General features: G+C 39.2%; 2 protein-coding genes across 7 annotated transcripts; one reads left to right on the top strand and one right to left on the bottom strand.

Moving 5' to 3' along the window:
* The first annotated feature begins 26,924 nt into the window (after nt 1-26,924).
* rnf24 (ring finger protein 24) lies at nt 26,925-66,403 on the top strand. 4 transcript variants are annotated; one of them, XM_077246411.1, is made up of 8 exons: nt 27,185-27,199; nt 27,323-27,349; nt 29,893-29,946; nt 46,232-46,381; nt 52,011-52,053; nt 52,250-52,291; nt 59,769-59,848; nt 62,019-66,403. In XM_077246411.1, exons 3-8 carry the CDS (start codon nt 29,930-29,932, stop codon nt 62,158-62,160), a joined length of 474 nt encoding a protein of 157 aa, XP_077102526.1. In that variant the 5' UTR covers nt 27,185-27,199; nt 27,323-27,349; nt 29,893-29,929; the 3' UTR covers nt 62,161-66,403. The 4 variants fall into 4 exon arrangements, with proteins under 4 accessions (XP_077102524.1, XP_077102528.1, XP_077102527.1 ...); XM_077246409.1 differs by having other exon boundaries at nt 26,925-27,349; XM_077246412.1 differs by lacking the exon at nt 29,893-29,946 and having other exon boundaries at nt 27,130-27,199.
* Nucleotides 66,404-72,696: 6,293 nt separating this feature from the next.
* On the bottom strand, nt 72,697-138,587 carry fbxo41 (F-box protein 41). Of its 3 annotated transcripts, none has more exons than XM_077246420.1 (14): nt 138,354-138,587; nt 126,197-127,184; nt 114,962-115,169; nt 111,538-111,611; nt 96,115-96,470; nt 91,774-92,009; nt 89,978-90,093; nt 88,553-88,705; nt 87,676-87,771; nt 87,342-87,460; nt 85,642-85,800; nt 84,163-84,278; nt 78,272-79,290; nt 76,726-77,520 (listed from the first exon to the last, which is right to left on the bottom strand). In XM_077246420.1, the coding sequence occupies exons 2-13, from the start codon at nt 126,913-126,915 to the stop codon at nt 79,228-79,230; spliced, it is 2,415 nt and encodes an 804-aa protein (XP_077102535.1). In that variant the 5' UTR covers nt 126,916-127,184; nt 138,354-138,587; the 3' UTR covers nt 76,726-77,520; nt 78,272-79,227. The 3 variants fall into 3 exon arrangements, with proteins under 3 accessions (XP_077102537.1, XP_077102535.1, XP_077102536.1); XM_077246421.1 differs by lacking the exon at nt 138,354-138,587 and adding an exon at nt 138,138-138,275; XM_077246422.1 differs by lacking the exons at nt 76,726-77,520; nt 78,272-79,290; nt 84,163-84,278 and adding an exon at nt 72,697-73,035.
* Nucleotides 138,588-139,686: the final 1,099 nt, after the last annotated feature.

Below are 139,686 nucleotides of genomic sequence, written 5' to 3'. Positions count from 1 at the left end.
CTTCGTGATTGGTAGATAGGTGGAGGGTGGCGCATCAGACCAAAACACAACATGACAACATCAACATCAGTTGAGGGCTGCAACTTCACTTTTTAAATGACAATATCCTGGTCGGACTACTGTTGTCATTGATATAAGTATTTGAAATGAACATGATTTCTTAATGTTTAGTGACATATCAGGGCCATTTTATGATTAATTTAAATACATTTCTTACATACAGCTCCTCTAAAGAAGACAACTGGAAGTTGAAGTGCATAGCTTTGACTAATTGTGGTAATTAACACATTAATTTACACTATTAGTTAATAAAAGGTTATTAAGGAATTAATACATGATGACACGTTTAATTAATAGCAATTCATTTATTACTTAATCTATTAATCATATAGACTCTTTATTAGTTGCTGATGCAGTAATAATTAATTAATGGTTTAGTTCTTCATGAGTCATACATTAACTCATGATTATCTGTGCATTAGTTAAGTATGAATTAATGCTTATTAGTCCACCCGTATTGTAAAGTGGTACCAAATTATCCTCTGACCGAGTCTATTTAATTACACACAAACATACATGACTGCAGATATGATTACCCATAAACACAATGAGTCTTTCTAATCTAATTGAGAAATCCTCCATTTTGAGTCTCATTATTGCTAAAAGTAAAGACTCGCTTTGAAACGACACATATAAAACACTCGGCTGGTTTCAGTAACACATGGGCTGCACTTTCTGTTATCTTGGTGATTTCAAAGCAAGCTTGGCCACATAGAAAGGCTGTCATTATGAGGCCAACACGTGAATGGACACGAGCTTCGTGAATAAGTGGAACAAAGTGGAATGTGGTAAAAGGCCTTCACCAGTGAACCGGCCAACTAGAATGGCTCTTCTGTTGGCGAAATCAGTGGGGTGCATAGCCTGCACATTATGAATTCTACCCGCCTAGCCTCCGTTTTCTCTAGCAGCCCAATTGGCATTGGCCGTGTGCCTCAATGATACAAAAGAGAAGGAAGAAAGTGTCTTTTCATGAATGGGAGGAGAAAGCAGGCACAGGAACTGGATGGAAGTGTTCTCATCAGGCAGCTTCAATGTGGATGTTGGATGTGGTTACCTTGTGGGATGTGTTGTTTTACTTGTTAAAGAGGACCTATTTTGCTTTTCTTTTTTTCTTTTTTTTATACATTCTCAACTTTCTTTAGTGTGTAATGCAGCAAAGTTACAAAGCACAAAGATCACTTCAAATTCTCAATATCAACAAGCACTGTTTCTGGACTTTCTAAAACGCCTAGAATATTTGAGTTTTCTTCTCGGAATGTACATGTCACAGTATTCACCATTTGAATAATTACTGCCCATGGCATACGCAAAAAAATGCATGAGTAGACCCCTAAAAACAACATCATGTTGATATTATTTTGAATGGAAAGGAAAGGCTCTTTAGATTGTTTGTATAAAAGTGATCTGTTTAACTTGGCACTACATTTTAAGAATATTACTTTTTAAGCAATACTGAAACTCTACTTTTGTCTAAAAATTGAGGCCACACTCAAATGCAAATCCCTGCAAATGGTTTCACCAAAGAAATTTGACCCAGGATCAACCTGAGAAACCTGACAAATCACAGGCTGTCAGCACTAGGTTTCTTTGGACTTTCTGTTTGTTTTGATTTGCCACGTGTGTTCCCCGTTTGAGTTTCCCGCCACCAATCTGTTTCCATGGACACTGATCACCTCCCTCACAGCTGCCTGTCATTTGTAATCATCATCACTGTGTATTTAAGTTCCTGCCTGTCTTCTGTTCAGTGTCTGGTATTGTTTGTGTGTTACACTTTGTTTCGTGTTCACATGCTGTTGCACCCGTCTGCCTGTCTTGTGAATTAAACTCGTTTTTGGATTATACCTGAACCACCCCGTGACACAGGCTTTGTGGTTTGCCTTTTGATTAGAACTGCATAGAAAAACCTTTATAAAGTTCTCTGTAACACTGTATTTTGATGGTCCGCTTTAGACATTCTGTTGAATATTCTGTGTAAGCAAGTTCTCCTGGATACTTTTAGGTTTGCCCAACTCCACATTTAACGCTATAAATATGAGCTAAGGTGAGCGTGATTTCACCAAGCAGAACATCTTTGTTGATCCTGGAGCAATATTCAAATTTCAACCAATCAGATTTGAGGGAAAAGTTTACAGTTTGTCATTAAGTTTGGGGTCATTAATAATTTTTTTTAAGTATGAAATTACTGCTTTTTATTTATCAAGACTGCATTAGATTGATAAAGTGACAGTAAAGAATTTTACATTGTTACAAAAAATTATATTTAAAACTTTTTATTCATAAGAGAATATTGAAACATGTGTGACATTTTCAACTGTTTTAATTATCTGTGGTGATGATGATAATAATAAATGTTTCTTGATCAGCAAATCAGCAATTTCCAGTAATTGTTTAGCAGCTCCCCGTTATGTTTATTAGTCTTCCTAGTTGCTTCCTATTAGCCACACCCTCTTGTTATCTTGTTTAACTTGTTTGCCCTTGTATTTAAGCCTGTGTGTCTAGTTCAGTCTTTGTCAGTCCTTAATGTTGTATGCTGGTTGTTCTGTTTCTTAGTCCTGTTTCCTGAGTCTGAGTTTACGTTTGTGTAGTTTGAGTTTGTGTAAATAAAGAAATGCTGCAAATGGATCCTACTTCCTTGTCTGCTTCAACCACCCGTGACATAAGGACTGACCACTGCATGGATCTAGCTAGCAGATTGTCACTTCAGCCTCTGCTAGGATAACCGCCTGATGGAGGAATATGTGAGAGAATTTTGTAAGTTTTGCCATGAGGTGAACTTTAAGGACACGGTCTTAAAGGACATGTTTGGCCAGGGATTTAATGAGTTTTTTTTATTTCCTCATGCCTAACGATACCCCGCACTACACTCTGGTGCAATATATTGGTTTTGCCCTTTTATTGAGTGATTTGCCATTTACGGCGGGCTTTGCAAATGAGGAACCCCACAAGCTCACACTATTCTCGAAGCCTGTCGTAGTTCATGTCATGCCCACCACGCCTGAGCCCGCTGTTGAGGAGACTGTCCCCGAGCCTGCTGCGGAGGAAGCTGTCCCCGAGCCTGCTGCGGAGGAAGCTGTTCCCGAGGCCGCTGCGGAGGAAGCTGTTACCGAGGCCGCTGCGGAGGAAGCTGTTCCCGAGGCCGCTGCGGAGGAAGCTGTTCCCGAGGCCGCTGCGGAGTATGCTGTCCCCGAGGCCGCTGCGGAAGATGCTGTCCCCGAGGCCGCTGCGGAAGATGCTGTCCCCGAGGCCGCTGCGGAAGATGCTGTCCCCGAGGCCGCTGCGGAAGATGCTGTCCCCGAGGCCGCTGCGGAAGATGCTGTCCCCGAGGCCGCTGCGGAAGATGCTGTCCCCGAGGCCGCTGCGGAAGATGCTGTCCCCGAGGCCGCTGCGGAAGATGCTGTCCCCGAGGCCGCTGCGGAAGATGCTGTCCCCGAGGCCGCTGCGGAAGATGCTGTCCCCGAGGCCGCTGCGGAAGATGCTGTCCCCGAGGCCGCTGCGGAAGATGCTGTCCCCGAGGCCGCTGCGGAAGATGCTGTCCCCGAGGCCGCTGCGGAAGATGCTGTCCCCGAGGCCGCTGCGGAGGATGCTGTCCCCGAGGCCGCTGCCGAGGATGCTGTCCCCGAGGCCGCTGCGGAGGATGCTGTCCCCGAGGCCGCTGCGGAGGAAGCTGTCCCCGAGGCCGCTGTGGTGGAAGCTGTCCCCGAGGCCGCTGCTGAGGAGGCTGTCCCCGAATTTTATGTCATAAGTCTAGTCTGTTCTGTCTTGTTTCATGTTTAGCAGCTCCCCGTTATGTTTATTAGTCTTCCCAGGTGCTTCCTATTAGCCACACCCTCTTGTTATCTTGTTTAGCTTGTTTGCCCTTGTATTTAAGCCTGTGTGTCTAGTTCAGTCTTTGTCTGTCCTTAATGTTATATGCTGGTTGTCCGGTTTCCTGAGTCTGAGTTTACGTTTGTATAGTTTGAGTTTGTGTAAATAAAGAAATGCTGCAAATGGATCCTACTTCCTCGTCTGTTTCAACCACCCGTGACACCTACAGTAAAATGGCTATATAGACTACATTAGGTTACACAAAAAAAATGTTTTTTAAAAAAAGTGTGTGTGTGATAAAGCATGACATTGAATGATAGAAACACAGCCAGCTGTAACATGCTGTACCTAAAGTGAAAGGAATTTTAATTAGCTGCATATAAAGACTCTGTTCTCTGCAACAAGAATGAAAGAGTTCCAATCTGACCAGGTAAGCCAAGACAGACATCACTGCCTGCGATCATTCGCTATTCTCACTCTTGCTTCCTCAGGAGCTCTTATGTATGCTTTTCCTCACAGCTCTGGTTGCGCAACACTCTTGGCTGCAGAGATGGGTTTCTCTTCATTGTGGTTATGTGATACAGTGCTCTGTTACCATGCGTTACGAGTAAATCTAGTTCCCTTTCGTTCGGAAACTCCTATGTCTCGTCGGAGGAGTTACCATTGAATTGGGATCACGCTAGGGAGACCAATTGCCTTTGAATGAAACTAAAACGAGCCAATGAACATTGGCATGCAAGATTTGCATTCCGCGCCCCGCCTGCCAGTGTGGGTATAAAGCGGAAGCGAGCGCACACACAATTGCTTTTTGCTTCGGAGCTGAACGGTTGTGTCCTCTGAGTGAATGAGCTTAAATAGGGAAATCCTATTTTCTTCACGCTCAACGAGTCTGGTGTTTCCCAGGACCTCTCTGTGTTGGTGTGACGGCGCTTCAGTGATCTTCGCTAGCTCCCGGGTGCCGGCTGTTGCTGCACGCGGACTACATCTTTCAAAGAGCTGTTGTCACAGCTGGTAATCGGTTGAGTGCACACAGTGGGCTTGCAGTTTCCCCGCTGTTTTGCCGCGTTGATCCCTGTGTGCTTCAGCACAATAAGAGAGCGTTTTTGTGAAAGAGCAACAAGGGTGAAAATCGCGTCCTTTTCAGGATGACGTTTCACCCATGTGTTTCTGGAAACGGTCAAATTCTGCCTCTGGTTGATGGTCATGATCGCTGCCTCTCGTGCTTTGGCCTCGCGCACGCTGAGGCAGCGTTCGTGAACGAGTCATGTTCTCATAAACATGACCATCGCGGTGCTAAGATTGAGACTGAGAACCCTCAAGCGAGGGGGAGTCCCTTTGGAAATTCTTAGGCTTAGGCTACTTCGGCTAATCCCATCGGTGGTCTGAGGGTTACAATGAGGAATGTTCCGCCGGGTGCAAGACCCCCGCGGGCTCCTCGCTCCTCTGCATCGCTGCCATTGCAGCCTCTGGAGGAGCGCGCTGGGCAATCTCGTGTGGTCCCAGTCGTTTCCTTTGAGGAGATGACGACTTGGCTGCGTTGCACCCTTTCAGGTGTGGCAGCGTTGGCCGAGCCGGATCCAGAAATGGCTGCTATGCTTTCCCGGGCGGCCGCAAGTGTCGGGGTTGTGTGGAACCCTCCATCGTGTCCCAAACCTTCACGTCTCGACGATTGGTTTCTCGGGAAAGGAACCCCGCCCTGGTTCCTTTCTTTCCGGAGGTGCATGAAGAGGTGACGAGATCGTGGACGGCCTCTCTGGCGGCCAGACACAGGTCAACTCCCTCCTCCTCCCTCACCACTCTCGATGGCGGGGCAGTGAAGGGATACGAAGGTGTCCCCCCAGTGGAACGGTCAGGTGCGATGCAGTTGTGTCCTAAGACCGCGTCCACCTGGAGGGGTAACCCTACACTCCGCTCCTGCGCGTGTAGGTTTTCTTCCAGTCTGACTGGGAAGGCTTACAGTGTGTGAGGAGAAGCTGCTTCTGCCCTGCATGCCATGGTGCTCCTTCAGGTCCAAAAGGCCAGGGTGCTCTGTGACATGCAGGAGAGTGGTACCGACCCAGGGGTGCTCAAAGAGTTGCGTACGGCGACGGACCTCGCCCTCCTGGGGACAAAAGTCACCGTTCGTACCCTGGGCCGGGCGATGTCCACTCTTGTGGTCCAGGAGCGACACCAGTGGCTCACCCTGGCCGATATGAGGGAGTCAGACAAGAGTAGGTTCCTGAACTCCCCCATATCTCAGGGTGGCCTCTTCAGCGACGCGGTGGAGAGCTACACCCAACAGTTCTCCGCCACCCAGAAGCAGTCGAAGGTCATAAAACACATCATGCCCCAGAGACAGGCTGCTGCTGTCCCGGCCCCGTCGGCTACGCCTCCGGCTTCTCGTTGCCGAGGGCGCCCTCCTGCTGCCGCCTCCGCCCCTGCCCAGCCTAAACAGCAGCCATCAAGGCAGCAAGGTGCCGGCCGCAAGAGAGGTGCCCAGCCCGCTCAGGGTTTGTCTAAGCCCCCCAGCAAGAGGAGAGGTAAGCAACCCTGAGATGGGCGACCCAAAGGACATGATGGCTGCTCTTCAGGAGGGTGCCTCTGCACCTCTCCTTCCCCCAGAGGAGGGCCTGGTGGAGAATCTTCTTTTTCCTTTTGTTTCTGTTCTCCCAAAGTTTCAGTAAAAGAGCAGTTTCTACTTCCTCTGGGTCACTCACGGTCGAGTCTGGCAGTCAAGGTCGACGCTCAATTGCCTAGCCGCGCCCAGTCTTCTCCGTTCAAGAGGGCCAGAATGACAGTGTGCGCCGCCGTGTTGCCTCGCCGCTCTCATTCCCCTCGCCCCAGCGCTTAGATATCAGTGACGCCACTACGGCCTCGCCACTCTCATCTCCTGCTGGGCAAGTAGGCGCGGAAACCAGGACTCGACGCCCCCGGGCCTCGCTCCTTGTTTCCCCTCCTTCCTTTGCCTCGGGACAGCCAGCAGCGAACGCCTCCGGACTTCCCTGCTGTCTGCCCCCTGGTGGAAGCAGGTAGGTGTTGCCCACGGGCAGGGGCTCCGCAGCGTTCCCTCCTATGGGTTGGGCACGCTTTCCCAGTGTTATCGTATCCACTGAGCGGGTCTTGCGGGACAGCAGTGTGATTCTTCCTAGCTATCTCCCGCCAAAAGAAGAGAAGAAACTGCTCAGGCGGGAAGCTAAGCTGGGCGCTGGAAGGGAGCAGCACCATGGCGTTTTATTAGCAATCCTAATTCCTTGGTAACTCCTCTGACGAGACGTAGGAGTTCCCGAACGAAACGGAGGTCTCGGTTACTTATGGTAACCCTCGTTCCCTGAAGAGAGAACGGAGACGTCTCGCCCCGTCACCATGCTTGCTGTACCTTCGCGGATGACTGGACACCGTCCGGCTCTTCAGCGAAAAGCAATTGTGTGTGCGCTCACTTCCGCTTTATACCCGCACTGGCAGGCGGGGCGCGGAATCCATATCCAATGTTCCAATGTTCATTGGCTCATTTTAGTTTCACTCGAAGGAAATTGGTCTCCCTAGCGTGATCACAATTCGTTGGTAACTCCTCCGACGAGACGTCTCCGTTCCCTCCTCAGGGAACGAGGGTTGCCACATGTAACCGAGACGTTTTCCAATGAATTATTACTCACCGGGGTCGCGCACCCTCCCACTTTAAACTGCTTACCAAAAAAAAAACAGACCATGTAAACCACATTTTGTGGCCAAGGAATTATTTTTTTCTTTTTGTTGTGCTACACCTATTCAGTCTTTAGTGCACACCTTAATTGTATTGTGGTTTGTAAAATATGATTAAAATCCCTGTTATCCTATTTAAAATGGGTGTTTAAGTAAATAGAAACAGGACTAGAAGCTTGTGGGTGGTTTAACGTTGGTGGTTGGAATCAAACAATACATTTGTTGGAGTGGCCTATGAGATCTTAAATCTACGTATCTATCACTGTAAAAATGTTTCGTAAGTTAATGTAAAAATGTACTTAAAAAGAAGGCTGTTACAATTTGAATATTCTGTATTCTAGTTTGATAATGTTTTATTATTTAATATTTCGTATTTTTAGGGGATTTATGATACTAAATTATTTTTATGGAATACTTATGATCCATTTATTGCTTGTTAATAACTTTTTGAACATAGACCTCAAACAAAAAAAAAAACCTCAAACTCGTAAATCTTGATTGCTTTGGAGCTTTTCCTTATAAAGAAGACACTTGGCATATTATTGCTGAAGTGAAAAAATTTTTTTTTTAAGTAAAAAAAAATATATAGAAGTTTAAGTTCATTATAATGAAAAATTAATAAAAAAATACTTAATTTTTAAATAAATAATATATTTTCCAAAACATGTTTTACTCTAAAACTGTGAGAAAATCAAAGCCATAAATCTAAACAAGCTGTGTTACAATTTTGAGGTTGATTTTGAACCGTTTGTTTCCAATGCTGTTTTTTATTTATTTATTTATTTACAATTTTTTACTGAGAACAGTACAAGTGTGACTATTTTTTAGGACCATTTTTGTGCCAAAGTGCCAACAGCTTTACCATGTTTCATACCATTCCGGTAAAGAAAAAAAAAAGGAAAAAAGTTATACTTTTCAGTCAAAAATCAAAAATGTTTGAAGAGTACCAGAGGGTTAAAGAACAATCTGTTGTTAGAGTGATGTAGTTGCATCAAAATTCTATATTTATTTAAAAATAATAATATCAAAGTGAATGCATATACACATCAATGACGGAGTCTCAATGCTGAACGTTGGCATCCTCTTCTTCCACTTGCCATTGTGTGTTCCTTGTGCTTTCCGCCCTGCTATAAGCTGTGGTACTGTGAGTGAGGTGACAGTGGGCGTCTGTCCTTCCGTCCTGTCTCACTTTGGGTGTGTCTGCAATAACATGGCCCATATCCTCCTCTCTGAATCATAGGAAGGAAGCCTGTGATGGTGATGAATCCAAACAATTCATGCATCTTCCTTTCAGGTCTTTCCTCAGAATGGGAAAGACATGACCGGAGAGGGTGGGATGGATTTGATTACCTTTATCTGTCTTAGGTCTCTGTGGGGGACAGGACACAGGTTAATTTTGCAAATGTGTCCTGTTCAAAGACTATCTGCATATCAGGAATCTGGTTCAGGTTATATATACAGTATATATGCATATTTTTTTGTGGTTTCATATCAGGGATCAATATTGTGTCTGGGAAGTTTTAGGTTAGTAATCAAATTTGTATTGGATTTGATTGGATTAATGTTTCCTCAACTTCATGGGCTAAAATTAAAACAAACACATTTGAGATTTTTTAAATTAAATTAAAACTGATTTGAAAATGTTTTACATATTGAAAAGAAAAAATAAAATACCTTTTTTATATATAATTCTATTGTCTTCATTTTAAATCTTAAACTATGATTGTTACAATTTACATAATTTTAAATAAATCAGTAATTTACATAAAATATAAATAAATAAATAAAAATTAAATATTTTTAAAAGAAGTCTTATAATCACCAATGCTGCACATATTTACATATAAATACAGTAAAAATAGTAAAAGTGTGAAATACTATTGTAATTTAAAATAACTGTTTCCTATTTGAATTAATTTTTTAATGTTATTAATTCTTGTGGTTAAAGCTACTCCAGCTTTCAGTGTCACATGATCCTTCAGAAATCATTCTAATATGCTAATTGTGCTAAAAAATCTGAATAATTACAAATTATTGTGCGTGTTTAGGATTCATAATATACTAGTGATGAAATAATCCACAAAATGTTTAAATTATCATTTTCAACACAAAATTGCTGTTAAACACAATAAATAACTTTAGATATGGTTAAAATACAATGTTGTTTTGCACCATTAAAAAAAAAAAACTGGCAAAGGGCTAAGTAGATGCCAGTCCAAATCTAAATATTAAATGGTTCCATGACAGCTACCTGAAATGAATATATATAGCTGCCAAAAAAACACAATGCAGTAAAAGGTACAGTCTGTGTTATTAGCACTTTGATTTATCACCAATATGGAAACATGGTAGTTGATAACACAAATAAGCAGAGTGCTGTAATACTAGCAGAGATGGTTCCCTTCCAGGGTTTCTCGCAGCAGAACACTTGACCTTCTCACCAACAAATATGTCACTCTCCCACAAAGTCAAACTGCTCAAATACAGGCTCAATGATATCAAATATATACTCATGTGTCGGTAAATAATTGATACCAAGAGCACCAAGTGCTTTGAAAAAATGATTTATCTTTTATCAAAAACAGCAAAAACAGTGGAGAGGGTAATAGTGGATGGTTATTAGCGTCATAGGCTACAGGTTCACGCTGTTCTTGCCCCCCTGCCTCAGTAAAATGATACTGTAAACACTCCATCAGCTGGGTCAGCATACCTTCACTGCCAGACAGTCAGAACCCGACTGAGAGACGAGGATCATGTTATACACAAACACACCCACAGTAACAAGGCTGAAATTGTGATCAGTTAATGTCACCATGAAATCAACATTTATGAATATTTTTTAATTTGATTATTTTGGAATATTTCCCTCCCTCTTGCAGCGCTATCTCTTCTCTGATTACGTGTTTACTGGCTCGAGGGTGGGACAGCCTGTCACTCACATGACATCACAGCAATAGCAAACCACAAAGATCCAACCATCCATTCCAAACAATTCAACATGGAAAAATCAAGTCTCACCCTACATTATTTCCTAGTTCGAGAAGCTTTCACTCAGATATAGGCTGTCACAATTTAGAAGCTGCATCATTCCAAGGACTTGGACTTCAAAGGCCACGTCTTTGAAGGTCAGAGTGAGCGTTGTTAAATGGGACGATCTGGCATACAAAGGATTGTTGTTGCCTAGCAACTGTTACAGCTGCTATTGATGAGTGACAGTAACTTTGTTCTGGATTTTTTTTTAGGCTAGGCTACGTCACAATAGGAAAGAAAAGAGACTCTCAACTTCCATTTCATGCTGACTTTAAGGGAAATTTGTGTAACTATATGTAAAATATATACAAATGTATACACACTTTAGCTTTAATGGGTTAGTTTACCCAAAAGTGAATCATTATTCAACTATTTTTGTCTGTATAGCTACATTAAAAGTCAATGGTTTTAAAAATAACAGTAACACTTTACAATAAGGTATCATTTGTTAATATTAGTTAATGTATTATACCTAATAATGAGCAAATCATTTGTTACAGTATTTATTAATCTTTGTTAATGTTGGTTAATAAAAATGCAATTGTTCTTAGTTTATGATAGTTCACAGTGCATGAACTAATGTTAACAAAGACAACTTGATTTTCAATAATGTATACGTAGATGTTGAAATTGACATTAACTAAGATTAATAATGTCACAGTCTTCGTCTGCACTACACTTCCCAGAATCCTTCGTCTTCACACCTGCACTCACTCCCTCATTTACCCACACCTGTTCATCGTCATCATCATACGTGTCACCTGTGCTCACCTCGTTATTGTTAATTGTGTCTGTATTTAGTTTCCTTTCAGTTAGTCCTGATCGGTTCTCGGTAATTTTACATTGTGTTTATGTTGCATTGTGTGTGTACCCTCTGCCCATTTGCCTGCCTGTACCTGTTTGTGTTATTTGGAATTATTAAAAGTTTAAATTGGAACTTTGGACTCCTTGTTCTTCAACCTGCACCACGCCCATGACAAATACATTCTGTAAAAGTATTGTTCATTCTTAACATTAGTTACCTACTTTAGGGAACGTGAACTAACTAATGAAACCTTATTGCAAAGTGATACCAAAATAACATTGGACTTGAATAATTTCCCTTAAATATATATATATATATATATATATATATATATATATATATATATATATATTTTTTTTTTTTTTTTGTTCTACAGAATAGAGAAATATTTGGAGTCACATGATGTTGAGATCATTACAGAACTTGTGAACTATCCAGGCTCTAAATAACACAAACAGACACTCTAAACTAGAGTCTGAATTTAGTGGATTCATGTTAAATTTTACTCATTCATTTTTCAGTATATGTATAATCTTACAAAAGAGTGAAAATACATTGGCCAAACTCCAGTGGGTTTCATTTTAATTGCAGTTTTTTTAAAGAAGAAAGAAAACCCCCTACTTAATTAAAAAAAAAAAAAAACATTATCCCTAAAATAGCCAGCGTTATCCACATAAAATAGCCTAATAAAAATAATTTTGTCAGTGTAATCATATTATTTTATTTACTTATTTTACAATGATCTAAGACAAAACCTACTGGTCCTTTTTCCAGTAATGAATATCAGTGTGTTTTGGTGGGGCTGGTCTCAGACCAGTGCATATTAACCACACATAATGACTTCACATTGTCATTCATATTTTCCTAACAGACCTGTCTGTCACACAGCAGATGGGTCAACAGCTGTGCATCTCACAGCTAACGTGCTATTATTCTCCAACCAGCCAAGATTTACAAAAAGTGACAGAGGAAAGCACACTGCAGATGTACAGGTTATTATTCACTGCATTTCCAGTCCCAAAGTTCGAGAGAATTTTGAAAGAAAAGGAAAAAACAAGATGTGGCAAGCAGGGCGAGGCCGAGGGCTGTAGGAACGGAGCAAGACGAGTTTTATGTCATATTCAGTTCCTGCGAAAAAACGTTCCAGTTGGTGCAGTATACATAATATTCATGATATTTCCCCCTATATAGCCAGTGTTTTCCAGCATCCAAAGACCCATCAGTAATGCTCAAGTTCCTTTTATCAGCACCAAACATCACGTTTTCTCATTTTATATCCTATAGAATTATCATTAAAAGTCACACAAGGAAATGCACATTTTGTTTCTGTCACATATTTTTGTTTAATTTATTTAAAGCTTTAACAAAGCAACATCAAAACCTACATACACCTGTTTGGGAATCACTATAGTTTCCAAGAATTAATAGATAGTAGTTTGCTCTGTATTTGACTGTTAACTAAATACAATAAAGAAAAAAACCATTATGATTTTGTGTGTCCAGTTTAATGGGATAGTTTGTTCAAAAATAAAAATTCCTTCACCCTCATGTTGTGTGACTCATTTTACTGTGAAACATATTCTGATATATTCTACATATATACATATTCTATATATATATATATATATATACAGTATATACTTTCACTGGAAGTCAGTTGGCACCAAAATTGGTTGTTTTTTTAGATGAACTACCCCTTTAATCTAATATAATCAATTAGTTGGAGACCAGCCACACGCAAGGACATCCGGAAGGATAAAAGGAGGAGTGACGACGAGCAAGATGAGAGAGGACCAGGCCTGGACTTTACCGTGTGTTTTGTTTATGCCATCTGTGAGGGCTGCCCCTCTACTTTCATTTTGTTTTATGTGTTTATTTGTGGATTAAAGTTACATTGAATGTTCTCTGGGTCCGGCCTCCTCCTTCCCTGAACTTTAAACCTTGTTACACAAAATTTATGCTAACATTTTTTGGCTTCAATGTTAAATATTCTGCTTAGCCTATATTGTGAATTCATATTTCATATCATAGTTTTATGGAAATTTTAAACCAAAAAAAAATAGTAAATGATGATGTAATTGCATTAAATAGGCTACTTTATAGACTATAGAACACTATACAGTAGAACAACAGTGGATTTTACTTCAAAAGTCTATGTTAAAATGTATGTTAAATCAATGTCTAATGTTAAAATTAATGTTTTTAATGTAACCATCTCACTTTAAATACTTTGGTCAGTACAAGAATAAGTTATGCAATTTATAATATTTATTTGAAATAATTAAAAGAGCAGTTCCTCTTCAGTCGGTCAGTCGACGCCTCGTCGAGACCGATGAATGGGAATCTCATTAGAGAGGCCAATCTACTTCGAGTGAAACTAAACAAGCCAATTGGCGTGCAATCATCTGCATCAGCTTCGCAGCCTCGCCGAAACCTTCAAGCAAGCCTTTTTCTCAGACCACTCAACCCTGATGCGGGCGTGAGAGCACAGCAGCGCGAGGAGTCTTCTCTTCTCTCTCCCTTTTTTGTTTTTTGAATACTGAGCAAAACAAAAAAGCTGTTGTCACAGCTGGTAAGGTGCGCAGTGAGAGTGCACAACAGCCGTTTTCACGGCTAGTAAGACCAGCGAGAGAAAGACAGCGCACAGAGCTTACACAGATAGATTGCGTCTTTTTCATGATGACTTTCTATCTCTGTGTTCCTGGATGTGGTCGTTACCTGCGGACACGGGATGGTCACGATTGCTGCCTCGTGTGTCTGGGCCTCGAACATGGATGAGTCATGTACCCATTGTGGGATGATGACCATCACGGAGCTACGGTCGAGACTCTCGTTCCTGCAAAGGAGCGGAGTCCCCGTGCCTCTGCCTCGATCCAGCCCTCCCCAGAGACCTGAGGATTACGGTGAGCACACTTCCTTTGGGTAACCAACCCCATAGGAACCCTCATCCCTCTCACGCTCCGCAGCCAGTTGAGTTACCAATGGAAAGTCCTGGACCATCCTCGAGGTGTGTACCAGTCGTTTCATTTGGTGCTCCCCGCGACGATCAGATGTCAATCGTTTTATCGGAGGGTGGGTCAGACTTCTCCGCGGACGACGGCTGGCTGCCTCCTTCGGATGTGCCAGCGGTGCCTGAGTCGGACCCAGAGATGATGGCCATGCTTTCCTAGGCCGCCAACAGAATTGGGCTTGAGTGGAACCCTCCACCGTGTCCCGAGCCCTCGAGGCTGGACGATTGGTATCTCGGGGTGACGCGCACTGGTTCTCAGCAACCCACCCCAGTGCCTTTCTTCCCGGAAGTGCATGAGGAGCTCACGGTCACGTGGACGGCACCTTTTACTGCCAGAAACCGTATCGGTGGCTCGTCCTCCCCGGAAGTGCATGAGGAGCTCACGGTCACGTGGACGGCACCTTTTACTGCCAGAAACCGTATCGGTGGCTCGTCCTCCCTCACCACCCTTGATGGCGGGGGGGTTAAGGGATACACACGTATCCCACCAGTGGAGCAGGCCGCTGCAATGCAGCTGTGCTCTAACTCCACTTGGTGCGGAGAACCGTGTCTTCCTTCCAGGGCCTGTAGGTACTCGTCGGACCTATTCAACAAGGCTTACAAGGCCTGTGGGGAAGCTACCTCTGCCAGTTTGTGCAGGTCCATCAGGCCAAGGCACTGAAGGACCTGCACGAGGGTGGACATGATCCACAAGTTCTCCAAGAACTTTGTGCCGCAACAGACCTCAAGCTTCATGCGACGAAGGTCACCGTGCGGTCAGTGGTCGTGCGATGTCCAACTTGGTGGTCCAGGAATGCCATCTCTGGCTGTGTCTGGCCGACATGAGGGAGACCGACAAGCTCCGGCTCCTTAAATCCCCCGTGTCCCAGACCAGCCTCTTCGGCGACGCGGTCGAGAACTCCTGTCTTCTCTTCTCTCTCCCTTTTTTGTTTTTTGAATACTGAGCAAAACAAAAAAGCTGTTGTCACAGCTGGTAAGGTGCGCAGTGAGAGTGCACAACAGCCGTTTTCACGGCTAGTAAGACCAGCGAGAGAAAGACAGCGCACAGAGCTTACACAGATAGATTGCGTCTTTTTCATGATGACTTTCTATCTCTGTGTTACTGGATGTGGTCGTTACCTGCGGTCACGGGATGGTCACGATTGCTGCCTCGTGTGTCTGGGCCTCGAACATGGATGAGTCATGTTCCCATTGTGGGATGATGGCCATCACGGAGCTACGGTCGAGACTCTCGTTCCTGCAAAGGAGCGGAGTCCCCGTGCCTCTGCCTCGATCCAGCCCTCCCCAGAGACCTGAGGATTACGATGAGCACACTTCCTTTGGGTAACCAACCCCATAGGAACCCTCATCCTCATCACGTGGACGGCACCTTTTACTGCCAGAAACCGTCTCGGTGGCTCATCCTCCCTCACCACCCTTGATGGCGGGGGAGTTAAGGGATACACGCGTATCCCACCAGTGGAGCAGGCCGCTGCAATGCAGCTGTGCTCTAACTCCACTTGGTGCGGAGAACCGTGTCTTCCTCCCAGGGCCTGTAGGTACTCGTCGGACCTATTCTACAAGGCTTACAAGGCCTGTGGGGAAGCTACCTCTGCCAGTTGGTGCAGGTCCATCAGGCCAAGGCACTGAAGGACCTGCACGAGGGTGGACATGATCCACAAGTTCTCTAAGAACTTTGTGCCGCAACAGACCTCACGCTTTATGCGACGAAGGTCACCGTGCGGTCAGTGGTCGTGCGATGTCCAACTTGGTGGTCCAGGAATGCCATCTCTGGCTGTGTCTGGCCGACATGAGGGAGACCGACAAGCTCCGGCTCCTTAAATCCCCCGTGTCCCAGACCAGCCTCTTCAGCGACGCGGTCGAGAACTCCTCAGTCTGCAACTTCCACCTAAACGGCGCCGCGGAGCCAGTCGCAGGCAGGGCGCCCCGCCCGTCCAGACCCACGCCAAGAAGGGCGGCAAAGCCAGAGGCAAGCGGCCCCAGGACGGGCGACCCAGAGATGGATGGGACTGCTCTCCAGGAGACGATGACCGCACCGCTCCCTTCCCCTCAAGAGGGCCGGATTGAAAAATCTTCTGTTTGTGTTCCGCCGCTGGTCTCAAAACCAGCGGTACCCAAATTTTCAATAAAAGAGCAGTTTCTTTCATCTCAAGAGGGCCCGGAGAGCAGTGGGGGGAGAGAATCCTCACTACTCTCATCCGCCTCTTCTATTACCAGCGGGCAGCAGTGTGCGGTCCGAGAATGCCACCGAGCCGCCTCCTTCCCCGTAGAACCGGGTAAGTGTTGCACAGCACACTCAGACCCCGGTACAGGCCGCCTCCCAGAGAGAGCCTCCCGAGCCGCGTCCCTGTTTTCCACCTTGCTGCCCTACTCCGGGTACACCTACGGTCCCTTTGGTCCCGCTTGTACAGTCTCTGCGAGCCTGGTTAGCACTCCCCAGTCCGTATCACTTGCTCATTCGGGCCATCAGGCTCGGCTATGCGATTCAGTTCGCCCGGCGTCCCACCAAGTTTCGGGCCATCAACTCCACTACAGTGAGAGCAGCCAATGCCTTGTCTTGTGCGCGGAGATCCCAGTCCTACTGGCGAAGGATGCGATAGAGCCGGTCCCTTCTGCTGATATGAGGTCAGGGCACTACAGTCCCTACTTCATTGTACCCAAGAAAGGTGGTGGGTTACGACAGATCTTGGGCCTGCGAGTTTTGAACCAGAGTCTTCACAAACTACCGTTCAAAATGCTCATGCAAAAACGCATTTGCCAATGTATCCGTCCCCGAGATTGGTTTGCAGCGACCGACCTGAAGGACATGAAGGTTTCATGTCTTGTATTGTTCAACTCGTCGAGGCTGATATGGGATTTAGAGAGTAATAAGTTATGCGATACTTTTTAAAGAGAGTAATTAGTACAGTAATCTAATTACACTGTTGAAGAAATAATTAGTAGCTATAATGAATTACTTTTTTAGAGTAACTTACCCAACACTGTATATATACAGGTAGTAACTGATTACACAAAATAATTATGTAATCAGATTCCAAAAATTAAGCACTTGTAATTAGATTGTATTATGTTTTAAAATTCTCCTAATTACATTTAAATTGATTACATGATTACATATAGCCTATATTGATTGTCCCCAAATCTTTTTTTTATATTTTTAATTTTACTTTAAAAAAAGCCTAGTCAAACTTGTCAAGTGGCTATATATGCTCATGGAAAATTAAGAGGCAACTGCACTTGACCACTCAATTTACAGCATTTGTTTCACTTTTAATGAGTGTTTTTTCGATACTCCATATCTAATCATATCCTGATGAACACATTTTAATTATTCTTCAAATTATCACTAAATGAGTCATTTAACCATTTATAATAATGCTTTTGGAAGGCTTTTGTATTTTTTGAACACATTAAAATGCACAAATTCATGTCATTTTTTACATGTAATTTAGTTATTTTTAAACTTTTTAGTCAGAACCTCTTTTGACCTAATATAATTAAGTAAATCATTTAACAGAACATTTGCATATTCACGACGCTCTGATGTTGATTAATGATCACGTGACATGGTAAACAACTTAAATTTATTTATTTGTATTATGTGTTGATTTGATATATTTTAATTTGACATTTTCATGATTTAATTAATCTTTAGCTTTTCACAAACTCATTTGACCATTATCTGTAGCAAGTAATGAAGTTCTGTACTTTCTCCACCTCTGCTGTTATGTGAAGTGTCACCTTTAAATTGTTTAGAAGAAGCTCTTGCAAATCCAGAGCTACTATTGACCTGACTGACAGGATGCTGTAACATCCTACAAGGTAAAAAAATAAGGAGGACATAGATGCCCCTATACCCTCATATCAATTTCAAATGTGTTTCTTGAACACAGTTCCAGTAGTGGGGTTGAATGTGACATTGAATAAGTTTACTCAATAACGTCCACAATGGTTTCGGACACCCAAATGGCTGTTCCCTCAAATAATGCCCTATTTAAAGTCTCTATGAAAAGTTTTTTTGGCTTTTAGTATGAATATGTTATAGCATTACTGTTATCTATAAGCTATGTGCTTCAAAACAATGACAGAATTCGCATTTAGAAGACCAAACCCAACGTTGAACATGAAAATCAGGTTGATGTCAGAATCCAACATCAGATAGAAGTCAATCTCCAACGTTGGAAAGACGTTGTATTGTGGTTTAACATGAAAATCAGGTTGATGTCAGAATCAAACATCAGATTGAAGTCAAACTCCAACGTTAGACAGACGTCGTATTGTGGTTTAAAATGAAAATCAGGTTGACGTCAGAAACCTGACGTAACCGACTTTTATTTCCAACCAAAATCTGATATCGGGTTCTGATGTCAACCCAACTTTCATTTCCAACCAAAATGCAACCCCTGCAACCAAAATCATCCCCTGACTGACGTTACTACTTTCTACGCAAGGACCTTGACAGAACAGGTCTCATTGTTAATACGTAGGTATTATATTAATCAAAGTAATAAGTATATATATATATAGTAATATATTATTTCAAAGATAGAAAACGTACTTTTTTGTACGTTTGGATAGATGCTGAAACGTATAATATGGATGTATCTGCAACATTTAAACGTAACATAATTACGTTTTTTCAGCTACAAAACGTTAACTATTTACGTAGCCTATATTTCATATCATAAAGATATCTGTATAATTTCCCTTTTACCATTAGGCCTATAGCCTATATATGTTAAATGTAAGATCCCTTAACCCTACTCCAAAACATACCCATTTTACAGAATATAAAAAGGATAAAACGTATTGGACAGAGGTGTGTAGGGAAATGGCAGTTTTATTAACCTACCCAGAACCATCCCTTAAAACTACATAAGCTACAATTATGAAGAAAAACATAACAGACAGACAATAATCACAATAATTTATTTATTGCGAAAATTTCAAAACCAGCACTAAAAATCGTTCACATCATGATGTGTTGCAGTCGCAGTCCTCTCTGAGCACATTTTAAGTTATTAATCCATGAAAATGTTAATCCGGTTTCGGTTACTATACTCTTTGCTGTGAAGGCCCGCTTCATTAAATTAATTCAGCACACCCCACACGGCATTTCGCAATCTGTGACGAAGCAGGCGAAAGCAAATGAGCGTTTGATATCCCTGCAGTAAAACATGTTGTAACGCTTCTCGAGGGCGCAATTTTTGAACTTGAATTCATCATCACGAGCACGGGATTTGACGTTTACCTTTGCTGCTATGAATGGTGATGGAGATCGCTGGATAAAGGTCTGAATTGGGATCTGTTTCTTGCAAACGTATGTATTCTAAAGATTTGGATTACATCAAGCTAATAAAATGTATGTCTTTTGTGAATTTATGTTGTGTTTTGGTGTATTATGGTTCTATAGGAAAACGCATGTTGTGTAAATAAACTAGCCTACAGGTCCTTCTCAAAAAATTAGCATATTGTGATAAAGTTCATTATTTTCCATAATGTAATGATAAAAATTTCACTTTCATATATTTTAGATTCATTGCACACCAACTGAAATATTTCAGGTCTTTTATTGTTTTAATACTGATGATTTTGGCATACAGCTCATGAAAACCCAAAATTCCTATCTCAAAAAATTAGCATATCATGAAAAGGTTCTCTAAACCAGCTATTAACCTAATCATCTGAATCAACTAATTAACTCTAAACACCTGCAAAAGATTCCTGAGACTTTTAAAAACTCCCAGCCTGTTTCATTACTCAAAACCGCAATCATGGGTAAGACGGCCGACCTGAACGTCCAGAAGGCCATCATTGACACCCTCAAGCAAGAGGGTGAGACACAGAAAGAAATTTCTGAACAAATAGGCCGTTCCCAGAGTGCTGTATCAAGGCACCTCAGTGGGAAGTCTGTGGGAAGGAAAAAGTGTGGCAAAAAACGCTGCACAACGAGAAGAGGTGACCGGACCCTGAGGAAGATTGTGGAGAAGGACTGATTCCAGACCTTGGGGGACCTGCGGAAGCAGTGGACTGAGTCTGGAGTAGAAACATCCAGAGCCACCGTGCACAGGCGTGTGCAGGAAATGGGCTACAGGTGCCGCATTCCCCAGGTCAAGCCACTTTTGAACCAGAAACAGCGGCAGAAGCGCCTGACCTGGACTGTTGCTCAGTGGTCCAAAGTACTTTTTTCGGATGAAAGCAAATTTTGCATGTCATTCGGAAATCAAGGTGCCAGAGTCTGGAGGAAGACTGGGGAGAAGGAAATGCCAAAATGCAGGAAGTCCAGTGTCAAGTACCCACAGTCAGTGATGGTCTGGGGTGCCATGTCAGCTGCTGGTGTTGGTCCACTGTGTTTTATCAAAGGCAGGGTCAATGCAGCTAGCTATCAGGAGATTTTGGAGCACTTCATGCTTCCATCTGCTGAAAAGCTTTATGGAGATGTAGATTTCATTTTTCAGCACGACCTGGCACCTGCTCACAGTGCCAAAACCACTGGTAAATGGTTTACTGACCATGGTATTACTGTGCTGAATTGGCCTGCCAACTCCCCTGACCTGAACCCAATAGAGAATCTGTGGGATATTGTGAAGAGAAAGTTGAGAGACGCAAGACCCAACACTCTGGATGAGCTTAAGGCTGCTATCGAAGCATCCTGGGCCTCCATAACACCTCAGCAGTGCCACAGGCTGATTGCCTCCATGCCACGCCGCATTGAAGCAGTCATTTCTGCAAAAGGATTCCCGACCAAGTATTGAGTGCATAACTGAACATAATTATTTGAAGGTTGACTTTTTTTGTATTAAAAACACTACTTTTATTGGTCGGATGAAATATGCTAATTTTTTGAGAAATATTTCAGTTGGTGTGCAATGAATCTAAAATATATGAAAGTTTAATTTTTCATCTAGGCTAACGTTAATCCTCCGAAACGAGTTTGCAGCAGAAGGCACGAACAGAGTGAAATGTTATTTTTTCTCAAATGAGTAACGTTAAACTGCATTTAATAAATGCGACTGAAAACGTAATTGATAAGACAATTGAATGCAATAGAGTCAAAACATTAATGGCACGATTTTAATATGCATAAATAGGAATAGGTACAATTTTGTACGTCGGTAACGTTAGAGTTCATACGTAAATAATTTACGTTTTTGTGCTGCAAATACGTCAGTATTATATGTTTCAGAGTGTATAAAACGTAATTAAATGTACGTGTGGTAGAACTAACGTTACACTTAATGTAAAATAGCCTTCACACGTATTCTCATGAGATCACATTGCAGCGAAATGTATTGAAGTAAAAAGTACGATATTTGTCTTTCAAATGTAGGGAAGGTAAAGTAAAAAGTTTCCAGAAAAAAAATAAAACTAAGTAAAGATACTCAAAAAGTGTAACGTTACTTAAAGGGATACTCCACCAGTTTTTCTTATTAAACTATGTTATTCCCTTAACTAAGACGAATTGATACATACCTCTCTCGTCTCAGTGCGTGCACTATATCGCTCTGTATTGCCGCAAAACTATGTTAGCACTTAGCTTAGCCCATGCACTAAATATGGGCCAAGCAGAGAAGCGACCAAACACTTCCACGTTTTCCCTATGTAAACACAGTTACTCGAGTAGTGTAACTTGACCTGGGCTGGTGACACAAAATAACCCGTTGCGCTTTTCTAAGCGTTTAAAATTGATGACTATATTGTATGGCGGAATACCATAACAAGTGCTTTTGAGCACTTCGACTTGGCGCAATAATATCTTCACTCGTGAAAAGTCCTCTTACCGGCTCCCGCTTCCTCTCCCTCTGACATTTCCGTCAATACAACGAGAGGAAGCGGGAGCCGGTAAGAGGACTTTTCACGAGTGAAGATATTATTGCGCCAAGTCGAAGTGCTCAAAAACACTTGTTATGGTATTCCGCCATACAATATAGTCATCAATTTTAAACGCTTAGAAAAGCGCAACGGTTTATTTTGTGTCACCAGCCCAGGTCAAGTTACACTACTCGAGTAACTGTGTTTACATAGGGAAAACGTGGAAGTGTTTGGTCGCTTCTCTGCTTGGCCCATATTTAATGCATGGGCTAAGCTAAGTGCTAACATAGTTTTGCGGCAATACAGAGCGATATAGTGCACGAAATGAGACGAGAGAGGTATGTATCAACTCGTCTTAGTTAAGGGAATAACATAGTTTAATAGGAAAAACTGGTGGAGTATCCCTTTAATTACAGTACTCAAGTAAATGTACTTTGTTACTGTCCACCTCTGCCTGACTAATAATGCAATGTACAAGGTCTCTTCATTAGCAAAAGAGGCAATGATGATGTGTAGGCTAATGCAACTGTTCTCTAGCTGTAAGTAATGTCATGGGCTCGACTGTGAAAAGTCTGGAGTTAGTCTACTCTAACGGCTAGCAAACAACCGATTACTTGAGGGTTGAAGGACCCCGTCTTTGCATGCATTCTACAGACTGCTTTAGCATTGCCTGGAATATCTGTGACTAAGCGAAGTGAAACTGACAGCTGTCTGTGCACCTGTTTAACCACTATGACTATCCGTTATAGTAATAGAATGTAGAGAGAAACGATGAAATAAAGTATGAGGAATCTGTAATTTACTCTATAATTTTGGCTTTTATGATTTTCAAATGGGGTAAAATAATTTATTTATCTTAATATTACATTTGAGAATTAGTACAAATATAAGTTTCTTATACATAATATTACCATGGTGTTCTATGAAAAGTGCTTGTGCAATGAATACATGGGTGAGCATGTAGAAAGTATCCTTGAAACTGTTATAAGAGTAAATCTCATCTAGTCATTGCAGTTATGAAGACATCTGCTGCCTGTGATTGTTTGTGTAGGAACATGTGAATAATTTCTGTTTTATTTTCTACAGAAACCATGGAAACTTCGTACATCTTCTCTAGCTTCTGAAAGCGAAATTCAGACTTTCTCGGCTGGATCATTAACATCAGTGCAGCTCCCAATGAGATGAAAATGGACAGTGTGTGTGTGTGTGTGCGTGTGTGTGTGTGTGTGTGTGTGTGTGTGTGTGTGTGTGTGTGTGTGTGTGTGTGTGTGTGTTATGTCTGTCAGACATTACTATTATAGGCAAACCACTATCCAGTTATATCAAATATGATGGTGATCCCATTTTTTATAGAATTCATAGCCATAGCCATTATAGCCAGTGTATTTTGCTGCCACCTAGAGGATACATAGATGTAGAACAGAAAAGAGAAAGCGTGTTATGGAGACAGTTCTTTATTGCTGATTATATATTCATATTAACAAACAGATGACTTAAGTCTAAACATATTTAATTAAGAGATGAAGTACTGTATAGGATACAGGTCTTTTATCACAATGAAGGCATTTATTGTACCACATTAATCAACTTATTTTAAGACTATTACTTACCAAAGTAATCTATAAAATTATGTGAAATTAAATTATTACATATTATTCTGTGTAACAAGAAAGAGACTGCAGACTGATACGAGAGACACATTTAGAGATTCAGCCAAAAAGAAAAATTCTGTCATCATTTACTCATCCTCTTGTTTTTTGGGGGGTTTTTTTGACAACAGAAGTCAATGGTAACCTAAACTGTTTGGTTACCAGCATTCTTTAAAATATTTATGTTCCACAGAAGAAAGACAGTAAAGGGCGAGTAAATTACCCTTTGAACTGGAATCGGCAAATGTTCACTGTCCTCACCCTGCAGCACTGGGTGCAACAACAAACAAAAATTACACTGCCCCGGGGTGTGTTTGTTGTGTCAATTTATCGTTAGATAATCATATTTAGCAAATAAACACAGTGATTAGAACTTTAACCCATTGATGCAAAGATATTATTCAGCATAAATGCATTACATTGATCAAAATTGACAGTAAAGACATTAAAAATGCTGCAAAATATTTCTGTAAAAAATTAAAATCAGTTATTTTGAACTTTCTATTTTTAAAAGAATATTGAAAAAACAGTATCACGGTTTACACAAAAATATTAAGCAGCACAACTCTTTTCAACATTGATAATAAGAATTAATTCTTGAACACCAAATCAGCATAATAACGATTTTTAAAGAATCATATGACAAGGAAGAAGTAACAGCTGCTAAATATTCAACTTTGTCGTTATGGGAATCAGTCACTCTTAAAAATATATTAAAGTAGAAAACGGGTATTTTAAATTGTGATAATATTTCACAATATTGCGGTTGTGCTTTATTTTTTAATCAATAAAATGAAGCCTTGGTGAGCAGAAGATAATTTTTTTTTCAATTTTTAAAAAAATATATTTTCAACCCCAAACATTTGAATGGTAGTAAAAACCTATACAAATTACAAAGCTGCAGATTGAGATAATATGGGGTTTTGTCTTTAATGATTATGTGATGTGCTTAAAATAGCATGGACATTTAGTTCTTAATCTGAAGGCTACACTAATAGTTGTGGCAGATATGTTATCCAACAAAAAAAAAGGATTTTGGAATATTAGGTGCAAAATCAAGTTTTGTCACTGAGGTGGTACCATTTCCAAAGGTACACGTTTTATACCTTATTTACTCTTAAAGGGTGTAAATTAGAGTTCATATACCTAATACACACCCTTTAAGGTGTCAATATACTTTCCTAAAGTGTACATATTAGGCTACCAAAATGGGAAATTCCCTAGTGAGAGCCGTTGTACTCAGTGTAATAGCAACTTGCAAACACGAGAGGGCGGTCACATACAAATCAGTAGGTCTGCTCTGCAGTAAGACAGAACTTTTGATTACAGCTTATTCTATGGTGTCCATGGAAATAGACTATAGATAAAGGACCCTGTTGTCTCACAATAATGTGCTGTTCTCTGTTCATTTGGCCAAAAAATTATTCATAGAACTACCTACACATCCTTTATATAGAAAAATCAAGAGGACGCGTTCATCATGCTGTGGCCTCTTTACGATTCAGCTTCACAAATGTGTATTGCATAACTGGGTGTTTCAAAGGATTCCTAGAATTCCGATCACAAGGGTCAATGGAACCTTTTTCTGTAAACTTCATCAACAGTCTTTGACTGACATCTCTATTGTGTTTGCTGTGTTGCAAATCCCAAGCTATGAAAAAATAATGTCACCACTAAGTGCTTGGACATTTTGTAATTTGAATCGCATTGTGAAATCAGCACTTATGGGTAAAAAAGCACAAGACATTGCGGCTTTATGCAATTAATCTCTACAAACTGAATGGAGATGTTAATTTTAACAGATCAACAAAGGAAATCAATGTTTTGAATCTTCCCAATAGTCAGAAGTGCACATCTTAATAATCTCAATGGAAAGAGAAACACTCAACAAACCTCATATTTACACCTCTTTAAATATTAAAAGACAAGCATATAAAATGATTTTGAGCACTGTGTGTTAAGGGGACATCATACAAATGCTTTTAGAACATGCTTAGGCATTGTGACGATAGAATGTTTTGGACAATGAATAGGATCACGAAAACAGTTAAGATGATAAAAGCTTTAAATTATTCTGAGATGATAGCTGTTTAGAGTAGCATTATGGGGCATAAAGATTGGTTTGTTGACATGCCTGTGGTGGTTGTCAAAGGTTAAAATCACTTTAACCGTCATTCCAGAGATCTGTATACCATATAGGCCTATAGTGTACTTCATTGGTTTGTACAAGGATAACACTTCCTGCCTCCTTGCACCCTTTATACCCCACGTCACTTGATTCAGTGCCAGTCTAGCGCCCGGTGTGTCGTCCTCAATAGGGCTTTGTAAGCGCTGCCACCCTGGTCTCTCGACCCGCCCCCAGGCAGCTATTCATGGGTTCCCATGATTCTGCTCAGTTGGCTCTGGTACAATATGTGTCTGTCAGTGGCACCTCATCGGCATGCACTGGCACACACGTATAAGCTGTCTCAACCAAGTGTGCCCACTCACTGTGCTTTCCAGAGACGGTTGAATCCAAAACGGTTTGCACTAGGCACTGATTCGAACTCTCTAAGACTGCCCTAGATTTATCATATTGCTATGTTTTCATATCTAAATGGCAATTCATATATGAAACATTTTCATGTTAATTAGAAATACAGAGAAAAAATATTATATTATATTATTATTATATATAATATATTCTATTATATTATAATCTATTCTTCAAAGTGCTTTTCTAGGGTTGCGGCACAAATATATTGTACTGTATTGTATTGTAATATATTATATTATAATATATATTATATAAGGCCTATATTAGTATCCATTTTCCAAAATACTTATCGCATGAATGTGTGGTTGTGGGGTGTATTATATTATAGAGTTTATACTATAAGCAGTATAAACACACTACATAGGACAAAAATGAATAGCTGGATCTCAGGAGGATATAATGTCCATACAGTCAGTGTAAGGAGGTTCAGCAGGAGCTGCATGTGCCCCTCCCTCTCCGAAAGCATCCGCATCCCCCTGTACATATCCCCCCCCCCCCACCCCACACACACACACTAGACTGACTCCCCTCTCCCTCTCTGTGATGAAGGAGGAGGAGGGACCTGCTCGTGTCGTGAGCTACGTGCTGCTGAATTCACATCCACCACCAAAAAATCTCAATCTACCAGACGCATTTCAGGAGCGCACACACTTCACGACAGCCGCAACACTTCACTACAGCCTCAAGCCACCTGGGAAGAGATTTGAGTTTTACAAGCATCTGTGAACTTAAAGTACAGCCTACGATGCTTGTGTTTATATTATTAGCCTACTAATTTGTTATCGCGCTCGAATTACTGCAGATTAAAAGACGTGGTTGGTTTGTTTAACGTTATTTATGGTCGGTTGTTAGAAAAAGGTTGGAGCTGAAGCCTATTACATTGAGGTGGCGCTGAATTTGAGCTCTTTTCTCATCTGTTTGGGTTTGTGATCGAGCAGGAGGGAGGAGTGGCGGAGAAACGGCTGGTAAGTCTATAATACTAACGTTACACCACATGAACAAATATGTTATGTACTAACGTTATCATAAAGAGAAATTCTTCCTTGGCATAATTTATTCCGCGAGTGCACTGATTAAAGCGTGAGACCTAAACTGAAGGTTGCAATATATAAACTGATGTCTTGCCTGCTGGTAAGCGATATCCGGATACTTAACGAATTGTTCTTTTGAGTCGGATCCTTGTAATGATTCAGTTGAGCCGTTTCACAACCGGTCTGAATCGGTCCGTGCGGCTCACTCTAGAATCACCTCGCCGAAACGCATCATTCGAACATGTCAGATTCGTAATTCGAAAACTATGAAAGTTATTTAAGTTAAATATTACATATGAACTGTACTGGATATATTTTATCAAGCAACAAGAGTCGACTTTAATAAAAAAGCACTTTATCTAAGAATGAATGATAAACCTTTCAGTTAAGATATTAAATTATATTAGAGAGTAAAATAAGTAGTTTAATGGAAATGCAAATTGCATTTAAATTCAACATGAAATGTATGTTAACACAGTAGACTAATTAGTGTGAAACCTTAGGGCGTACTAAATTACAATACTAGTTTTATTAGTTGGCTATTAATATAATTTAACAACATAATAAACAGTAATATGTGCTTACACAATACTTAACTGGAACATATTTAAGGGACCACGGGATGAGACTACGTCATAACGTAAAGAACGCTGAATCTTTGAAATGAACCGTTTGAACGAATCGATTCGCAGAAATGATTTTTGACTTCCCATTAATGTTGCAGATAGCAGAATGGCTTGCGAGCTAATGCAAGTTTTGTTAAGTATTTAATGGCAGTTATAGACGCATAATGTTTAATGTCAATTACAATTAGACATAATTGTGGTTTCGCTTCTACTTTCATTTCTCTGTATAGTCTCAGATGGCAGAGACACCGCCTACTATGAGACGAATGCAATTATAACCGGAGGAATACATCCTGAAATGGTTTAACTAATCGAATGCGATTCAAAACCACTCTGCCTCTGAATTTCAGCAGCACTTTCTTGAGGCCTTTTATCGGCTGTGTGTTAGTTTAACACTGCGGCGAGCGCTTTTCTGCTGAATGCTCGTTCATTCATTTGTGTTGTCAAACTTCTCGACGTCATAATGATAACACAGAAAGCGCGTGGCGTGAGCAGAATGTTCTAGACGCGTGCTGGCCTGACCCCAGCTGTTTGTTGTCCACGTGCTCCTGTTACACAATGTAAACACAATAGTAATCGGTGCACTTCATTATGAACTCCAGCGCTGAAGAATGTTTAGTTATGCTGCATTGACACTTTATTTAATTTTGCCTTTAGATATTTTACTTGACAAATAGGCCAAGATTAAAAAAAAAAATAAATAAAAAAAAAATCATACATCTATCCGACGTTAAACTGTATTGTGGGGTTTACGTTCTTTTAACTTAGTTTTAGTCGTTTTTTAGGGATGAACTTATGTCCCTATTGTATTTTTCCTAGAGTTATGCAAAATTATAGCATATTATTAGTTGTATTTAATATTGTTTTATTTCAAACGTACATGACCCTATCAGAACAGACTGATTTTCCACTTATTTTTAAAATTTAGCATTGCCTCTGAACCTAAGAGCTGCTAAGAACAGAATTCTTCTTAATTTTTCATGGCGAGAAGACATTAATTTACTTTAATTGCATCTCTCACATCATCAAGCAGGCAGGTCTGGTCTCTGGTGTAATACTGAGCTTTGCATGCTGTTTTTCAGTCTAGCTGGCTGAACGAAATGTACGGCATGTAATAAGAACTAATCAGGAACTTGTTTTTGTGCACAATGTCGAGAGATGTCAATTTGCCTTATGCTATCCTGGCTGGTTGGTACTAGACAATGAAAATAACAGCCCCCCATGGTGAAGAGGTCAACAGTGTGGCCTAGTGTGGAGCAGTACTCCAAAACTATAAACATTTGCCCATATCTCACTGTTGAAAGCAGTTTATTCATGGGCAATTGACCCTCAAAGCCATCTGTTTTCACTCTGCGTTCAGATACATGCAAGTTTATTAATATTTTAACAAGTCATGCTGATGTTTAAAACCATATTGATAATTTCTGATGTTTTTGCTTTGTAATCATGTACAACATGCTTGTATGTTACTGTATGCTTATATGACTAACAAAATATTCAGCTTTGCTAATATAAGTTTGAGGTTACTTAACATGCAAATGAGCTGCTGAACTGATATTAGCCTGTCTTTGAGTCGTACATGAATCTTATGAATAGTTTTACACATGCCAGACACGACTCATGGGTCATTTGTGGGGAGTTTAGTTAATTCCAAACCTAATTATATCACAACATAAGTCTGGAAATTGTTTTATTCAGGTAGATTATGTGGAAAGTAAACGCATCATAATGAAGCGATTCGTCATCAGCTGGATTTGCATGTTTGTTCCCCTCAATACTCTTTTATGTAAAAAAAAAAAGATTACATATATTTCAAAGACACCGATATGAATTAGTCATCGTGTTTTACAGGCTCCTGAATTCTGAATCCTGCCTAAAATCCACAAAGATGATATATCTGCCAGTGTAAGTGTTAACATAATGCTTTACAACATATTTGATAGCTGAGTTGTCTGGTCATCTAAGGTTAATTGATTCTAAAGGAAATAAAATTGTCTCTCGTATGAATGATCCCTCAGCTGAGATCGCTCGCCCACATAATGTCTTGTATCAAAAGCCTGTAAGTCTTTTTAATGAACAGTTGCTCCTGTATTTCCGGTATGTCTTTATAGACTCTTTGAAAGAAAATCACTCTGTGCTGTTTTAGAAATGCTGATTTAGTAGCAAAAGATACTTGTGTAATAGTAACACTGTACCTGTGCGCGTATTTGTGTACTGTACATGGCCACATGATGAATAGAAGATGATAAATAAGACCAAAAGAAAGACTAGACTATAAAATATGAAGTTGTTTATGAGAAAGCCCTGTGGGGAATGTCATCTGAGAGGGTAAATTAGGGGCAACAGCTGCTGGTGTCACTTCTACAACTTGTTTGTACCATCTCATGTTACTGTTTAAGCTCACAAGACAGGACTCTTGCTCTCTTAGTTCATTTAGGATCATCAGATCCCTCATAAAAGCAAATGCAGATCTGTTCTCAAGTCAGTAGAACAAGCCAGATTGCACTTTCAGCACAGCAGAGCATTAGAGAGAATTATTGCAAGATAAGCTATTTGTTTGCATGTACAGTATTCATTCTGGACAAATAAATCTCCTCTCTTCCAGTGCTTAGTCAACTCGGCAATGCATATTAACTTTCACCCTGAAATGAAAATTCTGTCATCGTTTACTCACCCTCATGTTGTTCCACACCCATATGACATTTTTTTAAATCTGTGGAGCAGATAAGGACATTGTTTTTTCCTTTTGTGCTGGTTAACAGTCATATGGGTTTGTTTTTCTTCTCTGTCCTGTCTAATCCCTCACCTGCAGCTCTGCTTCTGCCTAAAGACGATTAATTAGCCTAACTGTTGGACTAACACTATTGCCCTGGATTAAACACTGTTTTAGGGGGCTTTCACACTGGTCCAAACGTGATTGTTCCCGGTGTTGTGCCGAATTCTGACCCCCACCAGGTTATAACCCCCTGACTGAGGGTACATTTACATGACAACAATGTACTGAAAAAGTAAAAGTTATTCCTTTGCTTTTTCACATACTGCGAAAATGATTAAAAATGCTGAATTGCCAGGCAAGTTGTTGGCAAGGTCATTTTGTAAAGAAAAATCGACACGCCTATAGACCTTATTCAAAGAAGCGCCATGATATGTATGAAAGCGAGGCTATGAGGGACAGACTTACCGTGTTTTCAAGGGCATCCACTGAAAAAAGCTGTATAAAACTCCTAGATCACTTTTAATTTTGTACTTTGTGGTCTACTGAAATATTTTTGCTGTGTTAATTGTCAGCAGAACAACCCAAAAACACATTAAATAACAGTACAACCCACTGGAGAAATGTATGTCTATCTCTTGTAGGCTCGCTTTCCTTCCCGTTAAAAATCAAAAAGATGGCGCTGCTGTGAATAAGGTCTATAGACTGAACATGTAATATGCATTCGCATGACGTCACAGTTTTCACAAATTTACATTTTTGTAGATTACATGGAGATGATAATGGTATCGTTTTCAAAAACTTGCACTTTAAAACCAGTTTTCAAAAGCTTGTGTTTTCAGGCCCCCAAAACGCCATTGTTGTGTAAATGAACAGCCAAAATGCATAAAAAGTTTTACTTTTTCAGTTAAAAACGGTGTCATGTTAACAGCCCCTCAGTTCCCTATAGGTTGGTTTAGGATTAGGTGTGGGGCTGGCTATGGTATGGATTAGGCAACCAGGTGGCAGCCTCAAGGAGGGTGGTAATAATCGGTAGGTAGCCTAGTTAAAAGTCGGCACAACACCGAAGCCCCCGCAACGTTGGTCTGGTTTCACGCTGACTTGATTCTATTGAACCCTGGTGCATTTGCGTTCATCCTACGTCGCCACAAAAGTGCGTGGCGCATGATAGAAAACAGAACACGTGTCAATAAATCTTTTTTTGTTATTCATTTGGTCCTGTTATGCACAGCAAAATTAATGACAATTGTGTTACTGTATGTGGGTTATTGGATTGCAAACGGACTCTTCTCAGGAGTCAGCGAATTGCGAGCCATTCATTTGCCGTTCTGATTGCGCTCACTCTGCGTGAATACACTGCAAGCTCACTCACTCTCGTATCCAAGATAAATCATCACCACTGTCATCCTCTAAGTAATGTTTTATTAACAAAGTTCTGGAGGAGCTTTGGGAGGTTAACCTAATAATGAATCTAACTAACACGAGAGGAGCAAATTCAGTTAACCAACTCAATTAATGCTATATACAGTAGACTTACCTCTGTTCATTGACACTTTATCAGCATCCCTCCTCCACCCCATCTCCTCATTTCTAGTTCTAACTATCACAACCGTGGGGAGTACTCAGGGTTCGGGCCAAATTCTGAGCTTGGTGCCCTTCCCCCAGACAGCACGCCAAATACACATAACCTTTACTATAATCTAATTATATGTAAGTGTGAACTCGTGAAATGCATTTTGTTGAAGTAATGATGTCGCCTTCATCTAAAACTTACAAGCAGGTTACTTTATTTCCTGAACAAGTGTGCACCTGAGTCCCATTGCTTTCACAACATTCACGTGAATCCCACCACAGTTCCAGTGCATCCGAGCTCAAACCACCTCCTACTCTTGGGTTTGGTACCACGGTGCGCTCCCAGGTCCACATGACAGCTTACACATTACCATTTTTTCATGCGAACCATGCCCCGTTTTGAACTAGACCGCTGGTGTAAAAGTAATCTCACTGTCCACAAACACTGCTTAATATTTGTTTTTGTGAAAACCATGATTAATTTCTTTAGGAATCTTTAATGTATAAAAAATTTAAAAGGACTGCCACTTTTGATTCATTTAATGTGTCCTTGCTGCTATAAAAGTAAAATATAAAAATAAAAGTATTAATTCCTTAAAATCTCTCTTATACCAAAATATTGAATGGTAGTATATACTGTGTAACTTTGTGGCAAAGGTTTCTTTTACAAGCAATGTCCACATTAATAGCATGTACATCAATTATATATGTGTTAGGTTGTGAGGTTAATTTTTGTTAGTAAAAAATTGCAAGGTATCTTACTTAATCTCAAGCTTTGTGAGTTTTCAACTCTGCAAGTTAGAGTTGCTCAAAGGGCCTGTTTACACCTTGTATTAAGATGTGTTTTGGTCGATCAAATCACAAGTGGATGGCGCTAAATACAGGTATAAACAGGGTCTAAAAATTCACAAGTTCGCACTTGCATCAAATTAAACAGAGTAAAGATTGTGTATTTGGCGTGCTGTCCGGGGGGAGGGCTCCCAGCTCTGAATGTTTGCCCGAACCCTGAGTACTCTCCCCGGTTGTTGTAAGAGTAGTTAGGACTAGAAGTGAGGAGATGGGGTGATGGAAGAATGTTGTTAAACTGTCAATGAACAGAGGTAAGTCTATTGTATATCTCTTAACTCGTTGATTGGGTTGATTAACTAAATGTGCTCAACTCGTGTTTAATTAGCTTTGATTATCTGAATGTGCTCCACATGTGTTTATTTAGGTTTAATTATCTGAACATGCTCCTCCCTATCTTTGTTAATAATACATCATGTTTTGAGCTTGTCCACTTTTGACCACTTTGAGGTAGTCACATACTTCTCAGACATGATTATGGCAAACCACTCTAGACCAAAGGTTTTATTCTCTGTTATAAACTCTGTTTTAAACCCTTCGGTAAATACAATGTCTGGTGCTTAGGATGAGTTATGTGAAAGCTTCTTGAAATTTTTTATTGACAAAATATCTAACCTAAGATGCAAAGCTAGCACCTCTCATACTGAACACTCTAGTCAGTTGTTGAATTCTGTTACCTGGGATGCTTTTGAGCCAATCACTCTGAATCTCCTCAAAGAAATTATAGGCAATATGAAACCTTCGTCCTGCTCTCTTGACATAATTTCTCCTAAGTTTCTTAAATTAATTGTTGATTCAGTAGGGCCAGGATTGGTGTCATTTGTAAATAAGTGCCTCCTCACCGACTCCATCCCTGCTGCCCTTAATGCTTTCTGTACACCTAAAGACTTTGAAAAGATTTAGAAAAGACTTTATAAGATTATCAGCTCACATCTAAAGACTTGGGTTCACAGTTTTTAGTCTCAGACTAAAGACTTGCGACAATATCAAACATGTTTGATATGAAAGACTAGAGAAAGACTGGCATAAATCGGGTCGCCGACTGCAGATTATCACCTCACATTTAACGATCGAGATGACGTGAGCATGCCGAGACTCCAGTAAGATTCCTAAAGACTGCCGGTCTTGAGTCTGGGACTGTGAAAATCCTTTGGTGTACGCCCGGCATAAGGTGGCCACTGCCACTCCGTTACTCAAGAAGCCTTCACTGGATCTTGCCGTGCTAAATAACTTCCGTCCTATCTCTGTATTATCTTTTGTTTTTTCAAAGGTATTGGAAAAAGTTGTTCTTGACCAACTCCATTTTTTTCTGAAATGCAATGATATTTCTTAAAAATTTCGATCTGGTTTTAAGTCTGCTCACAGTACTGAATCTGCCGTTGGTAGTTTTAAATGACATCTATCTATCCACGGACAATGATGACTCTGTGGCTCTGGTACTTCTGGATCTATCAGGAGCTTTTGATACTGTCGACCACTCTATCCTGATATCCAGACTAGAGTACCATGTGGGGCTAAAGGTATCGTCCTCCAGTGGTTCCAGTCTTATCTCTCAGGTTGAACTTTCAGAGTAAAGTTTGGAAATTGTTCCTCTTCTGTTGCGCATCTAACCTGTGGTCTTCCTCAAGGATCTATCTTAGCGACTTTCTCTTTTATCTCTCTATATGTTACCACTGGGCACTATTCTAAGAAGACATGGGGTATCTTTTCACTGTTATGCAGACGATAATCAAATGTGTGTACCAATCAAGAGAAATGATCCCTTTGTCCTTTCATCATTACTAAGTTATCTAGATGAAGTTAAATTTTGGCTGGACCAATTTTTTTTATTTCTAAATGTAAACAAAACCGAGATCATTGTTTTTGGGTCCACTGTTAATCCTCTGGCTGCCACCTTCGACCTAGGCAGACTATCGGCTTTTAGATCTTCAAGTGTACGGAACCTGGGCGTTTTCTACTAGATGAGTCTTTAAACTTTGATAAACAAATCTCCTCTGTAATAAGCTCTAGTTTTTTATCAACTTCGTCTGCTGTCGAAAGTCAAACCATTCCTTAATCATAAAACTCTTGAGATGGCTGTTCATGCCTTTATCGCCTCACGCGTAGACTACTGCAATTCACTTTACTGCGGTATTTCGAAAACTCAAACTGCTCGTCTTCAATTAGTGCAAAATGCTGCTGCAAGATTCCTCTCAAATTGTTGAAAAAGTGACTATATCACCCCAATTGACCTATGGTTAAGCCACGCCCCCAAACGCAATGAGCCAATCACAGTGTGCATAGCTATCCCATACACTCAGACATTCTCTGCTTCCTCGTCCATTGAAATGCATTGCCGTTAGTCAGTTTTCATTCGTTTTTATATGTTTTTTCTTGTCATTTTAAGTTTAAAATGGTCAAATGGTGTGCATGAGTACATGCATCTCCGACACTAGGTATCCCGAGAGGCTGGGCGACGGTGTGTATTTTTTTACCCTTTCCCAAGCCACATCTCAATCGAGATAATTGTCTGGATTAAGTTATGTGGTAGACCAGAACACCAACTAAACGTGGATAAATTAAACAAGGATGTCTACATCTGTTCTAAGATAAGTCAACAACATATTTGAACGTTATCTTTAACATCTCTAACGTAACGTTAGCCTAACATTAGAAAACATTAACGTTAGCTTCTAGCTGCGTTGTACATCATGCCACTTAGCTTCATTAACGTATCTGTAAATAACCGAGATAACAAATGTTAGCAATGTTGTGCTTAATGATTCATGTAAATACTGTAGCACCAAACTAACAGAGAGGTACTCTTGGTAAAGATGGTAAAAAAGCTTGTCCTGGAAACGTATTCAACTTAGACCTGTACATATTTAATTTGATCATGAACTATTAATTACATTTTAAAGCACAATATTTTAGACAACTTTCTACCAAAATATATATCTGTATAATCTTTCTGTCTCCAAAAATCATCAATTGCCTCCTGTGAAATGTCTCCTACTGTGACAGCTGCCATAGCGCCTGTCATCGAATGTTGACTGTTTGTCCAGTGAGTGGAGGGGGCGTGGCTTAGCCATAGGTCAATTGTGAGGTCTCTTCATTGGTTGCCCATTAATTTCAGAATTGATTTCAAAAAATCCTTTTATTTGTTTATAAATCTTTATGCAACCAAGCACCGAGCTACCTATCTGAACTGCTGCAACCTTATACTCCATCAAGAAGTCTGAGATCAAGCTATAAGAACCTGTTATTAGTCCCACATTCTAGACTCAAACACAGAGGGGATCGAGCATTCTCTGTGGTTGGGCCTCGGCTGTGGAATAATTTGCCCATAGAAGTTAGGATAGACAGAATTTAAACTTTGTCAGCTGAAGATATTTGATTTGAAGATAAAAAAAAAAAACATATCAAGCACAATGTTCCCATACCTGATTTCTAACACGCAATCTCCGCATTTGCCATATTCTTGCGGCTATCAGAGTAGAAGCGAAAGCTGCTTTTCTCCATATGTTTTTCCGTCATCTCCAGTTATATTCATATGTAAATTGAGTGAGATTATTTTGTCCATTAGATCGAAAGATCTGTTAAAGCCCATACATTTACCTGCGCATAGACCCTCCACTAAACGAAATCCGTACAGAAGTGGTTGAAAGTGGACAAAAGATACAGATTAAAAAACACCAGATGTAAACGGGAATGTGTCTGTCTCATCTACTTGTGATCCGATCGACAAAAACACATCTTAATATCAGGTTTAAACAGGGCCAAAGAAGTGCCGTCATTTTGGATTGAATAAAGGGGAAAATAGTTAAAGAGTAGATTTATTCATCACACTGATAAGAAAAGTGTTTGTTTATGCTGATGTTAGAAGTAACTGTCTGACTATCTATTCTCTTGAGCTGAGTTGAAGCCTTTTGAAAGCATGATTTGTAATTTTGTTGGTTTTGACTGCTACTGTTGACAGTTCTGCAAGACCATCAAATCTTGTTAGGTACTATATTTAAGAAGAGATACATGACCACATATTCTCACTAAACTGGCACAGACACTGTCAGGACCCACACCACTCCCCTTACGAAGCTGGAGGCCCTCTAGTTCTGTTGTAATATTAAGTTTCAAATGTGCAACTGGGATAGTCAGGGCTCAAGGCTCAGTGGAAATTTCCACTTCAGATTCAGACAGCAGCCCTTGTTTCTGGTGCAGGGGCTTGCCACAAGCCGCTGGAAATTGACTTGGGACTTTGTTGTGAAAAAGTGCAAACAGAGCTTTTTCCAGACATGAAAAATAGACAAATGATGATAAAAAAGAAAACAATCTAAAAATCGGTCTCAAATTCTGGCAAAGCATGTTTCTTTTTTAAAAGTCTCCAGTGAATAGAAGGATATTGAGCAATTCAACTCTCTCAGCCCTTAATGGTCTGTAGACTATACTCTTTCTTTTTTTTTACAACGAATCATGTGCATTGCATAATAACTTTCCAAAGCCCCTTTTTACTGACAGTCATCAGGGATTCTAATTATCCAAACTAATATTCCTAATATAGCCCTATTAATCTTGTTTGGAGTCCAGGTGTTTGTTAAAAGGGAACGATTACCCAATTATGCTCAGTAGGGGCATGTTCACAGAAAAAAAAAACGAAAAAAAAAAACAGTGTTTTACAGTTCTGAAGCCTTGAGATATTGAGCTCCTCCTTTGATTGTGGGGGGTAACAACTACCCTCCCTATGATGGAAGATTACCAGAAGTACTCTGTGAGGAGTCGTCTTTCTGCTTGAGCGTGTTCCCATAAGGAAATATGAGTTTTAGCTATAGGAATAGGTGGGTTATAAAAGCAAGTATTCATGAGTGTGGCATATCGATTTTTATGGGAGTTACACAAGTGTGTCATGTTGTCGAAGGGTGGTGTCATTATGAGTAGTAGAGTTACATTTATCTTTTTGTTGAATGAATTTTACTGTCTTAAACAGTTTACGTAGCGGAAAAATTATATAGTTTATCTTTGTTACAAAAGTAATCTAATGTCTGAAATTATAGGTACACTCTTGGTTTGATGCAAAAAAAGCTAGATTGCCACGGTATACAGATTTTTGCCCAAATCTAAGAATCACAAGTATCCCACATAGAAGGCAATACCAAAATCCAATTTGAAAAGGAAACTTTTCTAGAAAGTTCGCTTTGGCAGGCTGTTTTGAAATCCCAAAACTTACTCCAAACGAACTTCGTGTTGGTCTGATTTGGTTCGAAATGACGTCACTTCAGTTTTTTCTTGGATTTCTCTTCAAGTATGTATCCAGTATGTCCAATATTTGTCTTGAGCTATGCATGTATGCATGAGTATTGCAGTATTAGTTTAGTGACATGCTGATGTTAATATAACTATTGGAATCAATTGTAAGTTGAGTGTTTCCTGTGGATAACACGCGAAGAGCGTTATTTGTGTGACATGCAAACACTTATTTTGAACCTGCAAGGCAGTTAGGATGCTGCTTAAGGTTTATATATTGACATTTTAATGTAATTTATATATTATACGTTTGGGCCACTCAATGGATGTGTGAAATATCTGCATTAAAGTATGCCACTGGGTCCTTAGCTGCCTGACAACGTAAGAGAGGTCATTATAAAGGTGTGTACTGATGGTCTGCTTCACTAGGTTTCACTGCATCACTGGCTATGCAAACACTTAAGCAATCAGGGTTGTGCACAGAGTGTGTAATTATAGTTATCTTTACAGCAATAAATGCTTCCTTTTGCGTCTGTGTTGAGCGTCAAAGTGAGACATGACTCATGAGCACATTTGAAAGTAAAGTTAAATGTCAGAAAGTTGCATGTATGGTGAATTGTCTCGGTAGCTTAAAGAAAGAGAAAGTATCTTATATTCTATTCCCTAGAATATTTTTTTTTTTTTTTTTTTTACCTCAGAAGGATTTTTTTTCTCTTACTGGTAACAAATTTACTTGGGTTTATAAAATTTCCAGGTTTTATATTTAGGATGACCTTGTGCATAGTGAAGACTTTTCCAGAAAACAGTTATATGATTGTGGTCAAACTGTTTTTTTTTTTGTTTGTTTTTTGTTTTTATCTTTAATGGAATTGATCATAAATAACAGCCCTTCTCTTGTAAACCATGGTGGTTGGTGTGGCCTGGTGGTTAAAGATGTGGACTGGTAATCAAAAAGTTTGTAGGTTTTAAACCTGAACAGATAAATAATCTGCTAAATGACAACTGGTTAAAAGTAATTGTGAAACATAATCTATTCAATTATGTGAACTCAAACGCTGAATAATTGTTAGCTAGCTGAATAGCTATTATTCAGTTTGGCTAGCTATACTTGAATAAAATCATTCAGTTAAAAGGCACGGACATTTGAAGTTAACTAATTGTCCCAGTAAATACTGATGTTTTTAGTATTCAGGCCTTAAAATTAACATTTCTTGAGTTGACTGTACAATATATTTCTAAACTTTGTACATAAAACTCATGGATCAAATTCTAAACCCCGTATTACATTTAAAGTTAGCAGCCTCCTCAACTTTTCTCTTTTTACAGAACTATGAAACGAAATTGTATCTTAACGCAAGATTATTTAAAACCAGTGCCACCCTGAGTGAACCTTACATACATTTTCCCCAGACAGATGTCATGGGTGCACTGAAGGTGTCACTATGTCGATTTAGCATTGGATAAATACCAGTTGTGACCTACAGATGTGAATGATGACCAGACAGATACTTTGACTTTGACACAAGGTCTGCATTGACCTGGGAGAATTCAATGTATGCGATGAAGGAACCCTTTTTTTTCCACTCTGCTGGTGGGTTGTGCTCACTTGAACAGATTGGTTGGTGGTTAAGCAGGCTTTTCCTCTGTTGTCTGGCATACTGTTCACATCGGGGCACAGTAGGTTTGGAATTACGATTAGAGCTTATCTAACGCGCATACATTGGAATGTGACATTTTGCCCTATGATCTTATGTAATAATGTAAAGTGTGTTATATATATATATATATATATATATATATATATATATATATATATATATATATATATATATATATATATAAGAGAGGGAAGATGTAGAGCCACAGACAAAACAAAATTTTATTGATACTTCTCCAAAAGCGGAGACATGCTATTTTATTTCTGACTTCTGCAAAGGGTGGTATCTTGTCTAAAATCAAATTTCGCATTAATTTGTTATCTTACTTGGAGTTAAAGGATAGCCATATTTGCATAAAATCTAGACATGATGAAAATACTTATTTGGCTATTTCTGCTTCTTGGATGGTAAAACCACAATGTTCAAACATGTTTGCATTATGTAATACCAAGACATCAGAGCTGAATTATAGTTTCTGACCTTGGACCTATGTGTAAATGTTTGCAGAGTTCTTACTGTACATCTCTGGCTCACTTTTGCTCTTGAATCTCACTTGGCAGATGAAAAGCCCTTCTTCTGCTCCTTTACTCTTCTGGCAATATTATTTTACTCTGATATTTGGTTACAGACTTGTTTATTGTTACATTGTTGTTTACTATTAAATGCTGATTATTACTTACAAATGTATCTAAATATTCATTGTTCTATTATTTGTATTATTAATTTGTTTCATTACTTATAAATAAAATCATATTTATTCATTACTTTGCCGTCTGACTGGATCTAACTGCATTGCATTACTCTCCAATATTGTTTTCGAATAGCAATCATAGATATTTACTAGTGTTGTGAGAATGTCATCTTGTGGGAATAGATTTTTTTTTTCTTTAACAAGGTTCCTTTAAGTACTTTGTTATAGTTCAAGTGCACCAGTTGGGCTATTGAGCCTTTTTTGATATGTCTCACTCCTTGGTTTACCCTGAAGCTTAAAGGAAATAAAGTAGATGGCGAATAGGGCCCTATAGTTTTTTTTTAGCTTTGTTTTATTAAAACCAAAAAGTGCTCTACTCCTTTACTGGTGGTTCACTGTAAGTGAATCATTGTGTATAGTCAGAACCCTCTTTTAAGCTTAAGAGCTTTCTTTTTATAACCCATCTCAGTATATTAAGGACTGTAAAACGCAACAAATTTCGAATAAGTAAGGGCCACTCCAGTTTTACTCTGCACTTCCTCTCAGCTCTGAGAGTGACTTGATGCACTATTGAAATGCTTTTCCTCTTCAGTGGAGGTAAAAATACCATTTGGCAGTGTTGTAACGGCAAGCTGAGCATTGCAAAATGACCTTGTCTGGTCAGTTCGGTGACATAATGGGAAGTAGGGGTGAAAAGGGACTTGATATTGCACCCTGTGGTATAGAAGATCAAAAAAAGAAGCAGTTAATTTTTACTTCCCTTCTTTTTAGATGGTAGCAATGGCCTGACAGACACTTCAAAAAAACCCTTTGAATGTTGGGCGGTTTTCCACAGCAGGACAGTGGCTCCGGGATAACATTTGATGTCTGAGACTCTTGCCCAGCAGAAGTTGGTGCGTGAAACTGTCACTCCGGTATACAAGGAGGTTTCCTTTATGGTGTCCCTGTTGCTACCTCTGCAAGCTTTCCCTCTTCTCACTTTTGAGAAGTTGACATGCTTTTAGACCATCTGACCAGCTCACTATTGGAGATTCCCTTTGCAGACAAGGGTTCATGAAAGTTACAAAACTTTCTGACTTTGGCCATCGAGAATGAGACAGGAAGTAACGATGTCTACTGCTCATTTAAGAAACATTTTCTTTGAATCACAGGATCACATTTGGGGAAAAGCTATGTGCGAGGGCCAGTTTTGTTTTGAATGTTTTTTCTTTCTTGTTTTTTTTTCTGGAACAAACTCATACCAAAGCAAAATTGGACAAGGAAAGCATCAGCGTAGACAATACATGCAGAAATTAGTTTAAAACCCTGTCAGATGAGAACAATACGGTATCTGCACTCATTACATTGTTTTATTACCTCAGTTTGCAATATAAAAAAGGAACTGTGTGTTTGAAATAGCAGCAGATATATGCTGTTACTGGATAACTTACATTCATTTTAACTTATAACAAAAAATGTAATTACACAGCACAGTAATTTAACTCATAAATGGCTTATTTTGCTTTACTTACTAGTTTTTCAGTGTCTCTGTGATGAGACTTTTTCAACAACAGTACATGACACCTATCTGATCTGTATGGTGTTTTTACCAATTCCCATTTGATTATTATGATCATGTTTCATCAAGTAAAGTAGAAGTATCGGCTATTGAATCGGTCACAACAAGCTGTTAATTATTGGATATTATTGATATTGGCCCAGCACTTTAACATCAGGTCATACCTAATGATTGTGGTGAATTTTTTTTTCTATCCAAAACCATTTGTGTACTCAGTTTGCCCTCATTATGGCTGATAAACACAAATGTAGCTTGGAAGGCTTTGATTGTTAACTGGGGTGAAAGTGATGTTTTAACAAATGCATACTTTGTCTCCTTGTCTCCGAGCAACTCACTGTAGCCCAACTTTGACCCTTCTTTAAATTGGAGGCAAACCAAATTAGAATACCAAAGAATATTTAGTGTGAGTAGAGTAAAAAGTACTTGTCCAAAAAACTACTTGAGTAAGAGTAAAAAAGTAGCTTATTTAAAAGTACTCATGAGTAGTAAGTAGCCTACTGAGCTGTGGATTCTACCCCTTACAATGAGCATGCTGTTGTTGCACATAAAATATTAATATTCATAACTGTGCAAAGAATTCAAAAACCTTTAGAAACTCATATGATAGTTCAGCATCACACACCATGAGATGGGTTAAATAGAGAGATTAAAAAATACCCAATTTCTCTCCAAAACGGTATCAATGTTAGTGTTTTGATAAATGAGAATCACTAATATTATCAGATTACCTCACCTAATGCACCGAAAAAGGCTAAGATAGTGAGCTAACACTAATTGCACACTTTAATTCCATGATATTAAATATGTTACAATTCAAATGTAAATGCACATTGTTCTAGAAGGGTGGCATCATCCCTTACATTTTACACGGCTACATTTACTCACTAGGAAATTTGTGCATTAAATAGGGAAGTTATATCCAGGAAACTTTTACAAAAGAAAGAAACAAACAAACACACACACACACACACACAAATGCATGTGTCTTTGTAGTCTCGGTGAAGCTGTTTTATCAGCAGCATCCACAAAAAAAAAAAAAAAGTTCAACATGAAAAAATGTTTTTGCGCAAGTGCACTTAAGTTGCCAAATGAAGACGGATTGTAATGGATCAATCAAAAAACGTTGTTTATTAACGAGCTGTAGTTACGCACTGACAGAAATGCAGTTCAAGTTAACGCCATGGTTCATAGAGTGCACTGATTCTGAATCTGGCAGCATGGCGAGCGCGAGACGCGGCAGTGCACAGATCGTGACGCTCGTCTCTCTATAATGTGATTGTGAAGTAAATGGGATCGGGAATTCACCGCATTATGAACTCGTCACGCAATACCCCCAACCTCAGACCAAAAGTTAGGCCATGTAGACAGGCCAGCCTATATAAATATAATATTAAGCTGAAATGTGAAATGTACCTTTAGCATATTAGAGGAAGACGCTGATATCTGGATTGAATTGATGCGTGAAGAATGCACTTCCACAGCAGTCACGAGTAACAGCAGGAATAGGCGGTTAAAGTTTTCTATGCTTAATTTGATTTGATGACAGTCAAGAGACCGCTTACTCAATCCAATCACGTTGATGGATAAAAATAAAATAAAATTAAAAAAAGCATGTAACGAGTAACAAACACAAATAGAAGGAAAATAGCGGAGAAAAAGTACCAATTCATCACTTAAAATGTACTCAAGTAAAAGTAAAATTACACAATTTTTAAACTACTCGAAAAAGTAAAATTTCTGCAAAAAACTACTTAATTACAGTAAGGGGAGTGTTTGTAATTCGTTACTTCACACCCCTCGTTACAGAGGCTGCTGTTTTAGGTTATATGGCGTTTTTTTATTGGCCGTGCTGGTTAAAAGTTATATTCCTTTTGTTTGTTTGAAACAAGTGAAAAATTTTTTGTTAGCAAGTAATCATTTAGCAACATTAAAATGAATACATTTCTTCTTTTCCCAAATGACACTTAGTGCCAAATGACACTTAAAAGAAGGAAAAGTGATTGCCTGCAGCCAGCAGAGCCTCTCCCAGTCTTGAACCCAACCCCCTCATACTTTTAATATGGAGGTCCTTCCGGATTATTTTCCATGTCCTGAACTTGTGGAGTTTTCCAAAGGACATGTATCATTGTGTCTGAGGGCATTCAAATTTCAATAAGCCTGTATGTTTGGGTTGTGACATAAACTGGGCCAATAGCTCAGACGATTAATGCTTGTAAAGCAAGATAATGGAATTGGAAGAGCAGTGAACTGTATTTTGCCACAGAGGCAAAATGGCATCATAGTCTCGACAGATTCAAACCGCCAACCTAGCCAATAAAACAGTACTGTTTACTAGTAGGCCTACTTACTGTATTGGTAAGAGTAAGGGATGTTGTTATTGAAATAACAGAGTTTGTGTTAAGCCAGCTGGTCATTGATTTTCTGTTTGGATATTTACCCTGATCTATCAAAAAGAATTGCATGCTGTAATGGACACAGACAGAGGAAGACAGGCAGAGACGGAGAAGGAAAGTAAACAATCTGTTTGTGGTCAGCAAGAATCTGGGTGTAAGTGGGAGCGGTTCTAAATGTGTCAAAGGCCCTCACATGTTTATAGGGAGAGTAAAGCTTCAAGTTTGTCTGTGAGAACAAAGTATGATGGATAACACCCAGATGTGTTGTGCTGTTGCGTCACACAGTGGTTCTCTACCTCCCCCTTTGTTTACACACACAGTCTCACATGTGGCATTACTTGAGTTTTATCCTAAAGGCATGCCCAGACATGCCCGTATTGGGGGGAGTAACATCCTGAATGCCCAGTGAAATCTCTTACTCTCACACACATAAATAAACAGAGCCATGCACACCCATTTTTGTTCTTAAATAGTGGTGGCGATCTGCAATTGAGGCCAGTTGTTCTTAAATCAAGATTTTATTTAGTAAGTAGTATCCTATTATAATATATTATATTATCCATTATTTAGATCCCATACTTTAAGCGCTACTGTATGCTACTTTCAATTATATTAAGGTGGGAATTTTCTTTTTACTTGAAGGCCATACTTGTACTGAGTTTTTCTTCTGTATCTCCCAACCCTACCCCTAAAGCTCACAAAAACCATTTGGCATTTTTATGTTTTTTGGGAAGGCAGTGTAATACTAATACTAAAAAACTAATACTGATACTCAGTACTTAACTAATACTAATACTTAATAGATGCTACTAGAACACTTTCCCCAGTTGATCCAAACAAAAGGTCACAACCACTTCAGCCCCTCATTTCATTGAACAGACATGTCAGGTGATATTATATATTTAAAAAAAATATATACAAAAATTAAAGGGGTGGTGTGAGGTCCAAAAAGGTAGTTTGTTGCCTGAGGGCAACACCATGCCATAGAGGGTTAAGTTTTGGCAAGAAAAGTTTTTCATCTTTCTGTTAGCAATTTTAAGGGTTTATTTTGAGTTATTTTTCCAGTCAGAAATGAATATATTAAATATAAAAAACACGCTCGTAACAGACCAAATCAAAGCTGCGCTGACTCTCTGTAGATTAGTTAACACTAATTTCCCACAGATACAGTGTGAGTATTGCTTAATGGCTCCTGCAGGACCAATGTTCTCAAGCTCTCTCCACTGGAATATTACATGCACTGCCCAATGCACAATTTAAGGCATTAATGAGTTTATTCATTGGTTTGTTGTTGGGTATAATATGCAGTTGTTGTGGAAACAGTCTAGAAATCAAGCCAAGCCACATATCAAATCACAATCATATTGATGAGAGCTTACGTTTATTCGTGTTTCGGCAGAAAGGGTGATTATTTTCCTTTGCGATTTGAGGTGCACTAATGGGCATGTGGTCTGCTAGCATTTACACCAGCATTTAGTGTTTTGATCAATGAGCCACTCTCTGATGTGTTTTTGTCTCTCTTCCCTTTCGTTCTCCGACCAGGTTATCCATGACCTCAGATTTACAGCATTACACTTTCAGGATGCCGAATATAGGATTTCAGAACCTTCCCCTCAATATCTACATTGTTGTCTTTGGGACAGCCATTTTCGTCTTCATCCTCAGTCTACTCTTCTGCTGCTACCTGATTCGGTAAGACCACCTGGCTCTTCTATGTGTGCGACAGCAGAATGTGTTTGAACAAGCCTCAAAATGCCATACATTTGCTTATTTATCCTCTTCAGTCGGTTACAGGGTCCAAGGTCTTGATCTAATCCCTAAACATACAGGCTACAAAATGAACTGTTGTAATTAAACACCTAACACAATGAAGTAATTTCCATCATGATTTGTTAGGAAATTCTTGAAAAATCCAATCAACCCAGTATGTGCAAGTGGGTGTTGTTGGAATCATGGTGCACTGATGTTTATAGACAACTGTTAAATGAACCAATTCCCAAAGTTAAAACTGAAAATGGAAGGGAGTTTAAAGACTTCTATGAGAGGATAGAGGAGAGCTGACAGATGGTGGTGAAACGGAGATGTTCTCTTTCATCTTCACACCGTGTCCAAACCATGTGGGGCAGCTTTTATCATGCTCACTTTGAAGGCTGAACCAACTCTGAATTTCAGAGCCGTGCTTTAATTATTAGAGGCTGTCCAATAAAGAGGTAGGGATAAATTACCAACTCCATTGAATTCCACAATATATAATAGGAATGTTCAATTTTAGTCTAAGAAATTAGCCTTGTTAAGCTATGGGTTCCCTCAGGAAATTTGGATTTAGTTTTGGATTTATGAGTAAAATAAGGTCTGAGGTTAACATTTACTTGAAGAGACTTTTCTGATTTGATGTACGACATAAATTACACACAGTAATGGTGTACCGTAATGGAAATTTGTTTAAACTATAAATTCCATTGGGAGCCCATGGCAAATTAGCCTTCAAGGTTGGTCTGCAAACCATGTCTTTATGATGTGCATGAACGGCCCCACTGCAATGCAGCATTCCTTAATAAAACAATAATCAGGACAACAAGGCAACTGTATGGCATTTTGAAGAAAGATCCTGATTACTTGTGCCTGACATGGTTTTTATGTGCGTGTTCATTGCACTAACAAAGCTTTTCATGAAGAGTGAGAAGGTCACACAGCACAGTTTGGAGAATCTAAGAGAGCTACTGACTTGATAATCTGAATTGAAAATAAAAGCTCCCCCTGTGTTGATTTGACTTCTAGTTTCTATGTAAATGGATGTAAAGCTTTTTATTTGCACATTAACTGAATATAAAGCTGCTTAGCTGCACAATCACAAATCAATGCATTTTCGACATTGAGGAAACTCCAGTACATCATGTCACAAACTTCCCTTATGGTTTGAGTGAACTTAACAGGAGCTGTTCAATAACTTGAAGGACATTGATTAACTTTTCTAGTGAGAATGAACCTGGTAATGATAAAACAACCAAACTGACCACTGATGCTTTATGGCTTAAGAAACTCCATTCTCCATTAGCTACAGAGCTGCTGTTATCCAGTCAAATTTGCTATGTGGTCATTCTTAGCAGCAGAGATACTGTTGCTTTAATGTGCAATTGAAACGTGTAGCATCTCTTACTTAAGACAATGAGAATCAGCAGCTCTCATCCAAATTCAGCCTAACCAAGTCAAGTCAAGTCAAGTCACCTTTATTTATATAGCGCTTTTTACAATACAGATTGTATCAAAGCAGCTTCACAGTGATAACATGAAAATAATATAACAGAGTTTGTTTCTAAAAGAAAATTGAGTCAACGTCCACCCTAAGCAAGGCAGATCAATAATATTATTGAATATTAAATGTCCCCAACTAAGCAAGTCAAAAGCCAAGGCAACAGTGGCAAGGAACCAAAACTCCATCAGGTGACAGAATGGAGAAAAAAACCTTGGGAGAAACCAGACTCAGTCGGAGGGCCAGTTCTCCTCTGGCCAACGAAGGAACAGTGCATGATTTATGATTCGGGCAGCATTACAAGGCAGATTGGATCGGAACATTTAGAATATTTATCCATTTCCATCTTTTGGAAGTCCAAGTAATCACGCCGGTGTTGAGATGAGTTGTTGAGGATCAGTGCCGTCCACCATGGAGGGGCCATATCGCCGGTGTTGAGTCGTCTCTTCACAGGCTTTGTGATTGGGGTATCTGAAGTCTCCGTGAAAGGCTGGATACAAACTGGAGCTCACGAACGCCGTTTTTCTCGGGACTCGCGTCCCGAGATGACAGCAGAAAAGCAAAAAGGGAAAATAATTAGCGTAGCTGCTGTTCATAATGATTTCCATAACACGGGCGTAAATGATAAAAAAACATGAAGACAGTGATTCTTGCGTCCCACAGTCACCCCCTCCGTCCCCCACTCAACTCAGCCCTGCTTGAGTGGAGGAGATGGTACGTTCCTTCACATTTATTATATACTAGTTCTGTTTTATTTGACTTTGCCTCCCCGTTACTGTATTTTCAAATGTGTACATGTATTGGTAGCCTTTATGGTCTTATATTATTAGTCTCAACAATGAAAACACTGTATTCTTGAATGAAAAACCGTCAGATTACCAAGTCATCTATAAAAAGAGTTTGTATTTAGCCCAGATTCCAGAATTCTAAAGATGCAGTCTCCCTTGCATTAGGTCACAAATATTCATAACTTCCTCATTGAATTAACCAGCAAGCATTTGTTATGCCCCCATTACAAAAACACGCACTGTACATCTGAAAACCAGCAGACGAGAATGGAAATGACAACAATTGCAATTTCAGCAAGTACCGAAATAGTAGGCTACCATTCTACCTAGCTGCATTTTTCATTATATTTTTAGCAAGCTATTTTTCACCTCGACATATACCTTCAGCATCATTGAAACAATAGGCAAGAGGCTGGAGTGCTTATTCTCAGCTTTTCTCGTGCTTATTTTCCGGGGATCGAACCACCAATCTTTCGGTTTGCAGACAAACTACATGAACCACTGAGCCACTGCCGCCCCATGTGAGCATGTGAGCTTGTGTCCGCAACACGCTTCTTACTGGACTAGTTCAGCCAAAAAATGGAAATGAAAATTCTGTTATTTATTCAAACTCTTGTCATTCCTAACCTATATGACTTTCTTCTAAGGACTGGGAATGTCAAGTCCAAAATGACAAATACTCAGTCTGACCTGGCTACTGTGCTTAACCGCTGACTATATAGACTTAAATTTCCGCCTTTTCTACACCAAACAGGCTTCAAAAGATTTGGAATATAAGTGTATGGACCACAAGTAAGATACTTTTGGGAACACTTTACAATAAGGTTTAATTTGTTAACATTGAACATTTGTATTAATACAGGTTAATAAATGCTGTAATAATATACAGTATTGCTCATTGTTAGTTCAAATTAGTTAATGCATTAACAAATTAAACCTTATTGTTAAGTGTTACCATTCTTTTATAGTTTGAAAACTCGAACGCTCCAGTCCCATGTTATTTTAAAAGCATGCATTGAAAAAGACAGCCAGCAGATTATTCAAAAGTTTTTCCTTGTGTTCCATGTGGGGAAAAAAGTAAGTTGTATGGGTTATGAAATTATAATGGGTAGTAAATGACGACATAGTTTTCCTTTTTGGGTGCTATTCCTTCAGCTAACTTAACCAACTAGTTTTGGCTACACCAGTCCACTAGCTAGACAAGCACGAAGTTGGTCTTCAGGGACTTCAGTGTAAAACATGCTTTTGTTTTAAAATCGTGATGAAATGATTGAGATCTGTGCAGATTGTCTCTTGACCTCTTTAGTTGTCGATTTAAACCGCTATTTTATCATGCACATCAAAGACTTGAATCGAGGACCACCAGATTGTAGAGTCGTGAGACGAGATTTTCAACGTGAAAAGTGAGGGAGTCGTGAGCTCAAGTGGACCTGTGAAGGACGTCGTGATTCTGAGCAAACACACGCAGTCGCACGTAGCAGCCATGCACCAGCTCCGACACATACATGTGTAATGCCCCTGTGACTGGCGAACACACACTTAGAGAAGAAAATGGTTGGGTGGGTGGGTGGGTGTTTGTCTGGCACAGTCATCCTCATGGGAAGAAAATCGAAATTCGCACACACGTCTGAGATTTAGCACTCAGTGTGAGGTAAATAGCTGTACCAGTTACATTACAATGCAGGGAAATGGTCACAAGGTGGTTTTCAACCTGATGAACACCTGCCCAATGATGCGTTAGAAATCATGACTGTCTGGAGATTGTCAAACAACATTTCATCTTGACCTAGCCCAGCTCAGGTCAGGAACTAGACTGAAAGATGAGTACACGTATTTAGCAACATAAATATCGTGATATTTTGCAATCCCTTCCTGTTGTGATCATACTTTTGCTTTGAAGAATGAATAGTCCATGATGACTTCTTTCATTCAGCCACGACATACTTTAGGGGCCGTTCACACAGCACACATTTTTTTGCATTCCACTGTGTTAGATGGACGTGTTCCACTTGTGTATTTTGCAATATCCTGCGCATGACACAGCATTCTAAAAACGCAGCGCTTAAGTTAAAAAATTTATAATATAATGAATTAAATTCATAATATAAATTCATAATATAGTGATAATTGTTTTTGCATACTGATGAGTATAAATTACAAAAATGCCCTGAAGTACCCATAAATCACTCTTCCTCACCTCTAAATTCCTCCAAAGGGAGTATCTGCTACTTTACCTGCTTTCAGTTTGTCTCCTAGACTGTGCTGCCTGTTTTACTCACTCTGCTGCGAGAGGTTAAGTTTACTTGTAATGGAGATAAATTTTACAACACTTTTCCATTTTTTTTCCACCTCTATCCAACTCTCCTTTTCCTTGAGACTTTTCTGAATAAATCTTATCTTTAATGAACTATATTAATTTCTGGATGTGATTGTAAGATACTGCAGTATTGTATGTGGTGTTCACTTGTGCCTTTCCTTTGTACAGGAAGTAATATTGGTCAGGTCTGCAATATTGTTGTTTGTTGTTGTTGTTGAATTAATTGTCATAGCTTCCATAGAATTTAAATATAAAGTGTTTCAGACAAACAAACAAGCATAAAATGCCAAGATGAATGTCTTCTAAAGCTACTATTACTGGACTATTACTATGTTCTAACAACCCTACAGATATGGAATAAACTTGAGGCTAAACATAGTGTATAGCGTTTGCTGGTTTTCCTTAAATAGCCTTTTTCTTACACTAGAGACTCTTCCATCATGCCTGACACATTCCAGTTATTTTCCATCAAGGTCTCTCTCTCTCTCTCTCTCTCTCTCTCTCTCTCTCTCTCTCTCTCTCTCTCTCTCTCTCTCTCTCTCTCTCTCTCGCTCAATATCAAAATAGTGTTAAATGTAGACTGTCCTTTGCTTGGCTGCCTCCATTTCTTGAGTTCATGCCAAGAGTATCTTTATATAGTTCTTTTAAAGGGCCTGGCACCGGTCTGACAGTCACACTTGGTAAAGCATTGCAGCAGTGTGAGTGGGTAATGCCTGGGCAGTTTGGTTCAGACGGGCTGTTAAAGTCTGGTCAAGCTTAATGAGACAATACAAAACCTAAATCACCCTGAAAGACACTAAAGATAGTTTAAACAAACCAAGGCAGCTCAAAGCACTGCTAGAACTGGACACAGCCAATGTCAAAGGCGAGAAAGGTATTTTTTTTAATAAAAACGAGACATTAGTTTTTGCTCTCTGTCATCATGTTGTCACCCTCTGAACTAAAACAAAGATTTCTTTTGCCTAGGTTACGGCACCAGGCACACAAAGAGCTCTATGCATACAAGCAGGTAAGCTGCTATTCAAACTCTTTACTGTATTGTATAAATGTACATTATTTACTGCATGATTCAAATTGAGTGTGAACATGAGGGTTTCTGTTACTTTTTTATGCAATTTCAAACGTTTCGGTTATAGTCTCCAAATTGTGATTGAGTCTTACTCTAAATATATTAATTACTAATTAAGTTATTTTTTCGTTTACAGGTTATTCAAAAGGAAAAAGTCAAAGAATTAAACTTGCATGAGGTAGGAGTTCCCCCTTTCATCCAGCTGTGCAGAAATTATTATTATATTTTTTTGTTTGTGGCCAATCATTGACTTGATGTTTCAGGCAAGAGGTTAAATATGTGCTAATATGTGGCATATGAGATTTAAAGGACATCTTTGAGTTTCACACTCTTCATGTTTAATAATAGCATGAGCAAATGACGTTTAACCTTCACCAGTTCATACAGTACATGACTACTATAATTTTGCTAGTGCTAATAGGCCAAACTGACTTCACAGGGTTCCAGACTGAATATGCGACCATTTTTTGAGAATGTGCGAGTTAAAATGTGATGTGGTCGCATTTGTGCGAGTGGACGCTTGAACAACAGAACGCCGTTGTATCAGCTGCTGCAGTCCGTTCAAAATGAACGAGTAGGCTACATCATGAATACACTTTCCAAACCGTGTTTTTGACTTATTCTGAATCACTACGGTACGCCTATAATAAGTGTTTACATTCGTACTATTTTATCCCGGGGTCGTCTCGGCTGCGGAGTAGCCCAGTGCCTGCTTGACTCGCAATAGACATAAACGGAGAGAAGTTCCGTCTACATGTTCTTCCGCAAGACGCGTGCAGTTTATTTATTGACGAACGTAGACGTCATGCGCATTGCACACTGATGGTGATACACGCCAATTACGAATTCACGAATTAAGCCATATAAAAATGATAAAAATTGGCTCACGAAACACAGAGCCCCTTCCTCCTACGTCTTTTCAGCGGTTAATTTTCCTCTGTCGAGCGATTACTCTCATGATCGCTCGACAGAGGAAAAGGAAATTATTATAAAATGCAGAAGGTAAGGAGTGTGAGATTTCTGCTTTTTGTTACAACTATAAACTTTGATAACGAAAAATCTGTATCAGTTTATTATAATACTCTAATCTTTTAAAATGTAATGCATACATTTGAATGTTTAATGATTTTTAAAAGATAGAAAGATGATAATAGACAGATGGATAGATAGATAGATAGAATATGATTCAAATGTAAATAGATAGATTGTATATAATTCAAATGTAAAATGCTTAAAATTACAGATTAAAATTACTGTCCAAAATCCATGAAAATCCTGAAATTTGGCAATGATTAATATTACAGGTATTTCTGCTGCAACCCAGAAAGCCTTTGCTAGCCTTGGTCCATTAAAACCACTATTCATCAGCATGCATTGATTAATCCCATGGCATGTAGCAAAAAAAAAAAAAAAAAAAAAGGTGTGACCAAATCATATGCTGGTGTGACCAACTGAGAAAGTTGGTAGCAGTGCAACCAGTGGAAAAGTTAGTCTGGAGCCCTGCTTCATACGTGAGTGCTAATGAAATGGTAACAACAATATTGAGGTGTGAGGATACCAATGCTCTTGTTGAAAGCTCAAACTCTCCTGGAATTTCCTGAAGCCCTTCGCTCCTCCTTTCGGTTTCTAATAAGAGCTCATTGTCAAGAAATAGTTTCTACTTTTAGGTAGTTATATTTTTAGCATCCTGGCTAAAGCTATTTAAGCAGCTATTTTAACCAAACAGTAATTTTTCTCTTCTGGCTGTGGATGTGCATGGATACCATGTAATCTTTAAGGAAAACAATGACAGCATTGTGTTGTGATGAACTGAGTTATGTTTTGTTGGAAAGTCATCCTTGTGCCCTTTTTTTTTTTTTTTTGCATTTGATACAACAGCACAGTTTGGAAGTTTTATGCATGATGCAAGTTTGTTCAACAGGAACTCTGTTCAACATTTTATCTGGGTAAAGTTCTCTCAGCCACTGTATTTTTATCCAACACTAAAGTGCTAAAAATGTCATTAATATTAACAGCGATGTCAGTGATTTATAATAAGTCATTTCTTTTAACACACTGCCTGAAAATTGTTAGCACTGCCCAAGAAGTGCCAAGCAAATGTCATCCGCACTTGTAAGCACAGTTTTTTTATGGTATTCTACTAGAGATGCACCGATTGATCGGCTGGTGATCGGAATCGGCCGATTTTCACGTGATCGGCCACGACCGGCGACCGGCCGGTCAGTCTGATATATCCCGATTTTTTGCCGGTCAAATGCACTCGGGCGCCGCATGATTAACATCGCGCAACATCAGCATCACACGTGCTCATGGAACGCACATGTAAACCTTGTGAATTACGGCCGTTTCACACCACAAGCATGAACAGCGCGGGGTATGGCAAGCCATTTTAACTTTTATTCATTTCCAGGATATGAATTCTTGATATCAACAATTCAATTTTAACTAGTTAAAATCATAGTTATTGATATCAGGAATTAGATTTATACTAGTAACAATGGCAATTTTTGATGTCAGAAATTACATTTCCACTAGTAACAATGCTAATTCTTGATATCAACAATTACATTTTTACTAATTAAAATGCTCATTCTAGATATCAAGAAATGTGTTTCAACTAGTAAAAACTATAATTCTTGATATCTGTAATTGTATTTTCACTAGTGAAATGTCACCATAGGCTGCCATTCAAAATCAATTGTTGATATCAATAATTGATTTCTGACTAGTTGCAATTCCAATTTTACATATCAGAAATACAATTCTTACTAGTAAAAACCTTTATTTTTGATATCAAGAAGTCAATTGTCACTAGTTGAAATGTCTATTCTTGATATCAACAATTGAATTGCTACTAGTAACAATGTTCATTTTTGATATCAATAATTCCATTTTCACTAGTGACTATGTTAATTTCTGATATCATGAATGTGATTGTTACTAGTAAGAAATCCATTTTAGATATCTGAAATAATATTGATATCAGAAATACATTTTCAGATATCAAAAATGAAAGTTTTTACTAGTAGCAATTAAATTGTTGATATCAAGAATAGACATTTCAACTAGCGACAATTGAATTATTGATATCAGGAATTCACATTCTTACTAGTAACAATGTAATTATTGATATGAAAAATTATATTTCTACTAGTAAGAAATCAATTGTTGATATCAACAATTAATTTTGAATGGTAGCCTATGGTGACATTTCACTAGTGAAAATACAATTACAGATATCAAGAATTCAATTGTTGATATCAAGAATCTAATTGTTGATATCAAGAATTAAATTGTTGATATCAATAATTAAATTGTTGATATCAAAAATGTAATTGTTGATATCAAAAATGTAATTGTTGATATCAACAATTGAATTGTTGATATCAAGAATTCATATCCTGGAAATGAATAAAAGTTAAAACGGCTTGCCATAGGGTTTTTTTTTTCCGGATTGCATGTTAATCAATGATTGCATTCACACCGAGAGCAGGAGCAGCGTGTGAGCAGCAGTGAAGCGCGGGTTTCGGTGCAGAGTCTATTTTTGCTGCGCTGCTCACGCTCAATTAAAGTGAAAGCACACTTGTGTTGGACAAAATACAGATGATTTCACCCAAATAGTGCCCAAAATGCACAGAATTTGCATGTCTGGTGTGTTTTAACAAGAACTGGAGGAGGCTATGTCAGAAAATAAATTATTTTTATTATTATTTCCCTGCACTTGCTCCACTTGCCCGAGCTTAGCTCTTGTTTACCTGGCTGGACATGTGGCAGAGAGAGAAGAACTGTTTGCGAAATAGAACTTGCCATTGATGTACAGGTGATTGCAATAGGCCTGTTTGTGTGTTTTGAGAAATATCTTTATACTGCAAGACTATATTTATTTTCTTTTTATTTGCTATTTATATATTATTTTATTGCCATTACCTGTTTTCATACAGTAGTTTAGTTTTCAAAAGTAAATATATCTCCATTTCTTTAGTTGAATATTGGAAGTGAAAATGGTTCTTCCATACCATAACACTGCACTTAGATATGTGTGAATTTCCCACACCAGGAGTAATAATTTATATAGTTCTGTTTTATTTTAATTGTTCAAAAAATGCTATATGTTCTATGTAAAATGTTCTATTAAATTTGTGTTTGCTGTAAAGTGGTTAGAAAAAATGAATCGGAATCGGCTAAAATCGGTATCGGCAGGCCAAACTCATGAAACATCGGAAATCGGAATCGGCCTAGAAAATTGTAATCGGTGCATCTCTATATTCTACATGTTTTTTTGGACTTTCTGTGCCAGCAGTCATGACACGCATTTTTCAGACTCAAGGTTTTATAGTTGATATTGACTTTTTTCACGAATAGCTTTTGGGAAACACTTTCATCCATGAGCCTGATACTTGCTTTTCCCGCCCCCCAAAGATGTTACCATTTCCACATTTGAAGGTGTTTCCATCTAGGGCTGTATGATATATAAAAATTATCAAAATATCGCAGATGTACAGTACATATCGCAATATGTGTAACACTTTAGTTTAGAGTCCAATTCTCACTATTAACTAGCTGCTTATTAGCATGCATATTACTAGGATTTTGACTGTTTATAAGTACTTTAAAAGCACATATCCATGCCTTATTCTGCATTACCATATTCTACATCCCTTAATCCTACCTAATTCCTACCCAATACCTAAACTTAACAACTTATGTTTTTAATGTGTCGTGGTGCTCACGTGAACAGCATCGGCCAATAATTAGCTGGCATTCTGGCGTAGAACCAGGAAGCACTGTACTGTGTTTACTACGCAAATAGCGTAGGAAATCTGACATTGAAGAGAAGAATTTGATGAATAAAGTCATAATTTATTTTATTTATATTTTTGCTTCATAACATTACATCTGAACCACTGGAGTCACATGGACTATTTAAACAATGTCTTTACTAACTTTCTGGGCATTGAAATTTGCAATTGCAAATCTGAAAGCTCTCGGATTTCATCAAAAATATATTAATTTGTGTTCCAAAGATGAACGAAGGTCTTACGGGTTTGGAACAACATGAGGGTCATTAATTAATGACAGAATCTTCATTTTTTGGTTGAACAAACCCTTTAAGGTCACCTAGTATAAAGCATGACCCAAAATATATATATATATAATAAAGTAAATAAAGTAAAATATGTCTATACAAATAAAGTCAGTAGGGTCCAATATTTTTTTCACTGACAAATCAATACACTCATTTTTGGGTGAACAATCCATTTAACTAGATTCACTTCACTAGATCCAACTTTGAGTTAAGGAGTGTCCAACCACAGCATGTGGCCTTGGCTTTTAAGTTCAAGTTCATGAGTTAGATAGGTGATCTGACTTCATGAGGAGAATTATACAGCCTCACACACTGCTCTATCAACTGTCCGTGATCTTACATAAGATACAGGGCCGTCAGCGTGAAACGAGTGAATATAATCTCAGCTCTCGAAACATTAAGTACCCTGATAATATACAGACATACACATTGTACGGTAGACCTTGTGCACGGATGATTAATATGCCAACACACTGGTGCAGAAAACTAGCATATGTGCCAGACAGTTGCCAAGATATGGATCCTCAGATGGCAACTAGTGACAACAGCATGGACATAAATAACACAGCGTCAGTGAGAAAGATATATTGTGCGCAGTGAAACAGACATAAATAAAACTGCACGGTTCGTGTTTTATAATACTTGTGCGTATAGCTGCAGCTCTCTAGGTGAGAGATCAAACAGACGAGAGCGGCAGCGTGAAATGGACTGAGCAGTGCTTATGAAGGTTTATTTCTGTTTGTTAAAAAAGATGCCGGGGAGTCACATTTGAACTGCAGAGGTGGTCCTTTCAATTCAGAAGCCTAGCAGAGGGAAGCAAATAGAGGGCCAGGATGTTAATAAAATAGAAAGGCATGATGGTTCAATGGCATACCATCACCGTTATGCACTATTCTGATAGGAAGGACACTGGCCTGGTTGGATGATTATACACATATTGGCCTTGCTTGGAATATAAAACAGTAGGGAAGTAAAGCCACTGTCTGTGTTTTTTTTGTTGTTGTTGTTGTTGGATGCAGCTACATGTTTTGTGTTATGAAGAGACATTCACACATGGGCGTATTCTGTCCCTTGTTGGCCACGTTAATGCCATTCTTTCCTGACAAAACCCAACAGTGTGTATTCAACAGACAATTTCTTATTCTCGCAGTCTCGCTCATCTCAAACAGAGAACCATTGTGTCTCGATAATTCACTGACCACCCCCTGGTCAGGGTCAATGACACCTAAAGCACTAGGACTGTATCTTGTTTTATGATATACACACAGAACAGTAAATATCTGTTGTGACAGACACCCATGTGCTCAGGCACATTTGTCCGAAACCCCTTTTGTTCTCTAACAATTACTAGTTGTGCATTTCCCAGCTCCCTTATTTGCTGTCAGCAAGGTTAATGAAATATTTAATTTGTGCAGAGTTCTGGAAATATGTCCTAGATAATATGAGCTGTCTGTTTTAACTTTCACTTGCATTATGAATTATTCCAGCAAGGTATTATAAACACATTTAAATAGTAAATATACATTGGATGTTGATTTAGTTTTTGTATATATAATTTGTCAATTGAAGTGTCTTAACCCTGTAGTCAGGATTTTATTTTATTGGTAACACTTTACAAAAAGGTTCCTTAGTTAACATTAGTTAATTTATTAACTAACATGAACTAACAATGAGCAATACATTTGTTACAGTATTTATTAATCTTTGTTAGTGTTTGTTAATAAAAATTCAGCTGTTCATTGTTTGTTCATGTTAGTTCACAGTGCATGAACTAATGTTTGTTCTTTAGTAAAATGTCACTCCATTTTGAGAATACTTAAAGAAACGTTTTTTAAAATATGTAAATTATATTTTTTTTAATTTTTAGGTTATATTATTGGTTTCTAAAGCATTTTTTAATATTATACTGCTATGTTACCTGACTGCAATGCAATGTTGTGAAAAAATATGCTTTTTTGGAATCCATAACATCATTTCATGCACATTTCCAGCATTGTTTGCATCAGTTAAGCACTGGTTTAACATGTTTACCCTGAAACACACTGTCTCGCCTTTTCGGCTTTACCTCATTTCACTTTGTAATTTTCTTATACATTCATCTGAATTTTAATGACTAGTTTATCAAACTAGCTAGTAGCCCTCAGCCTCTTACATCGTTTGCCTACCTCTAGATTACATCACCATTTAATTGCGTCCAAATGTTCACAGAATTCCACTGTCTGATGTGAGACAGGTCGTTAATCAAAGTGTTTAGCTTGGCTTTTACAGAACCATGTCTAGATTTTTTTCCCCCCTAGATGAAATGCCATATCTGCACCCCGACCTGGTAAACTTAACTGCTAGATTACAAAGGAAACTTCTTGAGTGTAGACCATTTCCTGAATGAATACAGCATTACAACATGTCTTCCTGTCTCACTGATCTTTGAAGGTGATAACATCCATTACTTGTAATGGCATGTTGTTGAGACAAGTGTATTTAATGGAAGTGTTGTCTTCTCTGAAGACAAAATGTTTATATTTAAACATTTTATCTGTGTTCATTGGAATTTATTGTTTTCTCTCTCCAGATTTGTGCGGTGTGTTTGGAGGAATTCAAGCAGAAAGATGAGTTGGGAATCTGCCCCTGTAAACACGCCTTTCACAGAAAGTGAGTACCCTGGCATATGTTGCTTTCTAAAATAGGAACATTTCTGCACCACTAGAAGCTCCAAAAAAAATTTTGCAGTCTGATTCTATTCTAAAAACATTAGATTTTGAGGTTGGATTACCTGTTTGACGAACAGTGGTAGACAGGTCGTATTTGGACACTTGAAAATTTGTAATGTTACATGCCATGATTTCGAGAGTGCTGGATAACTGTGCTCTGAAATTGATCTAGTTGAAATGTGTCTGACTCACCCATCTTCTCATTCGCCCCTTTGTGAAACATTGGCATTTACTGACATACAGCTCAGTACAAAAGTAAATGTCAGAGTAATGCTTGGACACTTATCAGAGGGGTTGGGAGCTCTTTGTTCTTTTTAAACATTTCAACATTTTAGTTTGCCTCTCTAGGAACCCAGCTAAATTTTAGAGCATAAATGGTTGAAAGTCAAATATGAAATGCATATATGTATGTATTTATATAAAATTGATGTACCTCTTAATGGAAAATAACATCGCAACATTTATTTCCATCAAGAGATGCATCAATATTTGGTCAAGATCTTGTATTGACAATGCAAGAGTCAAGCACTCTGCAAAGTCTCCTCCAGCACAACCCAAAGACTTTCAATGAATTTAAGGTCTGAACTCAGAGGTGGCAATTCATGTGTGAAAATTATTCTTAATGCTCCATCCCAACCATTCTTTCACAATTTGAGCCTGATGAATCTTGACATTGTCATCCTAGAATATGGCCATGATGTGTTTTCCTACATGGTTGTTTCAGAAATGAAAAGCTACACACTCCATCAATTAGGGTTAGGAGAACTGTTGCCAAACATATAACAATATAGAAACATAATAATCACTGCAATAATGATCCAGTCATAGACTTTTTAAGGATTAGTTAGCCCATGATTCACTCAGCCTCAAGCCATCGTAAGTTGTATTTGTTTGAAAGAAGAAAGTCATATACACCTAGGATGGCTTGAGGGTGAGTAAATCATGGGCTAATTTTCATTTTAAAGTGAACTAATCCTTTGAGTATTTGCCTATTTAAATCCAAACTGCAACTTCTTTTTGGCCGAGCAGTGTAATATAAACATATTTACTCTTATACCAGCAAAATGATCTGCCATTTAAAAAGAACATTGTATTACTTAATCTGTTTCAAATGATGCAAACGCACAATGATATAAAGCCACAACATTCTGCTTTGGGGAATGAATACACAGTGTCTGACTTAGTGAAATTTAAACGGCTTTTCTTTCGACTCACGAAGATATCGGCAATTTATTTTCTGCTTTAATGTTAAGAATTCCAAGAGCAGAAAACCTAGGTTCACTCATGGTTGTATAGTTTATATGTATGTGTGTGTATATATATATATATATATATATATATATATATATATATATATATATATATATATATATATTATTATATTTATTATATTTATTATTTTTATTCACTGTTTTGTCATTAAAAATTATTTTATGCAACAATTGTATGCATTAGAAGCTCATAGTGTCATAGTTATGCCACAAGGGTGCCAGCTGATGAAAATTAATAGACATAACTACATGAAACCTAATATAATGTGACACTACATCACATGATGCATATCATTTGCAAGTCACGCTGTATGATGTTGGCTATGAGTTGCAGCAGGTTATTCCTATTAAGAAACTCATATTTTCTTACCACACGATTCTGCATAGGAGACTGTATTGGAGAAAAAAGTATACAAAAACTAAATGCATTTGAACTATTAATAAAGGACAGAAAACAAACAGTTTATATATATATATATATATATAGTCTTCTAATGTAGTCTTCTGTATCATAGATCTGTTTGTGTACTTGATGGGACCAACACGGCCTAAAATAGAACTGTGCTTACAGTGAATAATTCATCAGAGAAATGCCAACATCTCACTCAGACTAACCCGAGATTCAGTCTCACATTCCATGGGCGACGCCCAGCTTCGCCAACACATCCAGCCATGAGATATCAAATGAGATCACTTTTGACTTGCTACCAGTATTAGTTTGGGTTAGTGGAGCCTGTTTGTAGTGGGCAGGTTCACACACTCTGCTGTGATCTGGGAAATTTTAAGCATAATGTTATCTAGTTTGCCTTTCATCTTCCACATTTTCTCTGTCTCTCTCAGGTGCCTTATCAAATGGCTGGAGGTGAGGAAGGTATGCCCGCTGTGCAACATGCCCGTCTTGCAGCTGGCACAGCAGCAGAGCATGTCCGGGCCTCTGCCCCCAACAGAGCAGCCTCTGCCCGGGGTGGAGAACCTGGTGTAGCCCCCTCCTGTTTCTCCTAAAAATATGACCACAACTACCTTCACACTCCCTCCTGTACAGGTACACGCTCCTATCCAAGGACAGACCGCAGGATTTGTGCCCGGAGCCACGGTGACCTGTGACCTGCATATGTTCCTTTCCTGCCTTGGTGGCTTTATAACGGATTTCTTTTCCAAATTACAATAATAGATGATTTACTCCATCCGTCTTATTTGGGTTTAGCTTTTTTTCATGTGGGATAATGAAGTAGAATTAAGTTTACATGGCCAAGCCATGTTTAAAGTAACCGTTCCACACCAAAGCACTTTTTTTGAGGACACTAGTGAGAGGCAAAAATTACAAGGACTAAAAAAAATTACATTAAAAACAAGAAACTACTTTTTTAACAGTTTGTTTTAACAAGCACTTTACACAAAACTCAAACTTAGTTGCTTGTGGTAGTTGCAAGATCTTGTTTTATATTTTATGATTTTGTTTTAGTTGATGTACATAGAGCCACAGAGCAAACCATTGGTATTATTTTCATTAGAGTGGGTTATGTTTATACTGTATATTAAAGGGACAGCAGCTCTCTAATGTGTATATGTGTAACGGAGGCCAGCTAGTAGTCGCTGTGCGAGTAAACCTCACTCCTCTGATCTCAAAAGGCTCTCTAGCGACAGATGCTAGAGGCTGCAGTCTTTAGCCTCCTTGTTAGAGTGCCTGACTCTAATGCCGGAGACCCGGGTTTGAGGCCCGCACGGAGCGGGTCGAGTGGGACCCGGGTGGAGGGGCTACATATGTTTGTTTGTTTGTGTTGTGGCCGTCAGTAGAATGGCTGTATTGGTAGATACGGTTCACTGCGACCTTTAGCTGGTGCCCAAAACAAATGTGAATGCAGAGTTTGTGTTATTAAGGTCAGGATGTGACCCCGCAGTATTTGATCTCTGTTCTGTGGACGCCATTATATTTGACATGCTTTTTTTAACTGAGGACTGTGTTAAATACACACAAACGCACACACACACGTATGTAGCTTTGGGTTCAAGGCTGTATTTGATGAGCATTTTAAAGTAAAAAAAAGAAAAAAAAACTGCTATTGTCACTTTGAGGGTGTGTTCACACTTGGCATGTTTGGTTCGATTAAAATGAAACCTGGTGTGATTGCTCTGTTAGTGCGGTTCATTTGAATAAGTGCAATCCTGAACCAAAAAAGCAGGCCGAGACCGCTGAAAAGAGCCCTGCTTCCAAACTAACTCTGGTGCGGTTCGAATGAAATATGAACACAACACGGACCAGACATGTAAACGAACCAAAAGCGGGACATGATGTCACAAGATAAATGCTTAAGCATACCTTTTTTTTCTCGTCATAGTCGCAATGTTTCCAATCACAGTTTGGTACAGGCATCAGAACCGCGTTTCCTCGCAGCAGACATTCGTGTGTGATAGAGGGATTCCTGCCGCTGTCCTTCAAGCATTTATAAGCTCTTCACGAGTTCTCAGCTGGTCAAAATACCGTCATACGTGGGCTACGCACATTAAACGAGCGCATTTATCCCTGAAAACAGCATTGTTTTGTATGTTCCGTAAATTCCATCGTGAATTATACGCAATAAAAGCCTACCAATCAGGTTGTGACCGTATATCTATGCCTTTAGGTTCGGTGTTTAAATGCCAATGTGAATGCTAAGCGGACCAGGACTAAATGTTTTGTTTGTAATGTTGGCCTGGACCAAACAAATCAAGTGAACACCCTTAAACTTTATCAGATATTCTAAATAATTAAGATTTTCTCACCCAGTCTAAATAACATGACAGTTATATACAATAAATAATAACTTTAATTTTGTAAGGAACTTGCAGACCCGCTGCAGTATGTTTGATGTCGTCCCACACTTTAGGAACTGCTGCCATAAACCCCTCCTGTTTTTCACTAAATGGTCATAGTTGAAGCATTAGTCAGTTTCTGGCTTCAGTTTCCCCATCCACAGTCTTTTTTCAGCTGCAGAGTTCTGCGGATGTGTTATAGAATTAATGGAAATAGTTCCAAATTAAACCCAAACCAAATTTAAACTCAACAAAAGGTCCCGAAGGTAGTGTTTTGGCTCTCATATTGTGCTCCTGAAAATATACTTGGCTTCAAGCCCTAGATCTGTCTCTAACAAATACTAATAAACATCATGCCGCTCTAGTGAGACAAATCAAACTAGACATGCTACAGAAACAAACTTAGATGTGACCAGAAGTCACTGAAATTGGATAATGTCCTCACTACAGACCTAGCTAAAATACACAGTCTAGTTTAGTATCAATCCAGCATGTCAGTGAATCAGTCCAACACTTTGTAACACAGAATCCTTAGCCATTAAGATCAATGAGTAGCAGGATCGATGCAGTCAGCAGGATGGGGCATTCTTTATTCGTCATAATAGAATAGAAGCTCTGGCACTTTCTTGATCTATAGTACTTTCTTCTTCTTCTTTTTCATCCCACTAACCTTCTAGGGTCAGCTGTGCCCTCCATGTTAAGACAGTCTAAAACCATATGAATAATATTACATACGGACTGGCCACAGCTCTAGAAATGATGCCAAATGTAGAAACATTTTGTTGCTGAGTAGAATTATATGACACAATGCTTTATATTAACCCAAACTAAATCTGCATTGGTTTTATTTAAAGTGCTGTCTGGTCATGGATTGAATGTTGTAATTCATTGCCAAGCAAACTGCCCAACATTTTCTGCAGTGTGTATTTGTATTTTTGAAAGGCTAGATTCAGACTGTGAATTAAGTTTATTTAATGAGATTTTATTTTTTATTTATTTCTTTATTTTTTTTCCTGCATTTGCGAGTGTGTGAATAATATCTTGTGCATATTATCTAAAAAGAAAAAAATATAACAAAAAAATAAGGCTTTTTTTTCTTTCTTTTTTTTTTTTTTACTACTTTTGGTTTTCTCTGGTACTTTGTCTTAACTTAATGTAAAACACTGAGGATTTCCTTTAGATTTTTAATTCCTGATCGACAAATAGCATTAAATTGTGAGTCCTAAATTAGGATTTCTCCATCTCTTTGGCGTTTGTAACACGGCAGGTCTTAAAGAGTCACTCTGATCACGAATGTATACATATAGAGAGCTGTGGTTCAACTGTGTCATTATAATGTGAAAGTAGTTGATTGTGTCTAAAAATCAAGTTGCGTGGCTGCACTTTTCATTTTCTTCCATTTTGGTGGTATTGGTGCCTCTCCATTGAGGCAGAACTGAAATGGGGCAAAACATATTCTTATTTATTGTGTGCTAAGGTTTAAAACCCATAACAGTTCAATAGTATGTTCTAACAGCTCTAATTTAGTGATAATGCAGATTAGGCAAAGAAAGACTTTCTTGACATTGTTTAACGCAATTTCAAAATCCAAAATCGCTCTGAAAACATATCCAGAAAGTGACATTAGCACGTTTATTCAACAGGTAGTCCTCAAGCAGATTGGGAATGTTAAATGATGGGTTACATTTTTGCTCAGCATATTCAAACTAACGTTTGTTTGTTTTTTACTGATCATTACTGAGAGTGCCATATCTGGTTGACCAATTGTATTTTGAAAAGACAAAATTAGGATTTCAGTTGCAACTTTACAACTTGTGTTTGTTCCCGGCAGGCTTTTTTGACTAGATGACATTTTATTGTGAGAATAGATTGTTGGAAAGAAATTGGCAGTATTTATGTTGCAAAGTAGCAGTTATTTCATAGAATGTGGTCAAGAGTTACTAAGGCACATAATGTAATTCAAACATAGTATTATTAATTTTTTTTTATTTTTTTTTATACATGATTACTATTAAAACTAAACTGCCAATTTATCAACTGTTCCAAAGTCATTGTGAACCACCATGAAACTTCCTCCTTCCCCACACCACTCTTTTGCCTCATTCTAAGATGACCTAATATTGCCCCACCCCTCACCATTGTGACCTCACAGATGTAAACATATAAGCCCTGCCCCTTCCCAACACAGTCTTGTTTTAACACTGCTAATGTTTGTGAATCTCACAAACATGTTTGTATAAGTAAGAATTCTGCAGCAGAATATTTTTCTGTATAGTATTTGTAAACTATATTTTTGTATATTTAATCAACATTTTGAAGAAAATAAAAAAAATGCAAAGATGCTTTTTTGTGCTAATTTTGTGTTATATTCATTAAAATATGTTGCATGTGACTGACTTGAATTGTAAATAAAGTTGCCAAGTTTTTGAAATAAAGAATATGTGTTGTCTTTAAGTTTGAAAAACAAATTTCTTCAAGATCTGAACTGTAGCATTACATTAGATGTAGATTAGGGGATAGTGGGATAAGCTTATTTTTTTACAGATTTATTTCTTGGTAAATTTATTCTTACCAATTTATTTAAACACACTCTTCTCTCTGAAGTCTAGACAACAGGATATATATATATATATATATTAATTTTAGTATAATATCCTTTCTAATAAAGCCTACTGCTTATATACGTTCAGAAGGTCTTCCAGGTTTGTGGAATCGCACACACAGACCAGCCACTAGTCATGTGCCTATCTCTGAAAACTGAGACCCACTGACTTTAAAGAAATCATTTCACTTTTAAGAACCGTTTTTTATTTTTTTTTATTTTTTACATTGCATATCTAATCAGCTCCCGACAAACTATTATCATTATTTGAATTATCACACAGTGGGTCATTACTGTCGAAGGCTTTTGTCTTTCAAACAATGTACAAATTCACATTTCATATTTACATATGCAGGGATTCCTCAACTTTTTTGTAAGCTGGAACTCTTTGACTTAATATATTTACTTGTTACAAGAACAGCCTTTTTCCACCTTAGAAACATTGCTAAGCTACGTAACATGCTATCTGTTTCTGATGCAGAAAAGTTAGTTCATGCATTCATGACATCGAGAATAGATTACTGTAATGCTTTATTAGCTGGCTGTCCTGCATCCTCAATAAACAAGCTACAGTTAGTGCAAAATGCAGCTGCTAGAGTTCTTACTAGGTCAAAAAAATATGATTATATTACACCAATTTTATCATCTCTACACTGGTTACCTATTAAGTTCTGTATCATTTACAAAGTATTACTACTGACCTATAAAGCCCTAAATGGTTTAGCTCCTGTGTATTTAATAGACCTTCTATCGCCCTACAATCCATCGTGTTCTTTAAGATCATTAAATTTGAGGCTTCTGGTCATTCCTAGGATATCTAAGTCCACCAAAGGAGGGAGGGCGTTCACACATTTTTCTCCTAAACTCTGGAATAGCCTTCCTGATATTGTTCAAGGCTCAGACTCGCTGTCCCAGTTTAAAACTAGATTAAAGATGCATCTCTTTAGCCAGGCATTCACATACTGCTTACCTTTAATACTACTGTTGAATCAGATCGAATGCATTAATATTATGAACAGTAAATTATTTCCCATCTGCTCTTCTGCTGTTATCTCGGGATGCTAGTCCCGAGGTAAATGCCGTTCGTCAGCTCCAGTTTGTATGCAGTCTCTCACGGAGACTTCAGATCCCCCAACACCTGCGATGAGATGACTAAACACCTGCACTCAAAAAAATGATTCAAGCCCTTCTTAGAGGTGACACATTTAAATCTAATTTGCTTTATTTAAATAAATCTATTTAAGATCATATGTGTAAATATATTTAATTGGTTTAACTAAAAAATTATTAATAGCTCCACTCAAAAAAAATATTCATTGGATGAACTCAATTAATTTGTGGGCAGGATTTCCATCCAATAAATATATGTAGCCCCAACTCAATCTGAGTACATCCATTCAACAGAATGTAAATCAGTTAGCCTAACTCATTTGTAATAAATAGATGCAAAAGAATATAAACGAGAGAGGCTAGCTTATTTTTAACAAATACTTATCACTAACCAGAATGACTTTATTTCTGTCAGGCGTCTACACATGTTTTATTGAGAATTAACAGGGGTTTAACTCTGTTTTCCATTTGAAGTCACCATAACAGTGATCAATGATTCCATTAGTTGGGCTCTTAACTCTTATTATATCTATTGTCTTTTTTTGCTGCTGTGACAGTGTGTTTGTTAAACACATTTGGAGCAGCAAAGAAAGCTAAAGTGAAATGAGATCAGCTGATGATGGTTGATGGTTTTATAATCATCATGAACCAGACTGATTCACTGAGGTATTTTAATCTAACAATTATGTTTTTTTCACAACAAACCTTGTTACTGCAGCATGAGATCAAGCATTATTATAACAATAAGTTTGAAAACTTTAACGAACATGAGCACAAAAAATCAGTTTCTGATGAGACACACAGACATCAACAATCAGCGTATGAATCTCAGCAATGGTGACAATCACAAATATTTAGATAAACAGATTAATTCAGAACATCACTGAAAAGCTACTAATTCACAACAAACACAACAGCAAAAAATAAAAGCAAATATTTAGAATCAAACAAAATTATAGGACAGTTCAGCTGCATAATTTATTCATGTTGCAATGCATGCTGGGAGTTTTGTACTATGGTGGTACCCAGCATGCATTGCAGCAAAGTACTTTTGATTGTCACCATTGTTGAGATTCATACGCTGATTGTTGATGTCTGTGTGTGTCATCAGAAACAGACTTTTTGTGCTCATGTTCGTTAAAGTCTTCAAACTTAGTGTTATAATATTCCTTGATCTCATGCTGCAGTAACACAAGGTATGTGTTGTGAAAAAAAAACTTGAAAACATAATGGTTAGATTATAAAAACCTCAGTAAATCATTCTGTTTCATAACGATTATAAAACCATCAACAGGTAACCATCATCAGCTGATCTCATTTCAGTTTAGCTTACTTTGCTGCTCCAAATGTGTTTAACAAACACACTGTCACAGCAGCCTAAAAAGACAATAGATATAATAAGAGTTAAGAGCCCAACTAATGGAAACACTAATCACTGTTATGGTAACTTTAAATGGAAAACATAGTTATAAACCCCTGTTAATTTTCAATAAAACTTTTGTAGACATCTGACAGAAATAAAGTCAATCTGGTTAGTAATAAGTATTTGATAGAAATAAGCTAATCAAGTCACTCATTTATATTCTTTTGCATCTATTTGATACAAATGAGTTAGGTTAACTAATTTACATTCTGTTGAATGGATGTACTCAGTTTGAGTTGAGGCTACATATATTTATTGGATGGAAATCCTGCCCACAACTTAATTGAGTTCATCCAATGAATATTTTTTTGAGTGTGTGAAGAGACGACTCAACGCCGGCGATATGTTATGCCCTAAATTATACATGATTAACTAACTCTATTTTTCTATGTACATTTTTGAAATGCACTTTCTGTAAAGCTGCTTTGAAACAATATGTTTTGTGAAAAGCGCTATACAAATAAATTTGAATTGAATTGAATTGAATAATGTAATGGATTACGTTACTAACTACAATTTTTTTCATGTAATTTGGAATCAGTAACCGACTACAATTTGTAAGTAATCTACTCAGCACTAATATATCTGGGACGCAGACATTCACACATGCAAATATAACTTGAGGATATGCAAGAAACATTTGGACCTATTCTGCGTTCTAAAGCTTTATGTGCAGTAGCCTACCTTATATGCTCATTCTCTTACATCAAATTTAATAGGGGGGTTAGAAAATAATTAGATTTTAGGCCTATTCTTCACTCCAATAGCCTATATATTGAGACAAAAAGGCCCCTTGCTGCATGGTTGCAACTTTTGCACTGGCAAGCACCCCTCTCATTTTATTCTGAAAATGTAAGTAGGCCTATCTAGTTACTAAATTGAGTAAACTATTTGTCCAAAAGGCCAATAACTTGGTAGGTTTATTCTGCACTCCAACCATACTGTCCCACTAACTTCACTCTCAGGGTGTTTAGCACATGCTCATCAAACACAACAATTCTCTCAGATAAGCCGACAGGAGAACAAGAGCTTGTCCGTACTGTACACAAATAAATACATGCAGTATCAGTTTTTTTTTCTAAGTGGAAATTCCTCCTTAGAACTTGTATTTGTATCACACACAAAAACTTCCACAGGCACTAAACTCAACCCTGATGTGAGTGATAAAACAAGGTTTATATGTAAACAGTTATGTAGCTATTACACTAGGTGTAAATAATAACCCTGAATCATTTACTAAAGCAATTCGAAATGACACAAATCTACAGATCACTTTATTTTCTGGTTGCCTAAACTGTGCACTACTGGCCTCTGGTGGACACTGCACATGTGGCTGTCTAGATTTAAAATAAGAATGCGCATAACAAATAAAAGACAGGACAATACACAATGATGCTCAGTACAGACAAAATGTGAAACATTTGTTGACAATGATCTGGTCCAAATATAATAAAATGTATTAACCTCTTGTCGCACTTAATCTCTTTTTGCATTTTATTTACATTTATACTTTAACACTGAATGAAAAATCATATTTATTAGTTTTTGTATGTTGGGAATGAATTTACAAAGTATGTACTTCTACTAACCTGAAAATTGGTACCAAAAGTAAATTAATAAATGAAAATCAAATTTGTAAATAAAAAAAGAATTGGTAACACTTTAAGGTTTCAATTGTTAACACTAGTTAACTTCTTTAGATAACCCAAACTAATAATGAAACATACATCTAAAGCATTTATTAGAAGTTAATGCTCATTTCAAAATTTACTAATAGGTCTGAGCTAACATGAACAAACAATAAACTGTTATATTTGTATTAACTAACGTTCACCATGATTCATATAGCCTACGGTAACAAATGTTACACATTATTAAACTTAAAACATGTTTGACCTAAAACATGTAAACAATTTGGATATGGACTGAAAGCACCATTATCTAACAATCAAACTAATTATTTTTCTTCTAGCCTGGTCATCCCACACCCCTTCCAGTAGATAGGCCTCCCAGACAGCAACATAGTGTCGGCCCGGATCTGAGCCGACACTATGTTGCTGTGTGGGCTATTAATTCTTGTTAATAAGGGCCCCAACACTCCAGAGATCATTGAGCTGCAGGGCTGGCAGGATCAGTTTGACCGCCACATCATGGTACTTGAGCGCCCCTCACCTTGAAGATGTGATGGATTTTTTGGATCGTCATGAAGACACCTACAGTGAGGACACAGAGCAGCTTTTTGCAGGCAACGCACTATTATTATTATTATTATTATTATTATTATTATTATTAAATGTTATTAAATATGTTCTCTTCCATAGGCATTCTTGTCTTTGCATATAGTTTTGAAAGTTTTTAAATATAGACCGATTTGTTGTTAATAAAAACCTGTCGCATCATATCTGGTTTGGAAATGTCAACACTGAGTCCTAAATTGAAGCCCAATTGTTTTGAATCAAATAAAACCAAATACAAAATGTTCTTTGCATGCTAATGGATACATTGAAAACATGCAGTAGTATTTTAAGCTAACGCATCAGACAAAATGCTTTTCTATCAGGCACAGAAGATTGCTGCCCCCCTGAGTTCATAACTGAGGGCAGGTACCATGGGAAATCTGCAACTGTGGTAACTGGGAATTCTCCTATTTGCAATGGTGTGTGGATGCTTTCCAGAAAGCAATGGGAATGTGTTACCTGTTGTGTTTACTAGAGCTCTGTTCATCAAAAATATTTTAACCTATTCACATCCATTATTAAAGACGAGGGGTCATTATACGTACCAGATATGGGCCGGATCTGGGACGACACTAGGTTGCTGTCTGGGGGACCAGGCTGCTGTGATGATATAGGAGACTCACTGAAGGTAAATCGTAGAACCTTTTTATGAGAATGTGTAACTGTTTTTTAGTTTTTGTTTTTTGCTTTGTACATAAAACACTTTATAAAATCTTTCAGCAAAATATGAGCATCAATTAATGGAGGCTCAATTAACCATGTTGGTGGTGTATCCTGAGCCTAATCAAAAATGCCCCAAACTGAAGAATCATCTGAATGTGAGTACGTAGCATTTAATTATTACTTGATTGAATCATGTTTTTGTTTCTGGTAAATGGGGATCCTAAAGTTCCATCTGCTAACTACTACATGATAGTCTTGGAGTGCCCCAGACAGCAACATAGTGTTGGCCCAGATCCGGCCCGCATCTGGAACATTTGGATTCCACACGTACCAGATGTGGACCAGATCTGGGCCGACACTATGTTGCTGTTTGGAGCAGATCTGGGGAACGTTGTTAGGCGCTGTGGAGGAACCCTCAATGAGTTTGTTGTATACAGTATATACACAACATTAAACTGACAGGTGAAGTGAATAACATTTGATTATATCGTAAAATAGCACCTGTCAAAGGGTGGGTTATATTAGGCATCAAGTGACCAGTTCTTGAGCTCCATGTGTTAGAGGCAAGAAAAATGGGCAAGCAAAATCTGAGGGACTTTAACAGGGTCAGATCATCTCCAAAACAGCAAGTCATGCGGGGTGTTCCTACTATGCAGTGGTTAGTAATACAAAGACCTCTTCACACAATATGAGTAATATGTATCAGATTTTTATTATAACTTATAGAATATGCCTGGAACAAAATGGCATGAAATTTGGAATGTAAACAATTCCATCACACTCTTATAATCAGCTTTTCGCAAACTGGGATAACCGGTCGAAAAGACAATAATGCTATTAAGCAGGCCACAACAATACAACAAAAGAAAAAGAAAAAAAGAAAAAAAGGTCTGCAGTTAGTTGTTCCCACAGTCAAGAAAAGAGTTTAAACATGAACATTTTCCAATAAATATTCAACTTTGGGTGATGAATTGGCTTTTTGTGCAACAGCAGAGAATGTGCAGGGTATTCATTAAAAAACATCAATGCAATCTGTTGGTATAAAACAAAGCAACACAATTCAATTAATGTTGCCAGAAGATGTTTGAGGTAATGTATGAAAGCAGTTCAGACAGATGGGCATAAAATACAATCATTCAAACGAGAGCCTAAGAGGTAATGACAATGACTAAAGAACACAACGGCACAAAGCTGAACATCGAAGAAGCCATATATCAGTATCATCAAATCAAGGAATGAATGCCACATTAATGGATAGAGAAGCAGAAATAAAATAAAATAGGCATTCAGATGTATATAAATTGTTATATATTCATTCCAGGGCGGTGGAGTTTGAATATGGCTATTTAGACTGTGAAGGCCGTTTTTGTCTTACATCATGTTATTTTACTGCAGACGTTTCCGCAAAACATAATGGAACAAAAATGCTGATAATACTCTATTAATAAATAATCTGTTTGTAGATTAGTCCTTTTTTGACAAATTTTTAATAGGTCATTGATTTGATGGTTACAATTACAGCTACACATGAATTGTCACAACATCTGGAACCTAACAATAGCTAACACCACAATAACTGATTCTTTCAAGTACTGCAGTTCTGTTCAGGGGTACAGAAACAATGGTTATGCTTACATAAAAGTTATATAAATCTTTCTAAGTGATTTATTTTCAGATAAAGTGGCATTCTGTGATCGATCCCATTTTCTTCCCTCCAAGTAACAATCATTTTCTAAACCTGTTAGTATCAATTCCAGTTTTGGGTTGGTCACATGGTTTAGAATAGTTTAATCAAATAAAATTTCAAATTCAAAGGGCTATTCACTATTAACATAACACGTCATCACTTTCACCACTTACTGAAATCAAAGCAAATCAATCAGAAATAAAAACATGATTGAATGTTTTTACATGACCAAGCAATTATATTTATATATATATAATATAAAAATTAGCATTTCTCAAAAAATTTGCATATTGTGATAAAGTTAATTATTTTCCATAATGTAATGATAAAAATTAAACTTTCATATATTTTAGATTCATTGCACACCAACTGAAATATTTCAGGTCTTTTAATGTTTTGATTCTGATGATTCTGGCATACAGCTCATGAAAACCCAAAATTCCTATCTCAAAAAATTAGCATATTTCATCCGACCAATAAAAGAAGTGTTTTTAATACAAAAAAAGTCAACCTTCAAATAATTATGTTCAGTTATGCACTCAATACTTGGTCGCGAATCCTTTTGCAGAAATGACTGCTTCAATGCGGCGTGGCATGGAGGCAATCAGCCTGTGGCACTGCTGAGGTGTTATGGAGGCCCAGGATGCTTCGATAGCGGCCTTAAGCTCATCCAGAGTGTTGGGTCTTGCGTCTCTCAACTTTCTCTTCACAATATCCCACAGATCCTCTATGGGGTTCAGGTCAGGGGAGTTGGCAGGCCAATTGAGCACAGTAATACCATGGTCAGTAAACCATTTACCAGTGGTTTTGGCACTGTGAGCAGGTGCCAGGTCGTGCTGAAAAATGAAATCTTCATCTCCATAAAGCTTTTCAGCAGATGGAAGCATGAAGTGCTCCAAAATCTCCTGATAGCTAGCTGCATTGACCCTGCCCTTGATAAAACACAGTGGACCAACACCAGCAGCTGACATGGCACCCCAGACCATCACTGACTATGGGTACTTGACACTGGACTTCAGGCATTTTGGCACCTTGATTTCCGAATGACATGCAAAATTTGCTTTCCTCCGAAAAAAGGACTTTGGACCACTGAGCAACTGTCCAGTGCTGCTTCTCTGTAGCCCAGGTCAGGTGCTTCTGCCGCTGTTTCTGGTTCAAAAGTGGCTTGACCTGGGGAATGCGGCACCTGTAGCCCATTTCCTGCACACGCCTGTGCCCGGTGGCTCTGGATATTTCTACTCCAGACTCAGTCCACTGCTTCCGCAGGTCCCCCAAGGTCTGGAATCAGTCCTTCTCCACAATTTTCCTCAGGGTCCGGTCACCTCTTCTCGTTGTGCAGCGTTTTTTGCCACACTTTTTCATTCCCACAGACTTCACACTGAGGTGCCTTGATACAGCACTCTGGGAACAGCCTATTTGTTCAGAAATTTCTTTCTGTGTCTTACCCTCTTGCTTGAGGGTGTCAATGATGGCCTTCTGGACAGCAGTCAGGTCGGCAGTCTTACCCATGATTGCGGTTTTGAGTAATGAAACAGGCTGGGAGTTTTTAAAAGCCTCAGGAATCTTTTGCAGGTGTTTAGAGTTAATTAGTTGATTCAGATGATTAGGTTAATAGCTCGTTTAGAGACCCTTTTCATGATATGCTAATTTTTTGAGATAGGAATTTTGGGTTTTCATGAGCTGTATGCCAAAATCATCAGTATTAAAACAATAAAAGACCCGAAATATTTTAGTTGGTGTACAATGAATCTAAAATATATGAAAGTTAAATTTTTATCATTACATTATGGAAAATAATGAACTTTATCACAATATGCTAGTTTTTTTAGAAGGACCTGTATATATATTAAAAATTTTTTTTTTTTACTGTATATTGCAGGTTAATGCTATGCATTAAATAAGACCACTGCAAGGGTTTCATAAAAAGTCACTAAAACTATTGAACTGACCGATCACATGATGAATGGAAAGCTGATAGTCTTCCAGTGCAAAGCTTAGGAAAAGAGGAATTGCACATGGTCAATACGGAACCAACCATCTCACAGAGCACTGGAAGTGCTCTGATAAAAAAAAAGTGCATTACATTTGTCAGATTCTTTAAAAAGGCTTGACGTTAAACAAAATAGAACATCAATTGCTTAATACTGAACATTAGCGGTAACTTTTTTTTATCATAATAATGGTGCAACGGTTGCTCTGTCTAAAAATGAAAGGCAGCAAGCAGTAATCCAGAGCACTCGGATCTAATAATCTAATAACATCTACAGCAGAACAGTTGAAAAGGCAACATGATATATAATGCTTTAGCACAAACATGCCATCATCATAGACATCTCTTTTTATAGAAATAAATAGTTGAAATAAACTGTACTCTGTGTTTAAATTATATTTCCATCTCTATAGGACTCTGATACACATTCAATATAAAGCATCTATCATACACAGCATACTGCAAATTCGATACCTTTGAACTCTTGAAGTCACCACACACGAAACCATTTGCAGGCGGATACCCGTTAAACTCTTCAGGTTATCTCTTTCTTGGTAATATTTCAAATATTTACACCGTTTTGTAATTCCTTTCCAATAGAAACAAGATATACACACAGCTTTTTTTAAAAGTCTTTAGAAGACAAGAGTGCCAGCACACTCAAAAAGTCATTGTGTGGGGTTGGGGGTAAGTTGCCCTATTCCACCTCTGCAACTTCTTTCTTGAAGATGGTCTTGCAGTTTCCATTGCCTCTTTTTGAACAGCCATCCTGAAGTAACCTCAGGCAGTTCATGTGAATACTCCTCTCATGCTAATTCAAGTCCAGCAATGCGTTTTAAGACAGGAAGTAGAACGTTGCTCAGTAGAAGTGCTCGCCTTGACTAAAGCACTTAGAGTAGACCGTTTAGACCATGTGATTTCAGCTCGAAGGCTGGCCAAGGGGAGCAGAAATGCCTGATGGGTAAGTGGTACAGCACCAAGAGCGGTCGAGACCATTACTTGCATCAGTATTATTGCATCAGCATGTTTAAAAAAAAAAAAAAAAAAAGAAACTTGATGAGAATGGCCTATTCTAGATTCTTTGTATGATTGACTTCTAGCTAAAACCATTTAAGTGCTCTCACATTCATTCAGACTTTCCTAACCATGGAGTAATATTCCAACAGAAAGCAAAACCTGACATGTCATGCGATCTTCTCAAAAGTGCACCAAAATATAACTGGAAATAAACATTTTCTCTTTGAAAACAAACTAAAATGTTAACTTCTCAATGCTGGCCTTGACAAAACACAGCTATGAATATTGAATTCAATCTCAGCTGTGTAGAATCATTTAACATTTTCAAGTCTGACTGCACCAGCCTAATATGGCTATTGTTAACGTACTTTTACATTTTAAAGGTCTAAGGAACCAAAGCCAAAAATTAACCCACACACTTCCGGAGTGCAGTTCTTATAGATTCTTTGAAGAACCTAAAGTGACACTTGTATATATTTGTTTTCACCCCTTCTATACAATTGTGCAGTGTGTACATTCAGAACTCAGAATCCAAATTCTCCATTCAGTGGTGTCTACCTTTAGAACATGGACAGTACCATCTGAAATCAACAGAGCAGATGGGGAAGTGATCTATTCAGCCCCACCAGCCTGAGTTCCATAGAATTTCATCAGAAGTTTGAACGGTAAGAGATGGAGATGTTGACATCTGAGGTGAAACAGTAGGTGTAGATTGGGGTGACAGCACCATGAGCATGTCTTTATCCCTCACTACATGAATTTGCTCTTCAATTCCCTTTAGATAAGTACACACCTTGTAGGTTATGACTTAAAACCTTTTAGGCTCCACTGATTCTGTCACAGTGTTGGGTTTGTGTTCCCCTGATGTCCACTAGATGTCCTCCTTTCCCACGGTGTCCTTCACTTATGAACTACATTTCCCACGATCCTTGTCTCATCATTGCACTCAGCTGTTTCTTATCACTGATCATTGCACTCAGCCAATTCCCCATTATCATTGTCGATTCCCTGTGTATATAACCCTGTCTGTTTCAGTATGTGTCACGGAGTCCTTGTATTATGTCCCCACACTTCCGTTATTTGTATCATACTGGTTCTCGTTTGTATTTTATGTTTTGGATTGCCTTATTGGACTTTTGACCCCTGCCTGGATGACTAAGAGTTTGGATTGCCCTTTTTTCCCTTCTGTCACGGAACACACACTGGAGGCAGAAAATCCAAAAGCAGTAGTTTAATAAAAAAGGGCAATCCAAACTCTTAGTCATCCAGGCAGGGGTCAAAAGTCCAATAAGGCAATCCAAAACATAAAATACAAACGAGAACCAGTATGATACAAATAACGGAAGTGTGGGGACATAATACAAGGACTCCGTGACACATACTGAAACAGACAGGGTTATATACACAGGGAATCGACAATGATAATGGGGAATTGGCTGAGTGCAATGATCAGTGATAAGAAACAGCTGAGTGCAATGATGAGACAAGGATCGTGGGAAATGTAGTTCATAAGTGAAGGACACCGTGGGAAAGGAGGACATCTAGTGGACATCAGGGGAACACAAACCCAACACTGTGACAGATTCACTAATGGCACATTGGGAATGACCAAAATTCAACCACGAAAACAAAATGTCGAAGCTATGGATGGCACATTATGGAGAAGGCATTGGAAATCATTCTGGAACAACAGATCCAATGATGAGAAATAATCTCTTGCCAGAGAGAGCCTGGTCATGGAAATACGGCTAAAGGACTGGAGGGTCTGACACGAATGAGGCAGTGGAGCTTGCGTTTATTGGCTTCTTCGTTTGGTCTGAACTCGTACTTGTGGACACAAGATAGCTGCAAGTAATAGTAGTTTCTATGGAGGCACCACATCCCCTAAAGAAGGGTCTTGGTAAGCCTTGTTTGAAGCTGGTGATCATGTTATGTTGAAACTGTCCAAGGAATATGGCTGGTCGAAGCATCCAGACGACTAGTGAACTAATGCGTCTCTTTGCTGAACGTCGGGGAAGTAATCGAGCTGATCACACAAACACAAACTCCCCCATTAATAACTTACCCATGTGCATTTTAAATTTGTGCTGTTTGGATTTCACATTGATTGTATGTTTCAGGTCAATCCGGAATATGAGACTGTTCCCTCCTGCAGCTCTGTGCTCTAGAGAGGCGTCATGTTCTCTGAGATCTCATTAAAGTTTAGTGCGTTTGGCAAGTTGGAGAAAAATCATTAGTCTGTAATCGTAACTGGTTTTGAATTAGGTCTGACTGTTGGAACAGGATCCAAGGCAAGTAATCATGCCTTCTTGTAGAGTTTGTTACGTATTATCTTTATAATCTCCACTATTTAGTTGTGTCGTGTCAAAGCTAACAGATGGCGCCCGTCTTGGTGTGGTAGACTGGTGTTTAGAGTTCAAACTGAAGCGGAAGTGTTTGATTCTTCCTTGTTTCATCAAGGAGAGAATGACTCGATCAGGTTGAAATATTCAGTGAACCTTCATGTGGCTCTGGCCTCGACACAGCAGAGTTAGCATAAGCCATCTGCTTTCACATGGAGGATTTTGGAGAAACCAGGTCTTTTCTTGAGTGCCTGAGAGAAGGCAGAAAAGATATGAATGAACAGGTGTTATATTTCTGGAAATATGAATGTCGTTAAATTTTATTGGATTGAAAACATCTCGGGCTATGAACGTAATGTCTCGGTTATGTATGTAACCCTCGTTCCCTGAGTAGGGAATGGAGAAGTTCCGTTGTGACGATGAATGGGGTTTCGCTTAGAAAGCCTATCAACTTCGAGTATTACAAAACAAGCCCATGGCAAAGAAATGCCATGGGTCTGCGGATTTTACATAGCGTAACTCCGCCCCACCTCGTGGTTATATAAGGAAGTACGCTGGTAACATGCAGATATGTTACTTGCTGAGGAGCCGAGGTTGAACTCAGGCGTTTCCAGCGGTACAGCGGAAGTGGCAGGGAGACGGAATGTCTCCGTTCCCTACTCAGGGAACCAGGGTTACATACGTAACTGAGACGTTCCCTTTCGTAGTCACTACGAGTTCCGTCGTGAAAACGAATGAGGTTCCAGTCTAATCACGCCACCTTCTCGGCTGTCTTCCAGTGCCCTGCGTACGTCGGAGCTCCCTGTCGTGAGACTAGCACGGACGAAGGAGTCCTACTTAACACAGGAATACCAAGGTACACTGGGAAGCATATCTCAGCTGAAATATGTAATTATTGCCTGCCCGAAGGGAGGAGTTAGGAATACACACATGGCCCGAAGGGGGTAACATATGGAGAAACACTGGAGTATCCAGCCCGTAGGGTGGAATGTTTCAACTCCAGGGGGGCAAGGTGGCTTGCCAAGTGAAAGACACATGCTCAGAGAGGCTTACAGTGGAAATACACACGTGGGGGTCGCCCAGAGGGGGAACCATGCACATGGAGGCACCTAGCCAATGCGAAAGCTGCCGAAAGGCATAGACTATGGCGTTGACTCAGGAGTGCTAGAGGAACTCAGGGCTATCGGGAAGCTCACCTGAGGAACTATCGCTCGTATCCAGTCTGTGAAGTGGAATGGCGAGCAAGCGAAGACACCTGAGCAGATCCTAGTACCGACTGTTTGAAGCAAGTACATGAGAGGACACTGGCTCCACTCGGAGATTGTAGAATCTGGCGAATGTGTTGGGTGTCGTCCAGCCTGCAGCTCTGCAGATGTCTGTTAGCGAAGCACCATACGCTAGAGCCCAAGAGGAAGCCACACTCCAGGAGGAGTGGGCATTCACACCAAGGGGGCATGGTCGACCTTGCTGCTGGTATCCCAAAGCAAGGGCATCCACTACCCAGTGAGACCACCTTTGCTTGGAGAGAGCCTTTCCCTTCAGCTTCCCACCATAAAAGACAAACAGCTGGTCTGAGGTCCTGAACACTGCGTTCTGTCCAATTAGGCATGGAGGGCGCATACTGGACAGAGCAGTGCCAAGGCTGGGTTTTCCAGGCAGCGCTTCCAGGTTCACCATCTGATCTCGAAAGGGAGTGGTGGGAACCTTGGGCACATATCCAGGCCGGGGTCTCAGGATCACGTGAGAATAGGCCGGCTCGAATTCCAGGTACGCTTCGTCAATGGAAAATGCGTCCAGGTCCCCTACCCTCTTAATGGAGGCCAATGCAACCAGGAGCGTTGTCTTAATTGACAGAACTTAAGCTCCACTGATTGCAGAGGCTCAAGGGGAGCACTCTGCAGGGCAGTTAAAACCACTGAGAGGTCCCAAGAGGGGGAACGAGAGGAGGGCGAGGAGGATTGAGTCTCCTCGCTCCTCTCAGGAACCTGATGATCAGGTTGTGCTTTCCCATGGACTTACCTTCGACTGCGTTGTGATGTGCTGCGATGGCCGCAACATACACTTTGAGGGTGGAGGTAGACAGCTTTCGCTCCAACCATCTTGCTGAAAGTAAAGCACGACACTGATCGAGCACTTTCTGGGGTTTTCACGGCGAGAAGAGCACCAGTTGACGAAGAGGTTCAACTTCAACGCATAGGCATATCTTGTGGACGACGCTCTAGCGGAAGTGATGGTAGCCACCACCGCTAGGAACCAGGTCCGGGTGGGCAAATGAGGCACAACCAATATGACCTGCTCCTCGTCCTCCCTAATCTTGCACAGGGTCTTGCAAGAAGGCTCAGGCTTTGGAGGGGTGCTTAGGGTCGCCACACCAGGTGGAGGCACTGTGGGGACACCAATGTCTTGCCACAGAACACTACATGGGGGAACCCCAGTGTACCCTTGGCCGCGGCCTCTGCGAAGGCAGAGAAGGCGGAAGAGGCCGCTGAGCAGTCGCGAAAAGTCAAAGGAGACTCCCACGATCTCATGACCTCTTCATGCACGTCCGGGTAGAAAGGTATTTGGTTTCGCCTCCCACTAAAACCAATCATCAACTTTGAGTGCTCGGGACATGGTGGAAGGATCCACACAAGCCCAATACTCGCGGCGGCCCAGGAAAGCATAGCCATCAACTCTGGATCAGACTCGGTATGCTAGCACACCCGAAGGTGGCAGCACAGCCGAACCGTCATCTCCAGAGGACTCCAGCTCACCTTGTGATGCGGCGATAGACATGATTTCATCTGCCGAAGCGCCAAATGAGAAGCTGGACGCGAGCTTCAGAACGCGACTGGTCAGTGAACTCATCCGGAAACCACGCGGGTTGCAATGTGAAAGAGGGGGGTGTGGACCGCGGGGAAATTCGTCGGGATGTTACCGCACCATCTGCCTCAGGTCACCCTGGCCACCAGCCAAAGTATTCCCTCTCGTAGAGAGAATAGATTGGGGTGTGGATGAGGGGAATCTCGGTCATCGAGTCTCCACCATAACGTTGCGATGGTCATGTTCGCGCAGTGCGAACATGACGCATCCACAAATACTGTCTGAGGGTGATCGAAGCCTTTAAAAGCACTTTAAAAAGACATGCCACGTGCAAGCTCTTTTTGTGAGAGAAAAGCTTGCAGCAGTGCTGAAGCGCCCGGGGAGAAACACACAAGTTGTTGCAGACCACTGCACAGATCAGCAGGCAGGAATGTGAAACTCACTGGAACACACCGTCACACCAACACCGACAGGATCTCTTGGCTCCAAAGCAAAAACCTATCTGCATGTTGCCAGCGTACTTCCTTATATACCCACGAGGTGGGGCGGAGTTACGCTATGCAAAATCTGCAGACCCATGGCATTTCTTTGTCATTGGCTTGTTTTGTAATACTCGAAGTTGATAGGCTTTCTAAGCGAAACCCCATTCGTCATCACGACGGAACTCGTAGTGACTACGAAAGGTAACCATGGTTCCTTGAGAGGGAATGAGATGCTGGGTCATGATGTCATGACACTTTGGGAATACTCCCAGCATGAACAGTGCCTGAAACACGTGTGCAAACATGCCAATAAATAGAATGAGCGCCCATGTATATAATGCACCATGTCACAAAGCTCGAATCATTTCAAATTGGTTTCTTGAACATGACAATGAGTTCACTGTACTAAAATGGCCCCCACAGTCACCAGATCTCAACCCAATAGAGTATCTTTTGGAACGGGAGCTTCGTGCCCTGGATGTACATCCCACAAATCTCCATCAACTGCAAGATGCTATCCTATCAATATGGGCCAACATTTCTAAAGAATGCTTTCAGCACCTTGTTGAATCAATGCCACGTAGAATTAAGGCAGTTCTGAAGGCGAAACGGGGTCAAACACAGTATTAGTATGGTGTTCCTAATAATCCTTTAGGTGAGTGTATAACTAATAAAAAGGACATACAATTATTAAATAAAAACAAAAAATATAAATATAAAAGATAATTCAAAATATTATGAAATACTATAATAGTATATAAACAACCCCAAAATAACACTGAGCAATGCGAAAGTAACTTGCAATTTTATGCTTCAACCACAGCTGGCGATAGAGAGGCCAAAGTTCCATATTTAAATTCAAATTACAATTCCACATTCTGCTGCAACATCAATACAAATCAAACTGAACTGGAATTTAAAAGACGTTCGAAAACGGATGACGAAAGTGGCTTCTAAATGTGCTATTCTATTTTAATTTCGTTGAAGTTTGTAATAAACTGCTTGCTTTGTTTCTAAATCTAACAATGCACTATGGAACGTTGGCCTCTCTATAGCCAGTTACTTTCACATTATTCAGTGTTATTGTAAGTATCTTTGGATAAAAAGAGGTAACATGCGTGGCAACGAAGCATTAAAGTGACATAATTTGATATTTTAAAATATCTCTGGACAATCATAATCTGAGCTTGTATCTTGATGGTTTCAACTGATCATCTGATGTTATTAAAGGGTACTTTGCTTTTATTATTATTTTTTTTAAAATGAACAAACCACATGGAGGAGCCACAATCACAATCACTGAGATTATATAGATCTGAACATTTATGAACACTATAAATATGCTTCCACACTGAGGTGGAAATAAACCGTGGGCAGAATCAGAACAAGTACAAAATATTTTTGAAAATGATATACGATGAGCAATGCCCTCTGTCATCTACAGCAGCCCATTTCGGCACAGCTTGTGTAAGATATCCTGCAAGTAACTTAAACAGGAGTTTTAATGTAGGTGGGTGTAACCCCACTTTCACTTCCTCTCCCAGCTTCTCTAGAGTCAGAACAGAGAAGAGGCAGCTTCCTGCATCCTCAAAGCAGGCAAATGGATGAGATGAATCACTTGCATTTGACTCATGGTTCTTCAACACGCCAGCTGTGAGAGGTTCTTCTGCTTTCACTTACTCATCTTATACACTGTCTCAGACACAGGAAACCCCACGGCCTAAGACTGAATTACTACTGAACTGCTTTAGCTGGTAATTTTAGTCTGGCAGATGGATGGGTCAAATTTTATATGTCCTCAGATGTCTCAAAGACTTATTTATGGCGATGATTCCATACCTGCAGCTTGTTCACCATTTCATCAAAGAGTTTTCTGGCCTCAGGGCTGTTGGGGTCTTCAAAGTAATCTTCTATACCGATCTGGACTACAATAGACTTCAGGTTACGACACACACCTGTGAAGAGGGCGAACCAGGCAGTGAGTAAGGGAGCGAGGGCAGAGGGCCATTTTACAGGAAGTGTGGGAGTATTGCATTTCATTTATAGCTCCAAATCTGAATTTACAATCATGGAGTTGTCCTACAACGTTATGGACACTTTATAAGTCTCATCTGAAGTTCATTTCAAATTCAGGAGAATATTCATTAGTATCTTCATTTTATTTAAGTGCCCCTATTATGCTTTTTCGAATATTACCTTTCAAGTGGATTGTAATATAGCGGTTTGTGAATGTAAAAGGTCTGCAAAGTTTAAAAGATCGAAGTGCGAACAACATCTACTTTGACCCGCCCTCAAACACTGTAGTTGTAGCCAGGGCCGTCGCGACAAGGCAAGCAAACCAGGCAATTGCTTGGGGCCCCGAGCTGGCCTTGGGCCCCAAGACAACGACTGGTTAAGAATAAAATGCAACGACAAACTGTGTGACCTACCCTTTGATAGTCAATGCAGGAAAAGTGCAATGACACTGTTATCGGGATCCCCCTCAAGGGGGCCCCCTATCCCTTTAACCAGAAAGAGGAACATGATTTTTATGTATTTGCACTGTAAACATTTTTTATTTATGCACAGTATATGCAACAGCAGTATTTGGGGGGGGCCTCCATGTCCATTTTGCTTGGGCCCCCCAAATTCCTTCAAAGGGCCCTGGTTGTAGCTAAGGCCTGGAAGAGTTTGGTTCGTGTTGTCGACATGGTGGGAAGATGCTATTTTCAGCGCTGCGAATCCACTTCCAAATGACGAGGACTCGCCCTGAAATTGATATGGAGAAACCGAGGCCAACATTCATATCACTGTGTATCAAGCACTGAAGAAGCTCCGGAGCTGCATTTCGTTTCTGACAATTGACCAATCGCAACAGACTGGGCCATCTGACCAATTGGAGCAGAGTAGGCTCATGGGAAGGAGGGGTTTAGAGAGATTCTTCAAACAAACCATTTTCAGACTATTCGAGAAATTAGGTGATTCTGCAATGTGTATTATGAGAAAATTAAAGTGTGTTTTGACCTTGGTCAAAAAATTAAAGTGTTTTTAAAGTTAAATTAAAGAAATTAAAGTGTTCTCCTACATGTGAACCTGTTGTAGGAGACCTCCAAATCCAAATTAGGAACCTTAATAATAGGGACACTTTAAATGCCGATTATTAAAAATGTAAATAATTTATTTTAATAAAGCATGATTTAATATCTCTTCTTTTGACATCAGGCTTTCATTTGGTTGATCATTGGTTTAGATGTAATCATGCACAAATAGAACTATTGTTCACTAAAATACTAAACAATAATAATAAATCAGAATTTGAATCAGTGAGTGTGGACTCACTGTTGAAGTGAAGCAGGGCTTTAGGAGTAACAGGAGTGGAGGTGAGCACCAGCATCTCCAGACCCTTCAGTCCCTCTCGGCACATCTCAGCAGCCACTTCCTGATTTATTTCACTGACATGGTCCAACTCAAGCACCTGCAGCCGCATGCAGTTCCTTGCTGAAGATATATACACACAAAGATGGTCATTACAGTCTTTGTGGAGAACGCAACAAAGAATGTCTATTGCCACACTGGTAGACGGCTGCATTACTGATGATGTTTAAGGAATAGTTCACCCAAAATAATGAATATTCTATTCATCCTAAAATAAAGGCTATATTTATATAACTATATTTAGGTGGGCACAGGGAGAGAAAAACATGCCTTATATAGTGCACATGTAATATGAAAATATTTCATGATGTGATTATAGTGCTTTGTCATTTTGAACTGGACTGGAACAAAATAACTGTAAGATGGATTGAGAAAACCATGTAAAATTACAAATTCAAAAAACATTATGTTTTTCTTCCTGATTCAGTCTTCTGAGTGCTCTATGTAAAGCTCAGATGAAACCTTGTGATTTAGAAAGGTCAAAACCATTATTTGTAAATGAAATGGTACAGTAAAGTAGGTTAAAAACAGAAAACATAGCAGAAAATGGCTCTTTCCTTCTTCAAAACATTTATTTATAGTACAATATGCCTCCAAAAGCATGTTAAAAGTGTCCTTCCCGGTGTCTCTTTGTCCCAGTTTTCAATGTGAATAACAAGTTCTTGTCTATGCTAGATAGATAATAGGGTTGAGAGATGCTGCCTCGTAATGCTGATCTGATCTGTAATGCTGATCTGTATGGTTAGTATAGTAAAGATTTTTTATGGATGATGGTCCTAAATCAGAGCAGAGCCCTAAATCCAAAGCATCCAAAGTATTTTACAAAGATATACGTTTAAAATGACTATATATACATGCAGTATGTGAATATATATATATATATATAAATATATAGCTACATTTATTTGATCAAAAATACAGTAAAATCAGTATCATTGTGTATAACTGTATTCTATTTTCATATATTTTTTACATTTATTCCTGTGATGGCAAAGCTGAATTTGCCCCATCATTACTCCAGTCTTCATTGTCACAAGATCCTTCAGAAATCATTCTAATATGCTAAACATTTCTTATTATTAATATCAATGTTGAAAACAGTTGCTCTGCTTAATATTTTTGTGGAAACTGTGTTTTAACAATTTCTGAAGGTTCTCTATGTTATTGACTGCACTGAAGCATAAAAATACCATAATATGTTTGCAGACATGTAGGAAAAATGCTATATTCAAATTCTTGCCCACTGCCAATTTACCCAATAGTAGCTAACACAGTGATTGTAACCAGCACACAAACTGGGTCTGAGATAGCAAATTCGACCAGATGGAAATAAAAACATTGCAAATGTATACATTAGCTGATCAACTTATACTGTAAGACTTTCCATTGTAAATTACCCTCGTTTCTGTCAAGTGTCCTCAATCTGGCAAACCACGTGAAAGTCCAGTCTGAGGAGGTGCAGCGGGGAAAAATTTGGACTACAGAACCCAGTTCAACCGCTAGTTGTCAATATTACACCTTAAACCAATTTTATGTGTCCTTGCTGAATAAAAGTATAATTTCACACACAAACAAAATAGCAATACAAATGTATTCTCGCTTACCCAAAGAAGCCAATCCCTGTATGCCACAGCCAGCCCCGCCCACACCCAAAGCTCGCAGGTGTGGCCAGCATCTGCCAATGGTCTGCAAGCACCTGTTACTGAAGCGTGCTGGCTGCTGACTGCACAAAGACAATTTACATTTGAAATTATTTACGTTCAACATTAAAAAAGAAATTCTAATGTCAAATACTTAAATGAAATGCTAAAAAAATGAAAGTAAATGCTGCATTTAAATGTATATCATATTTAAGCTATCAAGCCATGTAGAACAACTACTTGTAACAAAAATCTACAAATGTCTTTGAAAACAAATTACGGTGCATTTCGATCTTACCATGGATGCAAAGGCGCCACCTGTAGTGAGATGATGTCTCTGCAACCAGCTCCTAATGCCCAGATAACCTCCTGTCCAACAGGGTCTGTTGCACTCCTAAAACATCATCAATATCAGACTTTTTTTTTGTCTGCTTATGCAAAGCCTGTTTTGATCTGCCAACAGGAACTAAGCAACCAAAAACATTAATTAACATGTTTATTTCTACTCTGGCCTGCACTGCCCTTTGGAGATAATTATAAAAGCTTTCTGGCTAATATATGTATGCATTTTATTTGCTCAAAGTCAAAACCACAAAAGTACGGGGAGAAAAAAATATGAGATACACGGACATTTTTTATTTCAATGCATTTATGTTTGCTCAAAAAACTACAGTGTTCCTCGAGAAACACCGCATTCACCCACAAAACTTCTGTGATGGAAATAATATGAGGTGGGAGGAAAACCTATATTTCATTGCTTCTGCAAGTGAGAGAATGCAAATGTTTAGCAAGCGAACACAATTTTTTTGTGAGCAAATGCAAAGTTTCTTGGAGGAACGCAATACTTTTGCGAGAGAGCCCAAACATTTTGTGAGCAAATTGAAATACCAATTTTCCTCCCATCTCATATTTTTGTCCTATCACCATGCCCCCTCATGTACTTTTGTGGTTTTGACTGTGTGTGTGCTTATAAAATTATATATATTAGCCAGAAAACTTTTTAAATTATCTCCAAGGGAAGTACAGGTTAGAGTAGAAATAAACATGCTCCGTTCGTTAAGGGTCATAATACAAACAATATCTGACAGGCAAATTTTGCAATTAACCAATCAGAATCAAAATTGTACGCTAAAAGGATATGTGGTATATTAAACAGTGCTCCCTAGTGGACCAACCTGTATGTGACAGCCTGTAGTGCCCTGCAATAACAGCTCGCCAACCACAGAGAGCGATCAGTCAACAGATTTGGACAATGAGACACCTTCAGGATGAGCAGATTACTGCCGGTAGCTTTCAACAAAGCCTCCAAACCCTCCTCAAGACAGCCACTAAACAAAAAAGAAAGAGAAACTATTAATAATTCAGTTCATGACTACAGTCACCAGACGTTCTAATAATGTTAAGACAGTCCTGATTTTATTATCCTGAGGTGGCATTTGCCGCATTGATTACTATTATCTTTCATTTGACGGCTGTTAACAAATGTTTTATGAATGGTTTGTCTCATATAGGATATTTTAGTCTTACTGCTTTACATCCAAAAATGAAAATTCTGTCATTATTTACTCCCCCTCATGTCATTACAAACCAACAAAACTTTCGTTCATCTTCGGAACACAAATTAAGATATTTTAATTAATTCTGAGAGATTTCTGTCCCTCCATCGTCAGTCTACACAATTACCACTTTGATGCCTCAAAAAGTTCATAAAGGAATCGTAAATCTAATCCATATGAATTGAGGGGTTTAGTCCAAATTTTCAGAAGAGACAGCCTTTGTGTATGATTTAAGCTTTTATTCACATATTAACGCAGATCAGAAGGTCAACCGAACCTGCTTTGACCTGGGAGAATGAACCTCATTGGTTCTTGCAGAAGCTTAAACATGCTGCGTAACATGAGAATGAACCTCATTGGTTCTCTCAAGTCAAGCGAACATGTTTGAGCTTCCGTTTACCACAACTGATGTGTGAGTTGATGAATGTTTATATGTGAATAAATGCCTAAATTCTATCTGTTCATCATATAAAGAGTTTGTGTTTTTTCAGAAAATTCGAACTAAACTGCTCAATTCATATGGATTAGTTTTACGATCTTTTTATGAACTTTTTAAAGTATCAAAGTGTCACTTGAGTAGCTGTCGATGGAGGAACAGTAATCTCTCAGATTTCATTAAAATATCTTCTTGTGTTCCGCAGATGAACGAAAATCAGGTTACGGGTTACGAAATACGGGTTTGAAAGGACATGAGGGTGAGTAAATAATGACAGAATTTCCATTTTTTTCAATCCACCAAATATTCAAATTCGGATGAGGTTTTCGACTGGCACTCTGGTTGAGGTGGTTTAGCAGAGCAATTAACAGACAGCTCATTCTGTTCCCTTCTCACGCTGGATCTCTGAACAAGCACTTCACAAGTGTCAGACTGTGTGAGCGAGTGAGTGTGTATCTGTTTGGTGTAAAAGAGTGATGAGAGGATCAGGGAAGAGTGCAGAAGGTAATAAAGAGGAGGTGTGTGGAGCTGTGGGAAGGCAGTAGCCACACAAACAGCAGGGTCAGTATGGTACAGTAAACAGCAGGTGCAGAGGGAGACCGTGTTACCGTGTGCTCTTCAGATATTCCTCCTTTGTTTCCTTTTTCCCCCTCTGCCGGGGTTTGAGGTTCTGGAGGATGAGGGAATGTGTCTGTGTGCACCACTGAGACACAGTGGACAAGAACTAAACAAACATAGTGAGAGACAGAGTTAGAGAGCTTGGCATTTTTCAGGACTTTCAACAGTCACAAAATACGTGGGCAGCAGATCATTTATGCTACGCTGTTATACATCACATTCAGATCTGTTAAATGTTTTTTGGGTTATTCCAACAATGCAGTACATTTTTATCATCCTATATTTACACTGCCAATTTTTAAAGATGGAAATCATATTAGTTTGTTTACTTCTTATTAGTTTGTTTACTTCTACCACAACATTACAGATTTAAATGGTTGAATTATGAAATTTTACTATATTGGTTTGATGCTTCTACCACATTTACTGGTGCAATGTACTAACTTAACATGACAATTTATTACTTATATATATATATATATATATATATATATATATAAAGATGAACATTTTTAGCTAAATGTGTAAAAAAAAATGTTTAGACAGATTTTCTATTACATCTATTAAAAAACTATGCCTGTGCCCCTAATATCTTTCTATACTATTAAATCTTTTTTTAATCTTCCTTTTACTAAAAAGTCAATTTCTTAATGACATCATCTTCTTGGTCTAGGAAGTGACATCATTACATAACATTTACAAAATGATCCCGATCAACTTCATACGGAAACTTCATACTCTAACTCTCAATCCTTTACTGAGCAATGGCCATCTATAGTTATTTTCTTCCTTTAAAGCTTTACTTTCTTTAACTAAAATACAGCAGAACCATATTATTATTATTTAGTTAACAATTAGTTCAAAATGTACTGTTGTATTTTAGGAAGAACCCTTTTACTTGTTCGTCTACTAATGGAATAGATTAAGTTATTTTAACAATAATGTCTTAAACATTTAGGACAGACTTACCATGAGCTCCAAGGTTATTACTAGTAATATAACATACATGTTTCACTAGAAGTTTAGGAATTAAATGCATGTTTAATGTCATGTTATAGTGTTAGAGCATCATTTTTGAAATGAAAAAAACATTGAAAAAGGGAAATCTAGAGTGATTTAATTTCAACATTCACAGTGAAAATGAATTAATAGTTCATTTATTCATTAGCAGTTTGTCAATTTGAATCCAATTCAATTATAATGCTGTAATGTTGTCATTCGTAATGTTGTCAGAGCTGATTGGTTTGGCTCAAGGCTTTGATACTGTATCTTTATTGAAGACTTTTCTGAAATGGCCACAAAGAAAATAAATAAGAAAGATACAGTATCTAAGCCTTGAGCCAAACCAATCAGCTCTGACAACAAATGGACAAACTGCTAATGAATGAATGAACTATTAATTAATTTTCACTGTGAATGTTGAAATTAAATCACTCTAGATTTCCCTTTTCAATGTTTTTTTTCTTCTTCTGTATATTATGCTCTAACACTATAACATGACATTAAAATATGCATTTAATTCCTAAACTTCTAGTGAAAAATGTATGTTATATTAATTATATTAACCTTGGAGCTCATGGTACTGTTAGTCTGTCTTAAATGTTGGTTTGGTTTGGCTCAAGGCTTAGATACTGTATCTTTATTAAAGAATTTTCTGAAATGGCCACAAAGAAAATAAATAATAAATGTATTCTGTAAGCCAGTCTCCTAAAAAAAGTGGGCGGTCAGTGCCCAAATGTAACAGGAGCACTACTGTAAGCATGTTAGTGTGAATGGTGTTAAAAACCTTTGAGGAGATGCGAGCGTTTTCCAGCAGAACTCTGGTCCAAACCGCTGGGTGACGAGCCACAAACTTCCAATCCCGGCACACTTCGGCCGCCCGCAGGAGTGTCTTCGTATCCAGGTAGGTAAAGATACAGAAGAGAGCGGCACGCATCTTCAGCACCTCAGGACTGATCACCTCGTTGAATTTAGAGGGGCTTTTCTCATGGTGGCAATGCTTGTATCCCCCTTCAAAACGACCTGGTGACAGGAAGAAAAACAGATGAAGGAAGACTTGCTTGACAACTGTAGTCACCATTCAGCTTCCCTGCATATAAAGAGCAGACATTTAGCAATTAGAAAATCACATGGTTTTCATAACACACAAGAACAGGAATATATATATATATATATATATATATATATATATATATATATATATATATATATATATATATATATATATATATATATATTTAATTTTGGGGTGAATTTAACTGGCCCCATGTATGTCCATATGGTGGCGCCACAATCAAATAAAAAGGACGGATATGAGCCTCTGTTCACTTGTCTCTGTGCCTCCCACAGGTTATGAACATCTTCCAAAATCATACCATCAGCAGGCCATTTCTATCTCACAGCTCCAGTTCGACAGACTCAGGTCTCCTGAGTCATCCACAATTTGTTGAAAATCTAACGAGATTGTGACTGAAGAAACGGGTGTTGGCAGCATTCGCCTACATGTTTAAGACACTCAGAATCTACCAAGCAAAAATCTGCCAAAAGTTGTGACTCAAACAGGCTTTCAAATGTAATGGTGCTAACAGAATGGAGCTTGACCTTCTCCTGGCCATGACATGGGTTTGATGTGTACTGAATGCATACAGTTAAAAACAAATGCTAGCACTGGAGGATTCTCTTGAAATAAACTAACCATGACTGCTGGTCCAAAACCAAACATCAACTAGCAGTAAGATGGGAAAAGATGACTCTGGATCAGTGGATGCAGGCAAGTTCATCCCACATTGTTTGCTGCAGAGAAAAATGTCTTGATTTCTGAAATTATTACACAATTTTTAATTAAAAAAATTAATAACAAATACCAAAATTGTAATTGTTAAAGAATTAGTGGAATAAAGTGAACTACATTATATTAGTATTTAAAATTTGTTCATTTAAATGTGGAAAAAAAAGAAGAAACAAAAATCCACTAAATAATACAAATATTAAGTAATAAGTAACACACAGGTGTTTTTTAATTGCATTTAATCTTTAAACAAGTCAGCGCTTAAATGGTGGGATGGGAAAATATGACTTTATTAGGGGATGCAGGCAACTTCATCTCAATCCATATACAAATGCAACATATACTTTATTTTTTATTTATATAAGAACACTGCATAATTGTGTAATAAAAAGTATACAATTATACTACTATTAAACATTTATTTGTGTGAAGATATTTTATAAAATGATCCATCAAATAATGAAAAATATATAAATTCATATAAAATATATTCTTTTAAAATACATTTATATCCGCATTTAAACTCTAAACAAGTCTGCACTTAAAGGTATAGTTCACCCAAAAATGAAAATTTTGTCATCATTTACTCACCCTCAAGTTGATCCAAACCTGTATGAGTTTTTTTATTCTTCTGCTGAACACAAAAAAATATATTTTGAAGAATATCGGAAACCAAACAGTTGATGGGTCCCATTGACTTCCATAGTATTTTTTCTCCATATCATCAAATGTTTGCATTCCCATATTCTTCAAAATAACTTATTTTGTGTTCAGCAGAAGAGAGAAACTCATACAAGTTGGGAATAACATGAAGGTGAGTAAATGTAAATGATAACAGAATTTTCATTTTGGGTGAACTGTCCCTTTAAATATTGGAATGGGAAAAGATGATTGTTTTTCAATTGATGAAGGCAACTTTATCTATCCCACATCGTATGCTCCAGAGAAAAATGTTCTGAAATTATAACACATTTTAAAATGTTTATTAACTGTTCTTATTAATTAAAAAAATAAAAATTAAACAAATAATAACTATTTTGTAAATAAACAATATGTACTGAACTGACATCTAAATGTATAAAATATTTTATAAAATATTAAAATAATACCAATTATATAAAATAATGAAAAAATAAATGTATTAACTATATTCATTTCCTCATTTAAACACAAAACAAGTCTGCACTTAAACAAATTCACAGAATACATCCCTTGAACTCTCAGAACTTCCAAATACTTTTTCAGGTTGGCGCTGACATTGTTTGGCATGGATGGCATATGATGTGGTTCAAATATAGGATTTCATGTTGGCTTCCGTCATGATAGAATAAAGAATTCTCGCATATATACTTGCATAACTCCCTTAAAATTATAGTATGATGCATCTTTGAAGAAATCCTCTAGCTAGTAATTTATTTCCAGAATCAATCATAGGCTCATTCTTACGTAACTAGAGCATATACTCAAAACGTTTACAAATGTATCTTGAGCAAAATATTGAGCAAAATAAGCAAGCTGATATTTAGTACAATCTATTTATTTTATTACTATTTGATCCAAATTTAATTTACGTCTCTTAGTTTGTCAAGACATTTAAAGCACTTTAAATTTGACAAAAATGTGATTTTCTTAACTTTTTTGTTTAAAATGTTGCCTTTCTACATGAAACTAACCGACATTCAAATGTTGATAAAAAAGGATGCATGAAGCTAATAAATGTTTTAAAAATTAGTTAAAGGTATTTTCAAGTATAAAAAAAGAATATCTACATTTGAACTTAGTAGTATACTGCAAGTGCAAAAATAATATATAAATAGTAAACTATAAGTATAATGTTATGTTCACTTAAAGAAAACGTACAAGTATACTTGCGGTATAAACTACTAAACTAGTAGTTTACTGAGAGTACACTTCAGTGTGTACTTTCATAAACTAAAAAAAATACCACTTGTATTAAAATAGTAAACTACTAGTATTCTCCTAAGTTCACTTGTAGTACAGATGCATTACAAATGAGAAACCTAGTTGTGAACTTAAAGTTTACTACTGTTACACTTGTAGTACACTTAAATGTATACTTTTACATACTACAAGTGGGCCAAGTTTAGCCTGGGAAAACCCAGACGAACTTCCGGCAAATTTAGATTTGCTCTGCAAGTTAGTCTGGCGAAGAGCCCATTCAAGCTCATTTCCAATCTCTCCAAATCGAGGCACCAATCACATATGTTGAGGCGGGCTTTACAAGATGACAATAGATCTGATTGGTTTAAGGTCTATCCAATTGCACCCAGAGGCATTTGAGCGACGTCCATTTCCAAATCGAGGCACGAATCACAAACGTTGAGGCGGGCTTTACAAGATTACGATCGGACCGATCTGATTGGTTTTAGATCTATCCAATTGCGCCCAGAGGCATTTGAGCGACGTCCGTTGGCGACGCCACTTTGTAAGTGAGCTGTGAATGAACCTTCCCCAGACCCTAACTCAGTTACGACTGAGAAGGGTCTGGTTTTAACCAGGCTAGGCCAATTTAGTCCCAAGCAGTATAAATAGTACACTTACAAGTTTACTACAAGTACACATTGATATTAGTATACTTACTACATAAAGTATACTTAAAAATATACTTGAACATTACTTAAGTATACTTCATAAAATTAACTTGAAGTATACTTATTTTTCGTAAGGGTATGCAGAAAACAACGGAACTTGCGACCATAGTTGGCTAATGATGCTTTTGGGAAACGCACCCATGAACATCACAAATGAGCCTTAATCAATGTGTCATGGCCTTAAGCCACACTCTGAATTTGGTGTGATTATGTATGGGAGCATATATAGACTATTTGTTACTGATTTCGCTCTTCCCACAATGACCTGGAGTCAGTGGGTGGAAAGCTGTGGTCATTACTCCATGACACACGCCCTCTACTGCTCTCTGGCTTGTGTTCCTGACGGCAGTTTGTTCATATGACCTCATGTCTCTCAGCCGGCATCCTGGTCCTCTGACCTGACTATACCTGACCATTATTTGGAGAGTGGGTACTGTGGCCACGGCCCTGACAAACTGCTCTACAAACTGTTAACTCACAAACACACATACTGTTAAAGGACATTTGCAACCATGGCAGCATTTGCTACAGATCTAGCCAGTTTCTGCCCCAAATTATGTTTTAAATGATCGACAAGCAGAAAATTACATTCACATTTATGCATTTGGAATTGGGTTCCCTGAGAAATGAACCGTGCTCTTACACCAACAATTAAAAAAATACAAAATAATAAGCCCCAGGACAAGTTTCTATACGCTTGTCCTGCCCACGCAGGTCAATGACGCACCTGTTGCTAGTCTGTATCCTCCACGATTACCCCCGTGCTCTGCTCTCCTGTCTTGCTCCCACATTTCGGCCTCAGACTCTGTGGTGCGGGATCCTACGTCAGACACGTCGCCCTCCTCTCCCTCCATGCTGTTCCGGTATGGCCGACGCTGCCAGTTCTGGATGGCCTGTTTGCGGAGACCCCAGCTACGGGAACCACCTGTCCTTTCGTATGCTCCTCCTCCGCCTCCCTCCCCAAGCCGGCACTGGACGTGGTAGTATTGAGCATCAGGGCAGTCCTCCAGAGCATGTAGGTCCACACTGTCACTGTCGTAACCTCCTGAACCCTGGGACACAGACTTTCCTCGTCCTGATGCACTGTTTGACAAAACCACAAAAGGGAAGCATGGAGCAAAACAGTCAGGCACAATGTTGTGGTTAATTTACAGGAATTCATGAAAGGAATTACTGGAGATCTAGTGGTGACCAAACATAGAACCATAAAAGTTTAAACCCTCTCTCTGAGTTTGATGATTTGAGTCTGATGTTTTGATGTCTTTGTGGCTGTAGCATTTCTATCGCAAAGACTTGACCAAATATTAAAATGGACTTATGTGTTGGAATTTAGTTGGAATGGAATTTAGTGTTGTTTGGCCAATATTAAACAAGGATTACATTCATGCTGTAAAAGTGTAACAACATTCCCCAGGCCGTAGGCGCCCTCTGCAGGCATTTGTTATAATACAAAGGGCCCTATCATACACCAGGTGCAATGCGGCGCAAGGCGCAAAGCAAGTGTTTTTTGCTAGTTTCAGCCAGACAAAGGTATAATTTTTACATCCTGTGCAACGTTGTTTAAATAGAAAATGCCTTTGTGCGCCCATGGTCTGAAAACGAGGTGTGTTCAGGCGCCTTGTTGGCAAATGAAATAGACTGCGCCATTGACCAACTGAAACATGATCTAAAGTAAATGGCGCAATATTATTTTGTTATTTAAAGGGCGCTTTAGTAATATGCGCCAATAGACGGGTGCACAACGCGCGTACACACTTCTTATTACACACACAGGGACGCGCAGCAGCACACAAACATGCCAAATATTAAAAATAAAAGGATTACATAAAGATATGGTGGAATCCGGCTTGTCCAGTAGATGGTCTGCTTGCATGCTTTAACCTCGTGCACGAGCAGATTCGTCTCCTCGCTGGAGACGAGTTCAGTGTTTCCTCTTGCAAATTCCGCCATATAAATAGCGAATCCGCCATGGCGCAAGCACAACTGGCTTTTAAAGGGAATGGGAGATCAGACTCTGATTGGTTTATTGCACGTTTTGCACCCATTGTATGGGTCGAGAATCGAGATCCATCAGTTGAAAACGTCTATGGTTACGTATGTAACCCTCATTCCCTGAGTAGGGAACGGAGACGTTACGTCGGATGACGACGAATGGGGTTTCGCTTAGAAAGCCTATCAACTTCGAGTATTAGAAAACGAGCCAATGGCAAAGAAATGCCATGGGTCTGCGGAATTTGCATGGCGTAACTCCGCCCCACCTTGTGGGTATAAAAGGAGGACGCCGGCAACATGCAGATATGTTTCTTCGCTGAGGAACCAAGACTGAGCTCAGGCGATCCCCGCGGTACAGCGGAAAGTGGCAGGCAGAAGTAACGTCTCTGTTCCCTACTCAGGGAACGAGGGTTACATATGTAACCATAGACGTTCCCTTTCGTTGTCACTCCGAGTTACGTCGGATGACAACGAATGGGGTTACCAGTCTAATCACGCCACCTTCTCAGCTGTCTTCCAGTACCCTGGGTAATCGAGGTCCCTGTCGAAGACTGGACGAAGGACTCCATTATCACAGGAAACCCAAAGTACACTGGGAAGCATATCCCAAGCTTAGAGGAAGTATGCAATTAAGGAGGAGGTCAGGGCTTTCGGGGAAGCTCACCTGAGGAGAATATCGCACGTATCCAGTCCGTGGAGTGGAATGGCGAGCAAGCGAAGACACCTGAGCGGGTCCAGTACTAGCTGGTTGAAGCGAGTACATGAGAGGACACAGGCTCCACTCTGAAATTATAGAATCTGGCAAATGTGTTAGGTTTCGCCCAGCCTGCAGCTCTGCAGATGTCTGTTAGCGAGGTGCCATGCGCTAGAGCCCAAGAGGACGCCACACTCCGGGTGGAGTGGGCAGTCACACCAAGGGGGCAAGGTCAACCTTGCTGCTGGTATGCCAAAGCAATGGCGTCCACTATCCAGTGAGACATCCTTTGCTTGGAGAGAGCCTTTCCCTTCAGCTTCCCACCATAACAAACAAAGAGCTGGTCTAAGGTCCTGAAACACTGCGTTCTGTCTACATAGGCGCGGAGAGTGCGTACTGGACAGAGCAGTGCCAAGGCTGGATCTGCCTCCTCCAGGGGCAGCGCTTGCAGGTTCACCACCTGGTCCCGGAAGGGAGTGGTAGGAACCCTGGGCACATATCCAGGCAGGGGTCTCAGGATCACGTGAGAGTAAGCCGGCCCGAATTCCAGGCACGCTTCGTCAACGGAGAAAGCGTGCAGGTTCCCTACCCTCTTGATGGAGGCCAGTGCAACCAGGAGCGCTGTCTTCATTGACAGGAATTTAAGCTCGACTGATTGCAGGGGCTCAAATGGAGAACTCTTCAGGGCAGTTAGAACCACTGAGAGGTCCCAAGAGGGAACGAGAGGAGGGCGAGGCGGATTTAGTCTCCTTGCTCCTCTCAGGAACCTGATGACCAGGTCGTGCTTCCCCACCGACTTACCTTCGATGAGGTCATGGTGTGCGGCAATGGCGGCATAATAGACCTTCAGGGTGGAGGGTGACAGCCTTCGCTCCAACCCCTGTTGAAGGAAGGAAAGCACAATGCTGATCGAGCATCCCCCGGTCTTCTCAGTGAGAAGAGCACCAGCTGACGAAGAGGTTCCACTTCAACGAATAGACGTGTCGCGTGGATGACGCCCTAGCGGAAGGCAAACAGATCTATCTGTGCGTCCCCGAACTGGTCCCAAATCAGCTGAACCGATTGGGGATGGAGTCGCCATTCTCCAGGGATGGGCTGAAGCCGTGAGAGCTTGTCGGCTGCACAGTTCCCACCGGGGAAAGGAGTGGTCCTGCTACCAACTCCTGGAAAGAACTGAGTCCCATCTCTGAGGAGCCCATCTCAAGAGCGCCGCTTAACCTGGCGTGTAGCGGGGGGCAGGGCTGGAGAGGGCTGTGGCGTCCGACCGCGGCCTCCAGAGCCAGCCCGGGTGAACGGGCTGGGGGGCGCCCCCGGCAGTGGGCAGACCGAGGGATCTGAGCGGACGGCGGGGCCGTCGGGACAGAATCAACGTCAGTCTGCTCATGGGCGGCTGAGAGCTGTTGGGCAAGCCCTCAACCGTACCGCCGAAGAGGCCGACCTGGGATATGGGAATGTCGGACAGACGGGTCCGCGCGACATCCAGCCCATCAGACAGGTTCAGCCACAGAATGGTGAGCATCACCTGACCCAGGGAGCGTACAGCCACTTTCGTCGCTCGGAGAGCAAGGTCAGTGGCGGCGCGCAGCTCAGTGAAGAGCCATGGGTCAGTCCCGCCCTCGTGCATGTCCATGAGCATCTGGGTCAGGTAGACCAGCAGAATGACCATGGCATGCAGTGAGGCGGCTGCCAGTCCCGTGGCGCTATAGGATCTCGCCACAAGCGTAGACGAAAAACTACAGGCCACGGACGGGTGCTTAGGATTGCGCCGAGAAGAAACACTCTGAGGACACATAGCATCGCAACAGAGCGTTCAGCCGGGGGGACCCAAGTGTACCCATGGACAGCTGCCCCATCGAGGGGAGGAAAGGTGGATGAGATCAGCGAGCGGTCCCGAGAAGACAAGGGGGTCTTCTAGGACTTCGAGATCTGATCATGCACGTCCGGGAAGAAAGGTATTGGGGTTTGCCGTGGACGAGGGTCGGCGGCCTTACCCAAAAACCAATCGTCCCAGGAAAGCATTGCCGTCATTTCCGGATCAGACTCAGGCACAGCCGTATGCCCCAGAAGGTGGCAGCTGTGACAAGTCGTCACTTCCAGGAAAATCAAACCCACCTTTTGAAGCTGCTACAAACATAATATCATCCTCTGTAGCTTCAAATGAAACACACGGGCCACCAGAGGGTAGACCCGTGGGAATCACCTGTTCACTAGCGGGCACCGTCATTGAAGAGGGGGGCTGGGGTCGCGGACACATAGTCGGCGCATTGTTCCAGACCATAACCCTCAGGTCACCCTGGCCACCAGCCGAAGATCGGGGGGTGGATGAGTGGACTCTCACTCATGTGAGTTCACAGAGTCTCGACCTAATGACGCGATGGTCATGTTCCCACGGAGAAAACATGAATCATCCACGAGCGCTGCTCTAGCATGATCAAGCCCAAACATACTAGACAACGCTCGTGCCCATAAGAGTCCGATACCAAGCTGCCACACCATTCTTTTTTTTTTTAAATGCACGGGCGAGCCATCTTTAAAAAGACGTGCCGCGTGCGAGCTCTTTTAGTGAGAGAAAACTCAAGTGTTGAAGCACCCGGGGAGACATGCACCGACTGGCAGACCACTGCAACAGATCAGCAGGAAGCACGCGCTCGCCGTAGATTGCGTCACACCAACACTCGAGGTACTCGTTCGTGAAGCTGACAATTCAGAGATGGCTTGTGGGGAGAAGAATAAACTTGGCTCCGAAGCGAAAACATACCTGCATGTTGCCGGCGTCCTCCTTTTATACCCACGAGGTGGGGCGGAGTTACGCCATGCAAATTCCGCAGACCCATGGCATTTCTTTGCCATTGGCTCGTTTTGTAATACTCGAAGTTGATAGGCTTTCTAAGCGAAACCCCGATCGTCTTCATCCGACGTAACTCGGAGTGACAAAGAAAGGGAACCACTGCTTTAGGATAACGGTTTTTTTTTTCAGAGTTTGTTAAAAGAACAGTGAGAGTTAACCAGGAAATATGATCAGATCTGTCTAGACAGACTTTCTATAATACACACAAACACACACCCACTAATTTACGAATAAGAGACTATGCGAACTCTATTATTTTTAAGCCTGAATGAGTAATGGGTTATTTCCTTAATTGCCCATACAATAGTGTCTCTCAGTTGTTTTCTATCAAAACACTCCTCAGAGGATTCTTTTCAACACCAAGCGTTGAGTACACAACACTAAATCCACACTTTTAGGGGTGTCATGCACGTCTTCCTCTTCTTTTTTCTAGTCTTTTTTTGATTAGCCCCCAGTATCAATCCTGGTACAGGACCAAAAGAAAAAAAGCATTTTAACTTCTCAGTAGCTCGTATAGCTCTTATAAGAGCTAATTAGCAGACCTTTATACTGTATAGAAAAGAGACGCTTTGACATTTTAAGTTTGATAGTTGAAAGCAAATTATCTGAAGAGGCTGTGACTCAATTGGCCAACTAAATTTAGTCAATGCCAAATTCCTGATTTCTTTTTACCTTTAAGACATATGCAACTTAATTTCAGTTTAATTGACTATGACACTTCTGAACACATCCACTGCACAATACCTCTCCTTAAAGGAGAACTCCGGGCAATTTTTAAGTTAATCTTGATCCCGTGCTGTAGCCGGAAAAGGTAAACAATGTCCAGGTGGGAGGAGCGTTGATCATATGCGACGAGTTAAGAGCAGAGTTGCTTACATCGTCTTCCTTTTCATGACCTCGAGATTCTGCAGTTGTGGCTAGTTGTACTTTAGTGCGTAGTACTTCTACGGGAGTTTGCACATCAAGTTGAAGTACAACTAGCCACAACAGCAGAATCTCGAGGTCATGAAAAGGAAGACGATGAAAATTTAAGCTCTTATATTTTCGCATTCTGTTGCCACAATTCAGAAAGGGACAAACACGAACCATTTCTTCTTCACTTGTAAGCAACTCTGATCTTAACTCGTCGCACATGATCAACGCTCCTCCCACCTGGACATTGTTTACCTTTTCCGGCTACAGCACGGGACTGCAGCGCGAGACTACAGCTTGCCGTCTAAAAGACTATTTAGGTGAGTTGAAACAATGGCTAAGTTGATAAACGCATCTTGTTCACATGTAGGGTCCCTGTTCATGTTGGACAGACATTTTAATTGCATTTTGTGTCTGTTAAGAGGCTCAAAAACGCTCTTCATGTCCATGCCCCCATAGCTGCCGTTTTAGCTGGGTGGGAGCTCTGGGCATTCGCGGTCGCAGCTTCGCGTAGCAAGCACCAATCCGGTTCGTTTTTTTTTCTATAGTCAGTACTCACAAAGGTCTAACGATCAAGATTTAAAAATCAACTTAAAAATTGCCCGGAGTTCTCCTTTAATCATTACAAGAGATATCACTAAACTCAGGGAACAGTTAGGGCATATGCATGGGATTGTGGGTAAGGATAAGGAATGTTCTCCTTCAAGGCTTAGCAGGGACAGACTTTCCACTGGGGATTCCAGCCAGACATTTAGTCACTCTCCAGATGTTACAATTCAAAAGCCAACCCTGAGACTTAAAGAGATATTGTGCTACTGCAGTCAATAGTGACTGTAGGCTCTGCTGTAGGCAACTGACTACAATGGCAGGCTTACTTTTCTATTTTACAGTTGGCTGAAGAGCAAACAACCCACTAGAAATCAAGCTGGGACAAATTAAAACTGCTTACACAGTAGGAATGTGTAATGCATGGCTGGCTATGGCAGAGGTATCAAAAGCTATTAATTTGTTCAAAAGCAAAGGCTAAAAAGAATTTATACATAAAGTTATATGTAAAAAAATTAAACTCATTAGAACTTTAAGGCACATGGTGCAGTCTCTGTATTGTATTATATTGTTTTCGTAATGTTTCAGCAGCCCTTACTTCAAATGCATATTTGTGCCCAAAATGGAGATGCTGAAAAAACAGAGTGATGCGATGGCTAAAGATGTCTGGCTCTGAAGTCAACTTTAAGCAGATTTACAAACTCTATTTGCAAAATGGATTGCTGGGGAATGTAGGGCAGGAATAGGCTTAAAAATCTAGTTGACCCAAAACTAAACAATGTTGTCATTACTTACTCACCCTCAACTTGTTCCAAACCTGTATTAGTTTCTTTGTTCTGATAAACACAAAGGAAGATATTTTGAATAATGTCGTTAACCAGACAGTTGACGGCACCCATTGAATTCCATAGTATGGGAAAAAAATACTATGGATGTCAATGGGTGCCATCAACTGTCTGGTTAACGACATTATTCAAATTAACTCCCTTTGTGTTCAGCAGAAAAAAGAAACTCATTCAGGTTTGGATGAGTAAATGATGACAAATATTTAATTTTGGGGCAAACTATCCCTTTATATTTAATTAAATAAACCAAACAATTTATATATGACTTTTAAAAACACATTTTGTAATGTCTATAGAGCTTTACTCATCTGCCTCAAAAATGTAATGTATTTGAATTATCTCTATGTCACATTTTCTTTAATTTTAAATCAAAAATAGTAAGAACCCTACTTATAATAACAGAATATTAATGAAGAGTATATACACAACTGTTCAAAAGTTTGGGTTTTTTAATTGTTTTGAAAGAAATTTCTAGTTTGTTTTCTATTCGAATATATATTAAAATGTAATTTATTCCATTGATGCATAGCTGAATTTTCAGCATCCGAATTAGAGATCAGTCTAATATGCTGATTTGGTTCTCAAGAAAAATGTCTTCTTATTATCAATATTGAAAATAGCTGGGCTGAATTTTTTTTTGTGGAAACCGTTACAGGATTCAGGATTATTTGATGAACAAAAAGAACATCATTTATTTGAAAAAAAATATTTATAATATAATAATTAATAATATAAAAGTCTTTACTGTCACTTTCAATTTAATGCATCCTTGCCAAATAAAAGTATTAATTTCTTACAGTTCCCACACTTTTTAGTTTATATGCCACTTGTTAATTTAATGTCTTTATAAGTGACTCAGATGGTGGTTATGCCATAATGAAGGAACAGCAGTGATCATTTCAATCCGCTCCCCTCTGATTCAGTAGGAAGACCTGTGGAGTCTGTGATGTCAATTTAGGGACAGCAGACTCTGGGCAAACCCACGCTCCTTCCTTCCCTCAGAGCACCAAGTGATTCAAATGCATGCATACAACAGATGGACGTTGCTGTCTCACTCACAGATCAGAAACTAGTTAAACGAGCAGCCGCACAAAGGTTAGTTATGGTATTTTACAGGGAATCATATAAATGGACGATAACCTAAAAATAAAAATGAGAGTAATATGTTTGTGATGCATAATAGTTATGCTTAGTGACTAGTTGAGACAATCTCACAAGATGAATATCAAATTAATATTATTATTAATATCAATAAATATTGTCATGTTTTTCATGTGTTCTATCCTGCGTGAACACCATGTCCTAATTACCATAAATAAAGTTCAAAATGCTTTTGCGGTACTTTGATGTCATACACTGATCGCTCTGCACAGCACCGTTTAAAGTTGAACACACCTTAAATCTGCAGTGGTCAGGTGATACAAGCCGTAGCTCTCAGAAAATGATTTAGTTTACACATTGTAACTACAAGTTCTAACAGCATGTGAAGGCTTGTTTATAGTTCAGAATGAACGCACCTTTAGTTTGGACTTTGAGCAATGTTCTCAGTTCAGTTTCCAGTGTTTTCTTTGTATATGCTCTTCTGTTGCCATGGTATTTAGTTTGCCCTCATGTGTCTCACCGGTGTCTTGTTAATTATCTTGTTTAGTCCCTAGTGTTTCTGTGTATATATAGTCCTCAGTTTCAGTTGTTCTTTGTCTGTTATTGTCTATTTTAATGTTTTTTCTGTCATTGTTTCTTGAGATGTTTATTTGCCTAAAAATGAACCCTCACAAAAAAAAAATACATTCATAAATTTCCATTAAACATGATTTAATTTATTTTAAAATATATTTTTTATTTATTTAGTTAGTTTCATGTCATTTTTTTAGTGATCTATCCCTTAAAGTTTTAGGTTTTACTATTGCGGGGACATTTGGTCTCCATTCTGTAGACAAAACCTGACCTGACACTTACATGCTTTCAATATAACACAAAAAAACAAGACTATCCAATGAAGCAGAGTTTAAACTGATGTTTTTTTTCACCACTATCCTTCTAGAGCCTTGGGTACTGGTTTTTTTTCGGCCATGTCCTTTAAGCCACTTTAGTTCTCCACACACAGCTCTGTCCAAATATCTTCTGCATGGCTGAGAGATTACAGACTGGTTTAACCCTGAGGCAAATGCAACAATCTAGTGATATCCCTAGACGCATCCCAAACCAGGCTGACTCCAACGTACCCATGGCTCACAGCAGATAAAAGACATAAACTTGCTGCTCTGCTGAATTTAAGATATATCTGAAAATGGCTGGTGCCAAATCTTAGATCTAATACTTCAAAATTCAAAGTAAAACTACACTTCCATCGAGCTTAGCATCTTATTTTGCCATGCAGAAGTAAGCTATTTTCTGTGAATGTGCGCAAAATATGTTTCATTAGTCGCTATAGGTAAATATATCTCAAATTTGAAGCCAAAAAAAGAGATATGAATACAAGATATGAATACAACACAATATATGGAAATACAAGAAAAGAATGCAAAGCAGCATAATGGACCATTTTTGTACAGCTAAAATAACTAGAAGTGGATGAGATCGGAAGCCTTGACAAGTTCAAGTTACAAACTGCCCTTACGTTAAAAATAAGGTAAATAAAACAGACATTTTGACAGACATTCTTTATGAGTAAGTCACTGAATCAGTCATTCAACCGATTTTTTGAAAAACACTAATTAATTCAGGTATAAAACACCACTACATTGACACTATTGTGAAGTATTCCATAGTTCCCTTTCAGTCGATAACGTCGGACATAGTCAACCTTGACTGAATGGGATTCATGATAGGGAGCCAATCGTCTTCAAGTACTATTGAACGAGCCAATGTAATTGCCGTGCGTGATTTACATCACACACTCCGCCCCCCGCGGCGCAGGTATAAATACGGAAGTGGATGCCCGCACTAGTTGCCTTTCGATTCAGAGCCGATAGTTTGATGTCTCTGAAGAGTGCTGTTGAACGAGCGAGTGTGTCGGTGTTCTTCTGGAAGACTCTCCCAGTGCTGGTGGTTTCTACAGCGCGAGTGCAGCGGTGATTGCGAGCTCTCAACTCTCTTTGAGCTCTCAACTGCTGTTTTAACAGCAACAAATTTCTAAGGGATTGTATGTGTTGACGGCTGGTTAGAGGGTGGAAAAGTGAGTGCTTCACTGTGTTGCCGCGGTCATTCCCCTGTGTGCTCCGGCACTGGTGATGGGTCCTATTTCCTGAAACAGCAACACGGGTGCGTTTGCGTCTTTTTCAAGATGTCATTCCACCTGTGCGTTTCTGGATGAGGTCGTTCCCTTTTCCTTTCTGACGGTCACAATTATTGCATCACGTGTTTGAGCTATATATTTATGTGTATATAAATATGTATATATATATATATATATTTATATGTTCACCACGCTGGGGCAGCTTTTGTGGACGGCTCATGTTCTCATTGCGGGAATATGACTGTCGCGGTGTTGAGATCGAGACTCGCCTTCGTCCGCGAAGTGCGAGTTCACATTACCATGCCCCACCCCCGGGTGCCGTGTGGGATGGGTGATTGGAGGATAGTGATGGATGTCTCGCCCGGTAACCATTCCCTGTGGGCTCCTCACTATTCCATCACACCACAGCCGATGGAATTCAAGTTGAGCATGCTAGTCCCTCTGTAATGGACCGATCAGCTGTTTCAATTGGGGTTCCCCAGAGGATAAGATGTTGATAGCAGCATCGGAGGGTGAGCTGGCCTCTGGAGATGACGACTCGGCTGTGTTATTTCCCTCTGGGAGTGTAACAATGCCCGAGCCAGATCCAGAAATGTCAGCTATGCTGAAACGGGTCGCCGAGGCTGCCGGGCTCGAGTGGAACTCCACCCACCCCCATTCAGTCGCGATTGGAGGATTGGTATCTCGGGGCAGGCCGTGCTGGTTCTCAGCTCACCGCCCCAGAGCTTTTCTTTCCCCGAAGTGCATGGAGAGCTTATCAGGTTGTGGACGGCACCTTTCTCTGCCAGAAACTGCCTGAATAGCTTTTCCCCCTCACTATCCTTGATGGAGGAGCGGTGTATGGTTGGGAGGCTGTCCCTCCAGTGGAGCGGTCTGTCACGACACAGGTGTACCTATGTCTGGCGGCCACTGCCTTTTGGAGGGACCCTCGTCCTACGGCTGGGCGATATATCGATATAAAAAATATATCGATATATTTTTAAATGTGATATGGAATTAGACCATAACTCATTTATCGATATAGTTCAAATTTGTGCTGTGATACTTTCTCCAAGCAAACTGCTGACTGCTTTTGTAGAAATATGTATATCGTGCATTCTATCAGTTGCCGTTCTGGCGCCTCCGTCTCAACAGCCTAGTGTACAACGCGACAAATACTCGCATCAAATGTTAACGCAGAGAAACGGGACACAGCAGTTCAGTGAGTTCACAAAAGTTATTTATTTGGATGTGCTTTAAAGCCTTGCCGGTTAAACATGTCATTCACTGCTGATACGCTGTTCTAACACCCGACGCGCACATGCACTAAAAGCCTTTCTAACAGCGCCTGGTTACTGGACTAAGTTATCTTTCGAGTCTTATTTCACTAATACTCTCAAATACACACAAGGTTTACATAAAGAAAGTTGGTTATGTCTAAACTGAAAGCAAACAGAGAACATTGAGAGAAATCTGCTTGTCAAATGCGTGTATATTAGACGTGTCGCGTACAGGTCTTAAAGAGACAGTAGCCCTAATAGTAAACATGCAGCCGCTTGTCCTTAAAGGGATAGTTCACCCAAAAATAAAAATTGTCATTATTTACTCACTGTAATGTTGTTCCAAACCTGTATTAATTTATTTCTTGTGCTGAACACAAAAATATATATTTTGAAGAATGTGGGTAACCAGACAGTTGCTGGTCCCCATTTACTTCCACAGGAAAAAATATACTATGGAAATCACTGGGGTACATCAACTGTTTAGTTACCCACATTATTCCAAAAAACTTCAACAGAAGAAAGAAACTTATTCAGGGTTAAAACTACTTGAGAAAGTCAATGATGACAATTAAATTTTTGGGGAAAACTATCTATTTAATGTTAATAAAACAACAAAACACAGAGGAAATCACTCACTGCTCTTGACGGAGAACTTTATAAATATGAATTAACTCTATAACTCTTTTTCGACCAAAAACGATGTTACGGTCTTTTGCCTTTGCACGGCAGCACAGCACTAGCTTCATGATCGAGTCCCAAGGTGACCGTGGCAGAGCGGCACACTCTGTGTGACCACAGATCACCCTGGCCTGGCACCAAACCCTCAGTCCGTGATCAGACCTTTCGTTTCTCCGGGCCAATCCGCTCCTAGAACAAGGTCCACTAACATCGTCTAAGGGGCCATGTACAAAGGACATGCTTTAACGGAGCCCTGGGCGACCTCCGACTGCATTGGCATTCGTGCCTCGAGTTGTTGCAGTTCACCTCGCTTTGAGCCACCGCTGCTCAGTGAGCTGGTACTGGTGTGAACATTGCGACCGTTGCGCTAAGCTTCCCTCGCATGTCACAACTCGCCCGTCACCTCCTCCTTGGAGTCAGAAGCTTCTGAGGTCGCTTCATTCCACTAGTTCTTCCGGCCAGCTCAATCGTGTCGCCAACGAGCCTCACGACAGCTATGGCAGGGAGAGTGGAGACTCCATCCCCTGGCGGTCCAGCTGGGCAAGGACCACTTGGGGGCCGCACAGTTACATTAGTTTGCCTCTCCGGAGTCCTCCCTCTGCCAGTTGTTTTTTATGTCTGAGCGGACAACCCTTAGACAGACACTGGCTCAGCTGGCCCCGGTCTGCATGAAATGCGTTCCCCAGTGAGCCTTCTAAAAAAACGGTTATACGATTCAATGTCGTTTGGTGCCTGCTCAAGTTCAGTGATGTTCATCACACGCATGTTGAGCAGAAATGCTCCTGAAAGCTCAGTGAAATTCATCACACTCAGGTGTTGAGCAGAGATGCTCCTGAAGCTCAGTGAATTTCTTCACACTCAGGTGTTGAGCAGAGTTGCTCCTGAAGCTCAGTGATCTTCACATGTAGTGTTGAGCAGTGCTCCTGTCTTGTGCACACATGCCGCTTGCACCTATTGTGCTAGGTCAGGAGTGGAGCAGGTTTTGACAATTGCCCCTTATTGGCCCAACCAGACCTAGCCCCCCTTGATAGTCCTCCTGACTTCCCCTGAATAAATTTCAGGGACGGGGCATGATGGCACCCGCGTTCAGACCTCTGGAGAGATTCCAGGGCGGTCCTAACTGGACGCGGTGGCTACCACAGAAACATGTGGTAGTTACCATCACTTCTGCGGGCACCACCTAAAATAGGAAGTTGGGCTTACGCCAAAGAAAGTGGAACCTATTCGTTGAGCGAGTCTTCTCTCAGTGAGAAGATCCTGAGAGCGTTTGGTCATTCAGTGCTCTCTTTCCTGCAAGATAGGTTGGACTTGGCTGTTTCCTCCACCCTCAAAATGATTTGCCTCTTTTTTCTTGACGCATATCATGATGCAGAAGCATGGGAAGCACGTCTGATCGTCAGGTTCCTGAGGAAGCAAGGGAATTGCCTTGCGCCCCTCTTTATCCTCTTTTGCCTATCTCTGGTGCTACTGCACTCAGAGACCGCCCCTGAGCCACTGCAGGCAGTGAGTTATTCTGATTTTAATTCTGTTTTTAAACAGTTCTCCTGCTCGCCTGGTCTCTACTAGAGGGTAGGGACTTGCTCCATTCGGTCAACGAGTTGTGCCTGGAATTCGGGCCGGCTAACTCGCACGATCTGAGACCCCAGCCTGGATATGTGCCCAAGGTTCCTACCTCTCCCTTTGGGACCAGGTGGTGAGCCTGCAAGTGCTGCCCCGGAGGAGGCAGACCTAGCCCTTGTTTTCTCTGTCCCTAGGCTTCATTGCGGGTTACATGCACAGAACGCAAGCCTTAGAACCTCAGACCAGCTCTTATGTGTTAAGGAAATCAGCAGAGAGAGAAGGCTGTTTCCAAGCGAAATTGGCCCACTGAATGGTGGCTGCCTTCATCTTGGTGAAAATTCTGAGATGCTCATGTCCACTTAGGTGTTGAGCTCCTCTTAAATAAGTGTGTGCTCCGCCTAGGCATTGACACAGAGTGGTTCGCTCAAAGAGATTCTAGAGTTGGGGGCTGGACGACACCTATACTTGAACCGCTGCTTCCCGTGGGCTCCCTTCTCATGAAGCCAGTCCACCGTGAGCCCGGTTCAAAGTTTCGGCTTGCTGCGCCATTTCCCTCCTACGGACTGGATATGTGCGCCATTCTGCTCCAGTTAAATTCCCTTTACCGAACCCTGTTGAGTTCCTCCGCACCCCTTCGACATCGGATGTGGCAGAATGCCCGGTGTTAGGCCTACCACTCGTAAGCTTGTGGAAAGTGTTAGGCTGGGTCCATATATTGCGATCCCTACGGTGATCCCATGTGTGTATTTTCCACGGTACGGCTCCCTGCGGCGAGCCCGTGTCTTCCCTCGGCAAAGTCTACTCTGCCGTCACTGTCCGGTGTTGTCTCCCCCCTGTCATAGGCTGGAGCCACCCCAGTGACATTCCATATGTTGTACTGCCGGTCATCCGCCCAGTTCATATGTGTATTCTCCACGTTACCTCCCTTCGGGCAGGATGTGGCTTCTGCAGCATCCCTTCCTTCCTTGTACAGGGAACGCTTTCCCAGTGGTCCTGTAGGAATAGCAGTGACTTCCCTGGCCTAAGCACTGTCCTTCCCCACCTTAAATTACGGGGTCATCAGGAGGCTTTTGTCTAGGCACTGGAAGGTGGCAGCTTTAGTGGTGTTTTCAATGGTTGATCCCCATTCAGTCGGCGTCGACTACATCCGACGTTATCGACTGAAAGGGAATGTCCTGGTTGCGTATGCAACCACCGTTCCCCCAAGGAGGGAACGGAGGACGTAGTCACCTTGCCACTACCTCTGGACCACCGCTGACTCCGAGTTACGTTCGGCTCCTCAGCGAAAAGCAACTAGTGCGTGCATCCACTTCCATATTTATACCCGCGCCAAGGGGGGCGGAGTGTGTGATGTAAATCACGCACGCCAATTACATTGGCTCATTCAATAGTACTCGAAGATGATTGTTAATTATATAAGTTATTTTTAATTTTAAAGTTAGTGATAATATTAAATTATAAACACATTAATAAACAAGTATAAAAATGCATAATAACTGTACGAAAATTTGGCTGATGAGAAAACATTCATATATTTGTGAAGTCATGCAGGCAGAATTCTGATGTCCCGAGACTTACGCAGTGCTGGGGGAGGAACGTCGATCGGACACTTGGTACATTCCCCTGGATGGCCCAGAGATACTGGAATTTCTCTATGAGAGAAAAAGTGAGAAATCAATTGAGAGTGTGTGTATGAGAGAGAAAGATGCTCCAAAATTTCACTGAACACATCTGAGATACTGCAGCTCAAGCAGGTATCTATCAGCAGGTAAATATAAATAGAATCAAAGCAGATAGAGAGGTATAGGGTAGAAAACTAAGAGATACAGTACATGGGAAAAACATGTCATATTTACGTCAGAACTTTATTGACGAGGTTACCACTAACATGCTTTAGCGTCACTATTCATGCTTTATGAGGACTATCTTTAGTCTGGGTCAACACTGATAATATGTTTCAAAACTCTCCGAGTACAAAATAACAGCAGGTTGCTTTGCATCACTGATTACTCACTTTGCTAATTACTAATTTGTCATTTAGCTACTTTTATGCAAATTGGCTTGCCATACACTACTTACATGGGCAATCCCCCTGGTGCAACCTGCTGTTGTGTGCCTTGCTGAAAGACTCGACCAGGCCAAATAATTGGTGAAATTACACTAAAATGTTTCCTGACAATCATGCTCACCTGATCGATTGTGTCAGTTTAACAAATCCACTGAAAGCCTTGTCAAAAGGTAATGCACATTTCTTGCTTTCTGATTATTAGAGAAAATATAGTCTAAAATCGTGTTTATTTAATTTCTGCCATTATATGTAAATAAACATGTTGGTAACACTTTACAAAAAGGTTCATTAGTTAACACTAGTTAATGCATTAACTAACTAACATGAACTACCAATGAGCAAAACAAATGTTACAGAATTTATTAATCTTTGTTAATGTTAGTTAATTAAAATACAGCTGTTCATTGTTTGTTCATGTTAGTTCACAGTGCATTAACTAATGTTAACAAATATAACCTCTGATTTTAATAACATACAAGTAAATGTTGAAATTATTATTAACTAAGATTAATAAATGCTGAAGTATTGTTTATTCCTAGTTCATGTTAACCAAGGTAGTTAATTAATGTTAACTAATGGACGTTATTGTAATGTGTTAACAACATTTTAATAACAATTGCATTTAGGGGCTTTTCACAATTGTAGGATCTCAAAAAGCAGTGAAATATGGTTATTTTTCTTGTTTTTATGGTGCTATGAGTGAAAACAGCCTGGCCTACATTGATTTCCCTGTAAAATTCTGAAAATAGTACTCCAGAAAAAAGGCGTTCTGCTCTAAAAAACTATATCGATCAACTGCTAATGACTTTTATTCATCAGACGTAGGTATTAGACTCACCAATCTCATGCAGGAAATAGGAAAACTGTGTCTTTAAACAACTGCTCTAGCTGGTTAGGTGATACACCAGAGGAAATATGGGCCAAGCAAGGTGCCATAGTGCTGACAGGCCACACAAACATTCACAAACACACACTGGGCGCAGTGCCCGCAGAAATGGGGCAGAAAGGAAAAGCAGCACTATTGATTTTACAAGCAATGCACTGCAAAAAAGGCTGGCCGGGATTGTGGGAAATGCTTGAGACAAGAACAAGAAATCTGCATCTTTTTCTTTCTTGCTTGCTTTCTTTCTGTCTTTTTACTGTTGTCATAACCCTGCACAGTGCATGTCTATGCTCTAATTTAGGCCAAATGTCCTGAATCACAGCATGCATGCTCCTGAAACACTGTTCCCTTCTTCTGACATCACTGAGAGTACTTCCTCTCCAGATAGTAGGAGACTGGAAGGCTTTGGCTGGCATTTGGGAACACAGGCTGTGTGTGAACTCAAGCTGAGTCAACAGTGCTGTATGCAATACAATATGAGTGAATCACAAACGTAGATTGCTGTTTCCATGGTGATGAAGGGGTCCCCAATGATGTCAGAGCAGGGTGAAGATGTTAGGGTGTTGCCTGAATATGCCATCCGCAGTCAATAGAAAGCCTAAAAATGGCGGTGTGAGTAACTGTGGTGTGCACACATACACACACTGACTTTTGTACATCACTGATATACAATTTTTCAACACTGTAAAAGTTTCTCTGGAGCTTCACCAACCAAAGGTAAGCATTGATGAGTATTTAGTAATAGAAATTTCCTGAGTGTTGCATTAAGATTTATTTATCTCACAGAGAATAGTAGACAGAACTGCAAACATGACAAAGCACTTTCAGGCAATTTCAACTGCCTACCCTCAACCTGTCAAAAAAAGACCATGCATAATTCTCTAAAAGATTTTCTAAAAATTTTCTCAGCATGCCCAGGCTCTAAAGTGAGTACACGGACAGAGTTTTTCTGGATGTTGTGGTAAATGTTGCTGTGTCCACAAGAAAAAGTCTTCCTTCACTAATTCAGATATTATAAAGCCTCAATCTTAAAAAAAGGGCTTACATGTTTTTTGAGTAAATGCACTTGTTATGCAGTCGGTACTTTTTTATCACCAAGGCTGAATTTATTTGACCAAAAATTAAGGAAAATCAGTAATATTGTGAAATATTATTACAATTTAAATGACACTTTTCTATTTTAATATACTGCAAAAAATGTATTTAAACCTGCGATGGCTGTCTCTGAATCACTCCAGCCTTCAGTCACATGATCCTTCAAAAATCATTTTAATATGCTGATTTGGTGCTCAAGAAACATTTCTTATTATTATCAATGTTGAAAAACAGTTGTTCTGTTTAATAATTTTGTGGAAACCATGATACATATTTTCCCAGTATTCTTGATGAATAGAAACTTAATTAGAACAGAGATTTTGGTGAAAATTGTAGAAGTCTTCACTGTTACTTTCGATCAACTTACTGTGCCTTAAAAGTACTTCATAAATAAAAGTACTTTATAAAAATATGCAAATTACTTCTAAATTTCAAGACAATTTCATACTTATTTAAGCTTTGTATTTGTACAATAATTAAACAATTCACATTTTTAATTTACCATCAAATTTGAAGGTAAATTTGAAAACCCAATGACTGTATTACTCTTACACTTTGGGCACATATACTTATATAATTACTTTTTTCACCTATGATGTCTTAAAATGGTGCCTCCATGGGCAGCTTACTATGTTTAAAAACAGAGAAAATAATGTATACCCTTTCAAATGTAGTTCCTATAGTTGCATCACACTGACATTTATGACCACGAAATTCTCACTTTGCAATCAATATACTGATTTGACTTTTTAACAGCTTTTTAGGATCAAATTGAATGGTTATGCTATGTAGATGTCGAAACTCCTAGTGATTCAAAATTATGGATTTTCCATTGATAAAAGGCCTAGTCACATCAAAATATGCATAAATGACTACAAATACAGGTGTAATCTCTGAATCTCTCATTGTTCCAATGTCATGTTTTTTCTTTTGTCTCTTTCTCTCAGTTACCGTACCTGTCGTCCATTATGTTTGGATCCTTGCAGACTGCAGTGTCCCAGGCTGCCATTGGGGGTGGTGGCACAGCTGCTGATAATCTGGAGCTGTTTCTCAGCACGGTCAGCACGGTCCAACAGCTCCTCAATAAACTGCTGAAGACGCAGTTTAGCATTGGCTTCACGCGCAGCTGTTTCCTGCAGGAACTGATCAATCTGGGACACCTCTCTGAGTGAGGAGGAAATGAATGGAAAGGAGAAAGAAATTTGTGAGAGTTCCTATTAGAAAACTCAGTGATAGCTTGTCAGTTTGATCAATGTATTAAGGAGTATTGAGTTTGCGACTCTAAATATATGGCGGTTTAGTGTTGCGTATGTATGTCCTTATGCACCCCTACCAACAGTGTTTCCTTTATATATTCATATTATGCTCATATACAGAGTCTTGATTTTTTTTTTTTAGTTCTACTAGAATAGGTTTTCATGCTTAAATATTCAAAAAAATAATTTATCACATATTTTACATTATTGCAGCACCTCTCTTTCCAGTCTGTTAGTAACGCATGAAGCCCCTCGTTCCAATGTGCTCTGATTGGTCAGCAGGATCGGTGTGTTGAGATTGATCAATCACTTCAAGTATGTTTCGGAAATGTCACGCCTCTTACCATAACTGCGGGTTTCAACAACTACTAACCCAACTCAAACAGGCCTCACCCCTTTTTTTTGCGTATGTCTTGGGTGATAATTATTTAAATTAGGGATATTGTGACGTGTACCTTCCTGGAACAAAACTCAAGATTACAATCAAGGCGTTTTTTAGGAAGTTCAGAAACAGTGCACACTGATATAGAGAATAACGCCTTTGGAGTTGACTTTGTGCTTTGTAACTTTGCAGACCTTTTTAATGCCCAAACAGCAGCATTACACACTAAAGAAAGTTGCAAATGTAAAAATGCATAATAGGTCCTCTTTAAAGGACTACAGACCATCTAAATTTAAAACGGTCACACCTTGGCAAATGGGAAAGGGGCATCTGATACCACCTTCTCCCTCTCATTTGTCCCTTTTCTCATACTTGTTTATCTCCTCCAGAATTCTGCAAATCCCTGGAGTGTGCGCACAGCCAATGAAAGCACGACAACTGTTATCTCTGTGTAGGAAATGTCTCTGTACACATAAACACTGGCTTGCGCCTCTGTCGACACCCTCACCTCAGCTATTCTAAGCTTCTCTCACACTCTTAGCAGATTCTCACACAGTTGGACTTTTCATATTCATACGCCAACAAAATCATATTTTGAGATATTCTTGAGTATTTCATCAACATAGGTTGCAAACAACTTACGTCACAGGACAAAGTGAATATGCAATAGTTCAAGAAAGAAGCTTTAATTATCCACAAAAATTAAAAGCGGCATTTTATAAAGCAGGAAAATTAATGTTCGTAAATGTGATCTCACTGCCATTTATGTAATTGTGTAATCTCAAATGATATTTTAAGTAAATAACAATGATAAAGATCAGGCTCTATTAAATTATCATGTCAGACAGACTGTAGTCTGCAGTGCAGCCTTTTTATAATTCATGTATCTGGTGTACATAACATTAGAATTATTGTTTCCAGTATGTTTCTCTAGTGCAACAAATAATCATCAGCAAATCAAGACTTATGTCATGATCAGTAGTGAAAAAATCAGGGACAAACAGTAAGCAATTTCTGAGAAACGCTGCTGAAAGTTGATCTGACCAAAGCACCAAAACACACCAGTAGCCAATCAGAAGTAAGGGGAACTAACTCATTAGAGGGGAGGTGTCTGTTTATGTTGTGAATTTGGGGGCGGAGCTATCAAGATAGGGATATGATACTTTTGGGTATATGGACATGTTAGTTTTTGTGATTTCAAATATCAAGTGTTTCTCAGAAATAGCTTAATGCACCTTAACAGATGATATAATGCTTTGAACAAGATAACTAAATTGAGTTGGTGTGTTATTATGCTAATTAAAACTAATAAACTACTAAAATTCATTTTCGGTAATTAAAATACAGCTGAAATAAAATTAAATATAAATTAAAAAATTTAAATAAAATAAAAAAACTACAACTAAAATTATAAATGTACCCTCTGCAAATAACTTAAATATGTTTGAGTTGTACTAAAATTACAAAAACTGAAATAAAAATAAATTAAAGTTATATTAAAATGAGAAAAAGCACATTAAAAGGCTAAAACTTAAACTAAAAGAAAAAAGAAAACAGAAAATATTAAATAAAAGCCGATTTGAAATATGAATAAATACTATAATAGCAGTCCTCTGTAGGTATGTGGGTAAAATCACTGCTTGGAATAGATTTTAAGTCATGTGGATAATTTTTATGGTGCCTTTGTGTCCTTTTTGAAGCATGAAGGCTTCAGTCCCCATTTATTGTAACTTCTTGGAAAAAGAACATAAAAAAACAACCAGTATATTATTTTTTTTAAAAAATCTCCTTTTGTGTTACACAGAAGCCACATCAGTTTAAAATGGCCTAGACTAGGGGTGAATACATTTTCATGTTTTTGGCTGTACTGTTCCAATTCAAAAGAGTCAAACCTTTTTTCAGTATCTTGTGTAATCACTTCTTAATCGACTGCTATCTATTATTTGCCTGCAGTATTCTTACTGTAGGTCAATAATGTTCGTATGAACAGAGACAAACGGAGTACTAGGTACATAAACATAACAGTCAATCAACACAGTCAACGTGTAAAGGAGACTAATTAATTAATTAAGGAGACAGGCCCAGTAATGTGGAGGCTGAGCAGAGCAGTGTGTTCACTGTATGCTATACCACCTATTCTTAACCATAGGGCCGCGGCCCAAGCGCCACCTGGAGGGCCGCAAAAAACTTTACGTTTTTCACCTGTGGGCCGCGAGGGCCGCGGGACCAAACTAGTTATCAATTGAAGACACCAGAATGACCACTGTTATCCATGAGACAGTTACGGCCGCTTCACACCGCAAGCGTCAGCCGCACGTGAGCAGCGCGTATTTTTTTCGGCTTGCATGTTAATCAATGAGTGCATTCACACTTCGAGCAGGAGCAGCGCGTGAGCGTCAAGCAGGAGCGTCGCGTGAGCAGCAGTGAAGCGGGGGATTCGGCGCCGACTCTATTTTTGCTGCGCTGCTCACGCTCCATTACAGTGAAAGCACACTTTTGATGGACAAAATAAATTTGATTTCACACAAAAAGTGGCCAAAATGCACAGAATAAGCATGTCTAGTGAGTTTTAACAAAAACTAGAGTAGGCAAAAAAGGCAAGGAATATAGGCAAGTTCAGTTTGGGTGAAAGTATGGTGTATTATAAAAAAAAACAAAAAAACCTAAAGTAAAATAGCCAGAAAATAGTAGCCTATATAAAAACTTTCTTTTAGTTTATGAAATACACAGACAGCTACATAGGCTAGCACAACCCAAATCAAACCCGAGTGTGCAGTTTTGTGTGTGTGTGTGTGTGTGTGTGCTTTATCTGCAGAGTTTGCATTCTTGTAAACCTATTGAAAATATGCTATGACTGAAACGACAAGATTGGAGCTGTTTTCTTGGTTGTTTTGTTGTTTACTGACATTTATATAGTTTACCAACTTCTAAAATAAAATGTATAGTTGTCTTTGTAAATAATTGTTCGCTTATATGTAGCTTTGGAGCCGCTACTGTGACACTGTACAAACGCTTCCAGTGTAAATACTCTCGCGTGTCTGCAGCTGCAGTGACGATGTAGTTACGCTGATGCACGGCTCAAACGCCGCTCACGCTTGCGGTGTGAAACAGCCGTTACAATGCGCCATCCCACCACTAGTGGCAGTAATGCCAACACTGGAGGCTACTCTGAGAGTGAGCCTTTCCCCCATTCCACCCAGGCTGGATCTGATAATATCTGTGAAGCAGGCCCAAGTGTCTCATTAAGAGGGGAACATAAATAGGGAGTTGTAGCTTGTTCAAATTGGACTGTTGTGATTGTTATTGTTCATTTATAACAGATATGAAGAGCAACTTCAGGTTCTACCATGCAAAAATGTAGACTGCTGAAACAATTATCAAATTATTTTGCAGATTATAAAGCTATATTTTTTCATTTGCACTTTATTTAAATTTTAATTTACAACTTATTTATTTTGAAAAATATTATTATGAATTTATTTATTTTAGCAACACATTTTATTGTTTTTATTTTTATTTATATACATTTTCACAGGCAGTGACATTCACAGGCAGTGATTCAAGTGATTCAGCAAATTCTCTTTTGTCTTGTCGCGCATGAATGGTTCAAAAGCATTCGCACGAATAAGAGCGGGATCATGTAACACTAGCCAAAGGATGACAAAAATAACAGATGCTGCGTTAATAGCCCCATTTGTTTATTTCATATAAAATCGCAGCATTTTGCGTCATATAATCGCATTGGCTTGACATCGATTAATCGTGCAGCACTTGTTAGGCTAATATGCCTGAATTGAGCCTTTAAATTTGTTCTTGATGCAGATTGATTTGTTCCATGAATTGTTGTGTGTTTTGCATCTTGTTGTAGCCTATGTGCAGGTTTACATACACAATAACCTGTTAAACTGCAAGTGGATTGCATTTAGTTATTGAATACAAATCAAACCAATGGTGAGATCAATAAACCAATACAGTGCTAATATTTGAATGGGCCCTGGGCCACTTTGTACTGTAAAATTTGGGCCCGACATCAAAAAGGTTAAGAACCCCTGTGCTATACCACACGCACATCTTTATACATGATGTCTGCCTCTAACCCACAATGTATTGTATATTCAACTCCAGTAGTGACTTTTCAGTAATTAAAGGGCTGGCACCTAATTTCTTCGGTCAGCTTGATAAATCTGTTTATCTACCCATAATGTGTTTGGCCTCTCAAGGGAAAGTATTTGTATTAAAGACCCCATGGAATCAAAATTTGATGGTTGATGGGCCCCATTGACTTCCATAGTATGAACAAAAATTTGATAATTATTAAATATTATAAAATAATCATTTCTGACATTATTATTCATATTCCTGAATTATTCGTAATGACTTAAATAGAGATAAAAAAAAGTTTTAGTGGAAAAATATTGGTAATTCTCACTTTGTTTTTCACTAATCACTGACGGACTTGCTGCATCCGAAGCTCAAATCAGATCCGAAAATTCAGCATATGCAAATGACTACTCTTCATTGGAAATAAATTACTTCTGATCTGTCATTTGTCAGAGATAGTGGAAAGGCGGCTTAAAGGGAAAGTTCACCCAAAAATGAAAATTCTGTCATCATTTACTCTCCCTCAAATTGTTCGGACTCTATATGATTTTCTTTCTTCTGCTGAACACAAAAGAACATGTTTAAAAAAATGTCGGTAACCAAACAGTTGATGGGCCCCATTGACTTCCATAGTATTTTTTTTTTTGTTCATACTATGGAAGTCAATGGGGCCCATCAACTGTTTGGCTAACTTCAAAATATTTTCTTTTGTGTTCAGCAGAAGAAAGAAAATCATACAGAGTTGGAAAAATTTGAGGGTGAGTAAATGATGACAGAATTTTCTTTTTGGGTGAACTAACCCATTAAAACTTGTCTAAACAGACAAAAGTTGTCAGACAAAAATTTAAAAAAGGTCAAATGCCCAGAATTGATTGGCCTGGTCGATATGCAATGTGTATAGGTTTAAAGAGAACACAAGTGGCAGAATCAAGCAAGCACAATTAAATAACCGAAGCAACATGACATATTTTAGTATTTCTCCCGCAGTCTGCCTTAATCAAAACTCTCCTAGTGTAGCTTACACTCTTGGAGCTGACTGAACCATCTTAACAGGGGAACATGAATACAAATTAAACCACCAGCCCAATAAGCTGATATCTAAATTATAATATGCTACCAGCAAATTACGCTGAGAGAGGCAGCCTGGCTTTCAGATTCACACTAGAAATTCTAAGTTCGGCTGTTAGAAAGTCCTCTACTTTGCGTCTGCTAATGAACTAATATTTCTCCAATGTGCACAAACCTCTACAACCAAGAACAAATAACAATCGAATAATATCTCAACTCGAGGTCATCCTCATGGTTTAGACTGAAATGTAAGACAGAACTCAGTCTGAGTGAAACTGACAGAGTGTGTGATAACCTCTGTGCCGGGTTACTGCCACACAGCCCTTATCTAAAAGCAACGGATTAAAACTGCTCTGATATGATGTTGCCGGTGTTGCGCAAGGTACAGTCCTCCCAGAAACCAGTTTTGCTTCCCAGAAACCAGCCCTTGACTCCAAAGGGGTAGCCGTTTCTAATGCCTGATCAAAAGCATATGCTGTTCTCATGATGTAGCTAATAAAAAAAATCCAGTTACGCATTTGTAGCACTGGTTATCAGACAGCAGGTGATGTTTTTATTGCTTAGAGTAAATCTGCCTTATCATTCACTTCGGGGTCTGAGGGACCAGATTCTATGTGCTGCTCAACCTTGCAAGACACCGGTGCAGCTGGCATAATAGGTACAGTTTTTTTTTTTTTTGCCATTTTCAGGAGGAAAATTATTCAAAAGAAACCTTGATCTTTCAATGAATACAGACTGGTTTCTGGACTAGTTTCCATGGGAACAACTATTGGTTGGCTGTCAGATTTAATGCTACCACAAAGAATGGATGAATAGTACACCGGGAGTTTTAAAGAACATGTTTAGTTATACAAATTTCATTCAGATTATATTCACAGAAGGTGAGATGACTAATACAAGGTTTTATGGAATATTGGTTGCATAATACAGAATGAAATGAAATGATTACAGACGCAATGAGTGAATATGAAAGTCAAAATAAAAAATCAATATTTTTTCTATATTGCATGCTATATTGAAAAAATATATGATATAGTGCACAGTATGTAACATATTTGTTAACTATACTTATAGGATGTGCACAAATACATAATGTGTTTTAATACTACTACTACTAGTACTACTACTAATAATAATAATAAAAACACCTATGAATTAGACATCCTAACTATTTAACTAGTCAATTGTTGGACAGCAACATTTTAAATGTATAAGGCATACAAATTAGCTAAAACAAGACTACTAATTGACTGCATTCAAATGAATTTTCAGAACAGAAGTAAATTATCTACAACTTACAAAGAGCAATTTGAAAACATCCGCATTTTCTATTTTCGTTTGCAATAAGCCAACAAAGGCTGATGGATGCAAGCAGGGCATCAGAATCAAACAGATGATGTGGACTGGAAACAGGAGCCATACATCTGACATTTAACATTCCTCCACACTAATGCAGTGACAATTATTTCAAGTGCATTTAAAAATAGCAGTGAAGGGCTGATCAACAGCTCACGGTATTCAGAATAGTAAATGATTATGTAAGGCTGTAAGCAACACACGGTCCCCAGACAATATGAATGATAATTAGATACAAGAGACAGACGAAACAAGAGTGGTTAATAAGACGAAATTAGAGGGTAAAAACAGGCTCTTGGAATGCTTGGAAGTATAAGATTATTAGCTTTAAATTGGTTTAGATCACAGAGCAGAGATGTACATGCTATAGAGTCACTCGGCTGACCCCTCAAAAAAGTAGCAGGTTTATTTGTACATGCTACAACATGCACAAAGAGATGTCTAGATGATGCCAACAAAGCTTACATCCTCAAAATTGTGCCTGTCCTGTAATTTTGAGATCGGTAAGACAGGATAGGTCACAGAGAAAGACAGAGACGGCAGAAAGGGAACATTAGCAGAGATTTGTATGCAGAGAGCTGATTATATGAGCCCCCTTATGAACAGAATACTAAACACACACACACTGAGTATATCGATCCGTCATTCACACTGCCCACTTTAAGATGGATAGCATGGGATATGGCTGCAAGATTTGAAGGGAAAAATTATGAAAATAATTGCAAATGTGATATAAATGTGAATTTTTTCAAAAAACAAAATTTAGCTTCAGGTATGCTGTGCTTGTTAATAGCCAGGGCAGCATATTTTGGCCAAAATTTTGTGACAAAATGTATAATAACAAAATAATAAATACTATTGTAATATTTCACTGCAATTGAAGATTTTTAAAAAATGTAAAAATTTCAGAAAAATCATATAATTAATTTTATTTTACGATTCAACTGTAAAATTACAAATGTTGCATGTTGCTTTCCCAAATACATGTTATAAGTGCAGTGCTCTCCGCAGTGATTTGTTCTGAAACAAACAACGCATATATTTGACTAAGTCGCAGAAATTGTTTTATTTCGATTCATTGTGCAGCTCTATACTATGGCATCACAGAGGGGCTCTGATTGCAATAATAAAAAGACAGATGAATTAATCATGATCCACAATCCTACGTTTGCATAATAATGGCTTCCATAAACATTGGTTCTATGAATATTCACATTTAAAACAGCTGAAAAGGACATTGTGACACAAATGACGAGCATCCTATGAATTTAAGGATGATCTCTTTAATATGAAGCATGAAAAAAATGCTATGTCACACAACAAAGTGGCTGTTGCCAACAAAGCAAGCCTAGTTTAAAAATGTTTTTAAAAGCCTTGATGATATAAATTCAGTCAGTTATCATATAGCACATTAGGTCAAAATAGTCTGAACGTCTGTGTTTAGCTTGAAAGTTCCAGAGGAAATACACACGATAACCAAATAAAGAAAAAATCAGAAAGTGAGAGAAGAAGCCAGTCTGCAGAAGAAGAAACAGAGCTCAGACAACGCTAACAAGATTGAGGTGACAGTGAGAGGAAAAAAAAAGAGGGAATGGAAGAAGGGTATTGAGAGTAAAAAAAAAGAGAGGTGAGAGAGAAAAGAGAAATAAGGCCTCTTTCTTTCTACCTGCCATCAGTGCGCGACCGTTTTCTCAAGAAAGCTCTAATCCACAGGCAGCAACAAATCAATCACAGCGGGTGTATATTTCAGATGGAGTCCTGCTGAGAATATCCCACTCCACATGAGTCTCTAAACTCAGACCAATCCACAAGTTCAATTGTCCCTCTCTTTTGGACGTCTATATTCGGTATATGAAACAAAAATCATTTTGGGAGAAGTGATTTTATTTGTATTGGGGGTGGGGGGTAGAAAGTTAAGACCATTTGTGACCACGTATGGCTTTAACCTGGGGCTTTAACAAAGGAAAGTGTCATTTTACAGTAATTTTGTTCTTTACAACCAAGATACCATTAGAAAGCATTTACAGTTAATATTGTTATTATGTCATGCTACTCTGATACCTGAAAACTATCATTGCAACAGCAACTGTCAGTGTATGTAATTTTCTGGGGGGGTATGGGGGTTGTGAAAAAGAAAATCAGATGTTATGAAATGAAATCAAATGGAATAAAAAAGGCTTAGTAATGTGCAACCTGCCCAAAATATTGAATTTGAAGGCTTCACACTGCTTAGCAATTATAATGGTTCATGAGCCTATATCATGCAATGAAATACACTAAGTTCAATCATGACAACTCTGGGCATGTTATTGAATATGGCAATATTAATTAATGTATTTGGTCTTGGCGGAATAGATCTGCTGCTGTTGATTATTGCTACTGCTACTGCAGAGCAAATATGGGCTTGCTATTCCTAATATACACATACATCCTGCTGTGAGCATGTAAGATATGATGCTGCTACTGCATTAATAGACACACATAAATCACATAGTAGATGTAGGCAAGTGGAGCTGGGGGAGGTGGAGGGGTTCAGAGGAACTCTGATAATGTGCTGCAGGACTAGATTACAGCGAAACAGACTATTTATATGTTTAAAAAAAAGTCTCATTTGCTGCAGGATTAGCAGAGACCAGTCAGCTTGTGCCCTATGGTAATTATGTGATTGCTAGTGGACTGCATGTACAGGACCTATCTAGCCCCACTAGAGTTTTATGACTGAATAAAATATTTATCTGATGGACTCTATTTATTAGTTTCTCTTCGTTATACCTCCATTATGGCAGTGAAATTTTACCATGGTAACATGAACATGTATTTGTGAGTTTCAGAAGGAGCTGCTACAGAGGAATAGAGATGGCAAGTTGGTGACAGTGCCATTATAACAGCAGAGTGGACTGGTGAAAGACACTGGCAATTAGAGGCAATGGCCCATAGGGTGCAGTTCGGTTTGTATCAGCTCTTTAGGCTGATACATACTTCTGCGTCGGACCTACGCCGGAGCCTCTACACTATACACTACGCGTTGGTTTTCATTTATACTTATGCGTCGTTGTCCGCGTTGACGCGCAATTACACATGCAGAGGGAGCATGTGAAACCCGAGGGAGGGTTTCTAGCAGACCAATCACAGCGCTTGCGTCCGCGTAGAATTGACGCGTTGTTAAATTTTTGGAGAGGTGCACGTCAGGGTACGCCGAAGGGTACGCGCGTTACACACAGCCTACGGTGTAGCTACGGCGTAAGTTCGACGCAGAAGTATAAATTGGGCTTTAGACAGAGGCAATAAAAACATCTGCAGACCACAGGAGCACAAGCCTTCAGAAAACAGCATTAAATAGAATGCTGATATTTAATTTGGAATCTTGACTAATTCAAATTCAATACTGATCGTAATTCACAACATTTGACAAGTGATGCCTGGAACACCTGAACAATCATACAAACCCAACAGACACAAGATAGAGAGGAAAGAAATGCAAATACTGCTGAATTGAATGGAGCAAACATTGATCAAATAAATACTACCTTGCTGACGATAAGACTTATTTTAAAGACTTTTAAACGGTACAATACAAACTTGTAAACGGTAATGTAGTGTTCTGCATTGTTATGTTTGTATCCAGCTTAGTTATACAAATGAACAAGTATTTGTTATGCCAATAAAACTCATTAAACTGAAACAGCCAAGAACATGAAAAGTCTGCCAGAAAGCAGATCTGACTCGACATACTACAGCGATGCTACAGTTGCTGGTTTGTTAACTGTCTTGCTCAATTGCCTTGTCTAAATGAGGCTAACCTGTGGAGCTGTCAAAAATATGAAATCTAGCATTTCTTCTTTTGTGAAAGTTCTGCTTGCTCCCCAAAGCAACTTCTGTTTGAGAACCCTTGAGTGAATCAAGCATTTGAGCAAAAACGAGGTCCTAGCAGTCAAGCACATTTCTAATTTTTTCTTTAAAGAATCAAAGCCACTTTTTCTGAATGTAAGAGGTTGCTTATGAAACAAGACGGGACGGCCATAACTTACTGTTGTTTGTGTGAGAGCTCTTGCTCCTTATTAACCAGATCTTGTTTAAGGCTGGCCAGCATCTCCACTGACACGTCCACTTGCCGCGAAAGCTCTGTGGCCTTGTCCTCCAGGTCTTGTTTCTCCTGACAGAGCTTCTCACTCTCTAGCTTTGCCTTTTCCAGCTCAGAGCTTTTCCTCTCCAGCTCCGCCTGCAGACGGCCAACACGCGCTGAGATCTTTTGCTCCACCTCCTCCGACAACTTCTCAAGCCTCTCGTCCAGCTCGAGCCGCTCAAACGCTCGAGCTTTCAACCGAGCCAAGCCCTCCTCATAAGCCGCCTCCACCGCACTAGCCGCCACGTTAGCGGCCACCGCAACAGCATTGTTCCCTGTGGAGGACAAGGTGTCACCGGAGCTCATGGCTGTCTTCACCAGGATCTCGCCCAGGGGAAACTCCACATTGGGCAGGTAGCAAGCAGTAGACGTGGGGGCAAGACCAAGCTCTTCGCCAGAGCAGGGCAACTCGCGGTACGGAAAACGAGATTCGGCAGCGAGGGCTCCGTCGGCCACTAGGGGGAGCAGCGCAGCAGCGTCGCATACGCTGTTGGACTTCGACAGCACATACAGGGTCTCGTAGGTGTGGTTGTATTCCAGATGGGCGCGTAGAGAGGACAGACTTCGAAAGCGTTTGTGTTCCCCACAGCGAGGACAGCGGTACGGCAGGTCCAAAGAGGCCATTCCACGCTCCCGTGGCTGCCACGTTGGAGCAATCTTCTCACGCCGCCAAGCGCTGCCAAGAGCAACCAGGGACAGCAGCCAGGCACCACAGAGGACCACTCATCTCAGATCCGCTGGGATTGCTACAGGCTGAGCGAGGAACAGGGGGTCATCACACATGCTCCTTCTGAGTCACAAATTCTTCAATTAGTTCTTTAGTAAGGTCTTTACTGCTGTTAGGCCTCTTTCAGGCACTTAATCGGTCTTCCTCAGGGTCAAAACCTTTTGTCCTAGTAAGAGAGGGAAAAGGAACAACACAAAAAAATTCACAAATATTAACTAGGTATGCATACAGTACGTATTTTGGCATATAAAGCAATAAATTATATTTATATTTGTAAGCAGATATGCTGGCAGATATCAGTCTACATTTTGTCCATTCAAATTTACTGTATAGGGCTTTTCACAACACATGCTTTTAAATCAGCTTTACAGAAATTCATTATGTTAATGATGTTAAAGGTTCTTCATGAAGTGTTGTTCACTGATGTTATGCTGTGTTTGTCCGTACACAGATTACATTACTTGCTTCTTATTACAATAAAAACCATTTAGTTCAGTTGGACAATGGACACTACAACTATAAACTGAATGCATCTGCTCTGCTCCATACAGCATGAACCGCAAAGTCGCAGCAGAAGTCAGATTTGACTTATTACGTGAAGAAGGTAAGGAGAGATGAGGTGACTGACAAGACGATGATGGAAGATGTGCTGCGCACCAGAGCCTGAGCGTCATTGACAAATATCTTACTGTGTAAAATGTGTGGTGCAGCTCCCTATACACGAGTACATGTGATCGCAAATACGAAAGCGAAAGTCAAAAGTGACCTCGCATTCGAAAGCCATTTCAATACCAACATATTGATAGCAGTTACCTGATTTCCGCAAATTATAGGCCTATACGTAGAGTACGTGTGATCCTGCGTACCAGTAGAGTACCGGTAATACAGGTGCTGTATGGTGGGTGTGTACCGGTAATGCAGGTGCCGAAAGTTTATTTACTCGATTGAAAATATCCTCCCCGTGACATCCATAATAGAGCCATCATTGCCAATAAAGAACCTTTATTTGTAAGAGTGTATTATAGCAATTACATGTTTGCATCCAGATAAAACTGGATATATTCTTATTGAGCAATAAATTACAAGTACAAATGTAGGCCTACTATGAACTAAATATGAACTTGTAGGCCTAATGATTGTCTGTGTTCCATGGATAAAACAAATCACACAAACTCGGAGACATTTTTTTTTTTTTTTAATTGTGCTTATCAATATGTCGCCCAACTAGAACTATCCTATCATTTGGCTGTAATTTATCTGTTTAAATATACTGGTCTATTTTACTTATCAGACCAATACATATGACATTAAAAGGTCACACATTTATGGACTGATATCAATATGACTACCAATAACGCGCATCCCAATTTCAATATGATTTTGCAAGTACTGGAATCTTTGGTCACAAAAATGTCTTTCTGATTTTGATATTAAGAAAACTCAGTGGGCACAGTGCAGACATGGTTGCAACCTGACAAATATAAAAACCTGATGTCAGCTCACTGGAGGCAAACATTTATATTTATGTATTGCAATTTACTGCAAAGATAGAATTAACCATGGGTTAAATATAAATCTGTTCCTGAACTAGAAATCATTCCTTTTGTCAATTTCCACTACTCTGCATGCATGAAGTAGCAGCATGAACAGTGGTGTACAGTGGTATAATAACCACAGGACAATTTAAAGAACGAGTTGAGTATTACATGATTTTACGTTTTCTAATCTCTCTGAGTGGATTCAGCCTCTAAGGAACTGAGAATTGACTCACATAGAGCTGATTTAGCTGAATATGTATTTATATGCACTAATGGAAATGAACATACTCTGCCCGGGCCTCAATCAAGAAAGTATATATTTCAAAATGCCAAACTACACGGTCCTTACTCAATGTATTGTTTGACAATAGATCAAGGTACAGTATCTTAACAACACTTAAACGGACAAGGAGGCACCTATTGTGTGAAATTAGTTGTAGTAGTTCACGTGCCATGATAGTTCATCTAACTTTTCCCAAGGAGACACTTCATCAACATAAGACAAGTCTAAATGTTTAATGAATCCCCATTAGTGTTCCCCAGCCCTCTATAGCTGTTCCCTTTTCATTCCCATGATATTGTAAACAAAGCAGATAACAATAGGAATGAAATGGAAATGATGTGTATTTATTCTACTCACATGATCCTGAAATGAATTTCAGCCAAGGCTCCACTGAATGAGAGAGTCTTATATTCATTCATAGGGATTATACAAGCACGATTCCACAAAATTATTCAAGATAATGAATCAAATAATCTGCCATGGCATGTCATGAGCAGTGCATTTAACAAGTAATATAATGGAGTACAACAGAAACTGCTAAATTGTCCAGAAATCTTGGCTTTGGAAGTTTATTTCTCATTTGTGTTCTTGATACAACTTCATCATTAATTTTAAGCCTAGAACCAAACCAATCAACAGAGAGATTCAAAGTTAAAAAAAAGAAGTATTTGAGAATAGAACAAATACACAAACGATTCTGCACTTATAAAGGAATGAATGTAAGTCATTCTTAACCAAAGGAAACGAATCAGCAATGATACAATATACAACTTAAATATATATATCTATATATATATATAAAATATGCACAACCATTTAAAAATCTGGGTCAGTAAGATTTTTTTTCAAAGAAATTAATACTTTTAATCTGCAAGGATGCATTAAGTGACAGTAAAGACTTTAACATTGTAACAAAAAATATTATGCAGCACACATGTTGTCAACATTGATATTACTAAATGTTTCTCGAGTATCAAATCAGCATATTAGAATTATTTCTGAAGGATCATGTAAAAGTAATGATGCTGAATGTTCAGTTTTGTCAACACAAGATTGAATGAGTAGATGGACTGAAGAGATCAGAAGTTTTAAATAAAAGTTAATGTTATTATGAATTTACATCAGACAACACCCTACTGACAAATGATTTTAAACCACTAACCTGGTTTTCCATTGCACAGGATGGTCTGTAATAATGGTTTTAGACTTGCATTCTAGTCAGTTTGGGAAACATACTAAACCTGCTTAAACCAGTAAACCACATTAGCCTGGTTTACAACTGACAAGTGGATTCTCCAGGAATTTAGTCAGAGGTACTAAATGGAGTGTGATTTTATAAGGAGTGACATTGAGCTGGGTTGAGTGGACTGTATCTCATCGTAGAAAACGTGAGAGGAGAAGAACAAATCTGACAACATGCTTAAACAATCATGTCAAAAGTAAACCTAGACCACATCTGCTGTCCTTGGCTCATCAAATCACGTGTGGTTACCTTAGTGGTGTTTCTATCCCACGGGGTACAAAACCTGGGCTCTTGCCCTGAGGGTGCTTGCTGATTTAAGGGCATCATCATTATAACATCTATTGTGACACATTTTAAAGTGCAGAAATACACGAGAATCCTCAATCTGGGCAATCAGATTCATTATGTGGATGTCTTCATATGTCATTCTGTCAGGAGTGCACATCATTATAGGTACTTGGTATCATTCTTGGTCTGTCCTTATTGTGAACAAATGATCTCTGTATGGGTTTGTCTCTCTCTCTATAACCTCCTTCCTCCTTTAGCTGAGGAGACAAAGAAAACCTTTTTCATTGCTAAGGGGGTTTGAAGACTCTCTCGTCTCAGATCTGTAATTGGATAACAAAGGACATTTGATTAAGGCCTTCTTAGCAAGCATTAGCGGCAAAAACATAACTAAAACCATTAAAGGGCTCTTTTAACAGCAGCCATTTAAGACTGAGAAATAGCCCGTTGCTATGAATGAGCGGCTATATCACGGTCAACATTCTTGCAATCAGCTCTGACCTTGATGACAGAGAGCCGTTTGAATCTTGCAGACAAACTGCTGCTTTCAAGATGGAGGTCCGTTGTTGCCACGGATACAAGCTCAGAATGTGAAGCACGGTAATAAATGGATACAAACAAGCCAGCCGGTAATGATGAAACCTCAGAGAGAGGTAACAAGGAAAGAAGGATGGGGTGGATAAGTCAAAGAATGCAGGACGAATGCTGGAATGGACTGAGAAGAGAGTAAATGACAGCGGATTCGATTTTGAGGAGACACTATATTGGTTATTGGCTGATATTATGATTTTGTTTTATTCATTATTTTACATTTCATTCTTTATCTTCATTTTTAGATTGCCTTTACCGTCATCAAATGCGCACTTAGGGTATGTTCAAAAAGAAAATGGAAGATTTAGTCCTAGTTCAATTAGCAGCTAGAGAATACCCATAATGCACTGTGGCGGTTGTGCTGAATTAATTTCCGTGTCTCGCCAGAAGATGACGCCCGCAGCTGAATCATCCATCCATCCATTTTCAACACCGCTTGTTCAATGTGGCTACAGCGTAATATCATACAGGTACAAATTCATTTTTAATTGGTTTTTAAATTTTTAACTGTGGTTTATAGATAGTTTCCACGACAGAGTTCAAGATAAATCTTTGAATTACTACTGGAGCTGCCCGTTTGCAAACTTTCAAATGATTATTAACCAGCAAGCACGACCCATGGAAAAGCTGCAGCCCTTCCGGCGCACTCTGTGTCCGAATTCACTCACTAGTTTTAATTCACTCCTTCAAGTGAACTGTATTAGTGGAGTAATTTAGGGAATAATGAATGAGGGTATAGGGGGCGATTTTGGACACAGCCTTTGTCTTTCAACAAATGAAAAGCCACGCCCATTCCAAATCTAAAACCTCATTGGATCTCTTTATCATGTTTAATGAACAAAACACATGGACTGGAAGTGATTGAAGGAAAAAAATAAACAGTATGGCATCTAACCCATCATGGACATCGCGAAATTACGTACAAATAACGAGGCCTTATTTTTAGTGTTCTGGCTGCGATTACGTTCAAAACTTAATTTTGTGAATGGACAAAATAGCTTGTTGCATCGTGACTGGTTACGAGACAGTTTTAACATTTAACTAAAAAGGTTAAATCATATGCAAATCACATGTGTCCACGTCATTGGGCATTATTATATTAAGTTATGGTGAGCAATGTTCTATGTATTTTTCTGCCACATCAGTGCATTACATAATTTTCAGGATGACATTTTTGAATTCTATTCATGGAATAGAAAGAGATTTTGTACAAACTGAATGCTGTCATTTCATCCGTTGAGCCAACACAATGACATTTATTTATTTGCTTTTTAGATCTAGGAACATAAACTGAACAGTCATATTATTGTAAGCCTACATATTATTCGATCAAAAAAAATTTTTTATATGATCCTTGTTACCTTGTATAATGCATAATCTCAACACCATGCATTTCACTTTCATTTATGAAGTGAGGTCTTAGGCCAGTGACTGGACCTCTCTTAACTACTACACCGATTGATAATCGCATTCTCGTCTCTGGAACTACTGGTTTCTCCTCAGTGAGTAAAACCAGAAAACCATGATCACACAATGCCCCTGTGACTCAAAGGTAGTAGCCAAAAAAGCTCAGCCCTTACAGTCACAAATCTAGTTCCAGGAAAAGAGTGACAACAAGCAAATAACTCTGACTGTATTGGAAATACAGAGACAAAAGAAAAGCACCAAGCTACTGCAACACAATTCCACTAGCATATTAACATTCAATAAACATACTGTTATGCCTACGTTTTCTTTTTTCTTATCATTTAAGAGTTAAAAGTACAATATGTAAAATTTTTTGAGTCAATACATTATTAATCCTTTTTCCAAAACTTGTCTTTGTCTTACCCTGATTCACTATGGTACGCCTATTATAAGGGTTTGAAGTGTCTACCTGTCCTGTTTAGGGATGTTAACCGATGACCGTTTGACCGATGGTTGACCGTATCAACGTTAACCGATCAAAGTTGTCGGTAGTCGGTTAAAAAAAAAAGTGATCTCTAAATAAGGCTATTATAGACTGTGGACTAAACGCTACTACAGTTAGCCATCTCATTCCAAGATATTTTTGTGTGAAGTGAACAAATCCCTCACACTCAATTTGTCATAACTCGCCTGTTTGTACTTAATAAACCAATAAAAACATTTGACGCAAGGTCACAGCGTTTGGGTGCGCGCGCTCACAAGGTTTGCGAAAAGTAAAGGCTACAGGCTAAAACACTCGAGGTTAGAGTCAGGGCAGACAACAGGATGAAGCGTGCAAAGAAAAGTAGTGTGTGGAACCATTTCACCAAAAAGAATGACACAGATGTATGTTGCAACTTGTGTGATACAGTCAGTGCTTAACACCTGTCTGTGAGCTGTTTGTTGGCTATACAGTATTCTCGTTCATAGATTAAAATAATTTTTTGTTTATTTAATGTTATTATTAAGAATAGCTGTAGACCATGTTGGCCATTGTCTGTTATGGTTTAGGAGATGTTGCCCTTAACAGAAGTTGACACTTGTCTTTTTGAAAAATAAAAAAATAATATTAATTATACAAAAGAGTTGTTCTGTCCGTTATTAGAAGGCACACAGTGAGTTAGACCTGCCTTGGCCGGTGCGTCTTTTACGCATTCTGAATGTGCCTGTTTTATCCATTGGTTTTATCGTGATGCAGTCTATTAGCCACCATTCCGCATAAGATGGGCTTAGATTTGGAAATACATTACATCTACATTTCAGTGGTAGCAGATAAGGTGATGATGATTATCATCTTTCTTTATTGTTGTTAGCACTAACGTTACCTCAAACTAAAGTGGCGTCTCTTCGGAGCTGTCATTTTCTTAAATGAGACGCGGCAATGTTTCAAATGAGCTTCTAACGCTAGACTAACGCCTTTATTTTCAAAGCGATCACCTTGTACCCAAACCATTTCGAAACTAAGAAGCCATTTGTCCTCCGATTACATACAAGCTCCTCGGCATCGCATTTGCGGGACTCATGTTTCGCGCTGTAGGGGATTTAAAAAAAGTGACCTGAGTGGAAGAGCGGCGCCGGTGTGTGTGTGTGTGTTTGTGTGTGTGTGTGAGTGGGAGGCAGAGCGGCAGAGTGATGCGACAGAGTTGCGAAATTGCAGGCGCGGCTTGAAATGGCTGTTATTTCAAATAGCGTAGTATGTTTTAAACTAATCGGTTAACCGGTTTCAACCGGGTAATGAGGCTCGGTGTTCGGTCAAGAAAATTTTTACTTTTCGCCATCCCTAGTCCTGTTGGGTGGTTTTTATGGGAAATTGCCCATCACATGCCAGTGAGTGTCTCATTATAGTCGTAAATAGAGAAAAGTTGCTTCAGCTACTTTGACGCGTATATGGTGTGGGAGTTGTATAGGTTAGTTGTCACAACAAACGAGAAAGGTTGTCATGAAGCACAATAAATCTTGAACCTCCAGATAATCATTAGTTAAAAAAAAAAAAAAAAAACATCAAACAGAGGAGAATCTGCTGACGAAAAAAAAGAGAACGGGACAGAGCTCGTAATAAAACAAGAATCAACATTGGCTAAATTGTTGTTTTTATTACTCGACAGGTGAGTAAGGTATTTTATTGAACAGATAAATTGCCATATGTAGCTCTATAACAGAGTTCATTGTAAAGCATTTTCTGTTGTGAAGGGTCATGTCACTATGGGTTGTTGTAGAGCTGTGCTGGGATTTACTTTCAAGGAAGTACAGTGTCTATTAATGGGTATAGAAACAGTAACGTCTTCAGCTAGACGGCTTGAGACCCTTTCCATCTAAACTGGTTATATCTCTTAAGCTCAGTAGTGAATGTTTTGTGAGCAAAAGGATAATCTCTTTTTTTGTTATGAGAAAAAAACATTAATCCGCACAGTCACGCAGAGTCGAAGCATAACCAAAACAATGTTCTTCCGCAAAATGCATGCAGTTTTGTTTTTTAACCGCTAGAGGGGCAAAAGTTACATAGTGAACCTTTAAGGAATTATTTTTTGCATGGGAAAAATAAATATACCGAATTATTGCCCCCCTCCAAACTTATAATTTAAATAAAGAATAAAAAAAGAAAACGTCAAGCATTTTCATGGGGTTTATATTGGAAATTTAAAGCTCAGTAAGCAAATTTAGGGCACAAATTGTATACCTGAAAACTCAATTTACATAATACATAATTCATAATGCATATTCATGACAGTTTTACAGTACACAATTCATTTAATCTAAATCAAACAACTTATTTTGCCTCTGATATTATTTTTCTGATAGTGCCAATCTGTCTTATTTTTCAAATCAGTTCTCAGATCAAGTACCCAGAAACAAATTACAGAAGGGTGAGTTGATCTCAGTTGGCTGTGCAGCCATTTTTAATTTTCCTAATTTTTTGGGAGTGAATACCTCTACATATTGGTATTGCAAAGCCACCAATTATTTATTTTATTAATCTTGGTTTAACCACAACAGCCATCTTGGTGTTATACAGGCATTTACGGAAACCTCATTATCTTAGTTCAGGATGGTCCAAGTTTCTTAGAACAAAAGAATCAAGAATGAGCTAATGCTAGGATGAAGCATTCAAACTAAATTCTAGTAGCTGCGGCAACAAAACTGAAGAAAGTGAAGACCAAGGCTGCTCAGGATGGCCAAATCCAAAAGTTGAAGCCCTACAGGCGAAAGATTCGTCTGGCTCCTATCGATCCATGGGATTTCACTGAGCCAATTATCCCTCATTACCCACAGCTCATCACATGCCACTAGTCTGGGAAGACATCCCAATAAAGCACTAAAGGCCCTCTCACACTTGCATTTCTGTATCACTAGCTGATGCAGACCAATCGATTTCCCAATGTTATTTTCCATACAGGTTAGCAAACATTCACATCCACTGAGTGCATTGTTTGCTGTGGTTCAGTTGTAAGGACGCACACTAAAATACCACATTATTATTAACAACCATAAGTGCTGCATTATCTCGCCTCTGTGTGTTTTCCATTTAGATATTTGAGTTTAATCACCATCAGTATAGCCTGTGGTCAATCCTCTGTGCACTTTAAACACATGTACACTGCTCTCTGAAGCACAATGAAAAGAATAGTGTAGGATTTACTTAAAGAACGATGTTCACTCATCAATTGCTAGAAAATTTCACAAATAACTTCGAAGAAATGCAAGTAAGGCATTGAATTAAACATCAAATATTGAAGTAGACCGAATGGAATAGTATTTTCTTGTAAAACATAATCAACTAATCTTCAAAAAACTTCAGAAAGAACATTTTTACATTGTAGATTTGATCGATAAAATGCAAATTTGTGACACACAAAACTGGAATTACACTTTGTGCAGCTCTGCTTAAAAAACAATAATTATTCCATAATGTTTTCGCCAACCGAATTGATTTAATTGAGTTTGTCAGACTTCCTAATCATCTAGCTAAAGGGGCAGAAATAAAATACTTTTATGACACTGTTTACTAATATTCATTTAAAATGATGTGAGTATGTGGTGTGCATTAAATGCAGTGTAACCGGAGTCTGACAAGTTTTGTGATCTGATCACTGATTGAAATGCTTGTGACCCACATGGCATTCAGTGTAAGATTTAATGCATCCTCACCGGAAATGGTTCGAAAGTTTTTATAGGGCTGGCCAACTTATAAATGTGTAATTTATAAGCACTCGAAGTCACTTTAGATAAGTCTGTCAAATCAGCAAATGAAATGTATAACCAAAGATTCAATAGTACGTGATATTAAAATGTGTCTTTATTTCTTTTTTGTATGTTGCAGGAATAAACACATTTTTTACACACAAGGACAACAATATCTGACCAAATAGCTCCCAGAAACCCAGTCAAAACTCGACTTCCTACAACCAAAAATGACAGAATTCAATATCCTTACAGGGTCTTATAATGAAAATATTTTTAGATTTGTTTTGTTAATTTTAAAAAAGGAACTTGTCACACATTTCCCCCGACAGAACACGTGAAATCGGAGAAAATGTGACTCCATACAGGAAGTAAACAAACCAGTATTGGGTATGCTTGAGATCAATAGCAGATCAGACACAGGGGACCACCAATGTCTGAAGCAGCAAAAAATACTATGTCTCATTGTCATTTTTCATTAACTCTTATTAATATCATGCAGTGCTAAAAGAGAGGCAGCATCGACAAGTATGGTCTTCTTTACAATAAAGGAAATTACATCTACACCGGCTCTCAAAATCTCACTCAATGTTTTTTTTGTTTTTTTATCAGTCATTAAATAAGTACAATTTAACTGCAGTTTGTAACTAACAATCAGACAGATAATCAAAATACTTTTCTATGTGTTCTTTATAACCAATAACCAACCATTTCTTGAGATTTCTCTTACGGCATTTAACAGGAGACGAGTATTTACAGGTTGAGTGTCTTTTTATATTTTTGTTTACATTAATCAACTTTTTTCAACCATGCCTTTCCAAGTGACAATATAAAACAAACACAGAAATAAATTTGCATGAAGTGTTGCAAATTATGTTTTAATGTAGTCTAGCAAATACTTAGTAATTAATCAAATATAATATTTAGTCATAACTTTATTATGCCTTTGATTATAATTGAAAGGCATCAATAAAACTTAACTTTTTGATATATTTTTCAGCTTACCCATGAATATTTTCAACCATAAAACGAAACATTGCAAGCGGCCTAGTCAGTGTATTAAACAGAAGTAAAGGTAATCGTAAAAAGCATCATCATGATTCATGATTACAAAACAGATTGGAAGTAAACTGGAAAAAGTGTTGTTAAGTACCTAGCCTACTATAAACTATATCCACACTATCTGGAATCCTCCAGAAAAGGAAAAATGATGTCGATATTTACGTAGGCAGCTGAAAAAGCTGCCTATAGTTAGGCAGCTCACTAGGTTTTGAAACACAACCTATCATTTCACAGGGGATCTCTCCCTAAATAATCAGGATTGCGCTACGTGTCATTGACAGCTGACTCGGTCGTGGGCAAAATTTCATATAAGGGTGGAGGCACTAAATAATCAGAAATGGAGCTCATGTTCTCATTCTCTCGGTTACGTAGATGTGAGAAATGATACCGCATGCGGCTCTACCTCTTTTCATAATAACCGTGGAGATGCCACATTTTATGAGAAAAATAATAATAATGCCTATCATGGGCATATATTTGGAGGTATGTTACCTCGCTGCAAATTCGTGTCCGACGGTGCAACCACGGTTCTACAGATTTTCACCATTTTTCTCCAATAACGTAGGCGAGTCGCGGTCCAAATCCGTCTCCTCGCGCCCCTTACATGACCGCCGCTTGCTAATATCAACAATGCCGATGCCTAGAAACACGCCGTTCCCATTGTCACCTCCAAAACATGTTACATGTGTCAGAAAGTGTGCCTCTCACCTCACAGATCTGTGCCCATTTTCCGCCCGTGCCCAGCAGCCGCCGCTCCAGCAGGATGACGTCACGAGCGCCACTCTCTGCAGCAGAACAGAAGACGAGCGCGAACACGCGTCGCGTAGTGCAGGGAAATCATCAAAAGGGGCGTGTGTGACGCGTCGCTCACCGCAAAGAGCAGAACGCATGCCCTACTTGTCCTGCCTAGAGTCGGGTTTTAGTTGACTGTGATTCAGCTATTTTTTTTTTGTATTTTTTTTTTGCTGTGAATTTAAGATAAAAATGCCTTCATTGTGGATTGTTTTATCAGGCTGATGATGAAGGTGCACCACACAGTGTTGCTACATTTTATGTTTTGTACATTCAGTCGTCCTGGATGAGAGGTTTTGAACTTTTTGATAGCAAAGACTGCCAAATGACTAAAATAGTTATATACGCTACCCAGCCAAAAAAATAAAAATATGGAGAAAAAACCCTAATGTAGTGTGTAGCTTTTAATTTCTTAAAAAACCATGTAGGATCACACATCATGGCCATATTCCAGTATGACAATGTCAAAATTCATCAGGCTCAAATTGTGAAAGAATGGTTGGGACGGAGCATGAAGAATCAGGAAAATAATGCAACAAATTGTGTTTCTGGAAGAAAACGGCGTCATAGTCCAGTTTAAGTAAGTTCAGTGATGGTTCATTCTTGTTGTAAAAAAGCTATTAATTATTAATAACATTAATAGCATTAACTTGTTGATAACATGCTTGAAAGTGGAAACATAATAATCACTCTAATAATGATCCAATCATAGACTCTTAAGTATTTGTATTTATTTATTTATTTTGGCTGGGCAGTGTAGTTTTGTTCAGAAAGACCTATTTATACTGTGTAAGGAAAATATTAAACGTGATATTATAAAGACAAAAAATAAATATTGGCTCAGAAAATATTTTATATTGTCATTAAAGCCAAAGCAGATTATTACAAATATTATCAGGAAAGTATTATCTTATTTAAATATAATTTTACTTGCTTTGTATTAAGTTGACAGTGTATCTTTTTTTACACATAACAGTAATGTTAGGCCTGTATGCTATAAACATCACTATAAGCATGTTCAATTCAGTTGAAATTTATTGGATAGAGTTTTTTTTGTTTTGTTTTTTTTACAAAAAAATAGCATTACAATCCACACTGTGCCTATAGAAACTTAGGCACAACTGTACAACATGGCGCTAGCAAACGCAAGGATTCGTTTCCCGAGAAAAATAGGGAACGGACATGCTGTTTAAAATAAAAAGTGATGCTAACCTCAAATGCACAGTAGACAGTCGCAATGCACAAACCT

Source organism: Siphateles boraxobius, unplaced genomic scaffold (genome assembly GCF_051911475.1).
Source record: "Siphateles boraxobius isolate OS27281-9 unplaced genomic scaffold, OSU_SipBor_1 29, whole genome shotgun sequence".
Taxonomy (NCBI): domain Eukaryota; kingdom Metazoa; phylum Chordata; class Actinopteri; order Cypriniformes; family Leuciscidae; genus Siphateles; species Siphateles boraxobius.
The sequence above is the reverse complement of the archived record's forward strand: the minus strand, read 5'-3'. Positions and strand labels throughout refer to the sequence as shown.

What these genes read in the sequence shown, in the direction of transcription:
- rnf24 (XM_077246409.1), top strand. An exon ending in AGCTCTATGCATACAAGCAG is followed by an intron (nt 52,054 to 52,249) that starts GTAAGCTGCTAT and finishes TTTCGTTTACAG; the next exon opens with GTTATTCAAAAGGAAAAAGT. An exon ending in AAGAATTAAACTTGCATGAG is followed by an intron (nt 52,292 to 59,768) that starts GTAGGAGTTCCC and finishes TTCTCTCTCCAG; the next exon opens with ATTTGTGCGGTGTGTTTGGA.
- fbxo41 (XM_077246420.1), bottom strand. Translation starts at nt 126,915, where the DNA reads ATGGCCTCTTTGGACCTGCCGTACCGCTGTCCTCGCTGTGGGGAACAC. An exon ending in GAGCTCTCACACAAACAACA is followed by an intron (nt 115,170 to 126,196) that starts GTAAGTTATGGC and finishes CTCCTCACTCAG; the next exon opens with AGAGGTGTCCCAGATTGATC. An exon ending in GAATATCTGAAGAGCACACG is followed by an intron (nt 88,706 to 89,977) that starts GTAACACGGTCT and finishes TTTTTTGTTTAG; the next exon opens with TGGCTGTCTTGAGGAGGGTT.